This window comes from Garra rufa, chromosome 9 (assembly GCF_049309525.1).
Source record: "Garra rufa chromosome 9, GarRuf1.0, whole genome shotgun sequence".
Classification (NCBI taxonomy): Eukaryota; Metazoa; Chordata; class Actinopteri; order Cypriniformes; family Cyprinidae; genus Garra; species Garra rufa.
Window position 1 is genome coordinate 31,035,024 of NC_133369.1, and position 144,179 is coordinate 31,179,202.

Sequence of the window (144,179 nt, forward strand, 5' to 3'; positions counted from 1 at the left end):
TTATAGAGGACGCACAAAAATACAGATTAAAATCATTTATATTTAGGTTAAATGGAAGATATAGCTTGTGCTGCATGTTAGCTTGCAAATTATGCCCAAGAACATAATTTATTAAGCCATATGTCTTACTAACAAGAAACAATGCCTCTAACCACAGGTCACGTACGAAAAATAATGCCCCGTTTAAGCCATTCTGAAGGGGTGGAGCGGAAAATGAAAATAAATACGGCCTTTTAAAATTTAAATGCTCCAGCGATTTCATTCCGTCAACCCCTTAGAACACACCAAGACCTAAATTCAGGTGTTTGCGAGTAGTTTTATTTAAAACGGAGAGGGCTGCCTTCAGCCAGTGTTTTCTGTTGTGCTGACATGAGAGTCAAGGCTCCGAGCTCTCGGTCTGCGAACTACATCACTGAGCCTCTTTTAAAAGCATTTAAATAAAAAATTTAAACATAATATCATTTTAAAGAGCTATATTAAGCGCATATGAGCTGCTTTTATATGGTTTACGGATGAGCTTCAGGGCTGGCGTTTCTTCGTCCGTGTTCACAAAACTACATTTTTTAAAGGCATTTAAAAAATTAAAACACTCCAGCGATTGAACAGTAATAGTAGATTAGTGTATTGAAAACATTAAAATGCTTGCTTATTTGTGCTGCATTTTTGTGGAAACGAATTAGCTAGTAAAGACTGTTTCATGAATATGGTCTCATCGTTTGAGCCACATAGTTCAACAAAGCACGGCCGTTTTTAATGACCAACGAATAACTTCTGCTATTTAACTGATAAGAGTTCTCAAAAAATGCAACTGTATTGAACATAGCACCCAATCACTCGTTTAATATTTTTTGTTCCCTGTCATTTCGCTGTATTTTATGTTTGATTTAGCACAGGTGCCCTCTTACGTCATACTCCGAAAGTCCCCTTAGGCATTTGTGCGCATGCGCACTACTCATAAATGGTGCTTTATAGAGGACGCACAAAAATACAGATTAAAATCATTTATATTTAGGTTAAATGGAAGAAATAGCTTGTGCTGCATGTTAGCTTGCAAATTATGCCCAAGAACATAATTTATTAAGCCATATGTCCTACTAACAAGAAACAATGCCTCTAACCACAGGTCACGTACGAAAAATAATGCCCCGTTTAAGCCATTCCACTCCACTGAAGGGGTGGAGCGGAAAATGAAAATAAATACGGCCTTTTAAAATTTAAATGCTCCAGCGATTTCATTCAGTCAACCCCTTAGAACACACCAAGACCTAAATTCAGGTGTTTGCGAGTAGTTTTATTTAAAACGGAGAGGGCTGCCTTCAGCCAGTGTTTTCTGTTGTGCTGACATGAGAGTCAAGGCTCCGAGCTCTCGGTCTGCGAACTACATCACTGAGCCTCTTTTAAAAGCATTTAAATAAAAAATTTAAACATAATATCATTTTAAAGAGCTATATTAAGCGCATATGAGCTGCTTTTATATGGTTTACGGATGAGCTTCAGGGCTGGCGTTTCTTCGTCCGTGTTCACAAAACTACATATTTTAAAGGCATAATAAAAACACTCCAGCGATTGAACAGTAATAGTAGATTAGTGTATTGAAAACGTTAAAATGCTTGCTTATTTGTGCTGCGTTTTTGTGGAAACGAATTAGCTAGTAAAGACTGTTTCATGAATATGGTCTCATCGTTTGAGCCACATAGTTCAACAAAGCACGGCCGTTTTTAATGACCAACTAATAACTTCTGCTATTTAACTGATAAGAGTTCTCAAAAAATGCAACTGTATTGAACATAGCACCCAATCACTCGTTTAATATTTTTTGTTCCCTGTCATTTCGCTGTATTTTATGTTTGATTTAGCACAGGTGCCCTCTTACGTCATACTCCGAAAGTCCCCTTAGGCATTTGTGCGCATGCGCACTACTCATAAATGGTGCTTTATAGAGGACGCACAAAAATACAGATTAAAATCATTTATATTTAGGTTAAATGGAAGATATAGCTTGTGCTGCATGTTAGCTTGCAAATTATGCCCAAGAACATAATTTATTAAGCCATATGTCCTACTAACAAGAAACAATGCCTCTAACCACAGGTCACGTACGAAAAATAATGCCCCGTTTAAGCCATTCCACTCCACTGAAGGGGTGGAGCGGAAAATGAAAATAAAAACGGCCTTTTAAAATTTAAATGCTCCAGCGATTTCATTCCGTCAACCCCTAAGAACACACCAAGAGCTAAATTCAGGTGTTTGCGAGTAGTTTCATTTAAAACGGAGAGGGCTGCCTTCAGCCAGTGTTTTCTGTTGTACTGACATGAGAGTCAAGGCTCCGAGCTCTCGGTCTGCGAACTACATCACTGAGCCTCTTTTAAAAGCATTTAAATAAAAACACTCCAGCGACCCCTTGTCAAAAAATCCCATAGGATTCCAATAGGATTTCTCTACAGGATTCCAGTTAGAATTTCTATCATATTTTGGAACCGTTCCTAAAGGATTCCATTAGGAATTATCTTATAGGATTTTCTTATAGGACAAGACATAAATATCCTGTAGGATAATTTCTACTGGATTTTAATGGGATTTATTTTAAAGCATCTTTCAAGAATTTTGAAGAATCCTAACGGTACGCTTTTTTAATTGTTTGTATTAGTTTAGTGTCTTGCAGTTTACTTTAACTCACCTTAATATACATTCCGAAAGGAATCCTCTACAAATCCTAAAGGATTCCACTAGGAATTCTCTACAGGATTCAAATCAGAATTTCTATCATATTTTGGAACCATTCCTAAAGGATTCCATTATAAGCATTTGAAAATTAACCTTTTACAGCTCTGGTTGAGACACAGACAGTGACTACAGTCACCAGCTCAAAGACAGCCACAACTATAACTTCCACGCAACCAGGTACATAATTAGCTCTTGTATCATGATTGTTTAATGTTTTTTATGTATGTTTTTCTCATTTCAATGGATTCCAGCTCATATTCATATTTTTTAATTTTCACAATATGGCTCATCTAAACTTAAAGTGTCAACTACACTGATCCTAAAAAAGCAAACACCACCTACACCAACACCTCCAAATAAACTAGGTATGTATAAACGTCATTCTCAATTCCAATTTTTTCAGAATCACTATATAAATATACAACTCTTTTTTTATATATATATATATATTTGAACATATTTACATCAACATGAAACTGTTATGTGAAAAGTTATTATTTAATCATGTGAATCCAAAACTATCATGACTGTTCATGGACAATTAGTCATGTAAAACAACATACAAAGTGGCAAGTGGCAACAGTATAGCTCAGAGAATTGTGGGCTAATTCCAACTGATGTGGAAATATAATTATGCTATTGAAAGTGGGTTTTTTTGTATTAATTAATTCTTTTTTTTTTTTTTTTTTTTTGTCTGTCAGTACTTGAAGTGACACAGCAATATACAACAGACATTCGGATGTTGTTTTCAACTCACTCTTATTGTGTCTCTATATAGTCTCTCCCGCAGTGTTTAGGATTGTTGTTGCTGCTGCATTAGCTGTTCTCCTTTCTGCTGTTATTCTTTGGGTAATTTGCAAAAAAAGAGCTGGTGAGTTTTTTTTATTTTTATTTTTTTATCAAAATTTATAAATTATATTTTTTTAATTTAACATAGATTTTATAACAGGCAAAAGTCCAAAACATCCAAATTAACAGACAAACACATCGGTTTCAGTTTTATCATATTATTTTATTTTTGAAAGAAGTGGTGTTAAAATGTTGAAGTACTTGGCTTGAACTATACTGCCCTCCAAAGGCAAAGCGCAGTAACTACGCATTTGGTCAAAATTGAGTTAAGGCTTAAAATGGACTTTGTGACAGCTGTTTTGTCTTGTGGCAAAGTCTTCTGGTTCAATTTTGTCCCAGAGAAACAAGAGTGTTTCAGATAAACAAGAGTGTCAACATGTTTGACAAGCTGGCGTAAAAACTTTAAAGGCATTTTTCTCAGTTTCAGTGTTGGCGTAGTTACTGCACTTTGCCTTTGGAGGGCAGTATAGTTTGTGTAATTTTGCTGATTTAAAACTTATGTAATTGTATTATTTACTAACCCTGATGTGGTTCCAAACCTGTGTGACTTTCTTTCTTGAATGTAAAAAGATATTTTCAGAAATGTTCGGTTTATATTTATAGTTCTTCTTTAGACATACTAACTATAAGTAACTCTGCAACTACATGTTAACTGACTCTCATTATTTCAGAGTATCAGTTGAGATGTTGACATGTAGTAACAAAGTTACTCATAGTTAGCAGAATCTGTGTTTCTGTCCATAAAGTGGAAGTCAGTGGTAACCAAAACTGTTCTTCTTTTTTGTTCATAAATATTTAAAATTACATGTGTGATGGCACATAAGTGAATGATGACAGAAAGTATTTTTATTTGAAAATGAACTAAAACAAATATAAATCTATATTCTAGTGAATCATATGTCAATTTGCGTTAATGTCATACTGTGTGTTTACCGATTTGATTATAAATATTAGTATTTCATGAGGCACCAATATTTTTTAGATAAAAGAAGAGGGACTTATGACTCTGTGGTAAGTATAATTTTGGCAAACATATATGTGTACTGTTTTTATTTATACTATATTTAAGCATCAGCTAAATGTCAAGTAAGTCCTAATTGTATTGTTTCTTGTCTAAAGGTCACAAATATGAATAAATATGAAGGAACAAATAATACAATAAACATTTCCATACACCCAACTCCCAGCACTAATGTAAGTAAACAATATGATTAATCTTCAAGTTACTGTAGTCTTAGTGTAGTATTATTCTCTGTAATGTATATTATACCATTTGTTGCACAGCAACTGACTTAAATAAACATTACATTGCAAAAAAATGAAGTGGTGAAAGGTGATAACTAAGACGCAAGATAGTTGCTGTAGCATCCGTGATTGTGATATTGCTTTTATACAACTTTATACAACTGGACAGAACAAATATGTAAATAATTAAAAAAAATATGTTGTGTCCTATAACCTTCTTATGCGGTTACTACTTTCTTCTACCACGGATCGGGTTATATGCCATACTGAATTTAGTACAGATAAAAATTAGTTTATGAGGGATGGACTAATAGTCTTTACATTGGCAAACACTTTATAAGGAACCTAGATCATGTAATTTTCACAACTCACAAAACCATATCATGGATCTTTTTCAGGAAGACATTTTGTCAGCTGAACAATCGGCATGTTGTTGAACACAATGTAGGCTACATCTATCCCCCATAGTCTCGCTTTCATTTCTGTTCAAATTAAATATGGCACTATCCTGTCTAAGGTCTATTCTCTGTTACTAATTCGAAAACATCACTAGAAAATCTTTGGCTTTGTCTAAAGAGTTATTAGAAAGGAGACATTATCATGTTATTCTCTTAATACAAAAGTTCAGCATTAAGCAACATTTAAGCCTCAATATTTGCAGCAATTTTGTTTTTACAGTATTTTTCAATTGCTAACAAGCATTTACCAATACTTAAAGTACTTTTTCTAAACTCTTAAAGGAACACTCTACTTTTTTTGGAAATAAGCTAATTCTTCTACTCCCCCCGAGTTAATAAGTTGATTTTTACCGTTTTGAAATCCATTCAGCCATTCTCCTGTTCTGGCGATATCACTTTTAGCATAACTTAGCAGCAGTGGTGTTTCATTCTTCAGTCAGTCATCACTTTGGAATGAATCAATTGAATAAATCATTTAAAGACTAAAGGTCCTTACACATTAAGTCCAAAATTTACGTATGAAACAAAAAAGTGCATACAATTCAACCTGATTTGATTTTTTTTTTAACAACAGATAAAAGTTTCGGAAGCAGTGTGCAAATGTAATTGACATAATATGAGGACAAGAATTTCGAACTCGAGGTCCTTGCACATGTTCGAAATTTATGCACGTAAAAAATAAATATGACCTCATGTTAATCATGTTTACTTACTGCCTCCGAAACTTTAATCCATCATGAAAAAATTCCAAATTGAAATTGTTTCACAATGTTCCTTTTGTTGTTTAGGAGCAGAAAGAAGATGTGACTTATACTGAGGTTGCCACATACAGCAAAATCCAAAATAAAAAGAACAAGGTGAGTAAACACTTCTTCATTCTTCCATCAATGTCTAATTCCATCCATCCTCTCTCAAGATGATATTTTGTACACTAAATCAGTTTTTTCTTATAAGCAGTTCTTTTGAATTTGTTTCTTGAAATAAGTTCTAACATCATGCTGTAATAACTGAGAGGTACAATGTACACCTTGTTTGACAATATCTGTGATGTTCATGCAGGTTAATGATGATAAAGTGACTTATGCTGAGGTCAGAGGAGTAACAGTTGGACTTCGGGATAACTGCAGTCAACTTAATGCCTCTGTGAACAAGAACCATCACAAATAAGTCAAACAGTCATTAATTATACAAAGACCTCATATCATGACCAGAAAAATGTGAACCTATAATTGAGATTGTAAATCTTTTACGTCAACAAATAATCCCAAGTGATAATCAGATTTATTTGTAGGACTCAAATGAACAATTTTAATCTTTGATCATTCCAAAGAAATCTTCCATTTTCTTTGACTCTGCGATGATTCATTTTCTAGTAACTGTTTTTAAAAGTTATGCTATTTTACATGCACCATCCTCTTTTGTGACTAACACAGAGATGCTTAAAAGTGTATAGGAACCATTAGACCACAGTCTAAAAATTGTGGTTTAAAATTCTGCCCTGTCAACTAAACATACAACATACGATTGCGTTGCATTTACTAGTCCACAAAATGTTCACTTCAGTTACAGAAGTGTTAGATTTAATTCAGTCCTGTGAAACTGGTAAAAAAGTCAAAAATGTTGGTTGAACAGATGTTTGAAATTTTGCACATAAAGTTGAAAGAACTTCAAAGCTGATGTGTGAAGAAAACGTGTTATTATGAAATAAGGAGAAACTTTTTTTCCTCCTAACATTTTACATGTTATAAGATTGAGTTAAAGTTGTGTTCAAATTGCTCTGACTTATTTTACACTGTGATTTCATGTTGGATAATTCATTCTTGAAGATGTTCATAAACACACTGAATATTTCTGAAATGCATTTGCAGGTGAAAAAAAGCACCAAATCTTCAAATTGGGTTCTACATTTTAATGTAAACACTGTGAGAAACAACAGCATAAGCATGATTTCTGTATATAGTTAAAATGTTGTTATACATGTATTTATTTGTTATTAGTTTATTGATTTGATGTTGAGTCTCTTAACTACAACTGTTTTATTAAGCAAGTATGAAACTCTCGAAGCTGCAAGCATTTTTGTTTCCATGTGGTGGATTCTGGAAAGAGTATCTTGAAATAAAGAAAAAACATGACAGTTACTTAAAGATTTCTTTATTCTATAAAATAAACATTATTGCAAAAATGTTATATAAAACATTTATTTAAGCCTACGTTATTTCATCATGTAAGTATATCAAATCAGATAAAAGATGGTTTCTAAGGTTTGTACATCACTGCAATCTCTTCACAGCAATTCTACAACCTGAAAGTGTTTAAAATTATGAATAGTTTACAGTTTCCTCTTTTTCAAGAAAATATTTTACATCTTTAAAGAAATATTAAAATGATGCATGACCCTAATAAAGTAGGTCAATATGTATATAGTAAATGTTCTAATGAAAACTTACACAATGATAAATAATGATAATGAAATAATACCTCAAATAATAGAGTTTCTGGCATTATGAGGGCCAACTAAAAATGATTCACACTTAGGTATTTTCCCACATGAATATTTGACAGTATATGTGACTGGGGTCTTTATTTCAGTAAAAGCCTCCTTTAGCGATCCGATGTGATATAGTAAGAAAAATATCCATATTTAAAAAGTAAGAATCACTATAATCTAGTTTGCTGCTTTGGGAAGGGGGGTAGCAGTACTGAACGCCGTCTAAGCTGTTCGCAAATTGCAATGCAGTGGGACTGCTAACCAATCACAACACATTTAGTTTTTTTTCGGAAGGGGGAACCCGGAACTAATCGTTGTATGTATTTTTCGAACCACCAAGCATGAGAGCATGTTCTAGTGCACCCCAAACAAAATACTTCATAAAAGAGCAGAATAGGACCCCTTTAATAAACAAAACATTCATTTATGCATATCTAAATACATGTATTTTCCAAATGTCTTATTGAAATGTGTTTACCTGTGAGAAGTGAGCAGAGAATGATCAGTCCCAGCAGACACATGTGACACTTATCAGCCATTTTGTGTTTCTGTCAGTCTTCCCTTCCATTTAGCATCATGTCTATGCAATTTGTGTAACGTTAATTACACAGGGAGAATTAACAGTGTCTACAATTGACAATTGAACGGCACCAGCTTCCTGAATGTCAACATTATTTCACTATGGGGCCTGCACACTTCCTTTAGTTAATGAAATACTTCCAGGAATAACTACAATTCACATGCAAACTCATAAAGACTAGCATGGGTGTCCAGATCCTTACCCTTTTCTACAAATGAGATCTTGAGACGAATATGGTATGAAACAACTAGCTAAAAGAAAGAAGAGGAATTGGTAGAATGATTCAGTCTAAACTGAGTTCACAGATTATCGTTTCTATATATCGGTTGAACCAGTGTCGGCAAACTAGTGCAGATTCTCACGCTGGTTTTATGCAGAACTGTATTGAAAGAGTTCTCTAGAAAGCATAACTTATTTTGCAACATGTATTTTACTTTCATAGCACAAACTGTACAGTGTTGCATAACACACAACCTCAACAATTACAACTGTAGACCTGCTGCCATAATCATAAATACATAATCTAATGAACAGCACCTTTAAAACAATTCCAAAGTACTTTATATGGTGTGAGTATATATAAATCCATTAATGAATATACAGTTTAAAATCAAATTAGGAACATTTAGGATAATTAACAAAAAAAAGAGTGTAAATGGGCCATTAACACTGTAAAGCAAACAGAAGATTAATTGTAAATATTTAAATAAATACATATTTATAAATATTTAATTAATAAATACTTGGGTAGTTTAAATTTCCTCTCAATAAATAGCATTTCATACAAGTATTCAATTAAAAAAAATATATATTTTTTAATCAGAATATGAATTAAGTATAATCAATTTGAATACAGCCATTTATGGATCAAGTTATTCTACCATTATAATTATGTAGTTGCATATGTGTATAGAGGCTTGCATAGATTTTAACATGTTATGCTGAAGCTACACATCCTGTTTTGACATTAGACCAAAAATATATGATGGGGCCTCCTCCATAAGGTAAATGAGGGCCTCCTGTCCACTTCCAGAAAGCAAACTAGAGGCATAGCAAAAAAAGGTAAACAATAATGGCTATATAGGAAGTGCATTGAACACACCTTGGGGAAAACCGGTATAAAAGAGGGTGCAAACACAGACTCTATAGATTCTCTGCAGTCTCTCGGGTTCATTGTCTCTGATAATAAAGTCTATCTTCTAGCATGAAAACCTCAAGACTTCAAGAGAGACAGGATTCACAAGCATGATGCAAATAGAACAGTTTATTTAGAAAACAGAGTGAAGAGAGGACAGTCAGAAGGCTGGACGAAGTGCTGGAACGGATGACTGGTGACGCAAGATCAGTGGACAACCCAGGCGGAGATCCGGAACAGAAGCGTCAAAAGCCCAGACGAGCGAAATCCAGCGAAGCAGGGACCAGAGGGGAAAACAGGAACGAACCGAGCTGGAACAACACCAAACGATCTGACAATGGGGACAGGACAGAGCTGATCTTAAATAGAGGTGGTAAATGAGCCGCAGCTAAATCCGATCAGCTCGTAACAAACAGCCACACCCACACCCACACACACACACACACACACACACACAGACACCTGCACGACACACACACACACACAGCAAAGAAGAGAAAGTGAACCCATAAACCGTGACAGTACCCCTCCTCCTAGGAGCGCCTCCTGGCGCTCTCAGAGGAACCTACCCGTAGATTGTAATCATCAATAAGGGAGTGATCCAGGATGTCCCTAGCCGGAACCCAACTTCTCTCCTCCGGACGGTAACCTTCCCAGTCCACCAAGTACTGAATTCCGCGTCCCCTCCGTCTCGAGTCCAGAAAGCGACGAACCGAATAAGTGAGTTCCCCATCTACGAGACGCGGCGGTGGGGGAACAGGGGTAGGCGGGTTAATGGGTGAATGAAAAACGGGTTTAATTTTGGAAACGTGAAAGACGGGATGAATTCTCCTGTACGCCGGAGGAAGTTTGAGGCGGACTGCCACTGGGCTAAGAATCTTGGTTACAGTGAATGGGCCTATGAATTTGGGTGCTAATTTATTACAAACGGAGCGGAGCGGAATGTTACTAGAAGAAAGCCACACTTTTTGACCAACGACGTATATGGGAGGCTTAGACCGGTGGCGATCGGCCTGAACCTTGGTGCGAGCTCTCACCTGGAGAAGAGTCTCACGGGCTCTTCTCCAGGTGCGCTGACACCTCTGGACAAAGGCGTGGGCGGAGGGAAACTTTGGAATTCAGACTGGGAAAAATAGGTGGCTGGTAACCTATACTACACTCGAAGGGTGAAAGGCCCATAGACGAAACTGGTAACGAGTTATGTGCGTACTCAACCCATGAGAGCTGTTGGCTCCAGGAAGACGGGTTCTGAGAGACCAAACACCGCAAGACCCTCTCAAGATCCTGATTAGCCCTCTCAGTCTGCCCGTTGCTCTGAGGATGGAAACCAGATGACAGACTAACACTCGCCCCCAAGAGATGACAGAACTCCCTCCAAAATCTGGAGGTAAACTGGGGACCCCTGTCGGAAACCACGTCAATCGGGAGGCCATGAATTCGAAAGACGTGATTAACGACAGTAGCCGCTGTCTCCTTGGCTTATGGTAATTTGGGTAAGGGAATGAAATGGGCCGCTTCGAGAACCGGTCCACCACGGTCAAAACAACCGTGTTGCCCTGGGAGGGTGGGAGACCGGAAACGAAATTGAGTGCGATATGGGACCAGGGTCTCGAAGGGACCGACAGCGGCTGAAGTAACCCTTCTGGGGGACGATTGGAAGTCTTGGCACGCGCGCAGACTGAACAAGCCAAAACAAAATCTCGGGTATCGCGGGCTATAGACGGCCACCAAAACCTTTGTCTAACTAGAAACTTAGTACGATTGATTCCTGGATGGCAAGCCACGTTGGAACAATGAGCCCACCGGATAACGTCTGACCGTAATCTCTCCGGCACAAACAAACGACTCGGTGGTCCCCCGGGCGGGGGCGTTACCCCTTCTAAGGCTGTGCGGACCTTAGGTTCCACCTCCCAAGTGAGAGTAGAAATAACAAGTCTCTCCGGAATAATACGCTCGGGAGTGGAAGGGCGTTCAGAACGATCAAAAACACGAGATAACGAGTCGGGCTTGATGTTCTTAGACCCTGGACGGTAGGAGATGGAAAAATCGAAACAACCAAAAAAAAAAGGGCCCACCGAGCCTGCCTGGAGTTGAGACGTTTGGCGGACCTGATGTATTTGAGGTTCTTATGTTCGGTCCAGACGATAAAGGGTACCCCCGAACCCTCTAACCAGTGACGCCACTCCTCCAACGCTAACTTGACCGCCAACAGCTCTCTGTTACCAATATTGTAGTTTTGCTCGGCAGTGGACATACTATGTGAAAAAAAACGTGCAAGGGTGCATCTTGTCGTCCGAGGAAGAACGCTGGGATAGAACCGCACCTACCCCCACCTCTGACGCGTCAACCTCCACCACAAACTGGCGTGTGGGATCAGGGGCAACAAGAATCGGAGCAGAAACGAAGCGGCTCTTGAGGTTGGAGAATGCAGCGTCAGCCGCATCCGACCACCTGAACGCCGTTCTGGAGGAGGTTAAGGCAGTCAGAGGCGCGGCTAGTTGGCTGAAATTACGAATAAAACGTCGGTAGAAATTGGCGAACCCCAGAAACCTCTGCAGGGCCTTGCGGGAATCAGGGGTTGGCCAATTCACCACAGCCTTAACCTTGTCAGGGTCCATATGTATTCCCTCGGACGAGACGATGTACCCTAGAAATGGAACAGACTGTGCAAGAAAAACGCATTTCTCCGCCATGACAAAAAGCCCATTCTCTAGCAGCCTCTGGAGCACTCGCCTGACGTGCTAAACGTGTTCCTGGAGAGAGGAAGAAAAAATCAATATGTCGTCCAGGTAGACATAAATGAACTGATCGACCATGTCTCTCAACACGTCATTGACGAGGGCCAGAAAGACCGCGGGCGAGTTGGACAAGCTGAAGGGCATGACCTAATATTCAAAGTGCCCCCTGGGGGTGTTAAAGGCGGTCTTCCACTCATCCCCCTTCCTAATGCGGACCAAATGATAGGCATTGCGCAAATCCAATTTAGTAAAAAAAAGATGCTCCCTGTAACCTCTCGAAAGCTGAAGACATCAAAGGCAAAGGATAAGTATTCTTTACAGTGATGTTATTCAGCCCTCGGTAGTCAATACAAGGTCGCAGGGAGCCATCCTTCTTTTTGACAAAAAAGAACCCTGCCCCCGCGGGAGAAGAGGAAGTACGAATGAGCCTGGCTGCCAGAGAATCAGAAATATATTTCTCCATGGCCTCCCTCTCAGGAGCAGAAAGTGAGTATAACTTGCCATTGGGCGGAGACATACCTGGCAGTAACTCTATAGCACAGTCATAGGGATGATGCGGAGGGAGAGAAGCGGCTCTGGACTTACTGAACACTTCCTTCAGGTTGAGGTACTCCTGGGGCACGTTTGACAGGTTCACTGACTCCTCCTGCAACAAAAAACAAGACACAGATGGACAGGCAGACATAAGACAGTTAGAAAAACAGGTCTCTCCCCAAGAAGAGATAGAATTCTGGCCCCAGTCCACTTTGGGGTTGTGGTGTGCCAACCACGGGTGACCCAGCATGACCGGAATCAAGGGAGAGGTGGTGAGGAGAAAGGCGATCTCCTCCCTGTGGTTACCGGAAGTAACCATAGTGATGGGCACCGTGGAGTGCGTGATGCATGGTAGTGATTGTCCATCTAAAGCGTTGACAGAGATCTTGGACCTGAGTGGAATTATGGGAACCTGAAGGCGATGGGCAAAATCACAGTCCATAAAATTACCCTCTGCTCCGGAATCCAGTAAGGCCTCGCAGTTCTTGAAGTGGGTTGTCCACTGAAGTCTCACCGGGAGGAGAGTCACGGACGATGGGTTGCTATGAGATAGACTGCCCGACAGTAACCCACGTTCTACTGTCGGGCTCTGTCTTTTAACGGACAGTTAGCTAGAAAGTGTCCCGCCGAACCACAATACATGCAGAGCCCCTTTGATCTTCTACGATCCCTCTCCTCCCGGGAGAGCCGAGCTCTACCAACCTGCATGGGTTCTTGATCGAACGCGGGGCTGACCGTGTTGCCCGCCGAGTTGATGGAATGAACAGGAAGCTCCGACGGCAAAGAGAGACGTGTCAGCTGATCACGGCGCTGGAGGCGGGAGTCCACCCGAAGGGCCAAGGAAATGAGTCCATCTAAATCCACAGGAAGCTCGAGGGTGAAAATTTCTCTTTGAACACGGTCAGCCAACCCATGCAAAAACATGTCCCACTGCGCCGCCTCGTTCCACTTGCACTCGGCGGCCAGTGTGCGGAACTCGATGGAGTAGTCAGATACGGTGCGATCCCCAGAACGCACTACAAAGATTGGGCTCACCCGTGTAGACTTCTGGCGTGGGTAGGCGGGGCTCGTTGTTCACACTGCTATCCTCCGGAGCGGGCGGGGGAGGCGGTGGTGGGGTTGGCGCAGTGGGCAACGTCAGTTGTTGGATTTGGGTGGTGAGCTCGGATACCTGCGTCACCAAAGCCTGAATGGCACGTCCTGTAGTCAACATCTGTTCTTCTTGAAAATCCATCCGAGCATTGGTGGCCGACAGAAAATTTCCCAGCGTGGGTGCATCAGCTGAATCCATAATAGGTCAGATCGTTCTGTCAGGTCTGTGTGGACAGAGAGACAGGATTCACGAGCGTGATGCAAATAGAACAGTTTATTTAGAAAACAGAGTGAAGAGAGGACGGTCAGAAGGCTGGACGAAGTGCTGGAACGGATGACTGGTGACGCAGGATCAGTGGACAACCCAGGCGGAGATCCGGAACAGAAGCGTCAAAAGACGAGCGAAATCCAGCGAAGCAGGGACCAGAGGGGAAAACAGGAACGAACCGAGCTGGAACAACACCAAACGATCTGACAATGGGGACAGGACAGAGCTGATCTTAAATAAAGGTGGTAAATGAGCCGCAGCTGAATCCGATCAGCTCATAACAAACAGCCACACACACACACACACACACACACACACACCTGCACGAAACACACACACAACAAAGAAGAGAAAGTGAACCCATAAACCGTGACAACTACAGTTTCAGCAAATAAAAGTTCAGTTACTTCTGATTGTACTGGAATTGAAGAAACAAAAACTTTAGTTTCAACCCTTGAGGTTTTCATGAAAACATAATTTGAATAGAATTTAATGTAATGCTCAAACTATTTACCTGGCATATTTTTGTACAACAAACATAGCCTGTATACTTGCCAAATGCAAGAGTACTATTTTATTATGGGCTTTTGCGCAGATGCTGATTTTTAATTCATGTGATAAATATTCCTAAATTTATTTAATAATATACATTTTTTTCTCTTTACTGTATGTGGTTAAAATGTGAGAACTTGAACTTGTTTTATCACAGTACATTTTCACATTGCATTCAACAAATATTTCATATAAAAGCTTTTTCCTTAACATACAGCGGATCTCATAAAAAAACATAAATCTCAGTACACTCTTAAAAATAAAGGTGCTTTAAAAGGTGCTTCACAGCGATGCCATAGAAGAACCATTTTTGTTTTTTCAGCCAAATGTTCCTTCCATTGCTTTCTTACCTTTTTATAATCTGAAGATTCTTCTTTTGCCACAAAGAACCTTTTGTGAAACAGAAAGGTTCCTTATGGAACCTTTTAAACAAATAAGGTTCTTCTATGGCATTATGAAGCACCTTTATTTTCAAGAGTGTTGATGCAAATAAAAATGCTTATCTGCTCACAATATGAGGACATGCAATGATTTGCATAATTACTAACTGTAACAGTGAATAACCAGTTTATTGAAGAAGATGGGATGATACAAACGAAGTGACGTGAATGTCTCTCGGTTGGGTGAGGCAGGGGCAAGATGGTGCTGGTGAAGTCCGATGAAGATCCTGGTGAAGGTGAACACACAGACGAACACAGTCACAGCAATCCCACGAAGACAAATCAAATACACATCCAGAACGACACGAACTCCAAGAAACACGAACAGCAAATGAAGACAGTGAATCTGGGAGAATCATCTGACGGGGAAACAGAGCAAAGAGTGAGTTTATGTAGACAGCGGTAATGAGTGACTCCTGGAGAGAGTAATGATCGGCAGCTGCGCTGATGAGCATGACGCACAACACAGACACACACACAGATCACGAGACCTGAGAACACAGCGGATGTGTGAACCGTGACAGTACCCCCTCTCCTAGGAACGTCCCCTGACGTTCCCAGCCTTCTGTACCTGCTGATTGAAGTCATCAATAAGGGAGTGATCCAGGATGTCCCTGGCAGGCACCCAACTTCTCTCCTCCAGACCGTAACCTTCCCAGTCCACCAAGTACTGAAATCCGCGTCCCCTCCGCCTAGAGTCCAGAATACGGTTAACCGAATAGGTAGGTTCCCCATCTACGAGTCGCGGCGGTGGGGGAACCGGAGCTGGCGGATTAATGTGTGCAAAAAAACACGGGCTTAATTTTGGAAACATGAAACACGGGATGAATTATCCTGTACACTGGAGGGAGGTTGAGGCGGACTGCCACCGGACTAATGATCTTGGTGACAGAAAACGGGCCAATAAATTTGGGCGCAAGCTTATTCGATACGGACCGGAGAGGAATGTTCTTTGTAGAAAGCCACACTTTGGAACCGACGATGTATACGGGAGGCCTAGACCGGTGGCGATCGGCTTTGGCCTTGATGCACACTCCCACCTGGACCAGAGTCTCACGGGCTCTAGTCCAGGTGCGATGGCACCTCTGGACGAAGGCGTGAGCGGAGGGGACCGCGACTTCGGATTCCAGACTGGGAAAAATTGGTGGCTGGTACCCTATGCTACATTCGAATGGGGATAGGCCCGTAGACGATACTGGTAAGGAATTGAGGGCATACTCCACCATAGAAAGTTGTTGGCTCCAGGAAGACGGATTTCTAGCGAACATATATCGTAACGCTCTCTCCAAATCTTGGTTGGCTCTCTCAGTCTGTCCATTGCTTTGAGGATGGAACCCCGAAGAGAGACTAACAGTGGCCCCCAGAAGTCTACAAAACTCGCCAAAATTTGGACACAAACTGGGGTCCTCTGTCGGAGACCGCCTTCGAGAACCGGTCCACCACGGTCAAAACTACCGTGTTACACTGAGAGGGTGGGAGGGCGGTGACAAAATCTAGAGAGATGTGTAGGGTTAGGAATCGAAAATCGATTCCGATTCTGGAATCGGATACTTAAGATAAAGAATCGGATACTTGTTATAATATTAAAATTTCGATTCCTCGTTTCGATTCCTGGTTGCATTTTTTCCATCTAGTGATCTGCCAGGACCTTCCGCACGTGCAATCTGCCAGGACTTTACGTGGTAATGTAAACATCAGTCGAAAAGATGGATCACGGTAAGCGTTTAAAAGTGTGTCTACGCTTTGTAAAAACCGAAGACAAATCTACCGTTGCACGCAAACTTCATCTTTGAGATCTGCAAGGGACGGATTTTAGTCCTGCGCCCGCCCACTCCAGAAGGAATATATGTTATTTCGTCCCGCAAAAGCCCACATAAAAGTCACTTATACCCCCGCGGGAAGACAGGTATCTACTTTATCTCTTGGCTGCATGAAACAAACCCTCCCGGTAATGTAAAGGCAAAGATGACCAGAGTAATAGTAACGAACTCGCGCGTGCCTAATGTATTCATTCTTGTATATCGGAGTCGTACATTAGGCACGCATAAGCTGTTGATTCACAAACTATTCATGCTTTCGGTGCTCTGATCCATAGTATTTTTGCGTGAAATTTCTAAATATTTGCATAGTTTTCAAAATGAATATCCTGTGAGTTTTTTATAATGAATGCTTACCCATAGAGGTGGATCTTGTAAGGGTCAGTGGTGTTTAAGCACATATGAGCACCAGCATAAACAGATTTACAATGTATTTACTGTATTTTTCATTTATATGTTTATTTTATAATAAATACAAACAGTAGATATTCAGTAACTTAAGAAAGAGTACTCTGAAGTTGTGAAGAATGTCTGAATTAAATAATTTAGGTGTTTTAAATCTGTATGTGTGTATTCATGTTAAAAAGTTAGAGCAGAGGATTTTCTTTTAAATTCAAAAGTATAGCTTTAATTTAAAGTTTGTTTGATTTTTTTTTTATAACATGCAGGAGAAAAATAAAAAGGCAAAACTAATGTTTAGGTTAATAAAAAAGGTTAAAAAATAAACACCTTTAGAGGAAATGTCAGGCATAGGGGGGCCTTGCAAAACTGACCCGAGAAGAAGGGGGACCTGATATAAAAAAGGTTGAGAACCCCTGTAATAAAATAATATGTTGCAAGCTAGCACTGAAAATAAACATGTTTAATATATTAATGTTTGACTTTTGTGTTTGTTGTTTTTTTTTTTTTACTAAATCGGAATCGAAACTGGGAATCGAAAAGAATCGGAATCGATAAAATTCAAACGATACCCACCCCTAGCGATGTGGGACCAGGGTCTCGAAGGGATCGGCAGCGGTTGTAGGAGCCCATCTGGGGGTCTGTTAGAAGTCTTACCAGTGGCACAAACGGAGCAAGCCAATACAAAACTGCGAATGTCACGAGCCATGAGTGGCCACCAAAATCCTTGTTTGACCAGATGTACGGTGCGGTTGACTCCTGGATGACAAGCCACCTTGGAGCAATGTCCCCACTGAATAACCTCGGACCTTAATCCCTCTGGCACAAACAAACGGTTCGGTGGGCAACCGACCGGAGGCGTTACCCCTTGTAAGGCTGTCTTAACCTTCGATTCGACCTCCCAATTGAGAGCAGAGACAATAAGTGTCTCAGGAAAAATACCCTCGGGAGTAGACGGGCGATCAAAACGGTCAAAAATACATGACAAAGAATCGGGTTTGACATTTTTGGAACCCGGGCGATACGAGAGTGTAAAATTAAAACGTCCGAAAAAAAGTGCCCACCGAGCCTGCCTAGAGTTTAATCTTTTGGCAGTTCTGATGTATTCTAGATTCTTATGATCGGTCCAGACGATAAAAGGTACCCCCTACCCTTCTAACCAGTGGCGCCATTCCTCCAAAGCAAGCTTGACTGCCAACAACTCTCTGTTACCAATATCATAATTTGACTCAGCTGACGACATGCGATGAGAAAAAAAAAACGCGCAGGGATGCATCTTGTCGTCCGTGGGTGAGCGCTGTGAAAGCACCGCACCTACCCCCACCTCTGACGCATCGACCTCCACCACGAACTGACGTGATGGATCAGGGGTTATCAGAATGGGAGCCGAAACAAAGCGACTTTTAAGATTGGCAAACGCAGCTTCAGCTGCGTCTGACCACCTGAACGCCGTTCTGGAGGAGGTCAAGGCAGTCAGAGGTGCGGCTAGTTGGCTGAAGTTACGAATGAAACGTCAGTAGAAATTGGCGAACCCCAGAAACCTCTGTAGGGCCTTATGGGAATCTGGGCTTGGCCAATCCACCACAGCCTTAACCTTCTTGGGATCCATGCGCATACCCTCAGACGACACGATGTACCCTAAGAAAGGAACAGACTGTGCATGAAAATCGCATTTCTCCGCCTTGACAAAAAGCCCATTCTCTAGCAGCCTCTGAAGCACTCATCTGACGTGTTGCACATGTTCCTGGAGAGAAGAAGAAAAAATCAATATGTCGTCCAGGTAGACATATATGAACTGATCGACCATATCTCGCAACACGTCTTTAACGAGTGCCTGGAAGACCCCTGGGGAGTTGGACAAAACCGAAGGGCATGACCAAATATTCAAAGTGCCCCCTGGGGGTGTTGAAGGCGGTCTTCCATTCATCACCCCTCCTGATGCGGACCAAATGATAAGCATTCCTTAAATCCAATTTCGTGAAGACTGACGCTCCCTGCAACCTCTCAAAGGCTGAAGATATTAACGGCAAAGGATAAGTATTCTTTACCGTAATATTGTTCAGCCCTCGGTAATCAATACAAGGTCGCAGAGATCCGTCTTTCTTCCCCACAAAAAAGAACCCCGCCCCCGCTGGTGAAGAGGAGGGGCGAATGAACCCCGCTGCTAGAGAATCAGAAATATATTTCTCCATAGCCTCTCTCTCAGGGACTGAGAGTGAATAAAGTTTGTCCTTAGGCGGAGACGTACCTGGCAGTAACTCTATAGCACAGTCATAGGGACGATGAGGAGGGAGAGAAGCAGCCCGAGACTTACTGAACACTTCCTTCAGGTCAAGGTACTCCGCGGGCACGTTACACAGATCCGCCGCCTTCTCCTGAAACACAGAGCTAGAAACAGACGGACAAGCAGACACAAGACAAGACCCATGACACTTAATGCTCCACTCAGACACAGACTTCAGCTGCCAATCAATACGGGGATTATGTTTAGTGAGCCAGGGGTGTCCTAAAACAATGGGTGCGTGGGGGAGTCCAGAATGTAGAAGGGAAGACTCTCACTGTGGTTGCCAGACACAGTGAGAGTTATGGGTTCCGTAATGAGGGTGATGTTGGGGAGGGTCTGGCCATTGAGTGCGTGGACGGCAATGGTGTCAGTGAGGGGGAGAAGGGGAACTTGGTGATGTCGTGCAAAATTAAGGTCCATAAAATTACCCTCCGCTCCCGAATCCAGCAGTGCAGAACAATGAAGTGAGTGGCTGGACCATCTTAACCTAACCGGAAGGAGCGTAGAGGTCACACTGGATGAGGTCTTAGCAGCGGAGATCCCACCCGATAGTAGCCTCGACTTTACTGCCAGGTTGGCCTTTTACTGGACAGCTAAATGCAAAATGTCCGGCTGCCCCACAGTAAAGACTGAAAAGTAAAGAGTAAAGACACAGGCCCTGGGATCTCCGCCTCTCCTTCTCCTCCCGGGTAAGCCGAGCTCTACCGACCTGCATGGGCTCGGGATCATAGACAGGACCGACCGCGCCCTCGCCGCTGGCTTGAGATGGTCCTCTTTCCGCAGGGGGGAGCCGCTCGGCCCGGGAGAGTCGAGAATCTACCCGCATAGCCAGGCTAATGAGGCCGTCAAGGGTGGCGGGTAGCTCCAGGGCATAGATTTCCTTCTGGACGCGGTCAGCCAACCCATGCAGGAACATGTCCCTCTGCGCCTCCTCGTTCCACTGACACTCCGCCGCCAGGGTGCGGAATTCAATGGAGTAATCCGAGACGGATCTCTCCCCCTGCTTGAGATCCGCCAAGACTCGCGCGGCCTCTCTCCCGGTGACCGCGCGGTCAAACACCCTCTTCATCTCGGCGGCTAGTGTCGTGAACGAGGCACAACAAGGATCCTGGTTCTCCCACACCGCCGTTCCCCACAGTGCCGCCTTCCCAGACAGTAGGGTGAGCACGAACGCCACCTTGCTCTCCTAGTGAACGTGCAAGGTTGTAATGCGAAATGCATCGAACACCTAGCAAGGAAAGCTCGGCAGAAGTTCGGCTCATCACTGTAGATCTCCGGAGTGGGAAGGCGGGGCTCGTACTGCGGGGCTGCGCCAGATGGTGTCGGAAGAACGAGCGGGGTGGGCGGTGTGGGCGGCGCAGCGGGAGCTCGAAGTTGTTGCATCCGTTGGTTGAGCTCGGACACCTGCCCCACAAGCGTTCCAATAGCTTGAGCTTGACCGTCCAACCGAGAGACACAGGCTTGCATGAATTCCTCCGGTGTGAGTTGAGAAGAGCCTGCTGCTTCCATAGTGGTCAGATGATTCTGTAACGGTGAATAAGCAGAGAGGAAGCAAAAGCAGTGTAAACCAGTTTATTGAAGAAGATGGGATGAACGTTACTTGACAGTTCAGCACGCTACTGTTGCCACACCCACCCCTCACTTGAACTGCTGACTAGGTTGTTGTCAACTTTTTCGTTGTTGTCATGACAGCGCTCTCACTTGCATACCAGACACACTGGGAAGGAACTTTTAGATGCGCGCTTTCCAATTTGAAAAATGGAGAAAGAGACGGAGTCTGAGGCACCGCCATCATCAATTAAAAAGAGAAGGTGTGGGTACAAGAAAGACTGGGAAAATGAATATTAATTGAATGAATTCCTGCTCCTGCCTTCTGCCTTTACTAACATGCAAGTTCACATACTTCCTCCCCCTTCTCGTTCCGTGAACCTCTGGAGTTGTGAGTTAAGACTTTTTTTTCCAACTGTTCCTGTGGTGTTGAGCAACTACAATTCCTGTTTAACCCATAATTTTATATTCTAATTTATTTAAAGTGAATACATTTTAATAAAAAATAAATAAAATTAAATAGCTAAAGTATTTTTTTTCCTGTGAATCGCATTTTTTTTTTATAGTTTTTTTTTAAATTAAAACAACAACAACAACAAAAAACAAACAAACATGTAAAATAAAGTAAGCAAAGGCACTTCAGTCCATAAGGCAAGTCAAAGTTGTTCACATACATATATTGTCCTCAATCTTCATATATTCTTAAAATAAAGTTACATAGAAGCTTAGCAAGTTACAATGACAAATATTTTGAGACATCTTCACATAGAGATTAAATGTGGTCACTGGAGTCTTTCAGAAGTTTCAAAGAAGCAAAGTATTCCCTCAGTTCAATTTTAAACACCATTAGGGATGGATTTTTGTTTTGCCATAAATAGCTAATCGTAAGTGGAAGTGCATCTGTCAATTCATTGAATGTTCAAAATATTATGAATCTTTATTTAGAGAAAAAAAATCACATTGGTTGGCCTATTCATGAGCATACATCAGCAATTACACATGTTTAGGGGAATAGGGCATTATTAATATACCATTTAAGGTGGTATGTGCTAGAAATGGGTAAACCACTATCAGTGAGTTTGCCCGTGGGGTGGGGGTGGGGCACCGCCGCGCCAGGCAGTGTCCCACATTGTCCCTCGGAAACATACCCCTTGTCCCCCCTTGGGCTTATTAGCAGGTGGTCACCCTAACCATGACACTAACTGTTTTCTTTAATCCTAGCAGGCAGACGCTGTATAGTGGTTGTCGAGAATGAAACCATGTTGACATCAGCATTTGGTTTCAATTTGCGTTGACTTAATGTTGGATTTTGGTTACACAACCTTAAAACAACTAAATATCAACATCTACTTACATCAGTATAAGACATAAAATTAACATTGACATTAGATGTTGAATTGACATTGAATTTTGGTCACCAGACATCACAACCAAAATTAAACCACACTGTAAAACTTTTCCCTGTAAATTTACAGTATAATACTGACAGCTGGGTTGCCAGCCACGTTCTGTTTTTTACAGAACCACAACTGTAAACTACATTTACAGTATTGTACTGTTGTTTCCAGATACAGTATCATGCTGTAATTTATTTCTGTTTATAGTGTGTACTGTAAAACTTTTCCATTTCAATTTACATACTGGCAGCGTGACTTGAGTACTGTATTATATTGTTATGCCACTTAATTTTACAATATTACAATCTGTACAATGTTTTATATATTGCATTAAATTATATTTCAACACAGAATATATTTTTTCCTAAAACAAGAAAATTTTTACTTTTTTCCATATCAGTAGTCTCAAATGGTAATAGGAAACAAAGGCCTTAGAATTCAACATGTTTATTTCTCAAGAGCAAAGGCCACACAATAAAATCCCCAGAGTAAAATCAACTCTATTCAGAGAACATCTGGTCCCTCTCTAAAAAGAGTTAAATTAACACTGAAGCAGAGTTAAAGTTAATTATACAATGATGTCATCAATTAAATGATGATTGAGCATTAACGATGAACACCTGCTGTTAACAAGCTGTGCCACTGAAGAAACACAAGAACTACAACAGATTTCAGCCACAAATGAAATCAACTGAATTAAAATAAGTCATTAAATCTCTTAAGATCTGATTAAACAATAAATCATTACTAACCAGACTGACTTTATTTCTGTCACACATCTACCAGAGCTCTTATTGAAAAATAATGTTTTATTCATTAAAATGATGCCACCATCATGGAGATCAAAGTTTGCTTTAGTTTGGCTCCTGACCATTGACTAGATATTCTAGATCTCTGTTTTTAAAGAGCAGAATGTTTAATATGTTATATTAAGCATGTTTTAACTGATCTTGTATGTTGAAACAGTTATAATGAGCTGTTCTGTTATCATTTAAAACTGTAGTGAGCAAATATTAATCATACTGCATGATTCATAATCCATATAAAGCTTAAAATAACTATTGTGTTTTTTGGACACACAGAGACATGAAGAACCAGCATATGAATCTCATCAATGGTGACGATTAACAAAACACTTCATGCTGCAATGCATGCTGGGTAATAACAACAAAAACTCACATCATGCACTGCAGAATTAATAATTATTGTCAACACTGTTGAGGATGGTATGATAAGTGTTCATGTCTAAAAGTCTTTTGGACACGAAAGAGTTGATGAAGCTCTTTATTTTCTACAATGAAACAATATGGCAGTATTTGTTTAATGGGACTTCTTTCTACAGTTGAGGAGTCATTGAATGTCTGTCAGTAAACAAACTAGAAGGCTACTTCATGATGTTCACACTAATCAATTATAAATAAGATTACATCAAGCGCTTGCTTCAGCAATGCACAAATGTTTACTATGAAACAATTTTGCAATATTTTTTTTTTTTGACCAATAAAACATAAACTTCTAAACCTAGTAAAGCTGTTTGTGGAGTTGTTTATTCAGATCTTGGGAGATTTAATAAATTATTTTATTTCAGTTGATTTCATCTGTGGCTGAAATCAATTGTAGTTCTTGTGTTTCTTCAGTGACACAGCTTGTTAACAGCAGGTGTTCCCTGCTGCAATCCCATAATGCAAAATTTACAGCCTGATACTGTATTACGAATTTTGAGCGCTGAAAACAGAAAACTACTGTACATTTACAGCCTTTCTGTTAAATATACAGTCTCATACCGGTTTATAAAAATACAGTACAATACTGTTAGAGATTGCCTGTAAATTTACAGTAAAGTTTTACAGTGCAAATATCAACTTCTTCTGACGTTGTGTGCCTGCTGGGAATGTTTCTTTGTGAGAGTTGGTGGTGGTGTTCACAGATGCGTAAAGTCCATCCTAAGGTGCCTATTCTGTTCTTCTGATGGCAGCATAAGTCACTGTATCATTGGAATGATTCTGAAAGAACATCACAGATTCTGTCAGACAATGTGTATGTTTCAATCCACATCGATTATTACTATGTCATCTTTTGGTCAGTTATCCAGATACATGGCCATTGTGGCGATACTCATATGTAAACAGCATTGATTGCACAGTTAATGTTCCACCGAAGATGTTGTTACACTAATTTATCATGTCTAAACTATGGAAAAAAAATGTGTGGAAGCTGCTAAATCATATAGAGAAGGACTTTGTAAGCAGGAAAGGGTGTATATTTTGACAAACTAAAGTTAATATCCAGCGATAGTGTTTCCTTAATTACTGCTTTACCCAAAGCTGTGCTAAGCGTATTGACTCTGCTTTATAATGCATTATACAGATGCTAGATGAAAAGAAAACGGAATGTAAATTTTTCTGAAAACAGACAGTTCCCCAATGAGATACATTCATGCAAACTCCTACCTCCAATTTATTATTTAGGAGTTTCTTTCAATATACATTCAAATATAATAAAAACAGTATATTTCGACACAAATGACATTTTGAATTATGAATGCACCAGGCCATAGGGCAGGCAGTCTATATCATTGAGCCCTGTAATAGGTGGTAAATATCCATACTTTTGTTGAGGACCAATGACCTGACAATTCTTCCTTCTATTTCTTGTCCTGACATACACTCTTAAAAATAAAGGTGCTTTAAAAGGTTTTTCACAGCGATGCCATAGAAGAACCATTTTTGGTTCTACAAAGAACCATTCAGTCAAAGTTTCTTTTTTTCTCTTTCTTAACTTTTTATAATCTGAAGAACCTTCTTTTGCCACAAAGAACCTTTTGTGAAACAGAAAGGTTCTTTGGATGTTAAAGGTTCTTTATGGAACCATTTAGACAAAAAGGGTTATTCTATGGCATTATGAAGCACCTTTATTTTTAAGAGTGTAATGAATTACTTTTGTTTCTTCGTTTTTTCGCCAAACCCATGCACAAGTTCCAATCAGTTCAATGACATTGTTTACGTTCAGTGCCGCCACAATGGCTGACTTCCGGATTGATGACATAACATGAAAACACTTTATTGATGGGAGAAGTTGAGTGTAATTTCTCTGAACATGAATGTGGTGTTGCTGTATCTACTCACATAGTCCATTTGCTCTTGTTTTTTACTGGAAGCTATAACCTCAGAGTAGGTCACATCATCTGTTTGTTCCTAAACATCAACAGAAACATGGCAAATCAAGTTTAAAAGACATCTGTCAGTAAACTACTTAAAGTAATACAAACGGATATAAAGTGCATTATAGAATAGACTTTGTCTAATACATTTCAAACTTCATCCTGTTCACTCACATTTGGCATAGTAGGAATGGACATGTTGATTGTTTCATAGGTCCCTTGATGTTCATTCTTATCTATGACCTTTAGATAAGTAGTCATTAATAATAGCATGAATTGCACACTTTACTGAACTTAAGTAATCACATTAAAATAATTGTCATTAGTAAACTTACCACAGTGCTGTTAGTACTTCTTTTATTTTCTGTAAAAACTGTAATGAGCACATGTAATTATACAACAAAAATGAAAAAAAAAAAAAAACAAAAAAAAAAAAAACAATGTCTCCAATGCTAATAACATCCAAATAATAATAATAAAAAAAGATTTGGTTGCACCACTAAAATTGATAATTGACGATTATTTGTTTTCACTTGATAATTAGAGACTGATATTGCAGGAATTCTCACCAGGAATAAATTTATGTTTGAGAACTTCGTAGTTTTCACAATCAACATAATTCATATGTTTCTGTAATGATCTGAAAATGAAGGTTCTTTGCTAATGATGAAGTGAGATCTGATTATGTTTGTATTATTATTATACTAAGAAGGAAATATGAAAATTTACCCGCTCCTTTTTTACAGATCACCCAGAGAACAGCAACAAGGACAACAGCTAATACAGCAATCACAGCAGAAATCACAATCGCTAAGAGAGAGGATAAAGGCAGACATAGTCATATACAGGTATATGTAATGACCAGTTTGCCTCATGTCTTGTCTTGGCAGGTTTTGGATTACCCAAGACTTTTGATTTAATCCCTGTGGATTTGATTTTGCTATTGTATTAAATGTGCTTTGCAAATGCATCCCAACTCAAAATGTAAATCTACGTCTATACAAAGACATATACAATGATAACAAGCCCCCAATATAAGTCAAGAAACACAAGGAAAGACTTCAGAACTACAAATGTTAACATTACTTACATTTAGAAAGCAACATTTTTGTTGCTATATTGCAATATTGTTCAATGGTGACAACAAAAATCATAAATAAACTGTGTTGTACAGTACAATATTTGATGTCCATATACTATATGCTAAAACAGCCACTGAGAATGAGAAAACTGTATTTTGTTAGTATGCCAACATTAATTTATTTACTGTAGAAATGTTTGACAAATGCCATGCGGCTTATAGCATCATCATTGTGTACCTTGTTTATGAGTTTCTGATGTGTCTGTGGTTGAGGGACCTGTGCGGGACGAAAGATTGAAAATAAGATTATATTTTATATTCAGATTACTTCCATCAGAGTTTGCTCTCATGATATTATTAGTCTGTGAGATTATATTTTAAACTGATTAAAGATTGTCTCTTCACCTGAATACGTGACATTATATGTGACTGAGGTCTTCACTTTATTTCTCTGAGTAACCTGACATCTCCACTCTCTGTGATCTTCATTCAGGAGTGTTGTAGTCAGAGTGCTGATACAGTGTGCTGGTGGTGATATCTGATATCACCAGCCTGATTTACCCAGATCAGCTGAACTCCCTCAGTACGGACCAAAATATCACAAGAGTATTCATTATATGAATACAACTGACAGTAGAGAGTTACAGAGCTGCCTGGTCTGATCTCAGTCAGTGAGGATGATGAAGAGACTGAAACAGAAAATATGACAGAAATCACACAAAAGACCTCAGCCTTTTCATACACGCGAGTTTAAGGGAAGAATTTTAAACTTTTAAAATTGATCATGCAATCATTAATTATTAATTACCATTAAGAACATGCAGATAAACGGATTCATCCTTTCCAAATTGTTCTTTATTCACATATTGCCGGCAGCTGTAAAATCCATAATCTTCTATTGTGATTTTTTTGATGTTCAGAGAGCAGTCAGAGCCCAGACTTAGTCTATCATGTCTCTCTATGTTATTCTCCTTTATACCTAATTTAATCAGTTCAACTGTCTTTGAATTTCTGTTAAAGTTCCATGTAGTTGAATTGCAACCAGAAAGAGCTGTTTTACAGGGCAGTTGGACATTTTCACCAGAACCGCAGAACAGATGAGTGCCATCCTCTCCACTGGCACCTTAAACACAAATACAGATGAGTAATCAATTTTATATATTGTATAGAATAAAAACTCATGAACATACTGGCACACAAAGCAAAATAGTCAAAACTCAAACTTTTCTTTGATTAAAGCAAACAGCAAAATAAACTATCAGAAAAAACTTTCGCAGAGTTGTTCAAACCAGTGACATTCTCTTTATATAAAACAAAATGTTTATCATATTTATGCATGTGACACTACACCCAGTATTAGTGCATTTAGGAATAATACAGTATGTAATGAAAGTAACACTGTGCAACTCAAGAGATAAAACATGAATAGCTGCAAGAATAAACAAACTCTTTTCCTGACTAATTAAACTACACAAGGATTTATAATAGCAAATGTGTTGTAGAGAAATAAAGATTTCTTACTTGTGAGAAATGAACAAACAATTACCAGTCCCAGCAGGCGGATAAGACACTTATCAACCATTTTATCATCCGCTTAAGTCAGTCTTCCTCAATTCAACTCTAATAGGTTACACCTTCTCTAGAGAGCGGAGTCTTAGCTTTTGTCGACTGTGAAATGCCCTTCAATATAAGAAGTAGCACATAGTGTGTCTCAACCCACATGTGACCATTTCTGACCCCAGTGTAGAGAGGTTTATGCAGAAGTACACCACTGTTAGTTTCACTTACTTCTTCTAGCTGTTTCCTGCAAGCCATTACATACTGGTAATACAAGCATTAAATTATTGCTAGAATGCTGCTGTGTCAAATGCTGTAAAGGCTCTGAATTGGAAGTCACAAGGAGAAGTTCCATTTTTCAAAAAACTTAACAGCAATCGAGTGGCCGTCAAACTTCTGAGAGCAAACAAAAGAGTGTTGCATTACTATTTGCACTGAGCTTAGTAACAGATTTCCATTTTCAAATAACATGGCTTGCTATATCCCAGTGTTGGACCTTTGTGACTCATTACACTTGTAAAATCTTCCATGAAGTCACAGTAAGTGTTATATTTAGACATGTGAGCCAAGTGTCACAACACAGGATGACATTTTTGGTCTTTGTAGAACTTTAATTCAAATTGCGACAAAAGTACAGTTTTGTCTGTTTTCATAGACTTGACCAAACAAAAGCACAGCACATTTACACAGTAGCATACAATGACAATCACAAAACCATGAGTAAAAAGAAAAAAAAAAATTCATTATCAAAACTACATATATAAAAGAAGCAAAAGATTGACTAAGCAAAACATCAGGGTATTGAGATTGATGTATAAAAACAAAAAAGGTACAGGTGCTTACAGAAAAGATTGCATAAACCATAATGATAGATTTCGTGGAGAGCTTAAGGCGGAACTCTGTGAAGCAGACTTTTTTACAACTTTAGTAAGGTACTGAACAAGTTCCTTTTTGTTCAGAGCCTGCTCAGTTCTTATCAGTAGCACAGACCTTACTGGATAAATCCTACTTCCAGAAGCTCCAAGTAAGTGTTCACTAACACATCTATAATAGGAGGTACATTTAGTGCGTGTGTGTCTTTGTGTGTGTTTTACAGCAGTCGTCCTCTGCATTCTGTTGATCCACAGCAGCACAGAAGCTCCTTGCCCTCCACGCTGCCAACTTCATAATTATAATCCCACGTTAGCTCCGTCCCTGCTCGGATTCGCCTGTAGGAACACGCAAGTTAATACAAAGCCCGCAGCTATGTGTACATGCAGCATAATGATCTCGAAATATACTATATTTCTGTACTTTAAACAAAACTTAATGGCCAATAAAAGATAAATGGCTTGTATTAAAATTCTGCACTATTTTAATTAAATAAATAAAACTAAAATGAATAAGTGAATTCATGCATCACAACATGATAATGTGCAGCATGAAAAGGAGATATTAATTTGGAGATTTGCTAAAGATTTAATTTAAATGTTTAAATTACATTAAGTATTTATTTCAAAGATTAAAGTGAGCCATAGATGAGAGTATTACACAGACACCAATGTTAAATAAAAATAATAATAATACCAGTCAATAATAATTATTACATTTAAATGCGCAAAAAATATATATAAATAAATAAAATAATGAAACATAAAAAAGAAATTGATATTCATTATGAGATTTGCTACAGATGTCATTTAAGTGTTAATATTTATATTTATTACACGGCTCTCTGGAATGCTTGATTCTGATTGGTCAGTTGAGACATTTGCAGGTTCCTTCTTTTCAAATAATAACCGCTCCAAAGTAATAACGCATAGCCGGTACTACTTGTATGTTTAAAACAAAGATTACCGTTTGGCGCCATCTTGTGACAAACACTGGACAACCACAATTAACAATGGAAAATTTCGACATTAATTGATGTATGGTAAAAACAAAACGTTTGAACAGTGGATAGATTCGGACGAATCAAATGACTCCCCAATTAAGACAAAAAAACGAAAATTGAACTACGAAGAACAAACAACGACAAGACACAGAGAGCTTACTGAGACTCAACTTGACAAAATAGAGCATGACAGCTACGAAGCCAACACAAAAAAAATACAGAATGGGCAATAAAAATTCTCAAAGACTGGCTAAAAGAGAAAAAAATGGAGACAGACTACGACAAGTATGAAGCAGAGGATCTTAATAAGGTATTACGATTATTTTATCCATCTTTCGCTGAATCTACCAAAAACATCAACTTCAACATCCCGCTGGGACCACAATTAAAATGTCACAGTTCCAGATCACACTGTCGGGGATTATTTCTGCGATAACTACCGGCTGCCTGTACATTATCCCTTACATATTTAAGATTAACTTTAAATGAACAGTAGATGACAGTATTAAGACACCAATATTAAACATGAAAAAAATAAATAAATATTAATACCAACCAATAACTGGTAGGTAAAATTATTACATTTAAATGCAAAATAAAATACCAGCCAATAACTGGCAGGTAACATTTTTAAATCAAATTATTACATTTAAAAATAATAAAATAAAATAAAATAAAATAAAAATAAAATAAAATACCAGCCGACAACTGGTAGGTAAAATTATTAAATTCAAATTACTACATTTAAATGCACAATAAAATAAAAAAATAAAATATGTATTAATACCAGACAATAACTGGTAGGTAAAATTATTAAATTCTAATTATTACTTTAAAAATGCAAAATAAAAGAAAAGAAAAGAAAAGAAAAGAAAAGATTAATACCAGCCAATAACTGGTAGGTAAAATTATGAAATTCAAATCATTACTTTTAAATGCAAAATAAAATTAAATAAAACATAAAAGCTGGTGTTATGCTCACTTGCTAGCAAAGAAGGCCACCCAGGGGAAGCGGAGATCATGAGTATCCACAAACACATTCTGGACGAACAGATTGGGGCTGCAGCTATGCTGTGGGACAAAGACAGCAGAAGAAGAGAGGATATAAACACAGTAGTTTCAAACTATTACTGAATTAAAACAACCATACCCTGATACCTTAGACTTACATAAATTACCAATGCAAGTCACTCATATCTGTGTCTGTTGTACTCACGTTGAGGTAGCGTCCGAGGTTTCCCTCCAGTTTGGCATCAATGATATAACAAGATTCCTCCCCATCAAAGAACTGGCGGGTGTTTTTAGGGCCACTGTCGACCCCACCACCTCCCTGTCCATGAGATGGGCCTGAGCCACCTCCTCCTGCACTCCCACCCCCACTTTTTACCATCATGCTGTGGGACTTCAAAGCAATGCCACGTGTGGACTTCACTGCCACCTGCCTCTTCACCACAGCTGAGACGAAAGAGAGAAAAAGATCTAACAATGTTCTGTATAATGGCTTGATACAGGGACTTTATGAATGAGACTATTCCTCCTAATTGTGCTAATTTGGTTTTCACAGGAAAACAAGCTATTTCCTTTTTCCTCCATCTTACCCTGAGTCTTTTTCGCCCTCTCCTTGTTGTCATCTGATCCTGAGCTTATAGTTTGCACATCATCACTGTCAGAGAGGGTCATTACATCCTAAACAAAAGACAGAAATAAGATTATAATAAGAGTGCAAGATCAGCGGAAAAAACTGAGAGAGACAGCAGTGTGTGTATCAGACAGTAAGAAAGAGGAACAAAGAGACTAGAAAGAGTAATTTAATGTGAAAAACTTCAAAAGGGAACAGGGTGTGTGAAAATTAAACAGACCTTCTTCTCTGTCTTTATCCCTCCCTCCACTTTGACGCTCTGATTTGCAGAAGTAGAGGACTGGCTGGTGAGCCAAGATGCCACTTTACTCTTCCCGGTCTCCTCTGGCATCGTAGGTGGCTTCCTATCCTCACCTGCGGGCGCATTCAGTCCATCCTTACTGTCCTGACTCTCTACAGCCAAGACAGAGAATGAAGGGAAAGTCAATATTTACTGAAATGAACAAATTGAATAGTGGTCAAGATTTTAAAACATCATATCACGTTTTTTTTTTTCTCAGAAATATGACGATTCGCAATATTACCACAATTCTTTGTCATGTTGGTTTTAATATTTTGCAAGTTGTCTGAGCAGTACAGCCAAACTAATTCCCTTATTTTAAAACCAAAGCCTTAACAAGGTAACTAAATATAAGATCAAAAGAATAGCAGATGTTTAGGCCAAAGTGGGCAAAGATAAAAATCTGTCATTATTTTATCTTTTTTAAAAAACAAGAATAAAGATGGGTTACACATAATATACAAATAAAACAAATTTGTAGTTAAAGGGCTTTACTTTTCAGGTACAGTAGGTGTATTTAGCAGTAGCATTCAGAAATATTTAATTAACAAATATAAAAATAAAACACTATATACATAAATTATGCATTGACTCTTATTAAAGCAATTGTATTAAAGTTTTTCAGTCAAGAGCAGTGAGTGATTTTTCTGTGTTTTGTTTTTTAGTCTACTATCACACAAAAATGACAGTTCTGTCATCATTTACTCACTCTCTGGTTTATTTCTAAACTCGAATGAGTTTCTTTCTTCTGTTGAACACTTATTTTGAGAATGTGGGTAACTAAACAGTTGCTGCTCCCCAGTTACTTCCATAGTATTTTATTTATTTTTCCCCACTATCAAAGTCAGTCGGGACCAGTTACTGCAGTTACTGTTATCCACATTCTTCTTTTGTGTTTAGCACAAGGGGGAAAAAAATAGAGCTTTGGGACAACATGTGAGTGAGTAAATAATGACAAATGTAATTTTTTTTGGTGAACTGTTCCTTTAATGACAATCGGCAGCATGTTTAGTTCTGTCACTTTAAGAGCTGCACACATCTAATATACAGGCTCAACCGTTTAATTTCCTTGTGTGTTTTGATCAAATGTTTTGTCTAATTATTTACTTGTGCGGCAAGCAGCAGTGTAATAAACGGGATGTACATCCAGCTGTTTGTTATTGCAGAATAAACCCAGACAGGCTTATCAACAGCCTAACTTGATGCAGAGGGCTGTTGTATAAGACTGAAGAGCTTTACATATATAAGCAATTAGTCATGATTTATTACAAATAAAAGTTTTTATTTTTATTTTATTTTTTTTTTTTTTATTGATTGACAGACATCACTAATGTTAACTTTTTATAGCTCTTGGTGTTGGTAATATTAGTTCATTTTACTGCTGAATATGCATTTCAATTTAAATTTCTGATTTTATAGCCCCTCTCCCAGAAAGAGACCGGGACAGACCCCCTGCGTTTACGAAGTTTTAAATATGGATATTTTTCCTACACAAACACATCAATTCTTCTCAGAAGGCCTTTATTAAACCCCTGGAGCTGTGTGGAGTACTTTTTATGATGGACGGATGCACTTTTTTGGCCTTCAAAATCTCAACACCCATTCACTTCCATTATAAAGCTTGGAAGAGCCAGTAAGATAAGTCCGACAGGATTTGTCTAAAAAAAAAGAAAAGTAATATAAATCTAGGATGACTTACGGGTGAGTAAATCATGGGGTGATTTAAATTTTTGGGTGAACTATCCCTTTAATAATTAGTAAACATGATGAAAATCCTACCCCAGACCTTGTTCTTGACAGGTTTTGTGACAATTTAGAAGACTTGCAGACATAACTGAATTTCTACTCAAGCCTGCCCTCTAGTGGCCTGTCTTCTGTCTCTGTGTTTAATCTATCAGTCCAGGAGGACCTCACTCATGTATCCTCACCTTCCTTCATTCCCTTGGCCTGTCTGCGGGTGGTGTAGCTCCTCCACACTGAGCTGGTGGAGTAATAAGTGTCTTTTACAAATGTGTCGTCTGAGCTGTCGCTCTCATCCTCGTTAGACTCTTCATCTTTGTCGTCATCGCTGTCTTCAGATGAATCATCTTGGCCTAGTAAGTGGATTAAAAAAAAGTATTATATATATTTCAGAAGATTTTAACATTCACCTGGTGAATATATGTCGCAGGAAAATGAACTTGTGCTCAAAATCAAAGAAAATAAAATTAAAAACTAAAATGTTTACTTCTATTACAGTACACTAAAAATATGAATGTGAACAGCAATAAAAACAAAAAAACATCAAACATGTTATTTACTTTAAGGGGTGCCCATTTTCAACAAGTTCATATGATTCTTTAGGGTCTTAATGAAAAGTCTATAATATACTTTGGTTAAAAATTCTCAATAGTAGTGTAAAAAAAACAGCCTTTTACCTTGTCAAAATCAGTTTTTTAATGCAATAAAGACTATCCATCAATATGGCTAAATACTTTGGCTACACCTCCTCCATAGGAGGATTCATGATTTTGACACCCAATTTCTGTACTCGTTTATATGGACATTACAAAAATTGGTGTTGTTAATGTTTTCCCCATTAACCTTGATATTCCCAAAGCCACTGAATTTTATAACAAGCAGAATAGTAAGATGTGTGCATAGGTCTCTCACTTTTGCCAGTAGTGCTGCTGTTACGCTCCTCCATCTTGGTGGCGGATTTACCGTGTTGGGAAGCAGGTAGTTTAACCCTGCTCATGTCTACCCCGCTGCCCTCGCTGTCAGAGCAGTGGGCCTCACTCTCGTAACCTTCTTTAAAGTTCTCCACACTCTCAATGTGGTCAAGATTGGCAAAGTATTCATCACCCATTTCCAAACCTTCTTTATCGGCAAAGTCATCTGTCAGGATTTTACCTGAACGAGAAAATAACAATCATTACTGTAAAGCACTAACAGCCCAGTGCTATTGTATGTGCAACATCCACAAGGACACAAAAATGTACTGTTTTGAGTGTGTTACCTGCATAGATACAAACAAATGAGCCCTTGGCAATGTCATCAAGGCAACGAATGCCCCAGCCCTTATTTTGGGTCTTAAACAGTTGCAGTCGGACCTGCAAACCATGCTGAACCAGACGGTTAGTGCACATCTGCGGATTACAGCGGCAGCGCTTATTACATTCATAGATCCTGAGAGGGGGAAAAAGAGAGAGATGGAAAATTAAAGGGAGACGCAAGACATTAAGTTGAATGGTCTCACTGTAATTCAACATGATAATGACACTATTGAGGGTTGGTAGTATATGACAGACCCTGTAGGGAGACACTCATCCAGTCTCTTGTGATGGTATCCAGCGCTGGGGTTGATCTGCCCACCGGGCGCACACCCAGTGGCCTGCAGAGTCAGCTGATGACACGAACACTTGGATCTATAAACAAGCAAAAGGTACAAAACAAAGGACATTAGGTCTTAGAAATGTACTCCTCATGTGTGTTAATTTCATATGGTTTTGAAAAACATATACAATTTTTTAAAAAGTTGTAAAGTAACAATCAAGTAAAAAGTAACATATCCAGCAGTCCCACCCCCTTTTTTTAAATAGCCAATAGCGTTTCGTTTATATCAGAGTTTGGGCCAGAATCGTTTAGTTGGGTAAAGCTGCATTTGAGACAGTGTACAACAGCCACAAACTCATCCATATCGCATTATTTCTATATAAAATAGCATTCTGTGTACAACTCAAACATGTCCTATGCGTTTTGTGGTCTGCGCCAACCACGCATATGATCCACTACAGACTATCGTTTCTCTGGACAGAAGCAGACTGTTTCTGCATGCTGTGGCAGTTCGTGTGACACAACACGAAACCAGACTTTATTGGCCCCCAACGGTACACGTATTTACATCGTCTGAATTGTTCCCAAACCCCTATATAGTGCACTACATGCCATTCACCGTAAAGAAAATAGTACTTCTCTGAACAAGTGACTGATTTCAGCTGGAGCTTCAGCATCTATTTATAGTGTAGTGGGTGTGATGCTACTGCCTCTAGAGAGCATTTGATTGGATAGAAAGTTTGATGAGAAGCTGAAGTGCAGGGGGATGTCATCAAAATCACTGATCCAGATTGCTGGAAGCTAACATATTCATATTAAAAGCCAAAAAAAAAAAAAAACTTCTGACTTCATAGGGACTATGAATTGTAAAAAATAAAAATAAAAATAATAATAATAATAATAATAATAATAATCATAATCATTTTGGGGGAAGTTCCACCACTTGATACTTTACAGTCTAAACTAATCTTGATGCAAGTCTGGACATAAAAAAGATTTAATGTTGAAACCTTTACACAAATTATAGACTTCAGGAGTTGTTTCTAACTAATTTCCTGCTTCATGTTTTCCTCCCACACGTTGGCTGTAACATATCAAAATATTAAAATAATAATACTTAAAATTTATATTTTTAATAAAAGTGTAGTTTTTCTGGATGATCCAGTTCGTTAAAAGCTAATTTATGATACTAACTTGTCTCTGCAGCCGTCAGTGCAGTCACAGCCCACCAGGAAGTCTGGGCTTGTGTTTATATAGACTCCATCTTCTGGGATCCTCTCTTTACTGTAAGCCACACTGGGTGGAGGGGTGTTGTCGATCTCATTCACACAGGACAAGGGAATGTCTTCGCGACCGCCTGTGATGTCCCGGATGAAGTAGAATGGTCTCTGGGGTTGGAATCGACGGTCCACCAGCACGTAGGGGTCCAGACAGAACATCTCCAAAAAGATGAAGTCACAGTGTGTCTGGAAAAGGTAGCGCTGGATTTCTGCCATATTTCTCAGACTCAAGCCACACGGGGACTTGTAGATGACATGGAATGACATCTGAACAAGAGGAAGAGGGTTAATATAAATTAGTAAGTGTATTAGTATTAAATCAACCATTGAAAAACACTTTTCGGAAAAAGGCCTATTGTCCATTATCAATACTATAGTAATATATAAAGCACAGTTCACACAAAAGTCACTTCCAAACCAAGCAGCATTTTGTTCATCAACATGACCAACTTAAACCTGATGCAAAATCTACAAGGGGAAATCTATCACCCTCACTTGAAACTTCCGATCTCTTAGATTGCTATAAACTGGATTTTAAAAGCAAAATTTTGCTGAACAGCAGTAAATGTGACCACAACCCTAAGACACACTAACCTTACGGTTAAGGCGTCTGCGGGCAGTCATGCGGCGAAACTCATAGAGCAATGGAGTAAGAAGTGGGTTGCGTCCTCGATGCAGGTTGTGACGAGTGGGCCGGATGCGCTTCAGACACTCTACCGTGCAGTTGTGTGTAAGGTAGAAGAGTCTGTCATTCGGAGCCTGGTATGATGGCTCCTGAGGAATACGCTCACTTGTGTAAGTCGACACAGTTGTCTGCAAAGTATGTGGGGCTGGTGTGATTGGTGTCAACGTATGCACAGGTCCAGACTGCAGAAGAAACAGCCTGCAAGAAAGAGTACACTGTGTTTCCCAAATATATCTATTACATCTCAATACACTACAAAATACACTGAGGTTGGAATTTTCTGTATTGAGTATATGTATTTGTGACCATGGACCACAAAACCAGTCATAAAAGTAAATTTTTTGAAATTGATTGATTTATACATCATCTGAAAGCTGAATAAGTAAGCTTTCCGTTGATTTGTGAGGATAGGACAATATTTGGCCGAGGTACAACCATTTGAAAACCTGGAAACTGAGGGTGTAAAAAAAAAAATTTTTTTTTTTTTGAGAAAATCGCCTTTAAAGTTTTCCAAATGAAGTTCTTAGCAATGCATATTACTAATTAAAAAATAAGTTTTGATATATTTTTACAGTAAATTTACAAAATATTTTCACGGAACACGATCTTGACTTAATATCCTAATGATTTTTGCCATAAAACAAAATAATTTTGACCCATACAATGTATTGTTGGCTATTGCTACAAATATACCTGTGCTATTTATGACTGGTTTTATGGCCCAGGGTCACATTTGTCATTGGATTAAAAACACTATGGACCCCTTGATTGGACAACTTGTGACACTAATACAAAGCATAAATGCTGACAGAAATTCAAAGTCCTAAAATGTGGCATATACAGTGTTTAGCAGATACAGTATCTCACAAAAGTCAGTACACCCCTCACATTTCAGCAACCATTTTAGTATATCTTCTCAAGGGACAATACTATAGAAAGTAAACTTGGATACATTATAGAGTAGTCAATGTGCAGCTTGGATAGCAGTATAGATTTATTGTACTCTGAAAATAACTCAACATACAGCCATTATTGTCAAAATAGCTGGCAACAAAAGTGAGTACACCCTAAGTGATAACAGCAGTATGTTGCTTAGCCATGCAAAGCCACATGTCCTATTCATCATGTTTATATTTCATCTGCTTGATAGGACCATACAAAGTTGTGTATCTTGTATTAGAGCAGTTAAAATTTTGTGCTTTAAGTACAATTCTCTCATACTGAAGACTGGATGTTCGACATGGCGCCTCATGGCAAAGAACTCTCTGAGGATTTGAGAATTAGAATTGTTGCTCTCCACAAAGATGGCTAAGGTTTTTAGAGGTTCAATAACACCCTGAAACCGAGTTAACACTACAGTGGTCAGAGTCATACAGAGGTTTTCCAAGATGGGTTCTATTCTGAACAAGCCTCGCAAGGGTCGATCAACAAAGTTGCGTCAGGTGCAGAACCTGGCTTCAAAAAACAGATTGCTTTAAAGGTTTCAGAAGTAGAAGGTCAGTTTATCAGTGCTCAGACCATACGCCACACACTGCAACACTGTCAGTTTGCATAGGCGTCGTCCCAGACAGAAGCTTCATCTGAAGCTGGCTCACAAGAAAGCCTGCAAACAGTTTGCTGAAGACAACCTGTCAAAGAGAATGAATTACTGGAACCATGTCCTGTGGTCTGAGACTATAAGATAAACTTGTTTTGCCCAGCATGTGTGGTGATGCCCTGGTGAGTACCACCAAGAAAATTGTGTCTTGCCTACATTCAAGCATGGTGGTGGTAGCATCATGGTCTGGGGCTGCATGAGTGCTGCTGGTACTGGGGAGGTGCAGTTCACTGAAGAAACTAGGCCGAACAGCAGTTTTCCAACATGATAACGATCCCAAACACACCACCAAGATAACAACTGCTTTGCTGAGGAAGCTGAAGGTGAAGGTGATGGGGTGGCCAAGTATGTTTCCAGACCTGAAGTCTATTAAGCACCTGTGGGGCATTCTCAAGCATAAGGTGTAGAAGCACCATGTGTCTAATGTTCAGCAGCTCCAAGATGTCATTATAGAGGAGTGAAGGAGGATCCCAGCAACAACCTGTGCAGCTCTGGTCAATGTCATTCCCAGGATGATTAAGGCAGTGCCAGATAACAATGGTGCTAACACAAAATATTAACACTTTGGACAAGTTCACTTAGGGTGTACTCATTTTTGTTGCCAGCAATTTTGACAATAATGGCTGTATGTTGAGTTATTTTCAGGGGACAGCAAATCTATACTGCTATACGTCGGTGCCAATAGCCTTGTGGGCAGTGTGCCGACATATGGTGCAGTTGCGCCTCGGGTCTCCCGTGATCGAATCCCGCCTCGTGGACCTTTCCCGATCCCACCCCCCATATCTCTGTCTCCCATTCACTTCCTGTCACTCCACTGTTCTATCTAAAAAAAATTGAAAAACACCCCAAAAAAATCTATACTGCTATACAAGCTGCATATTGACTACTCTAAAATATATCCAAGTTTCATTTCTATAGTATTGGCCATTGAGAAGATATACTAAAATGGTTGCTGAAATGTGAGGGGTGTACTCACTTTTGTGAGATACTGTATATAGATCACAGCAGTGACAGGTACCAAGCACTTGGTTGTCACACTAACCTGGAGGTATTAGTTTGGTGAACAGTGCCAATTAGTGCTTTGGGCTGAAGGTCAGTGGTCATGGCCTGACGAGGCTGGAGTGCAATCTGACCAGTGCTCTTTTTAGCCATTTGGCTCTTTAAACTAGGACTCCTGAAATGGAAGAGAATGAAAAACATGATTAAACACTTGACCTGGATTAATAAATGCTGTATTATAAACAAAGAGTAGCTCTTGAAGCACTCACTCAGTGCGGGAAGGCTGTGGGGGTCCAGCAGTCACTGGCCGAGCTGGTGGGATTTGTGGGGCTACAGGCCGACTGGAAGCAGAAGCAGAAGCAGAAGCAGAAGCACTGTTGTCACTAGTATACTGCACAACAGGGCCCTTTGTCCTCAAAGCTCCTAAAAACACATAGTTTTAGTAAGATGAGAATGGGACAGACCAGTAAATACTTGTAATAAGAACTGTTTGCGCATAAAATTTCACGTAAAAATATACAAATTATGCATGCAGGGCTCCAGAATAAAAACAGTCGCATTTGCAACCAAAAAAAATATTTGCGAGTGATATTTCTGCTAAGATCGCCATTGCCCACTATAGAAACGTGCATGTTATGACTTTTAAAATTTGCATGTAATGCCTTTGCCGGCTTGTTTTGCTATCACAACTTTTGTTATGTCGGCGTAATAAACTGACAACAATGTGCATCGAGTTTTGGTGGAGTTTTAGACTTTCGAACAGCAGCGTTGACGGCACAACTGCTAAAAGCAGCTCCAGTTGTGGCAGCATGAGAGAGATCAAAAATGGCGGAGAAGTGCGAAGTAAAAGTGCAGAAAAGCAGTAAATGTGTCAGTGTCTAACTTCAAAACAAACTACAACAGGTAAAACTGTCAGCTGTGTGGACAAAATCCTTAATTCTTTTTTATAACCTATACTAATATGGCTTCTTTTTATCAAGATCTTATAGACAGTCACCATAGATCTTATGGTGTTCTGTTAATGGGTAAACTTCATATTATATTTTGTGTGATTGCCGTCCAGCAATCACAATAGACTTTGTGCTCCATCACCTTTTAATAAACAAAGTATAGGCTTTAGAATTCTGCCAAATTCATAACAAAATTCGAACAAAAAATACAGTTTTAGCATTCTGTAATGTGGCATGAACGATCGTTTTAGCAACTCAGTTCAAGCAGCCCCTGAACCCATATCTTTCTCTTTACTACTATAGTAAGAAAATAAAGATGGATGGACATCAAAATATATATTATAAGAGAACCTACAATACAACTTAATGAAATGTCTCATGTAATCGCTCATTCAGAGTTTCAAAACTGCAGAAAACATGTAAAACTTGTAAACAATGCCACATGACAATACATTTACCTCAGAATAACCATTCAGTGCTCATAAACGGAGCCTGGTAAAAACAAAGATGGGCATTTTGCCAAATATACATGCTACACTACATAGCCATATTTTACTTGACCTGCTGTCTACATGATAAGAAAGAATGCAAGGAGCTAAAGACAAAATTTAACACCTCCTATATAAATGCATGTTACTAATGAAGAAAAACAAATTGAATGTGTGCAAGACATATGTGACCCTGGACCACAAAACCAGTCATAAGGGTCAGTGTTTTAAAATTGAATAAATAAGCTTTCCATTGATGTAATGTTAGGATAGGACAATATTTGGAATCTGAGGGTGCAAAAAAAATCCAAATATTGAGAAAATCGGTCCAAATTAAGCCCTTATCAATCAAAAATTAAGTTTTGATATGTTTACGGTAGGAAATTTATAAAATTGCCAGTTCCCAAGACATCTACAAGATGGATATGTGGAAATGCTGATGCTGTAAAATGAGGGGAGAATTAAACACATGACAGTATGACTAAAATGTGAAAGTTTAAAAAAAAAAAAAAAAAAGACTGACTTTTATTCTGTGGCACGAATGGCTTTTTAAGTGATTTTTTTTGTCTGGAGCCCTGCATAAAATATGACAGACAAATAAATAAGGACAAACACAAAGCAATCTGTTACCCATATTAGGCCGCTGTCTTTGTTGGCCAGCCATTTTCTTCTCTTGACTGCTAGCTGTGTTCATTTTCAAATTAAACATGGGTTCTAGCCGTGTAGACCCACGATAAATCCACTCACTCCGCTTATCATCCTGCAACATTAAATAAACAAAATTGTTCATGTTCAAGTGTCATTTAAAATACAGAAAACCCTTCACATGATTGCTCATGAGACGATTGTTGAGGGATGATTAAAGAAATCTAGCAACAAATGAATTATTATAGGAACTATAACACTTCTAGCTATATGCAATGCCAAACTGACCAGGAAAAGCATTTTGACAAGGCTGCCATCCACTTCTTCCACACGGCTTTTCCACCACGTTCCCTCCCATTCGGTCTTTATGATTTGTCCTGGTTTCAACAGCACCATAGGTCTGTTGGGATACGACGTGATGTACTCCTCAATGAAATCTCTGCATGATGCATCCTCAATATCCTCCCAAGTCTTTTTTACTGAATACAAAAAAAGGAGAGAGACAAAAATGTAGACAGATCCATTTTAACAAATTATGTGTAATTAGTATTATTTATTTTTTAAATGGCTACAAAGTTAGTTAATTTTTAATTTAATTTATTATTATTTATTGATATTTTATAATTATTAAATATCTTAAAAATTCCAGCAGTGTTTAAAGGGATAGTTTCCCAAAAATGAAAATTTTAAGTTTATCTGCCTACCCCCAGGGCATCCAAGATGTATGTGACTTTGTTTCTTCAGTAGAACACAAACAAAGATTTTTAACTCAAACCATTGCAGTCTGTTAGTCATATAATGACAGTGACTGGGCACCAAACATTTGAAAGTAAAAAAAAAACATGCACAGACAAATCCAAATTACACCCTGGGCTTGTGACGTTACACTGATGTCCTAAGACGAGAAACTGAACAGTATTTATATCATTATTTACCTCTGATACACAGCAATGTCCAACTGTCTTTACCCTGTTACCCGTGTACGCGCTCTGGCGTAATACACGCAAACGCTGGAAGGGGAAAAATTATCACTGCAGCCCCTCCACAATTTTACTAAGTTTATGGGTGTGTTGATATCCAGCCGAAGAGCAAGCAACCATAACTTCAAGCATTTAAGCTCAGAAGTAGGAAATCTCTAAGAAGTCAAGAGTCCCGGATGAGTTAGCGCAAGCAAATGTAGTCTTTCAGCTTTAAATAGGTTTGAACAATCAGGATAAGCGCAAGTAATTACCATTTTGAATAGCCGCCATCCACACAATCTCTGTGCACTGTGTAAATGAGTGACAGATCGCTTCCAGAATTGGCATATACTACGCCAGAGTGCGCACACATGTAACGTGCCGGATGCTGAGCAGGCGCTCAGGACAGTTAGACATTGCTGTGTATCAGAGGTAAAAAAAAAAAATTATACAAATACTGTTCAGTTTCTCGCAAAAAACTATAGTTTCGTGTCTTAGGACATCAATGTATCGTCACAAGCCGCAGGATTTAATTTGGATTTGTCTGTGCATGTTTGTTTTTTTTTACCTTCAAAGGTTTGGTGCCCATTCACTGCCATTATATGACTAACAGACTGCAACGGTCTGAGTTAAAAATCTTCGTTTGTGTTCAGAAACAAAGTCACCTACATCTTTGATGCCCTGGGGGTAAGCAGATAAACATCAAATTGCCATTTTTGGGTAAACTATCCTTTTAATATTGCATTATAAGAGAGATGGCAAAAACTGAAATTGCTGGGGAAAAAAAAAAAAGTTTCTTACATGGTCTACAGATTGGGTAGAGCTCAGGCAGGCCCACATATGAGGCATAACCATCATCGAAAAAGATCAGGAACCTGCAACAACATTCAGTCAGTAAGCAATGCATTCTATCCTTCTATACTATCCTGAGATCTTCTGTTCAGATTCTTACCTCATACGGTTCTTGCTGTTGGGCATCTCAGCAACTACGCCTGCATAGAGCCAGACTTGATTGCCATCCTTGTACCTGGCGACAACACGGGCACCAACGAACAGCCTCTCCAGTGTTGGGTGGTAATCAAATGCCACGTGGTTCCCAGAGAGAAGACTCTTCCCTTTATTCTCAAACTTCACTTTGTACTTAAAATTGTTCCCTGTAAAAATTTGATATTTAAAAAAAATCAATCAAGGATTTTGATTAAATTTAGCTTTCATATATATAGAAACATATCAAAATGAAATGTACTGTACAGTCCCTGTGAAGGATTATTCAATGCAAGCAATAAACTGTATACACTTTAGGGTTGTCACGATACCATAAAAATTACTTACGATACTATACCAGTTGAAGTATCACAATACCGAGTAGTATCGCAATACCATGCAGTTTTCAAACATTTAAAATTCTACAAAAATTAATCAAAATTTCATTAACAAAAAGATGTAAATGAAAACAGACAAGATTTTTCTCTGAATACTTCATCAATGTGAATGAATGACTAGCTACTGTTATCCATTAAAAATCATGTAAACAAAACTCATCTGAGCACTGCACAGAAGCTTTATGGAGTGACATTTAGATGTGGTATTTATACATTTAGACTGTACATATAATTGCATAAATAATGGTATAAGATAAATGTTTTAAATACAAAACTCTGAATATGATGGGAAACTTAAAACCACCAGCAGGTGGCAGCAGTGTTCATGACTGAATCACTGAATCGTTCAAACGATTCTTTCAAAACGCCTGAATCATTCAGGAGTGGATCAAATTACTGTTTCCTGAATGGCTTAGTGAATCAGTGATTCGCCCAAACCAAAGCGGATTCGAACACAGAAACGAAACAAAAACATCTTGCTCGTCTTACTGAAGGAGCATTTATGCTCGCATATCTTGAAATTTCAAAGTTACCAGTTGGTATATTAAAACGCATTCATTTATAATGTTGAAAAAAAATATATACAATGATTGATAAGAACTAAGTGCAAAGCCACTATGTTCATGAATGGAATTGCATTCGTGCTGGCAAAGATGCTTCCAGAAACGAATTATTACACGTGTTCTAAGAGTGGGTAAATGAATAAAAATACGAAAATACTTTCTTGTAAAATATTTTTATGTTGAATAATTGATTAAGCTGCTATTTTTAAATTACTTAAGACGGTGTGAATCTGACCCTCTCTTCTGATAAACTGCAGCGTGAACAACGACGTGCGCGTGCAACTTCTCATTTCAAACTGAGCTGAAGCGTCGGGAATAGTGATGGGTCGTTCTTCAACGATTCGTTCTTTTTGAACGAATCTTTAATGTGACTCGGGAAGAACGAGTCGTCTCCGGGAGTGATTCGTTCAGTCGCGCATGCGCAATTGCGCAACTATGAACGACGGCTGTATCCTAAATCGCCCCCTATACCCTCAAATAGTGAACTATTTGAGGGGACAGCCATTTTAAGTGGTGTTCGAAACCATAGTGGACGTTCTCGAGTGCACTCGTTCAATCCCACAATGCACCGCAAAAACGAGTGTACAAACGATGTACGCTCAACAGCTAGAGATAACCCATAATGCACTGTGAGAGTCGCACGCCGACTGAATTCCCGTGTCTCGCCAGACGATGGCGCCAGCAGCTGAATCATCCATCTGTTCATTTTACAACGCGCTGGTCCACTGCGTAATACAGCGTACAACACAGGTACCAATTCGTTGTAAAGTGATTATTAAATTTATACGTAAATTCCTTGACATAGTTCAAGATAAATCCTTTAATCTTACTACTCGAACTGTCAATTTTAAATGATTGTTAAACAGCAAGCAATACTATGCAAAAGCGGCAGTCCTTCCGGTGCACTTAGTGCCCGAATTCACTCACTCGTTTTTATTCACTCCTTCAAGTGAACTGTACGAGTGGACTAATGTAGGGAATAGTCAATGAGGGTATAGGGGGTGATTTCGGATACAGCCGACGACTCAAACCCGAAAGACTCGAGAGATGAACTAATCAATTCTGTTTCCGGCTCAGGCAGCATAGGTTAAGCGTATGGGGCTGTCACGTGATCAGGGTTTCTGCAGATATGAACAAGTGAAATTTAAGACTTTAAGACCTTTTTAATACCACCTTATATGAAATTTAAGACCGAAACCTGTAATGGAAATAGATATCATATTACATGCATACGTGTAATATTTAATGTGTTTAATGTAAAAAGCAAACACAATTTCATGGCTGTCATAAATTAAATTTATTACTACGATATACTGTGAACTTTTCATATCAGCAGATACTATTCCACACAAAATATCCCCATAAAAGTACCACTAGAAATATCTGACGTAAAAAAAAAAAATTCTGAAGCAATATTTTCATCAGTGCTCTATTAGCTTTTACATCTTAAATCTGCATATTTGATTTACCTTTATAAAGGCCTTTTTTTAACTTTTGAAATGTATGCATTACCTTTAAAATTTATTTTATGAATTTATCAATAAATTCTAAATGGCTGTTAGCAGTGAGATTACATAATTTACACTGCAAAATTAAAAGTGAGATTAATGGTTTAAATACATTTATTGATTTATAAATATGTACATTAGAAATGTTGGATGTGGAGGCATACTTTTAAATACACTAAATTACCAGCAGGTGGCGGTAAGTCACTTCATGAGCGAGTTATTTCAATTGATTCGATCAAAACGCTGAATTATAGCAAAACGTTGCTAGGAGAATGCTTCTGCTAATGTTGCATATTGTCTAATATGTAAGTAACTACTTGACTAACTAATTTTTTATTGAGCTAAAATTAAAGTAACATTTGTAATTGTGAAAATTTTCAACAATAAGCTCACTTGGTATATTACTGAACTATATCATGTTAAATAAACTACACATTTGAAATTTTTACCTCAGTGTGTTTCTTTAGAGTGCTGTTACATTCATTTGTTTTAAAGTATGTCACAAATAGACCAGAAATACACTATCCATTATCAATTTCTGTTTACGTTGAATGTATTAAAATATGAATCTTTCTTGCCTTTCGATGCTTCGCTAGTTGTTTTTGTCACTTCAGTTTTAATCAGGCGGTTTGTTCGGTCGGGCAAGTAAAAAAAAAACATTTTAAAAGTATTTCGAAGGCTGGCGGTCAGCTAGCTTGACCTATATTTATTATTATTATTGATAACATTATATACAGAAAAAGGTAGTTTGACCTGTATTCTGCTACTGCGATTCTGAAGACGCAGTAACTTCCACAGAGGGAGAAAAAAATCTAGTTGTTAGCAACTGGCCTTAGCCAAGCCCTATATTCAGTTTTTTCAAGCTAAGTATCGCTAAACTTGTACTTCCCCATAGCTTCTGCGGTACAATCCGAGAGAGACTCGCGCCAGTAACAGAAAGCTGATTGGCTATTGCATGCTGGTCTCATTTGTAGTTTAAATACAGCAAATTATATTTGGAATTGTGAAATAAAGAACTACAACACCACGGAAACAACAAAAAGAGAATTTAAATGAGCTTTAGAGGTAGCGTTACATGGACATCGGAAAAATAAGACCTGTGTAAAATTATTTAAGACCTAGAACAGAGAATTTAAGACTTTTTAAGGCCTAAAATTTTGATTTTTAAATTTTAGACTTTTTAAGACTTTTTAAGACCCCGCGGAAACCCTGGTGATGAACGAACGACTCAAACCCGAAAGACTCGAGAGATGAACTAAATAATCAATTCTCTTTCCGGCTCAGGCAGCATAGGTTAAGCGTATGGGGCTGTCACGTGATGAACGAACCCCGACAGATAGAGGTGAGGGAGCTAATCATAGACTGAAGACCCAGGTAAACAATGAATTAATCTTTTCTGTTTCTAATAGCATTATAGTTTTGTCTTGTTTGTAGTGTGATCAACGTTTGTATAAGCAGTAGATGTGTTATGGAAGTAACACGTAGCTTTTTAGTCATATTTTGGTAAAATGAACGAAATGACTCGAAAAAAGATTTGTTCATTTTGCTGAACGAGACTCAAAGATCCGAGTCGGTAAAATGATCCGAACTTCCCATCACTAGTCAGGAAACACTGAATACCATATAAAGCATAGAGACAGCCTGTACAACACAAAGCACAGCAGAAAGACATTTTAGCAATCAACTTATAACGTAATGTTTCTGCTGGCCTGTATGTAAACGTTTTAAACAGTGTTCCAGCCGTGCATACAACATATCTCACGGTACTACCGTGTGGACGATACCACCGTTTCAAAAATGCAATGGCACCGCGGGTATTTTTAAGCTTTAGTATCGCGATACTACCGTAGTACCGGTATACTGTGCAACCCTAATTCACTTACCCACTTGTTTGATGGCAACAAGTGTTCCACGATGCCATGTCTTGGTTCGTTTTTTACCCAAAAGTGTCATGTTGATCTTGATATTATCCTGTTTTAAATTAGGGTTTGGTTGAGTGGGTGCATTCCTTGGACCTGAGGACATAAACACTGCAGGAACAGCCAGAGCACCATGGGATTGTGTGGGAGGTGCCACTGCTTTAGCTGGTGTGATACTCGATGGGGCTGTTCTGTTCACAGACTGGGCCAGGTTCTGCACCTGCTGAGATGTTCTTTGAATAGCAGCTGAAGCCTCCTTAAACTTTAAATAAAATACAGACACAACACACAAAAGGAAACATCAACTAAAGCACCTAAAAAATAGCTTTATGAAGTGCAAACAGTAAAGCTTTAAAGGGTTAGTTTTTCCCAAAAATGAAAATTCTGTCATTAATTACTCACCTTTATGTCGTTCCAAACCCATAGGACCTTTCTTCATTTTTGATAAAATCCAAGACCTTTCTGATCCCCCATAGACAGCAACACAACTGTCACATTCAAGGCCTAAAAATGTAGGTAGGACATCATTAAAATAGTCCATGTGACATCGGTGGTTCCACTTTAATTTTATTAAGCTATGAGAATTCTTCTGCGCCAAGAAAACAAAATCAGCGACATGGTTCTCTCGTGAATGCATCTCGTTATTTTTCTTTGCGTACAAAAAGTATTTTCGCAGCTTCATAAAATAAGGTTGAACCACTGATGTCACATGGACCATTTTAACAATGTCCTTACTACCTTTCTGTGCCTTGAATGTGTCAGTTGTGTTGCTGTCTATGCGGGGTCAGAAAGCTCTCAGATGTCATGAAAATATCTTAATTTGTGTTGAAGATGAATGAAGGTCTTACAGGACAAGAGGGTGAGTAATTAATGACAGAATATCCAATTTTGACTGAACTATCCCTTTAAACTTCATTACACCTTTAGAGTGGTTTGTCAAATTATACAAATGATACACTTCTCTTACCGCTGTGTCCTTAGCTGGAGTTACAACCTTTTTGGGAGGAACCACTGTGGAGGAAGTCACAATGTTACTATACATATTTTACATCTACAAACTGAAATAAATAAATAAATTTAGCATCTAACTTACCACATCCCACAGCAATGACATCGTCGTCATCATCATCATCAATCTCGATGACCTCCGAAGTTTTTGCTCTGCCTCCTCCCTCATCCTCTGAGCTGCTCTCACGATAAACTAGACCCATATTACTGTACACTTCCTTCACCAGAGCTTCACACTGAACCACAGACCTTTGAAAACAGATTCATGTAAGACTGGTGGCTTTTGGATAATCAGTGTTGTCACAACCTCGTAGTGGCCCATTTACATTGTTCTACTAATTGTAGGCATAAGTATTAAAAGGAATAGTTCAACCAAATAAGTAAATTCTGTCATTAATTCATGTTGTTCCAAATCTATAAAACCTTCGTTCATCGTCGGAACACAAATTAAGATATTTTTGATGAAATCCAAGAGCTTCCTGACCCTGCATAGATAGCGACACAACTACCACATTCAAGACCCAGAATCGGATGTCCTTACTACCTTTCTGGACATTAAACGTTTTAGGACCCTTGCTGTCTATCGATGGTCAGAAAGCTCTCAGAGTTCATCAAAAAATATCTTAATTTGTGTTCCGAAGATGAACAAAGGTCTTACGGACATGAAGGAGAGTAATTAATGACAGAATTTTCATTTTTGGGTGAACTTTCTCTTTGAAGAAAAAAACAAGACCTACAGCTACTGATGGAGTAGAAACTTACACCCAGTGTTTTATTTTTGTTTAGCATATTGGCAAATCCAGCGTTATGGGTGACATTTTGCGTAGAGGTCGACCGATATATCGTCCGGCCGATATATCGCGCCGATATTTGCCATTTTTTTATATATCGGCATCGGCCGATATCCGTGTTTAGTAGCGCCGATTTAAAGTCAGGCACGTCTGCGGGCAGCCCCGCGTTTTTGGTGCGGTATATTGCGCTGCTGTGAAGGACCCCAAGCCAAAACTTTTGTAAGGTTCAATAACATTTCTGAGAGATCAAGGTAAGGATTAAATTCTGATATTTCAAAGTCCCATGGCCATATATGTACTATATATTACTAGTAAACTATGAAGTTTTGCTTTCACTTAGTGAAAGAAAGCATAGAACCGTCGGTAACTGGCATAATGCTACAGCTTGTTAAAGGTTTGCTTACTTGCAGTTAAGTTTAAAGACTGTAGTCTAAAACGATCAGCAGCTTGTTTGCTAACATATTAGCCCCAATGTTATAAGTTCTGTTTTATTTTTCCTGTATTGGAGTCAGAGAATTTCACTCTGCGTGGGGTGGAGAACGCTGCGGCTCTCACAAACAATGCAGCGTTGCGATTACTCCGCCCCGCTCAGAGACAGTGATGCACGGAAGGAGGTTATATCCGCGGGTTGGGTCGGGTAATAAAAAAATGCATTCGTGTAACTTGTGGGTGGGTCGCGCGTGGATAAGATAAATCAATAATGATGTAAACATTAACTACATTTTCTAAAATCTGAACCTGAGTTGTGTGGTCAGGACCGTGGCGCCAGCTTCCTTTTAAATATATTTTGATGATTGCACCTGACCACGCTGTCCTCTCCGTCACCTCAGATACTGCGAGTTTATAACTATGGTCACGTTCAGATGCAAGTAAAAGTTATTTTTTTCAGCACGGATTTGGCTTAAAAGCACGAGTGATTAAGCCTATATATACTGTAAGTCTGCAGCGATGTGAAGATCAGCTGTTAAAATGAACCATCCATTCATCATATCAGCATGCAAAACTAAGAATTAGAATAATTGTAATAGGAAGATCACGTGCGGTTTGCTAAATCTGAGAAAAATAAAAGTGCGGGTGGGTGGCAGGCGGATTACACTATTGCCTGATTTTGCTTTATTTCATCGTGAAAAATAAGATTTTGCTCTGTTTTGTCGTCAAAAGTATTCTGAAACAAGTCACAACTGAGCAGCTGTGCATCTCCATTTAAACAGCGGTGTTTCGTTTATGAATGAACGAGCGTTTTTAAACGAATCTAGTGAAATGATTCAATTTCTCATTCATAAAGAGAGTCATTTGCTTTATTCAGGAATGAATCAGCTGTTCAAACGAATCAAATGAATGATATGATTCACTAATTAAATCAGTGTCTTGCCGCCATCTGCTGGCAGGTCCTCTCAGTTACGTATATAAATCATTTAAAGTTTAACATTAATCTCAGCTCTTAAACTTTTATGTAAATTATAGACAGTTTTTATATTATCTGTTTTATATATTTAATACTTGGTCAGTTTGACTTGTTTGGTTAACTGGTTAAATCTTTTATAATAATACTGTGCAGTGCAGATGGTTCATTGTGTTCATTGTTCATGATGTAAAGTTTAGAAATGATGTGCATCCTTTTTAGATTGACATTTTAGCATGCAAATAAAGGGGAGAACTTCAAGATATCGGCCCTAAAAATCGGCAGCACATATCGGCCATCGGCTGACCCTGACCTCTAAACATCGGCATCAGTTATAGAAAACCCCATATCGGTCGATCTCTAATTTTGCGTAATAGATGTGAAATATAAATGCTTAGAGAATGTATGCATTACCAATATACTGAACTATACTAACTGTTTATGTTTTAATAAACCCTTGTTCATAGTGAAAACATCAGAAAAATATCAGTCCTTGCTCGTTTTCTATGTTAAATAAGGTAAATAATCATGCGTTAGGCCCCGATCACACCGAACGCGTCTTTTAATTCTAAAAACGCGAGGCGCACAGCACTGCCTTTTTTGGTGACTTTTAATAAAAGAGCAGTGTGCTGCGTTTTTTTATGTTGCTAAGCAACGACCAAAACAGCTGTCTTGTCAGTCAAATCAAACGATTATAGCACGAGCGCTCTAAAATCTTAGTTTTTTGCTGTTAAGTAAACTGTCATATTAGCACAAACCCTAAATAATACCGCTCCGGGTTACCCACGACAGACACCAAAGGTTTCTCCGCCATTTCTTGCAGTCTCCGGACTTTTTAAGCAATGGTAAACTTTCATCACCACAACAGAAGGCCCGCCTCTCCATTCATTCGATTGGACAATGGAAAAGAACACGAATGACGTTGGGCGTTTTTTTCCGCTCAGAGTTTTTTTTTTTTTTCAAACTTCAGGTGCTCAGAGCGCACCTGCAAAAACACGAGGCGCAGCAGATGGCGAAAACGCAAGGCGCCCAGGGCGCAGAAGCAGTGCGCAGAACGCTCATTGCCAACAGAAAACCATTCAAAAGAGGCGCCTCCAACTGCAAAAGCGCATTTGGTGTGATCGGGGCCTTAAGGATGTGACAAAAAGGACACAGTTTTTGACAGACTACATACTTTGTAGGATTTGTGCAAATTAAAATGCACAAATTAGACACAATAATACCCAACAAATAAAGAAGCGATGACTCTTCACAGAACACTTTGATGCGTCTATTTGTACTGTTATGAACGTGACAAGCCTGAAAATAGCACTTCACAGACTATGGAAAATCTAAAAATAAAAAAAAAATGTTTTAAAAGCTTTATGAGAGACCTCACATCGGTATTTAAACCAACAAATGTTGACATCTCTGCTGTCAGTATAGCAAAAATCTTTTTCATGGTAGGGTTGACATTTGCATGGATTGACTGATATCAGTTGCTGAAGTTGTTTATCATATAATATGAAGAATTCATGTATTGCAATTTGTCAAGAAACTTTGAGTTTGTCTGTTTGACTGAGATCTCATTAATTTTTTAATAAAGTTGTTCACTCCACTTTTAGCTGTGTTGATGCACAATCTCTAGCACTTTAAACTTACTCTGAGGCATTGGAGCAAAGAGCATCCATATCAGCGACCTCTTTCTCCCTCTGATCAACCCATTCCTGCAGCTGCTCCAGCTGAGCTTTCCTCTGCTGCACGGCATCGCTGCTGTCCACCTGCTCTTCAATCCACTTGCGCAGCTCGTCCAAAGACACCCCTAACTCCTCCTCCAACTCTGGATCCAACTCCATCTCCATCCCTGAGGCCAAACTGGCATCTACCTCCATAACGCTGAAAGAAAGGGAAAACTGTATTAACATGTCACAACAGGAATCATAAAACAACATTTAAAAAGATTTATAGTGGATCAGTCCTACTAATTGGTCTGGAGGAATTTGTTGGTGAGACTGCTTGCACAAACTGCTCTATGTGGAACTTCTGATTTCAATGATCAAGTCAGAAATGTAACTTGGCCGTTCCAAAAAAAAAAAAAAATACTATTTTGCTGAAGGAGCCACTTTTTTAGTTGAGAGTTATATATAAGATTTTCAACCAGATTAAAAGGTGAAAAACACCTGCATGTAGCTTGCCTGCTCAAAATTCATTTTAGGGTCGCAATGCCACATAAAAATAAGACTGTATTATGTCACTTTTTGCATTGCAAATTTGGCACCAGTCTCATTTTCCCTATAATTATTAATTACATGCAGAACTCTAGCAACATCAAATATACTGTTGCAAATATACATCACATGGTATACAACACAAAGTGACCTTTCTGTCGTTTGGGATATGTAAACAACCTGTCTGATCATGTAGATATGGCGTGAATGGCATTTTGACTGACATTCACTTGATAAGTAGAAGAGTTGTGTTCACAACACATGAAAACGGTCCGTGTGTGTAACAACAACACTTCAACAACCACAGTTCCTGCAAGCAGGACCCCTAAACGGCGCGCAAAACACGGATGAAAGGGTTAAACAGTTAATTGTGTCCATTTATGCTCAAAAATGTAAATGCACACGCCGCACTTTAGTTGTCTTAAAAAGCCAACATATGAACAAACAAACAAAGATCTATATAATACAGAAATTCGAGTGGGCTTTATTGGTTTGTGTTAATGCTAACTATGTTAGCTTACCTCCCCTAACGTGTGTGTTCCTCCAGCTCTTTGGCGGATTTCTCCTTTTCGCCGAGCATTAACTGAACAGAAAACCAACAATAGCACGTTTACAGCTTTCGCTTATACAACAGGCATTTTAGTGTAATTGTTTACATTTGAAAATAAATTCTTCGGTCCTCGAATACCTCGCACACAAAAACCTCAATGAATGTGCTTGGCTGATGACAATGTTACAAGCTGACCAATTGGCTTTTGCGTAAGGAGTGAGTGGCAGTTGAAGTGACCAATTGGATGCAAGCGACAGACCTGAGCACGCCTCCAGGAAGCAACACGCTGTGAGAAATTGAGAAATGCCTGCCCTGCAGGACTACACTTTACAGTGCCATGTGAATCAAATACAGTTTAGCTCCATAAGAAACTATCAACAAAACTAAATTATCTATGAAAATAATTTATTGAAATGCTGGCTACACCGCAACGTTAACTGACAGCGCAGCATTAATATATAAGAAACTTTTTTCCAGATAAAAAGACGTGTAGGCCCTTAGCCACAACCAATGCAAGAACCTACACACTGTTCACGTATTATTACTGAAAATAATAAGGATTTCATTATGCTGACGTTGAATTCTTCTGTTATATGAAGGCCACATTAAAACTATAATGCTTTTTTTATTCAGCATTTTTGTCCCCACATTGAAATGTTTTACACATAAAGAAATGAATACTGTGTTTAAAAATGTGCGCTTTTACAGATTTCATATGACGAGATGAATACAGACTCGATTTTAGTGGGCTAACAAAATTGTTCATTAGCTAATTGCCCCATCTTGTGATGTTTATTGGTTTACTTAGTTAAAATGTAACAGTCCTGAAAAATAAAAAAATTAGCAGAGTGGAAACGTAGCCTACTACAGGAGAGGGAGTTAGAAAAAATATATATTGTTACAAAATTACATAAATGTGAGCCTGGACCACAAAACCAATCACAGGGTCATTTTTTTTATTGTAATATAACCTACATCATCTGAAAGATGAATAAAGATTTCCATTGATGTATGGTTTCTTAGGATAGAACAATATTTGGCCAAGATACAACTATTTGAATATCTGGAATCTGAGGGTGCAAAAAATAGTTTTTATATATTCAAGGTAGGAAATGTACAAAATATCTTCATGGAACATGATCTTAATATCCTAATAATTGCAAAAAGGAAAAATCAATAATTTTGACCCATTTATTTTTGGTTATTGCTACGCATGGCTTTGTGGTCCAGGGTCACAAATAGTAATGCAAATGTAATAATGGTTGGAAAATAGCACAAGACTTTTGTAACCAGAGGAATGTCAGTGATGAGAAGCTAATCAGTTCTTTTGAAAAGTTTGTTTCAGTGAACTTGGTTCTTTTAGGTCGTCACTCGTCAGTTAATTGCGTCATATCATGGCACAATCATATTTGGGTCAAAGACGTTGAGATGTCCACATCAAAAGAAATTTACAAAAGTGATTTTAAATTTATGCGTATAGAAAGCACATTTAATGTAAGTAAAGTGTCTACTTTTAAGGTTTCAAATAAGTTTTTGTAGAATAAAATGTCAAAATTTTTGGTTGAAATGTTATTCAGTGTGAACAATATTTATGTAAAAAAATCAAACATGCTTATTCTGACATGTACATATTAAAATATATAAAAGAATAAGGAAGCATATAATATTTTATTGTGTTTTAAATGAGTAAAAATTTGTTACTGACAAATGACAAACATTTTTGCTCATTAAAACAAAACTGCAATTAAATTAAACAGAAAACTTTTGTGTGTGTGTGTGTGTATATATATATATATATATATATATATATATATATATATATATATACACACACACATATATACATACATATACATTTAATATGGCGTTTTAAAACATTGTATAACGCATACATTACAACCATTAAAAAAAATACTGTTGTTATGACCAGAAAAAAAAAACGCTGTTTTAAAGACTGCATTTAATATTTTGTCAATATGTAATCCAAGTTGAGAGAGTTAACCCTTCGAATAGAACATTGTGAACGATTATTTGACTTTGACATATATAGCACAGCAGACCCTACTGTAACGTTACATAGCTAAACAACAGTGGACTTGCTCCGTCATAAACACACACACATGCACTAAATTCATAAATTTGCTGTATAAATCAGCTTGGACTTTCTTTTCCGGACTAAATAAGTTGCCGTGTGTGGTTATGATAAGCATAAACTCCTTTTCGCCACTGTCATATGCAACAGGTAACGTTACGTATTGAAAATAGCTGCGTCATAGTTTCACGATAAGGATTGTAAAGCAACCGAACACAAGCAAACTAACGTTAAGCATAAGAATTCAACCGCTCTCTTCTCTATTTCACTTCTGAGTCTGACAGTATCGACATTTGCATGTGTACACTGGAAAGACTTGTTTTTTTTTTTCTTTTTCGGAGGTGACGCAAATGCTGTGCGCCGTCCTGGGTCACTCCAGGAGTAGACGAGAATATTTGGCCAGGTAAAAAAGTTTTATGCTTGGACACATAGAGCAACAATACATGCATTTATCTATTTTCTTTCTCTGTAAAATATATATGCGGACTGCCGTCATCATTTTATGAACTTGTTTGTTGTATTATCGACGTCAGACGTTGCAGACTGCGCATTAGGCTAACGTTAATCTACTGTAACGTTAGCTGTTGGGCTAGACGCTTTAGCAAGACTAATATCTTTGACAGATACGATTCATAATGGCGATCTGCAGACTGACAATTATTGCAAAACTACATTCTCTGTGAAAATAGGTGGCCGTGCAGTCGTGCAAAAGGCACTTCAAATACTTTGGGTTAGCCAGCATATGTAATGACTAACGTTACTGTAAAGTTAATATTCGCAGATGAAGGTATAAACGCGTGCACTACCTTCAGAGATAAATTGCAGCTGGGCAAAGCTACTGCATACATGTAAAATGTCATGTGCAGAAGATCTAATAGCCTACTTCCTGTAACAGCTGACGTTTATTTCCTCCTATTTACAGTAGCTATTAGCTAAATTTATCAAGATCCATCCATACATACATACATACATATATATATATATATATATATATATATATATATATATATATATATATATATACCAGAAGAGAAAATAAATTGAATTTATAAAAATGACCCTGTTCAAAAGTTAATACTGAGTTTTTACCTGAATGATTCACTGTTGTTGTTGTTTTTTAGTGATGATTGTTCATGAGTCCCTTGTTTGCCTTGAACAGTTGAACTGCCCGCTGTTTTTCCCAGAGATTCTTTGGATTTCCAGCATTTTTGTGTATTTGAACCCTTTACAACAATGACTGTATAATTTTGAGATCCATATTTTCACACTGAGGACAACTGAGGGACTGCAACTATTGCAGAAGGTTCAAACGCTCACTGATGCTTCAGAAGGAAACAATGCATTGAGAGCGTAAATTTTTTAACAGAATGAGGATGTGTACATTTTTCTTATTTTTCCTAAATATCTATTTTTTTTTTTTTCATTTACTACTGCCCTTCAGAAGCTACAGAAGATACTTATGTTTCTCCCCAGAAGATAAAATAAGTTAAATTTACCCTGATCTTCAAATTCAAAAAGTTTTCACCCCTGGCTCTTAATGCATATTTTTTTCTTTTGAAGGATCAGTGAGCGTTTGAACCTTATGTAATATTTACATATGAGTCCCTCAGTGTCAAAAGATGGATCTCAAAATCATAGTCACTGTTGAAAAAGGTTCAAATACACAAAAATGCTGAAAATCTAAAACATTTGTGGGATCTGAATGATTTTTCTGAAGAACAGCGGGCAGTTTAACTGTTCAGTACAAACAAGGGACTCATGAACAACTGACACACAAAAAAAGTTAAACAGCTGTGGATAATTCAGGTAACAACAGTGTTAAGTACTGTCATTTTTTCAAATTCAGCTATTATTTTCTCTTGTGAATTATATGTAAATGTCTGTAAAGTGAAATATCTTATTCAGGTCAGTACTCTATTTTATTCTTATATTCTTCTTATATTTGTATTTTTTGACAAGTAAATTATGTGACTTTTCTCATGTTTTCTAGATGCTGATGCATCTGAACACATTTTCTACATTATATACAGTTGATAAAATCTCTGCTTTTTGCGATTGCTTTTAAATGCAGGTATCTGTCATCCACATGGGAATGGGGGACATGAAGACACCAGATTTTGATGACCTGCTGGCAGCGTTTGACATTCCAGACATTGATGCCAAAGAAGCAATTCAGTCTGACACTGATGGTAATCATAATGAGCGCAGTGGTGTTGTTGGAAAGGAGGGAAGTGGAAGTCCATGCCTAAAACCTCCAGAAAGCCCTGAGTCTGTTCCTTTAGCTCCTCATAATGACCCCTCCATGGTCAGTGTGATTGTGAAAAACAGTGTACATTCTGATGACAAAACTGAAGGGAATGTAACTGGGGACATTTCTGGTGCTGATGCATCACAGGAGTCTCCCCTCAAAGGTCCCAGCGAAGATAGCCTGGTGCCTCCAGATCCATTCATCTATAATGGACTCAAAACTCTCTCAGATGAGGCTACAGAGTCCTCTTCACCACCAACTCTAACTCGAATGCAGCCCAATGGGCAACTTTGGTCTCTCTCTGCTACTAGTGTTACTAGTGATGACAACCAGGATGGCACTTCTCCTAAACACTCTCCTAGCACTTTCTCTCCACCTCAGTCCTTACCCTTGCCTGATCCCCCCATCTTATCTTCACATTTAATTGGTCCAAACTTTCCTCCAAGAGTTGATTGTGAGGAATTACAACCATTAAATGGCACTTTAAAGGCAGGAGTACGCAGACACTTATCTGAAGATGAAGAATCTGAACCAGACCTCGGTAGCCCTGCGCTTGTCATACAGGAAAGCCCGGATTCCCAACTGTGCTCTGCTCCCAAGGTACCACGATTGCAGCGGTCTTCTTCAAGTGTGTTTCAACCACCCTCTCCCTCGTCCCCTTCCTTACCAGTTAGTAACACTCAAATTGAGGAGCCCTCAGTCCAGCTTCCAACACTTCTCCAAAGCAGCATCAACCCAACATCTCTGACCTCCACAAACGATCTGCCAGGTGAAGAAAAAGACGTGGAGCACATAATCGAAGAGAGAGATTCTCCAGAAAGCCCTGAGCCAGAAATTCCTCAACCTCATACATCTCTGCCATCAAATCAACAAGAAGCCAATGAGCCTGAACAGAAGGTCAAAAGAGAAGAAGCCCCTCAAGATAAAGTGATTGACATGAGCGTAAGTGTGCAGGAGAAGAAAAGCGGTCTTCAACTTAAAACAGAGGATGGTGAAACTGAGGAGACCGAAGGTAAACCTACCAAGCCTAGTTTGGTAGATTCACCCTCTGAAAATGTCAGCATGATCTCCTCCAAGCCTCTCAAAGTCAGAATCAAGACTGTCAAAACAACTACTGGAAACATCACACGTACTGTATCTAAACAGGCTCCCAAAGGAGGGACCTCCAAGGGCCCTGGAGGCTCTAAAGTTCAAACAGGGGCCCGTAGGATTCAGAGATCTGGGGCTGCTCCTCAAAGGCTAGCTCAGGGTTCAAAGGTGACAATGTTGCCAGTGTCCACCCTTCAGGATGCCAGCACAGCTATGTTGTTTGCAGCCAGCAAGGCACAGAATCAAATGGCCACCAACCTTTCCAGCACTGCAGTCAAGATCACCAGAACATCAACCCTCCCCTCCATCTCATCTTCATCCATGCCTGGAGTTCGCTCTTTAGGGCAGAAAACGATGAATGGGAATTCTGGGACAGCCAAACCAGCCTCCATTGTGAACAGCCCAGGAGCTGTGATCTCACGCAGCCAGTCTAGCCTCGTTGAGGCCTTCAACAAAATCCTCAACAGTAAGAATCCACTGCCAAGTTATCAGCCTGACCTCTCTATCCCACCGCCCCCAGAATGGGGTCTTCGATTGCCCTCAACAGGATACCGTTGCCTTGAATGTGGGGATGCCTTCGCTCTGGAGCGCAGCCTGGCTAGGCACTACGATCGGCGTTCTATGAGGATCGAGGTGACGTGTAACCACTGCTCCAAACGCTTGGCTTTCTTCAATAAATGCAGCCTGCTGCTCCACGCACGAGAGCACAAGGATAAGGGGCTGGTTATGCAGTGCTCACATCTTGTCATGAGTCCTGTCAGTGTGGAGCAGATGATTGGCCAGCAGGATACCATTCCTATAGGTTTGTGTCTTTGTCAGTGTCAGTGTATAGATGCACTAGAGAAAAAAATACTTATATGGCCTTTGCTCAAAAACATTTTAGACATCATGAATTAACAAGACTTTTGAGTAGATTTTCCAAGTTATTTTTTTTAAGTTAAATTATTATTAAATTATTAAGTTAAATTATATTAACTTAAGTAATTTAAGTTAAATTACATTGTGCACATTTTGGATAAGGCGTTGTCAAAACAAAGTCCACACACGGATGGTACGGGATCTGTGGAAAATTTAAGAGAAACCAAAAAAGTTTTACAAAATGTATTTTAAATGTTAAATTAGGGTAAATTAGAAAACATTTTTTAATTTAAAAACTAGTTATTTTTTTCTGTTGACTGCTCTAGATATTAACAGTAAGAAGTAAAAAGATTGGTGGAAAAAAATAGTTATACATACTTTTTTGTGCTTTTCCCAGTTGTGGTACTTTTCTTCTTCCTTGCCAGTGTCACTTTTAGTTTGCTAATAATTAGTGCTGTCACTAAATATTTCTTAAATTTATATATGTATGTGTGTGTATTTTATATATATATATATATATATATATATATATATATATATATATATATATATATATATATATATATATATATATACACACACACACACACACACACATATAAACATTTATTCATAAACATAAACATTCATCATAAGAAATCATAATGACCCCAAACATTTGAATTAATAGTGTGTATATACACTGTTGTTTAGCGATTTAGGATCAGTAGGATTTTTAATATTTTGTTTTTAAAATGGTTTTTATGCTCAGCAAGGCTGCATTTATTTGATCAAAGATCCAGAAGAAATAGTAATATTGTGAAATATTATTTCAAAATGTAAAATATCTGTTTTCTATATGACTATATTTTAAAATGCAGTTTATTCCTGTGATGCAAAGCTGAAATTTTCAGCATTATCACTCCAGTCTTCAATGTCACATGATTCTTCAGAAATCATTCCAATATTCTGATTTATTATCAATGTTGGAAACAGTTGTGATGCTTAATGTTTAGTTAGAACCTGTGATACCTTTTTCAGGATCCTTTAATAAATAAAACGTTAAAAAGAACAGAGTTTATTTAAAATATCAATATTTTGTAACAATATAAACTACCATTTAAAAGTTTGTGGTCAGTACATTTTTATTCTTTCTTTTTTTTTGTTTAAAGAAATTAATACTTTTATTCACCAAGGATACGTTAAATTGATAAAAAGTAATAGCAAAGATTATGAATAAATGCTGTTCTTTTTAATTTTTTATTCAAAAAAGAATCACAGGTTCAAAAAAATATTAAGCAGAACAGCTGTATTATAACATTGATAATAAATCAGCATATTAGAATGATTTCTAAAGGATCATGTGACACTGAAGACTGGAGTAATGGCTGAAGAAAATTCAGCTTTGCATCACAGGAATAAACTATATTTTAAAATATATTAAAATGGAAAACCATTATTTTAAACTGTAATAATATTTTACAATATTACTGTTTTTGTATTTCTGTATCTTTGATCAAGTAGATGCAGCCTTAATGAGCCTAAGAGAATTCTTTAAAAAACATTACAAATCTTACTGCTCCCAAACTACTTTTATATTTTAGTTCCTCATAAAGGAATCATCATTGGCATTAAAACTTTTGGAAACTACTTGTCTAAATGAATTTTGATTTTTAATCTGAGCTTACTATTTTCTTTGTAAGAACAGACATGAAACTCATAGTCATAAGTAACAGTAGCAGGTGTGCACACAGGGATCAGAAAGCAGCACAGAAGTCAACCAGTCACTGTCTCGATCCAGAGGGAATCTGTGCACTGCAAAACAAAGGACTCAAGCTTTAATGTGGAATAATTCATCAGGGGCTTGTTCTTTCTGCACGCTTTTTCAAAGAACTGTCTCTGGGCTCAGTGCATTGCAAAAGTATTCTTTAGGGAGCTGAACTATAAATCACAGTAGGTTTACAGTGTTGTAGATAGTTGACCATTCAGATTTAGCTGATATGTAATATATGCTTACAGTACAGTCTCTGTTACAGGTGTGCTCGCTCCAGCTGCCTCCGCTTTGTCCGCCATTAAAGAAAGTGGTGTCCATCTGGCACAATCCTCTGATAACAGGTAACAACACACCGTCAGATCATGTTTATTTGGTGTTTATGTTTGAATGAATGAGAAATAAAGGAAAACATAGTTTTCATAGTTTTTCTAATGAAATGATTGGAGCCTGAGTGATTAACATGCTGCCTGGTATGTTTGTATACTCAATGTTCTCAGCTGTCCAGAGTGTTGGAGTCCATTCAAAGGGAAAGCAGAAATTGAAGCACATTTTCAAGAGGTGGAGTCTGGTGGCACTGAAACGGTAAATGAGTGCATGTGTGGGTGTCAGGACAATAGTGAACCTTTTTTTGATGGTGTATTTGGGCCAGTAGTTTTGCAGTAGTTTAGACTTGCATTTGCCCTTCTAACATTTTTACAAAAATATGTTTACATTTTTCATCAAAGTTTTTAACTAATATATTTTAACATTAAAATAAATAATAGAAGTGTACAATATTATTATTAAAAATTGTTATTATTAAAGGAATAGTTAATCTAAAAATGAAAATTCCTGAAAATGTACGCAAACCATCCAAGATGTAAATGAGTGTGTTTCTTCAACAAAACAGATTTGGAGGAGTTTAAAATTTGCTTGGTCAACAAATAGATCCTCTACAGTGAATAGGTGCCATCAGAATGAGAGTCCAAATGTCTGATAAAAACATTACAATAATCTACACAACTGAAGTGAAAAAGCGCGTGTTTGTAATAAAAAGAACAGAACCATTATTAAGATATATTTTTTTTTACTTCAAACCATTGTTTCCATTGAGTCCTCTGTCTATTAGGTTGTTTTCGCAGTGAAAAAAGTGTCTCGTCTAAATCTGGAGAGAAATATGCACAGATCAAGCACCATTTACAAGTGAAAACTGTCTAAAACCATTCTAAACACATATTTCAGTGGATTTTGTTGTCAGGGGATAATGGTTTAAAGTGAAAACACCTTAATGATGGATTTGTTTATTACAAGCACACCTGTTTTCCCTTTCCACAAAATTTTAAAGGGATAGTTAATCAAAAAATGAAAATGTTATCAATTATTACTCACCCTCATATCGTTTCAAACATATTAGAGCTTTGTTCATCTTCAGAACACAAATTAAGATATTTTGATGAAAGCTGAGAGCTTTCTGACCCTGCATAGACAGCAACACAACTTACACATTCAAGGCCCAGAAAGGTAGTAAGGACATTGTTGAAATAGTCTATGTGACATCAGTGATCAACTGTAAAGTTATGAAGCTAAGAGAATACTTTTTGTGTGCAAAAAATACAAAAATAATGACTTTATGCAACAATTTCAATTTCAACAGTCAGTCTTCGATGTGCGTTCACAAAAGTACTGGGTATGAGGGTACTGTCATGATTGTGCAGTTTTGTTTTTTTGTGATTTTGGTTTTCAATGTCTGTACTATGTTTCTGGGCTTTGAACATATCAGATGTGTTGCTGTCTATGCTGGGTCAGAAAGCTCTCGGATTTCATCAGAAATAACTTAATTTGTGTGCTGAAGATAAATAAAGGTCTTGCAGGTTTGGTGAGTAATTAATGACAACATTTTAATTTTTGAGTGAACTATCCCTTTAATTTAATTAATTAAATTAATTTATACTACGGGGCAGTTGAATGCTTGAATCTGATTGGCTGACAAACGTTTTAATGGTGTGCATTATTTTCAGGGAAACGCATGGCGAACGTAGTTCGAGGCAGCTCCTGACCACATTACATGTCTATATAACTTCGCCACACGATTTCAGTTATTTATAGTCCTTACAGCCCAAGCGAGGTAACAACAGTGTGGTCTTGAAGAAATTTAACTTAAAGTTTCACTATTAGTAGAGACAATGCTGCCAATTGTTTTTGAGAGATGCACAGACATGAGAGAGGTTATTCACGAGCTTTATCTCTCTCTCCCTCTCTCTTTCTGTCTGTCTATTGAAATATATCGTCTGATCAATGTCTTGAGGTGTGGTAGCCGTAGTATAAGCGAAATAATGACTTCAGTCCTTGAATTCTATGAAAATAATGCACACCTGAGGTGTAACGGCCACTCTGCTTCACGGCATTATTTTCTAAGAATTCAACGGCCCGTCTTCAATTATTCCTTACTTAATTGAATCAAACTTTGTGGATCCATTTGTGAGCAAGTGATGTAACACAAAATTTTCAATTGTTTTTCAATGAAGAAAAAAACTAACCTAAATTTTGGATGGCCTGAGGGTTAGTCTGTCAGCATTTTTGTTTTGTGTGTGTGTGAACTATTCCTTTAATAGTAATTAATAATATAAATTTTCATATTAATTACAAAATTATTCAATTTTGATTTCTCTCTAGTGTTGTATGCAGTGTTCTCCTCCAATGCCACTGTGGAACTCATGCAGTGCTGCGGCTCATCGGCGGTTACATCAGCAGCTCCCTCCACTGGTTTGCCCTGAATGTGGTGTCATCTGTCAGTTTCATGAGCTCAACACTCACCTGAATCAAACCTGCCTGCACTACTCAAGACGCCTTGGATATAGGTATCCACCTAGCCATACAGAGTACTAGTTCATCTATTAGTTTTAAAAGTGCAATTTCATGCTTATTCTCTCTCCTTTTCATTGCAGATGTGCCTGTTGTCATTTGGTGTTTGGAGGAATGAATAGTTTAAATGCTGTGAAGACTCACATGCAGACGGCTCACTGTGAAGTCTTCCATAAATGCCCCTCCTGCCCCATGGCTTTCAAATCTTCCTCGGGTGCTGAAACCCACTGTGCCTCCCAGCATCCTGAACTTCCTGAGACAGCAAGACAGTCCAAGTAAGTGTAAACAATTGGTGTGCGTGCCAATGGTGGAGAAATTACTGTAGCTACAGGAAATTGCAGTTAAACTGCAGTCAAGCAACCCTTTTAAAGGATTAGTTCACTTCCAGAATAAAAATTCCCGGATAATTTACTCACCCTAGTGTCATCAAAGATGTTCATGGCTTTCTTTATTTAGTCAAAAAGAAATTAAGGTTTTTGAGGAAAACATTCTAGGATTTTCTCCATATAGTGGACTTTAATGGTGGCCAACTGGTTAAAGGTCCAAATTGCAGCTTCAAAAGACACTACACGATCCCAGGCAAAGAATAATGGTATTATATAGCAAAATGATCGTTAATTTTCTAAAAAAAAAAAAAAAAATGTATATAGTTTTTAACCACAAATGCTCATCTTGCACTAGCAACCTCACGCATTACGTAGTGGCAGAGGTACCGACTCAGGGTTTTACAAAGCAAACATGCAAAAAAAGTCTAACAACCTTTACAAAAAAAAGTCTAACAATAAAGAAATTAGAAAATGAGATTGAAGAATGTTTTCCTTAAAAGCCTTGATTTCTTTTCCACTGAAGAAAGAAAGACATGGGGATGTTTATTATGGAAGTAAACTAATCCTTTAAATAGAGTTCGCAAAAAATTATACTAATAATTTGAATGTTCACATATTTTTTCAGGTGCTAATAACCATTGTTTTGTTTTTTTTTTGTGGCAGGGAGATCTATAAATGTGTGATGTGTCGGACGGTTTTTACTCAAAAAGCATTGCTCAGCGTCCATATTGATACTCATTTAACCAAACAGAAGATGAACGTCTTTAAATGTCCTGACTGTAACAAGCTGTTCACACAAAGAAGTTCTCTTCTTGGGCATGTTAAGGTTTGCTTTTTTTGATTCGAACAAAAATAAGCTCTATTCATTGACATTATGAGTGTTTGACCTTATTGTAATTTGTCTGTAGGACACTCACAGGGACTCTAGCGTTTATGACACATCGGCGCAGAACAACTTGTTAAAGATGGAGAGCTCTGATGGGGAGGAGTGGGGACGGGATGAAGACGAGGACAGAGGAAGAAGGGCGAGAGAGGATGGGAACTCTACTACTCAGAGCTGGAGCTGCTCACAGTGCCAGACGCACTACACAGACAAAGAGAACTACATCACCCACATGTCTGAGCAACATGGCAAGGTCAGGACTTCATCAAGCAGAACTCATAACAACAATAAGGAGATTATTTGCACTGACAGCATGTTTCAGGAACCTTTACTAAAAATATATATTTTTGTCAAAATTTTTACATCACTAGTATGGGGTCAGAAAGATTTGTTTTTAAGAAATTAATAGTTATATTCTGCAATGATGCATTAAATCAGGGGTGTCAAACTCAATTTAGGGTGAGGGCCGGATGAGAAGAAATGTGACCATGTGCGGGCCGAATCTCCTTTTTTCATAAATCTCCTTTCAAATCATTGTGCACCAAATTACAAATTAATTTGCAAAAAATAATAATAATAATAATAATAAAAATAAAACCTAGAAAGACACAATATTCTGTAAAACTGCATTTAATAAGTCCTCAGAAACTGTTCATTAACACTTGTATTCTTTTTAATAAAAACAAAGTTGTCTAAGTAATGGCAAACAAAACACTTTCCTTTGAATATTAATATTATTTCTCAGATACTTTTTAGTAATGAGAAAAAAAGAAATAATAAATGCTAAAGATTATGTGTTCAGACAGTTACATTAAATATGAAGCTATATGCTACAATATAATATACAAACTAGAAAAACACTTCACAGTTAAAAAAAAAACTTCCTTTAACATATTTAAGAACTCAAAAGCCTATATGTTAAAAAAATAATGGTTAATTCTAACGAAAAAAACACTTTGGATAGGAACTATAGACCTTTTTCCTGGGTAAACGATGAGCGCCGCCATTACGAATTCTAACATCAGATTGAATGCTTTTCTGTTCTGGTTTCCATAGGAACCCATTCAAATAACGTCCATCTGTTTTTAATGTAGCTAACGTCCGCTGCTTCGTGTCATCTACACACTCATTAAAGTGAGGCACTGACAAATGACGGTCATTGCGACATTGCCAAGTGATGGCGCTATGGAGCCATGTGCTTTTTAAAAACATTTTAATAGGTTTAACATTAGTTTATTAGCTCGGAATATACCCTAATTTGACTAGAAACAATGCAGACCGGAAATGCAAAGCATTCTTTCAGTTAAGAGTCGGACTTACTTCCTTGTTCAGGATAAACGTCTATAAGCAGGCACTAGAAATTAGAACTTTAAAAAATAAACATCTCGAATGCATTAGGTTTGACATACGCACGTATACATACGAACTGAGATGCGCAGATGAGCTCAAACGTCACTCGAATCCGCAGCTTCAAATAAATTATCCGCCCGCCCCTGTTTATTTCTCTGATTTAGCTAGCTGCACCCGATCTTCCTATTGCAGTTATTCTAATCTAATTCTTAGTTTTGCATGATGATATGATGAATGGATGGTTCATTTTAACAGCGGATCTGATCACACACTTATATACGCTTAATAAATCGTGCTTTTAAACAAATCAAAAAGAATAACGTTAACTGACATCTGGACGTGACTCTCCGCAATCTTTGATGAAATCGGTCAGGTTTTCTCGTTCTGAAGTTACTATAGAGCAGGGTTCCCCAAATCTTACCCTGGCGGTCCATTGCGCTGCAGAGTTTAGCTCCAACCCTGATCACACTCACCTTCCTGTTATGCTCTAATGATCCTGAAGACCTTGATTAGCATGCTCAGGTGTGTTTGATTAGGGTAAGAGCTAAACTCTGCAGGAAAATGGATCTCGAGGTCCAGATTGGATGATCGCATACTGGATCCTTGGACTAAAAGGGGTTCACCAGTATAAGAAATTTCAGATCGTAAAATTCTGCCTCTTTTCAATTTTAAGGTATTATTTTAGTTGTAATGTACTGAATAAAATTAGTAATCAATAATAATTATTATTTTACCACTTGCCTCCCGGACGGAGTGGGCGGGGTAAACAGTGCATCAACATCAGCAACCAGCTACCTCGTTAATGTCAGTCCTCTCATTGAGTGCTACAGAGAAAGCAATGAATATCTCAACTTTGTCTTTCAGCTGACGGTTCAAGTCTCTTGCAAGGTCCCCAATTGTTTCAGCCACTGTATTTCTTGACAAGCTAATACTGGCAAAAGCCTTTTTTTTTTTCTCAGGACACACAAGCTCTGCTGCCTTTACCATATACGCGAGTGCTTGCCACACATCTCTTCAGTTAGCCGACGTCTTCGAAATTTGATTTAGGCGCCGCTTTAGAATGCGCATGCGTGTTAGCGGTTCCTGCTGAAGCGCAATAGAAGCAAAATGAAATTATCAATAATAAAATAAAAATGAATAAAACCAAAGACGATATTGTCGCTAATACTCGTACATAGACTTTATTTAATACTACTACTAATAATAATAATGATAATAAAAAAAGATTTAATATTAAACATTATTGTTCAAAGCATTCCGCGGGCCGTATTGGACGACTTAGCGGGCCGCATGTTTGACACCCCTGCATTAAATTGATCAACAGTAAAGATAGTATGGAAACCCGTTTCTGAATATAAACAAATAAAAAAAAAGATAATTGCAACTTTTTATCTTACAATTCTGACTTTTAATAGAAATTCTGAGATTCTTTTACATTCATTTCTGAGAAATAAACTCACAAATCTGAGAAACTGACTATTTTGAAAAATAGTCAGAATTGCTTTATCCCTGCTCAAAATTGGACTTCATAATTGTGAGATACAAACGAACCTTTGCAAGAAAAAAGGTCAGAATTGCAAGTTTTTTTTATCTCACAATTCTTTATTTCTTGTAATTGTGAATTTATATCACATAATTCCGAGAAAAAGGTTCGAAGGTTCGGAGTTTCTGTCTTGCAATTTTGAATTTATAACCCGCCATTGCGAGTTTATATCTTGCAATTCTGACTTAGTCGAATTGTTATAAGTACCAATTCAAGTTTATTTCGCACAATTTATCTTGAAATTCTGACTTTATAACTAGCAGTTATGTGTTTATATTGCACAATTCTGAGAAAAAGTAAGTATTGTGAGTTTACCTCGCAATTCTGAGTTTATAACTAGCAGTTACGCGTTTATATCACACAATTCTGAGAAAAAGGTAAGAATTGTGAGTTTATATCATGCAATTCTGAGATAAAAATTTTGAATTGTGACTTTATATCTTGCAATTATATGAAACAAAATAAGAATTGTGAGTTTATATTTCGCAATTTTGACTAAGTAGAAATTGTGAGTTTATATCTCGTAATTCTGACTTTATAATTAGCAATTGCAAGTTTATATCATGCAATTCTGAGAAAAAGTAAGAATTGTGAGTTTATATCTCAATTATGAGAAAAAAGTCACAAAATTCTCACGACTTAATAGCTTGCAATTATCACGCAGTTCAGACTTTACAACTAGCAATTGTGAGTTTATATCACGCAATTCTGAGAAAAAAGTATGAATTGAGTTTATATCACACAATTCTGAGAAAAAAGTATGAATTGAGTTTATATCACGCAATTCTGTGAAAAAAAGTATGAATTGAGTTTATATCACACAATTCTGAGAAAAAAGTATGAATTGAGAGTTTATATCACGCAATTCTGAGAAAAAAAAGTATGAATTAAAAGAGTTTATCTCAATTCTGAGAAAAAAGTCAGAATTGTGAGATATAAATCTCACATATTATAGGTCAATTATAGCTTGCAATTATCATGCAGTTCAGACTTTCACAAAAAATTCTACACAGGATTCACAACAATACATAAAATAAAACCGTTATTCATTTGCAAGCCATAAAACATGTTTATGATTCATAGCCTTTTGTGTGCTTTTTGTTTCTTAGTTAAATCTGAATGTTTGATGTTTTGTACTAAACGTACAGTGTCTCATCATGATTCCAACTCTAAAATGACTGTATAAATGGCATACAAAACACATTTTGTTTTGTTTTTTGTTTTTTTATTGAAGGAACTAAAGAAGTTTCCATGCACTCTCTGTGAAGGGTCCTTCTCTTCATCCTCAAGTTTAAGACGCCACATTCGTGTCAAGCACAAAGGCATCAAAAGAGCGTTTTATTGCCAGTAAGTATAAAACATATGTACAGCTCCAAAACATTAAATGTTTGAATGTAATAAATTAATGTAAAACTAAAATATGAAATATAAAGTATGTTTGCAAACACATAATGTTAGACCTTTTCTTACAAGTACCATCATATTAGGTGTGCCTTAATTGTCCAAATTCAGCAGTTTTTCCTTCATCATTTTATCATTGTATAAATAAACAGAAAATGTTTGAACACTCTTTCTCTCATTTAAAAGTCATTTTCTGTCATTTCTTTTTGTGAAGACTCTGTACAGGTGGGAAGAGGAGTTTTAGCAGTAAACTGATTCTTGAGAAACATATTCAGTCTCAGCATGGAGAAGACAAAGGCGCAGCCACACAGAGTCAGGTAAGAGCTCAAATACACTTTTAGATAAACCATGTTCAGCCAACCATGATTTTTGTTGCTTGAGGCCACCGTAACATTTGCAACTGCTTATAGCTTTTGAAAATACAATTACACCTGATTTCTTCACTGATCATTTTATCTATTATGAAATTTACTCAAGACAGTTTTGTTATTCAGCTCAAGTTAGTTTAATGTTGATTCAGTTTAGAGTCTGAAAATTAATCAGTTATGAATCAAATTCAAGTTGTCAAACATAAAGTCAAACTTTTTACAACATAAAGTAACTGGACACTATTTACCCACAATAAAGCTTATTGAAAGTGAACGACTTCCTGTAGTTCTAGCAGAGTAAGTCACTTTCAGTCTCTCTTATTCACTTTCAGGTAGTTCCTCGAATCACAGATGCTGCTGACAGCTCGTCTGAGCAGGATGGTGGCCCTGCCACTTTGGGGGGCGGGGCCTCAGTTGAAGCAGAAAGCCGGTTGGCCGAGAGAAGCCTGACCAGGCCTGGCAGACGAGCTGCAGCTGAAGAGCAGGAAGCCACAGGATTCCGCTGCATGCCGTGTGGTTTTACCACAGAGGACAGGGAGGAGTTTCTCCAGCATATTGTTTGTCATCGTGAAGGGGGCAGCAGCTTTCAGTGTCAGCAGTGCGGGGCATGTTTCGCTTCCTCCCCCTCCCTCAGCAGGCATCTCTTCATTAGCCATCGCGTGCGAGATTCCCCCTCAGAGCATGCCGAGGCGTCTCCTGTCACTAGCTTGAATTCTGTGACCTCCGACTCTGCAGTTGCAGGAGGGTCCCCAGGGTCACCCTCGAGTGTAGGGGGGACACAGGTGGAGGATGGGGAAGGTAAGCACACCTGTAAGGTGTGTGGACGTTACTTTAGGAAACCTGCTGATCTTAATACACACTTCAGAACTCACGGTATGGCCTTCATTACCGCATACAAAGACAAACCAGCGTAGAGAGACAGGAAAGGGTCATGAAACCTGTCAAGAACACGTCACCCCAAAATCAACAAGAAAAAAATTAAGAAATTATGTTTTCCTTAAGGAAAATGTTTTGTGGCATTTTTAAGCACACAATTTTTTATTACTGTAATGCTAAAATGTAATTTTCATTACTGTAATTTAAGAAAACGTTTTTTTAATTTATATATTTTAATTTATTTGTATAATTTTATAGCCCTTTATGCTGATTTAAATTAAAAATTACAGCAAAACAATATAGCACACATTACTGTATTTCAGTAATGCATATCTAAATACAGAAAATCAGAAAAGGTAAAATGTTAAAATTAAGACAGTTTAGGTGAGAAATTGTACTTAATTGTAATATTTACTTTCATTCAAGTAGGTTTCAATTTCTTAATGCAAAATATAATTTCTTGTGTATATTTTTTGTATTTTTGGGGTGTTTTTGTCAGATTCCGCATAAAGCATATATGTAATTGAAAGTCTGCTGATTAGAAGAGTTTGGGTTTTTCGCAGGCTTTTAACACTCCACATTCTCACTGAATAACTGAAGAAATACAGTGCATCAGGGCATAACATGTACCCTGCTAGAAAAGTTTAGTAAAATCACAGAACAGACAAGTAATGCTATAGAGGAATAATTAGGTTTGATCAACCTAAAAAGTGATTGCAATTAGCGTTCAATTGATCTGAGAGGATTGAGAGACATTGAGCATCATGTTTGTAACATATTTAGTGTCATACACACGTTTACCAGCCCTGCTAAATCCATGTGCCTACTGTACAGTCCGTTTTTTCTCATGTGAAATGCAGCTGCTTATAGATAAGATACTGTAATTACTAAGAGTTTAGCACAGCCAAATGTTCCCCAATCAGGTGACTTCTTTGTGCTTGAATAATTTTTCATGTTTAATGTTTGTATTTCTTCTATTTGTGTTTCCACAGAGGCATTAAAATCAGGAAACTTGCTGAATAGTTGCTGAGCTTTAGAATGAGAACAAAATAAGTGCCTTCTTCATTAGTCTAAGATTCACTGTGATAAGATTACTGTTAAAGGCTGCAGATGAATCTCTGTTGAAAAAGTTGTTTGCGCTGGAATTATGTTTTTATTGGTGCCTTACATATCTCTTGGTTTTCTTTTTGAAGATGATTAATATAGATTTGTTTTACTGTATCCTTCTGCTTTTTTTTTGGCTGTTTCGTATTGATTGTGTTGAGATAAATAAAAAACTGTAATGGCTAAATCACTACTGTATGCTTTGTTAAAGCTTTACTGTATATACTTATTTTCTAAACCTATCAATAATAAAAAATAAGTTCAGTCCCGTGAAGCCTAAAATTTCTGGACACTTTTTCTTAACCAAGGATTCATTTTTGCCAGTGTATTTGTACTATTTTAATATATTTTTTAAATGTCAGCATCATTATTCCATTGTCAAGTGATTATTCTGAAATCATTCTAATATGCTGATTTCGTGCTTAAAGGATTAGTTCATTTCTAAAATCAAAATTTCCTGATAATTTACTTAACCGCATGTCATTAAAGATGTTTCTTTCTACAGTCGAGAAGAAATTAAAGGAGGCATAACACAGTTTCACCCAATCTTATGTTAATCTTAAGTACCTACACTCTTAAAAATTAAGGTAGTTCACGATGCCTTAGAAGAACCTTTTTGTCTAAATGTTTTCATAAAGAACCTTTAACAGCTGAAGAACCTTTCTGTGTCACAAAAGGTTCTTTGTGGCAAATAGGTTTCTTCAGATTACAAAAAAGGTAAGAAAGAAATGGTTCTTTAAAGAACCTTTGACTGAATGGTTCTTTGTGGAACCAAAAATGGTTCTTCTATGGCATCAATTGAAGAACCTTTTGAAGCACCTTTATTTTTTTAATAGTGAGTAGTACGGTAGTACTGCATCTTTCATATCTCCAAAAAGTCTTGCTTTTTATCATATTTACAAAAGAAAGATACAGCTTTACGATTCTCTCCAAAACAGCCGAGCTCCTGGAGGCGTGCCGTGGGTGGAGCTAAAGATTGACAAGAACTTGAGCGCCGATTGCCAACAAAACACAGACATCTGATGCCATTTCACTTACCATCTGCAGTTCTGAATCATGACTGGGATCTTTTATCGCTTTATAGATTTTACCACTCCATCTTTCAGTATCAAACAATGTGCATATCCAGAGTTGAACTGGGCCTTGTTTATAAAACCTTTGTCAACAAACACATTTGCAAAACTCTGTTTCTGCCTCAGCAAAAGTAACTGCATCATCCACTGTTCACATAATGCTGGGTTTTTCAGGAAGCTGAGCAAGGTTACCTTTGCCTTGGAACCAAAACCAAACTTCTTTAGAGACATTCTTCCCGAGTAAGTCCCGTGCAGCAGTGCAGCCGAATGAAGCGCATTGATGGCTGCACTCTTGCGCTCGCTCTAGTCGACGTGTGCATGAGCGCGCTCTTTCAGTAGAATTGCCTATACAAGGAGTTCCACCCTTCAGGATGTCATAAAGACCCATGATTGAAAAAACTTTCCAAAACCCGGAAGTGTATATTCGGCACAGAAATGCTCTGTTATACATTCAAATCGTTTTTTTTAACTTTGGCCATGTTTGGCATGAGAATCCAACTCTTTAACAGTGTAAAAAAAATTAAAATGCATGAAATCGTCCCACTTTAAATGGGGCATCGGATGCAAAACTCACTTTTACATGTAGTTTGAACATAATGCGTGTTGGCAGATTGTGTACACAACCACCCTACAATCATAAAAATCCACCCAGTGGTATAATAAAATCAGGTCATTTTCAGCTTCTTGTCTGTGTGACGACACACCGACAGAGGCCGCTCCCACGATAGTTGATTGACATGAGCATCTTACCTTAGACCCGCCCTCACTGAGCTGAAACAGTCTGATCGCCATTGTGTCGACTCGGTGCAGACAAAAATGTCTCAGATAGAGCAATTGAGGTGTTTTGTTGTTAGATGTAATAATGAACATAACAGTCATCATTTACTCCTGACATCTGAGCTGCTGAAGACCCAGAGGATTAACGTTACTTTCACCCACAGCAGAAGTGAGTATAAGGGTTTTTTATGCATCTTTGCAAATGGCCTTTCTTAATAATGTGCTTGTTAGCACGTTTCGCAGCTAAACGCGCCTTAATGCAACTAAAGTAAACATCATCCCAAGGCAGAGGGGGCGGGGCGAGCAGAGCTCATTAGCATTTAAAGGAACATGAAACAGAATGGCTCGCTCTAAAAAGGGCTGATTTTGACATGGTAAAAAGAGTATTTTCTTTACACTACCACTGAGAAATTTTCACCAAAGTATACTTCTTATTAAGACCCTAATGGATCATATCAACTTGTGGAAAATTGGCATCCGATGACCCCTTTAAGGTTTTTGATGAAAACGTTCCAGGTTTTTTTCATATAGTGTACTTCAATGGGGATCAATGGGTTGAAGGTCCAAACTGCAGTTTCAATGCTGCTTCAAAGGGCTCTTCATGATCCCAGCTCAGGAATAAGGGTCTTATGTAGTGAAACGATTGGCCATTTTCTAAAAAAAAAAAAAAATTTTGAAAAATGATATACTTTTTAACCATAAATGCTCTCAACCTCATGCATTATGTATTCACGCACACGTGGCGTAGGTGGAAGTATCGACCTATGTTTACAAAGCAAACATGCAACGTAAGTAAAAAAAAAAAAAAAAAAAAAGAGGGTAAAACAACGATGTCAGGCGTTTTTTCCCACCCTAACTTTCTGGAAATTGAAATTAAATTAAATTTTATTATTATTATTATTATTTTTTTTTTTTAAATGACGGATATTTTCTATAGATAAGACCCTTAAAAGAGCTCTTTGAAGCTGCACTGAAATGGCAATTTGGACCATCAACCTACTCATCCCTATTAAAGGTCACTAAGAAAAATCCTGCAATGTTTTCCTCAAAAACCTTGATTTCTTTTTGACTGAAAAAAGATATGAACATCTGGGATGACATGGGTTTAAGTAAATTATCAGGATTTTTTAATTCTGGAAGTTAACTTATTCTTTAAACATTTTCTTATTATTTTCAATGTTAAAAAGGGTTGTGCTGCCCAATATTTTAGTGGAAACCATGTTTTTTCATTTTTTTCAGGATTCTTTGATAAATGGTTCTTAAAGCACATCATTTATTTGAAATTGAGATATTTTAGAACAATGTAAAAGTCTTTACTGTCACTTTTGATCGATGAAATGTCTCCTTGCTAAAATAAAATTATTATTTATCTTGATACTTGCAATGCATTTGGGATTTTGGAAGGCCAAACACGTTCCAAATCAATAAATGAGGTGTAGTATTCTTTTTGAATAATTTTCATAACTTCCCCTTTATGTGACAACAGTAGACAAAGACAAATTAGTTGAGCCAAATGACATGGCTTGTGCACCTAACGAAAAGGTTGGCATGAACGTCCGGTCATCAGAAACTAATCAGTGGTTCTGTTACACAACATGAGGGTGTGAAAGTCTCAAGTTTGACTATTCAAATCTCACACTTACAGACAGACTCTCTTTACAGACAGATCTTTATTAACCCTTATGTTTGTGTATAAATGATTTGAATTGGAACACAACCTCTAACTAATACAAATGTTTAAAAGCAATTAAATAACTGATAACAAAACTACATCTTAGATGCATTTAAATGAAGTTCCCACAGTGTTTAAAGTCTCTTATAGAATAATAATAGACCTGCATTTGAAGTACCTAAACAGCAGTATTATCAAATATAGTTTCTCTCTAAATTACAGTTAATTAGTTAAAGATGGGCTAGACCCAAATTTTATCAAACCACCATCTCACCATCTTTGGCTTTAGTCTAAAGTTTAAATGTGCAATCAGTGACATACTTTTAAATATAGTTTTGAAATAAAGCAATTAGAATATTTCTTAAATCTACTTGTCTGCTGGTTGATCGTACGTCAGCATCTGAATCATTCTGTGGCCTTTGACCCCTTACAAAATGTATCCAAACAACAGCAGCGCAATGGCCTGCATGAGGAGGACACATCCTGCCATGCTCTCAACTGCTGCACCTAAAGTATGAAGAAAAAACATTATTGTAAATTTGTCTTACTATTATATATGATAGTGCAACTCAAAGATCCATTCAAATGTTATTGATTTAGTAGAATTAAATAAAATATATCTGGGTCACATTGAGATTATTAATAATTATTTGTAACCCTGGACCACAAAACTAGTCATAAGGGTTTATTTTTTTAAAATTCAGATTTATGCATCATACTTTGCTAGTAAAATCTAAAATCTGAGGGTGCAAAAACAAAATACTGAGAAAATTTGCCAAAATGAAGTGCGTATTACTAATCAAAAATTAAGTTTTGATATATTTACGGGCAACTATTACTAAAGAGGTTTCCCTGACCCTTTTCCCATTACTTACCTCCTTTTAGTGGCAGTGGAGCTGATCCACTAGATCCTGGATTGGATATTACAGTGTTGTTTACAGCTGGCACTTCAGCACGTGTAGTTTTCACTCCCACGGCTTCATCCAGTGCAGCCTTTTGATCGGCCTTCAGGCCTGCACGTTGAGCTTCTGTTACGGCCGCAGCATTGTCAGGACCCAAAGCCTTGAACTGGCTGACTGATAGAGCCTAAACACAATTGACAGGAGTCATCAATTGTCATCCAAGATGTTCTTTCTTGGTCTTTCTTTCTTCAGTCAAAAAGAAATTAAGGTTTTTGAGGAAGACATTCCAGGATTTTTCTCCATATAGTGGTCTTCAATGGGGATCAACGGGTTGATGATCCAAATTGCAGTTTCAATGAGGCTTCAAAGGACTCTACACAATCCCAGTCAAGAAATAAGGGTCTTAGCTAGCATAACAATCTGCAATTTTCAAAAAAAAAAAAAAAAATCTAAATTTATATACTTTTTAGCCACAAATGCTCATCTTTCACTAGCTCTGCGATGTGTGTCTGCTACTTTACGCATTACGTAATCATGTTGGAAAGGTCACGCGCGGTTATTTCTCCGTCTGTTTTCTTCAGTTTATAAAGGTAGGGTAGGGCAAAAACTCCACCTCATTTTCTCTTCCAACTTCAAAATCGTTCAACATAATTGTTTTAAGGATGTTTGACTTTATTGCCTGTTCGCTTTGTAATCACTGTGTCGGTACATCCACCTACGTCAAGCATGACTCAAAATGACTGATTGTTTCACTAGATAAGACCCTTATTCCTCGGCTGGGATCATGTAGAGCCCTTTTAAGCTGCATTGAAACTGCAATTTGGACCTTCATCCACTAAAGTCTACTATATAGAGAAAAATCCTGGAATGTTTCCCTCAAAAAAAAAAACATCAGTCTTTTCGACTGAAGAAAGCAAGACACAAACATCTTGGATGAAATGGTGGTGAGTAAATTATTACAACATTTTTATTCTGGAAGTGAACTAATCCTTTAATAAAATAATCTGTCTCTGTGAGTTTGACGCTTCAAAAACCACACAAAGTGAACATAATGTGCGCGAACTGAAGTTCCCTTTGTGCTTCCACCGCATTTTTCACACAAGTTCCGCAACACATTTAAATGTTTTTTTCTTTTCCACATGCACTACTATCGTTTCACTTCAAAAGAAATGACACTGATGGGATCTTATAGATGACCCTTGTGTTTGTTCCTTTTTTATATTTTAATTATATGGATTGTTTTTCTACAGATCTTTGTTTGTGTACCACAGAAGGAAGTAAGTTATATACATGAGATGGCATGATGGGTGATTAAAGGAGAAGTCCACTTTCAGAACAAAAATTGACACATAATTTACACAACCCAATGTCATCAAAGATGTTCATGTCTTTCTTTCTTCAGTCATAAATAATCATGTTTTTTGAGGAAACATTTTAGGATTTCTCTCCATATCGTGGACTTCTATGGTGTCTGTGAGTCCGTGACTTCCAAAATGCAGTTTAAATACAGCTTCAAAGGGCTCTAAACAATCCCAGCCAAGTAAGAATGGTCTTATCTAGTGAAACTATCTGTTTCTTTGTAAAAAATTACTATTTACACAGTTTTTAACCTCAAGTGCTTACCAGTTCAAGACAGTTAGGGTATGTCGAAAAAATCCCATCTCACTTTCTATTCCAACTTCAAAATCATAGTTGATGTTGTTGTTTTTTTGTTTGATCCTCTTTGCATGTTCCCCTTGTAAACAACGGGTCGGTTCTTCTGCAGCGATGTAGGATCATTTTGAAGTTGGAGGAGAAATTGAGGTTAGAGTTTTTCGACATACCTTAACTTTCTTAAACCGGAATAAACAGAGTTCACGCAGAGCTAGACAAGATGAACATTTGAGGTTAAAAAGTACGGTGCCCGCCAGGGGACACCTTCGGTTCACTTATGTTTGTCGTGGCCACGAGATATTAATTCGTGGCCACGACATATTAACTCGTGGGAACGTAATATTATGTCGTGGGAACGTCATATTATGTCGTGGCCACGAGATCATTTTGTCGAGGTAACGACATCCTTATGTCGTGGCCACAAGATGCGATGATGAGGGAACGAGATCCATTTCTCGTGGCCACGACTTCTTATGTTGAGGAAACAACATGCATTTCTCGAGGCCACGAGTTTAATACATAAACAAACCTGCGTGACCATAGTAACCCAGGATTATCAGAGATAGGTTTATTCATATTTTATTTTTAATTAAGAAATTATTATATAAATTGTTACAGAAATTAATACAATATTAAATTATTACATTAACAATGGGCGAAGCTGTATATGCCAGTGCTGTATGTGTGCGATGTAGACTATATAGACCTATATTAAAAAGTTTATCATGAATAAATATTACATAAAGTACATAAAATAAAATAGTCCTACAGGAAACATTTTATGCATCTCAGAGTCTTGTCCATTAACTGATCCTCCTTTTTCCGTAATATTTTTATTATTCGTTTATATTCGTTATTTTCCCCTTCATTTCGATCTCCTTAACGTTCTGAATGTAGGTTCTATGACTGGGATTTTTACAGTTCAAAGGCTGAATTTAACATATACTGTATTTTATTTAGTCTAATTATTAGACAAATATAGTGTTTCAGTGAAGAGTGAATTATTCACGTAGTTTAATTTGGAAATCATTTATCGTCACACCATAAAATAGGCCTACATGACATTCCTTCTATTAACTGATCGTCTTTTTTCCGTATTTGTTATTATCGTCATCATTATTATAATTATTATAATTAGCCTATTATTGTAGGCCTATATATTTTTTATTTTCGTTTATATTCGTTTTCCTCCTTCATTTTCATCTCTTTACTTAACGTATATGGAAATGATACTGTAAATGCTTGACATGCTATGACTGATTTTGACTGGAATGTAGTTTAAAGGTTGGATTGAACATATTTTTATTTTGTTTCATCTAATAGACTAGACTATATAATACTGTTCACTGACGAATGAATCATTAGTGAAACGAATATAAATGAAAATAAAAATATATACAATAATAATAATAATTATAATAATGATGACGATAATAATAATAATAATACAAATACGGAAAAAAGACGATCAGTTAATAGAAGGAATGTCATGTAGGCCTATTTTACGGTGTGACGATAAATGATTTCCAAATGAAACTACGTGAATAATTCACTCTCACTGAAACACAATATTTGTCTATTATTTAGACTAAATAAAATACAATATATGTTCAATTCAGCCTTTGAACTGCATTCCAGTAAAAAATCCCAGGCATAGAACCTACATTCAGAACGTTAAGAGATCGAAATGAAGGGGAAAATAACAAATATAAACTAATAATAGCCTACAAATATTACGGAAAGAGGAGATAATGGATAAGACTGGGATGCATAAAATGTCTACATGGCGCACAGACAGCATCAGCATTTGCATATGCAGCTTCGCCCATTGTTAATATAATAATTTAATATTGTAACAATTTCTGTAACAAATAATATAATAATTTCTTAATTAAAAATAAAATATTAATAAACCTATCTCTGATAGGCTAATCCTGGGTTACTATGGTCACGCAGGTTTGTTTATGTATTAAACTCGTGGCCTCGACAAATGCATGTTGTTTCCTCAACATAAGAAGTCGTGGCCACCAGAAATGGATCTCGTTCCCTCATCATTGCATCTTGTGGCCACGACATACCTCGACAAAATGATCTCGTGGCCACGACATAATATGACGTTCCCACGAGTTAATATGACGTTCCCACGAATTAATATCTCGTGGCCACGACAAACATAAGTGAACTGAAGGTGTCCCCTGGTGGGCACCGTAAAAAAGTATATAAATTGTCATGTTTTTTTTTTTAATTTTAGCAAATAACCAATCATTTCACTAGATTAGACCCTTCTTCCTCAGCTGGGATAATTGGAAGCCCTTTGAAGCTGCATTAAACAAAGTTCAAACTTGTGAGCACCATAAAGGTCCACTATATGGAGAGAGATCCTAAACTGTTTTTCTCAAAAAACAATTCGTTTACGACTGTAGAAAGAAAGACTTGAACATCTTGGATGACAAGGGGGTAATTTATCTTTACATTTTTGTTTTGGAAGTGAACTTCTTTAATGATGGTGATCAAAAGATATTCAACAATAACGGCAAGAAATAAAAAAAAGTTTGCAAAGGAGAGTAAACTTACAGTTAAGCGATCTGAGGGTATGAGAGGGATAGCGGATGGCTGAATGAATGGCAGGACAGCTGAATTTAAACTTGCCAGCTCAACAGCACTTAGACCAGCTGGGGAGACATTCAATGACAAAAACAGCGCTCACATTTTAAGCTTGAACCAGTCACGTGTAAATATTCATCAGCATATCTCTTAGTTTCCTGTGTCTCACCAATGATGTTGCCCATAATGCTGACTTGAGCTTCAGTCCAGGTTTCTGGTTTTCCAAACGCAGCCACTGCCTTTTCCTTCAGACGTTCTCTGATGTTCAGAGGACAAGGAGCACGACCCACTGCCTCTGCTGCCTCCCTGGGAAACAATCATACAGGAAATCACAATGACCAGGTCTGTATATGTGCTTTAGTGTACATAAATGTGTAAAAATGAGAATATAACCAGATGTGGAAGTATGTCAAACCTGAAGCTGGAGGAATTCAGCTGATCGATCTGGCCAGGTTGTAGACCACAGATAAACTGTCCCAGTCCCACCATCTCCAGCTTTCCTAGTCCAGCCATGCTAATTCCAGCCACCTTTTCATAAGCCTGCCAGACTGCTGTCCTCTGCAGAATTAATCACTTTCAGTACTTATGTTTTTGCATATTTTTAATAGAAATTTGTATAAAAGAAGAAAATTATTCAAATGTTCAAGGTTGGTAAAATTTTCTTGTTTCAAAATAAGTCTAATGCTCACAAAGGCTGAAAATGTATTTGATCAAAAATAGAGTAAAGTAATGTAGTAAAATATTCTTAATTTTTTATATTAAAAAAATGTTAAAATATAATTTCTGTGAAATTTCAGTAGCAGTTACTCCAATCTTCAGTGTAACATGTTTGTTCAGAAATCATGTTAATTTTGTGCTCAATCATTTTTTTTTTTACATTGTAACAGTCTTTATGGTCACGTTTGATCAATTGAATGCATTCTTGTTGAATAAAATTATTAATTTCTTATTGACTCCAACTAACTAACTTTTAAACAGTAGTATGTAAACAAATACAATTTTCACAGCATTTTTAACCACGTTTTACACACTACCATTCAAAAGTTTTTGAACAGTAAGATTTTTAATGTTTTGTCTGCTCTTTTCTTCTCAACAAGCCTGCATTTGTTTGATCCAAAGTACAGCAAAAACAGTAATATTTAGAAATATTTTTACTATTTAAAATATTTTCTATTTGAATATATTTTAAAATGTAATTTTTAGCATCATTCCTACAGTCACATGATCCTTCAGAAATCATTCTAATATTTTGATTTGCTGCTCAAAAAACATTTATTAGTATTATGTTGAAAAGAGCAGGGTAGAATTTTTTTTCAGGTTTCTTTAATGAATAAAGTTCAGAAGAACAGCATTTATCTGAAATAGTAAAAGCTATAAAATATTAAAAATAGTATATAGTGTATAATTTTACAAAAGCTTTTTATTTTAGATAAATGCTTATCTTTGGATCTTTCTATTCATCAAAGAATCCTGAAAAAAAAAAATTACTCAACTGTTTTAAATATTGATAATAATAATAAGGTTTCTGGAACAGCAAATCAGTAATTTAGAATGATTTCTGAAGGATCATCTGACACTGAAGACTTAAATCACATGAATAAATTACATTTTAAAATATATTTAAATATACAACAGTTATTTTAAATAGTAAAAATATGTTCATTTTTTTACTGTTTTTGCTATACTTTGGATCAAATAAATGCAGGCTACAAATTCTAGAAGCTGTTTGGTGACTGAATGTGTGTGTTTGTGTTGTATTACCTGTGTCTGGGTAAAGTTGCATGCGGTCAGTGTCTCAAGAGTGTCCAGTGAGGCAATGCTGAGGTTGCCCAGCTCCTCGGTACTGAAGCTCTGGCAGATGCAGCCCAGATCAGCAATCTGGGACTCATTCAACATGAAAACACTCCCCCATGCCTGCCATATAAAATAGAAATTACCTTTGACCACTGAAGTCAAGCTATAAATGTTTTCTTAGATTCTGATGTTGTGCATATTTTAGAATTTAAACTTGCGATTTGTGTATGTACCTCCAGAGTTTTTGCTCTGAGTGCAGCCAGTTGTTCTGTGCTGTAGCTGGTTATCTGTCCGAGTGTTGGCACAGCATCTTTAAAAGTCTGCACAGTCATTTTACTGAACTGTAAGGGAGTCCAGTATACATTCTCCTGTTTGAGGTCCTCAATATAAGTAATCATGGGCTCTACTAGAAGGGACACTACTGTGGTAACTGTCACTGTCAAAAAGAGAAAATCAAGACAAATGGCATATTTTAGATAGAAGGATCATTAATATTTCCACTGAGAATGTATGTGACCCTGGACCACAAAACCAGTCATAAGTAGCACAGGCATATTTGTAGCAATAGCCCAAAATAGTTTGGGTCAAAATGATTTTTTTTTTCCTTCTATATCTTTGCTTATATCTTTTCTTTTATTCTTAAAAATTATTAGGATATTAAGTTAAGTTCATGTTCATGAAAATATGTTGTAAAATTCCTACCATAAATATATCAAAACTTAATTTTTGATTAGTAATATGCATTGCTAAGAACTTTATTTGCACAACTTTAAAGGTGATTTTATCAATATTTTAAATTTTTATTTTTTGCACCCTCACATTTTTAAGTTCTATCTCAAATATTGTCCTATCCTAACAAACCACACATCGATAGAAAGCTTATTTATTTAGTTTTCAGATGAGGTATACATTTTAATTTCAAACAAATAATTGACCCTTATGACTGCTTTTGTATTCTAGGGTCACATATCGTAACTGTCTGGTTTCAAAAGATGTTGTACTTCCACATGCACGCTCTGGCACACATACATTCTCGCTTCCTGCGGTTTTGTAGCGTGGTAGTCGTTTTGAGCTCAAAAAGTTTGCGACGAAGCGCAGAGAGATCAAACCAAGAACGGAACTCCTTTGGAGGAGGAACCACAAGCTGAGTGGACAAACTGTTCATCAGCTCTGACAGGTATGACGTGATCCAGCTCTGCAAGACAGATGAGCAAAATGAAGGTATGGATGGATAGATTAAGAAGAAAAATATAGTACTGTGTAAAATTGTGAATAACCTGTCAGTATAAAAAATAACACATCTAACACATCTCCATAATCGCATGAAGGACATGTACAGCTTAATATAACACATATGATGTCTCTAACTGAAATATATAGTAGAAAACATATGAACGTTTTAGGTTATTTAATAATCCAGATCTTTTTATACAAATTTTGATGATGTGGAATAGCTGCACTTGGTGAGCTACTGGCACTACCTGTTGCTATTTTACCGCGACACAACTCATAGTACACATCTTGGAAAATGAAATACTGATACAGTGCCACATTGTGCAGCTTTTGCTTGTAATTTTCAGTTATAGGGCAACAGAAGAAACAATGTAAATCTTCACTGCTACTACAGGTAACATTAGCACCAGTAGCTCACAAAGTGCAGCCATTTCACGTCATCTAAATATTGAAGCCCCCCATAGTCCAAAATATATATAAAACGATGTGGATGTTTTAATTACGTAAATCTTTCATGGGTTTTCTACAACATATTTCAGTAAGAGACATCATTTATGTTATATTAAGCCATACAAGTCATAATACCCATGTTCCCTTTAAAGGGGTCATCGGATGCCCATTTTCCACAAGTTGATATGATTCTTTAGGGTCTTAATGAGAAGTCTATAACATACTTTGGTTAAAATTTCTCAAGGGTAGTGTAAAAAGCACTCTTTTTACCTAGGTCCATGTAAAAAAATATGGACCTGGTGTTCGTGATGGCTATACCAGGCTGTAAACATTTTTTTTTCTGCTGTAAAGTTGGGCATTTTACCATGGGGGTCAATGGGATTGATTCCCTTTTGGAGCCAGTCTCTAGTGGCCAGTCGAGTTGCAGTCCGTGTTGGTTTCAATAGAGAGAGCGGGAGGTTGCCCCTTGGTCAAAATCGGCCCTTTTTAGAGTGACCTATTCTGTTGCATGTTCATTTAAATGCTAATGAGCTCTGCTTGCCCTGCCCCTCTCTGCTGTGGGATGACGAGCCATAATGTTTACTTTAGCTGCGTTTAGCTGCGAAACTTGCTAACTATTAGGGCTGGGCGATAAATCGAAAGCGATTCTAAGGCGCGTTTAGTGAATGAAGCCGGTACTTTGATTAGTAGTAAATCTCCATCACGTGCGTTCAGCTGCGTTCAGCTGGAGTGTTCAGAGGCGTAAATCACTGACAAGCTACGCCAAATCGCGCTAAAAATCGCATTCGATTCGCTTGTCAGTGATTTACGCCTCTGAACACTCCAGCTGAACGCAGCTGAACGCACGTGATGGAGATTTACTACTAATCAAAGTACCGGCTTCATTCACTAAACACGCCTTAGAATCGCTTTCGATTTATCGCCCAGCCCTACTAACTATCACATTATTAAGAAAGGCCAAGTTGCAAAGATGCATAAAAAACCCTTATACTCACTTCTGCTGTGGGTGAAGCTGCATCACAAATGATTTGCACGAACATAGATGCATATGTAGATTGGGTTTAGCACTTTCCTTTCAAAAACATAAGTTACGTTCATCCTCTGCATCTTCAGCGGCTCAGATGTCGGGAGTAATTGGCGACTGCTATGTTCATAATTAAATTTAACAATAGAACACCTCATTCGGAGGTTTTCCCTTGCACCTGAGTTGACACACAATGGTGATTGGAGTCGGACTGTTTTAGCTCAGTGAGGGTGGGTCTAAGGTAAGGCACTCATGTCAATCATCTATGGTGGGAGTGGCCACTGTCGGTGTGTCGTTACACCGACGAGAAGCTGAGAATGACCTGATTTTAAAATAGGGGACATTGCTTTCAAAGATTAAAAAGATACCACTGGGTGGATTTTTATCATTGTAAGGTGGTTGTGTACACAAACTGCCAACACACATTAATGTTCAAACAACACGTAAAAGTGAGTTTTGCATCCAATGACCCCTTTAATAATACTAATATTTATACTATAATTGTTTCTTCTACTTTTTCACCCAATAAAAATGATCCTACTTTTCCATAATCTACTGGTCAACAGCATCGCTAAGATTCTTACTTTGGATGGCAGATTTCCAACAGCAGTGTCATTTAGTAACAAAAGTGGCCCAAGCGCTCTCATTTCTTCCTCCGACCAATAAGCAGGGTCCCTTGTTTAAAGAAAGACAAATTTCATTAACATCATTAACAGCAATTGAAAATGTCTAATTTCAGCATAGGTTTTACAGCTACATGACTTGAGGCTGTTTATCGTGAAAAATGTATAAAATGTTTGAAAATGCTCTTGTTTTGAAGCCACATCAGGCACAGTCTCTTTACCGATGAAACAACTAGAAAAGCATTGATGTGGGATCTGAGGTCTGCCGAGGTTATACAGTAAAATAAGACTGTGGGTTGCGTGAACCCATTGTGGGTTGTATGTGAATTTGCAGATGCTGTTACCCATAGGTGGTCGTAAGCAGCCTGAACAGATGCTCTCTGTGCTGTTGCTGGAGATGCTGACAGGATGCGAGAGCCTTCAGAGTGGAGTTCAGAGCTGCAGAGTTCAAAGAGGAAATCCAGGCTGGGTCTAACTCACACACCAAAGGGCCTAGAGACAAAACGTCTGCCGCAGACAGATCAGACACGTTCTTCTTCTGCACAGATAAAGGATACAGATTAGGACAGTGCCTGCAGTAGTTCCCAACAGGCAAATCCTTTTCTTTTTACACTGATGTCACATGGTCTGCATTATCTACTGGATAATTGAGCTATTTTGTATTCTACGGTGCTGCTTTTCCATTGTTTTACATGTAAACATTTGCTAGATGGACATGATTGAATGAGCGATTTTGATGCAATTTTAAAACACTGTATCAAGTTAAAAATTTAGTTCACCAAAAAATTTAAATTCTGTCATTAATTAGTCACCCTCATGCTGTTCCAAACCCTAAGATCTGTGTGCATCGAAGACTGACACGGAAGAAAAATGGTTGAATAAAGTCATTAATTTTGTTGTCTTCTAACACAAACAGTATTCCTGAAGCTTCAAAAAATAGTTCCACCACCTACGTCACATGGACTATTTTAACTATGTCCATACTACTGTTCTGGGCCTTAAATGTGTCAGTTGTGTTGCTGTCAATGCAGGGTCAGAAAGTTTTCATCCAAAGGTCTTACAAGTTTTAAACAACATGAGTAATTAATGGCAGAATTTAATTTTTTGGGTGAACTAAACCTTCATAAAAGTTACATTTAAAAAAAAAAAAAGCAAAAATATGAGACTTAGGGCTGTAGAATGAAAATAAAAAACACAAGAGATGTTTTTTAAAAATTGAAATTTTAACTTGAGCACTGTGTTTTAAGAACTCTGGGTTATGCATGAGACACTGCAAAAGATGCTGCGACAATTGTGATTCAGACATGCCAACTAGTGTATGTTTATATAGAAAATCAATGAAAAAACAGAGCAGTGAAATGCAATTATGTGAAACAAAGGGTAGTGGAATAATTAAAAAAAAGTTTTTCAGGTGTGTTTCTTAGAAGTCAAAAAGGGGCCATTCCCACAATGCACTGCAATTGTCGTAATATAAAGTTACATTCTGCATTATTTCTAAATTAGTATTTTCACCAGCTAAAAATTATTTTAGGTCAGTTATTTTTATATTTTGCTGTATAATGTCATTAGAAAATATCAGATTACATTTCCAAACATTAATTTTGCCATTAATTGTAATCCAGTGAGATTTTTGTTTGCACAAGTCTGACAACAGCCAGTGCTCCACACAGAGATCTGATCTCATCATCATCCAGTCTGTCTGGAATGACATGAAGAAACAGAACAAACTGACTTAAAAACATTTTTACCTGGTGAAAATACTAGTGTTCTAATCATTTTGGCCACCGCTCTATAATGCATACATACTACAGGTCCTTCTCAAAAAATTAGCATATTGTGATAAAGTTCATTATTTTCTGTAATGTACTGATAAACATTAGACTTTCATATATTTTAGATTCATTACACACATTTGAAAGTAGTTCTAGCCTTTTATTGTTTTAATATTGATGATTTTGGCATACAGCTCATGAAAACCCAAAATTCCTATCTCAAAAAATTAGCATATTTCATCCGACCAATAAAAGAAAAGTGTTTTTAATACAAAAAAAGTCAACCTTCAAATAATTATGTTCAGTTATGCACTCAATACTTGGTCGGGAATCCTTTTGCAGAAATGACTGCTTCAATGCGGCGTGGCATGGAGGCAATCAGCCTGTGGCACTGCTGAGGTGTTATGGAGGCCCAGGATGCTTCGATAGCGGCCTTAAGCTCATCCAGAGTGTTGGGTTTTGCGTCTCTCAACTTTCTCTTCACAATATCCCACAGATTGTCTATGGGGTTCAGGTCAGGAGAGTTGGCAGGCCAATTGAGCACAGTAATACCATGGTCAGTTAACCATTTACCAGTGGTTTTGGCACTGTGAGCAGGTGCCAGGTCGTGCTGAAAAATGAAATCTTCATCTCCATAAAGCTTTTCAGCAGATGGAAGCATGAAGTGCTCCAAAATCTCCTGATAGCTAGCTGCATTGACCCTGCCCTTGATAAAACACAGTGGTCCAAAGTACTTTTTTTGGATGAAAGCAAATTTTGCATGTCATTCGGAAATCAAGGTGCCAGAGTCTGGAGGAAGACTGGGGAGAGGGAAATGCCAAAATGCCTGCAGTCCAGTGTCAAGTACCCACAGTCAGTGATGGTCTGGGGTGCCATGTCAGCTGCTGGTGTTGGTCCACTGTGTTTTATCAAGGGCAGGGTCAATGCAGCTAGCTATCAGGAGATTTTGGAGCACTTCATGCTTCCATCTGCTGAAAAGCTTCATGGAGATGAAGATTTTATTTTTCAGCACGACCTGGCACCTGCTCACAGTGCCAAAACCACTGGTAAATGGTTTACTGACCATGGTTTTACTGTGCTCAATTGGCCTGCCAACTCTCCTGACCTGAACCCCATAGAGAATCTGTGGGATATTGTGAAGAGAAAGTTGAGAAGCATCCTGGGCCTCCATAACACCTCAGCAGTGCCACAGGCTGATTGCCTCCATGCCACGCCGCATTGAAGCAGTCATTTCTGCAAAAGGATTCCCAACCAAGTATTGAGTGCATAACTGAACATAATTATTTGAAGGTTGACTTTTTTGTATTAAAAACACCTTTCTTTTATTGGTCGGATGAAATATGCTAATTTTTTGAGATAGGAATTTTGGGTTTTCATGAGCTGTATGCCAAAATCATCAATATTAAAACAATAAAAGGCTAGAACTACTTTCAAATGTGTGTAATGAATCTAAAATATATGAAAGTCTAATGTTTATCAGTACATTACAGAAAATAATGAACTTATCACAATATGCTCATTTTTTGAGAAGGACCTGTATAAAAAAATGCAATCTACTCCAATTTACTGCAATCCTGCAAATTTAAAGTTTGCATTCTTTTAATTCAGTAATTCAGGAGGTCACACTGTGACTTATACGTTTGGAGAACAGCATTTGCATAAACTTGCGTTTCCTCTGCTGCATTTTCATTTGTATGAATGGAAGTCTTTAGAACTTAAAAAAAGTGTAGTGTGACGCCTATTAAATCTTACTGCATTCTGGTATCTAATGCACACCATCCAATCAGTCCATGATGGATAAGCCACATGTGTGTGGTTTTTTTTTTTTTTGGACAGGAGAAGAAAAGCTTGTGCATGTGTGTGGACATATTACCAGGCAGCTGATGGCTCTTTTGGTAAGTGCGTAGCGTGCTGGAGAGCTGTTTGGTAGAGAGGACAGGTTGACTTCCTTCATCTTCTCCAAGAAGGCAGGACACACAGCATCGGACAGGTTTTGAATCTTTTCCACTCTGAATGCATCATGACAGTATGGATAGCGTGAAGAAGGGTAAAGAAGTAAAGAAAAAGAATATCAGCAAATGATTAGCATATGTGACCCTGGACCATAAAACTTAAGTCTTAAGCAGCACGGGTATATTTGTAGCAATAGCCAAAAATACATTGTATGGGTCACAATTATAATTTTTTCTTCTTTTATGCCAAAAATCATTAGGATATTAAGTACAGAATACAGATCATGTTCCATTAAGATATTTTGTACATTTCCTACCATAAATATATAAAAACTTAATCTTTGATTAGTAATATGCATTGTTAAGAACTTTTGGACAACTTTAAAGGCGATTTTCTTAATATTTAGATTTTTTGCACCCTCAGATTTCAGATTTTCAAATAGTTGTACCTTGGCCATATCACACCATACATCAATGGCAAGCTTAATTATTTAGCTTTCAGATGATGTATAAATTACCCTTATGACTGGTTTTGTGGTCCAGGGTCACATATGATTTAATCTTTAAAGTGAAATTAAATTTGAAGGCATTTATCTTTCAAATGTGTGTTAATTATGCATATACAGCACTGTTCTTTTCTTACGGTAGATGGATGAGCAGCATAGCTGGGATGGCCTGGAGCTCAGAGTTTGTAATGTTACTGAAATATCCTTGTCTCTGTTCCTCCAGACTTGCAAAGAGTTTTTGAGCTGCACAGCGAATCTAATAATGAAAAAGAGATCAGGAAGTGGGGAAAAAAATTGCAGATTTGATCATGGAAAAGTGGCAGAGCTGAAAGGACGTGTGTGGAAGAAACAATGAATATGTAATGTTTACCTGAACCCTGGAAAGCCACGCGCAGGATTTGTTAAGTGCCTGTGCCATATCCGAAGCATCAGTTCGATTGATTTTTTCAATCATTTCACAGGTGACACCCTGTACAGCCTGACCCAGCTTTCTGTTGACAACACAGTGAGCTTGATGAGGATACTGCATCTTGGGATAGTTTGCCCAAAAATTTGAATTCTGTCATTAATTACTCACCCATGTCTTTCCAAAACTGTAAGACCTTTGTTCATATTCAGAACACAATTAAGATATTATTGATGAAATTCGAAAGCTTTCTGATCCTCCATAGACAGCAATGCAACTAACACGTTCAATGCCCAGAAAGTCAGTAAGGACATTGTTAAAATAGTCCATGTGATATTACAATTTCTTCTTATTTCCTATTATTGTAGCTTCATAAAATGAAGGTTGAACCACTGATTTCACATGGACTATTTTATCAATGTCCTTACTACCTTTCTGGGCCTTAAACATGTCAGTTGCATTGTTGTCTGTGGTAGGTCAGAAAGCTCTCGCATTTCATCAAAAAAGTCTTAATTTGTGTTCCGAAGATGAATAAAGGTCTTATGCGTTTGGAACATCATGAGGGTGAGTAATTTGTGACAGAATTTTAATTTTTGGGTGAACTATCCCTTTAAGGCTGCAATATAATTACGTAACTTTTGCACAGATTTTTGCTCAGATTTGCAGTCTGGACAACTCAGCACTAGCTGTTGAAAGTCAAAGGAAGTCTGCAGATTCTCAGCAGTCAGCATTGACAGATTTCAGAGAAAATCAGTTTGATGAGAACAGACTTCAATTTTTTGGCTTCAGACTGTGATTCAATTCAGTCATAGGCTGTCAGTTATGTTATTATTTTAAGCCAATTTAAGAACATTTTATCTTCCAGCAACAAGACACAAATTTCAGCATGAGTCTTTGATACTCAGTCATTAAGCATAAAATGCCCAGTTTTGCACAACTTATCTCTCGTATTAATAGAAAAAAATATTCTTTAAGGTCTACCTAAAGTATAGCATAGCTGTATTATGTCTCACCGTAATTCGCCAAGGTTGATTTTATTACCCAAAATCTTCTTTAGAAGGAAAGCAGACTACAGAGAGAAATAAGGAGATTAGAGAAAAATGGATGAAGTGGTAATGGATTTGGTTTTTTATATTACTATCTAGTGTGTATACTTGAGCACGAGTCCAGCTGCGTCCCTGCAGCTGATCCACTGAGCTAAGGTCTGCTTTCTCCAGCGTGGACAGAGACAGAGAAGAGAGGAGAGAATCTGGCAACCCCTTCACCAGTGCAGATGCATTTACGTCACGACGGAACTGAGGATTTGTTGGAAGCAGAAGAGATTTTACTGATTCATCTTATACACGGTAGCTTTTCCACCACTTTCTGAATGAACTCATGTACTTCTTACCCCTTCCAGTAGTGCTGTTCTTTGTAAGGAAGACAGCTTATGACTCATATTTTTCAGGGATTCAGTTCCCAGCAGCCCTTCTGCCTTTACGTTTTTGAGGAGGGAACTGGCCACCCCTCTTACCATCGTACCCAGAGACAACAACTTCTCACCACTTATATTCTACAAAAAAATACATTCTTGTGAAAACAATAAATAGGTAAATAGGAAACAAAACACAGCTCTATACACTGAGCAGAAAATCTAACCTTAGCCGTTTCCAACAGTTTCTTAGCCAGAGTCTTAGCTTGAGATGGGCTCCAGTTGACCTGACTCAAGCTGCTAAGGGTGTTGTTCAGGTCTTCAGAGGTGAAACGGGACAGCCTGGAAAGAGGAAGCGCAGAGACAGCGGATCCCAGAGTCTGCAGAATCGCAGGAGAGGAAGAGCTGTCGTCTTTCTCCAGAATGTTCTGTACTAGCTGTCTTTTCACCTGAGGGAGGGTTGAGTGGAATGCAAATAACATTACAGTTATGCTACAGAAATTTGGGAGAAATAGTGATTTCATGAAGTGGCAGTTCTGACCTTGTCAATTTCAGGGTTGTTACAGGTATCAATCTGGGACAGCAGTTTTCTACTAAGATTCAGATTCAGAGACTGTGCGCCATCAAAGAAACAAGCCAGAGAGCCCAGTCTGTGAAAACAGGAAGTAATTGATGAAACAGATGCGAATATACTTTGAGGTTGTACTCAGATGTAGTGCAGTTCCTCCTCAAAATATTGGATGAGAATCAGGGAAAGTCACATGAGAGGAGGCAATTCCTAAATCGCGATATGGTGCAATATGACTGGTTATGTTTGGATGTGATAAATCCCACCTCTTGCGTTAGTGCATGTTTTGCATTAGTGAATCGGTCTGAATGAACAATATAATGGCGTTAATAGAAAGACTAATTAAAAAAAAATAATTAAACAACTCACACACTTAGATATAACCACTTATTTATGTCAAAATAAGATTTAAAGGACAAGTTCACTGTCAGAACAAAAGTTTACAGATCATTTACTCACCCCCTTGTAATCCAGTCATAAAGAAACAGTTTTTTGAGGAAAACATTTCAGGATTTTTCTCCATATAGCGGACTTCAATAGTGCTCGTAAATTTGAACTATCAAAATGCAGCTTCAATGCAGCTTCAGAGGGCTTTAAATGATCCCAGCCGAGGAAGAAGGGTCTTATCTAACAAAATGATATGTCGAAAAACTCCCATCTCATTTTCTTCTCCAACTTCAAAATTGTCCTACATTGCTGTTTAACCTTTTTAAAGGCGTTTGATCTTTTTTGCATGTTCACTTTGTAAACACTGGTTTGGTACTTCTGCAGCAATGTAGGACGATTTTGAAGTTGGAGAAGAAAATGAAATGGGAGAATTTCGACTGTATTGAACCGGAATACAAAGAGTTCACGCAGAGTTAGACAAGAAAAGCATTTTAGGTTAAAAGATATATAAACTGTTAATTTGTTTAGAAAATGACCACTCAGATCGCTAGATAAGACCCTTATTCCTCGGCTGGGATCATTTAAAGTCCTTTGAAGCTGCATTCAAACTGCATTTTGGAAGTTCAAACTCGCAGACACCAAAGAAGTCCACTATATGGAGAGAAATCCTAAAATGTTTTCCTCAAAAAACATAATTTCTTATTCTTAAAATTTAACTATTAAAAAGATAGCTGAACATAAGTTCACAAAAAATATATTGTTTAAATTGTAACTGCCTTGAGTTATTATTTTGGGATAAATGTAAAATGCTTAAAAATACTAGCTTGATAATATTCATACTTGCCTTTAATAAATAAAATATTGATTACATTGTTAATGTAAAAATATAAAATATAATCTTTTTTTTTCTGATAAGTGTAAGTAATATTTAACCATGAAAATGTGACTAGGACATGAATTTACATTTGATTTAAAAAAAAAAAAAACTTTGAGTACTTTGCCTTCTCATTTCAGACCACTACCTGTTCTTTCAGTATCAGAGCAAAAAGACAAACTTAGTGAGACTTTATATTTTGCAACTCTGTTTCAAACTATTGTGACTTTATATTTCATAGTGCTAAATGCAACTTTATTTCTCACAGCATGACTTTGTCTCACTATGTGGCTTAATGTATATTTTTAATCACACATTTACTTGTTTATTTTTAAGCGGCAACAGGCTTCAAGAGGAATTATTACTGCGGTTAACCTGAATATCATTTACCAAACACATGCACTAAACACACACTAATGATGCAAATATTGACCTGTCCATGTAGTGAGTGAAATTGTCGCTGCTGGAACACTCCAGTTTCAAGCGTTGAAAAAGTGTTCGGCCAAGGCTGGGTTGAATTCCACTAGCATTTTGAAATGATGGAGAGAAATTTGGAGTCTTGAAAAACCCACATAGCTGAGAAAAAGAAAGATTCAGATTGTTGTTATGTAAGTATGCTCTGAGACAAAAAGACACTGAAACAACACACAAATTAATAATAGCACTGGATTGCATATCATGCAGACACTGACCTCTTCTGTAGGGATGGTATTTGCTTCTTGTAAAGACAGACGAGATAGAAAAGGCCCCATCATTGTCAACACGTTAGCCTTCAGCCAGAGCATTTTAGGGGGGCATTGCTGATTGCGGACTGCTGAAAAAACAACAGACAGGCATAGATTACTACTATAATGAATAATTATCCTTGCTTTGTATTTCTGTACTGTTTATCTTTGGGATTTTCCTTTTTCTTTCCTGTTTATGATCTACTGTATCAGTTCCACCACATGAGGGGCTTTCGCACCGGAGGAACCTTTTCATAGTTTTTAGAACAATTAGCAGAAGTACCAGGAATACAGAAACTAAGAGACTAAGAACATATTTACTTCTAGGAACTGTTTTGGAGGAACTAAATTAACTCCTACTTCATGTTTCCTCTCTACCTTCACTTTGCCACTTCTTTCCAATTTACCATTCATCGCTAGTTGTTGATTCCCTTCAACTTTTGGTGCAATCATCACTGGTGAAACATCTTCTTGATTAGTCAAGAGAAATGGTGATTAGATTATTTGTCTGTATGTCTGTTTTGATCATAAAAGCTTACAGATAAAAAAAAAACTTACTGTTAGGTTTTTGCGGTGATCCAGAAGGCAGGTTGCTGACGGCAAGTGATTTCAGAGAGCAGTTAAATTCATTTTGTGCAACTCTCTCTTTGACCCATTCTATAATCGAATTTCTCTGTCCCTCAGACAGAACGCTGAACACCTCACCGAACACCTTCATCCTTTAGCATAATAAGGGACAAACCCAAACAAGGAAAAACACAATTTTACTTCAAAATTGAGGACTAAGGTAAATTTACTCCACATGTTCAGTCGCTTGAGTTAAATAAAAAAAAAGTAATCTCCTCACATTTCAGCCAGATGAGAGCTTTGTGAAAACGCTGGCAGCACAATGCTAGATGGAGGCATTGTTTCTAAGAAGGGTTTAGCCACCCATAAAAGCTTTGTTAGATCTTCTTTGTTGAGCTCTGTTCCATTCTGCATGATGGTCACCCAGGAAAGAGGAGCCATGAATGCCCGCATGAAACAACGAGGGCCTTCCTGAGGATGTACAAAAAGAGAAAGATTACAGAGATGACTAAAAAAGTTGTGTTAATGTCATTTTGGCTACACAGGACATCAGTTCCATTAATATTGAGAACACCACACAGATAAGAATGAGCAAAAATATGTTATTAAATTAGTTTATGGTAGTCCAGCACTAACCGTACTATTCCTCATGAGATTAATCATATGGCCCATGTTGGTGCAGTTCCGCATCTTGTCAACAAAGTTCTGAATGTATTGTAGATTTCCCATCAGGATGAACATAAAATAAAGACAGAATAAGGATATATGGGTCTGCCTGTATGTGAGCACATGCATTTGCCAAACAATGTCCTGAGCTTTTAACTCAATCTGAAAGAATCCTAAGAAAGGTTCATTCTTAATACTGTGTTGTTACCTGAATTATCCACAGCTTTTTTGTTTTTTTATTAAGTGGTAGCTGTTCATGACTCCCTTGTACTGTTTGTCCTGGACAGTTAAAAGGCCTGCTGTTCTTCAGAAAAATCATTCAAGTCCCACAAATTCTTTGGTTTTTCAGCATTTTTGTGTATTTAAACTCTTTCCAACAATAACTGTATGGTTTTGAGATCCACCTTTTTACACTAAGGACTCATATGCAGCTATTACAGAAGGTTCAAACACTGATTCTTCAGAAAAACACAATGCATTAAGGGGGGGGGGGGTGAAAGCTTTTTGAATTTGAAGATCAGGGTAAATTATCAAATTGTGTCATCAGAAAAACATGTATTTTCTGTAGCTTCTGAAGGGCAGTACTATATGAAAAAAAAAGATATTTAGGCAAAATAAGAAAAATGTACACATCTTCATTCTGTTCAAAAGTTTTCACCCCCTGCCTCTTAATGCATTGTGTTTCCTTCTAGAGCATCAGTAAGCATTTAAACCTTTTGTAATAGTTGCATATGAGTCCCTCAGTTGTCCTCAGTATGAAAAGATGGATTTCAAAATCATACAGTCATTGTTGGAAAGGGTTCAAACACACAAAAAGTGCTGGAAAACCAACAAATTTGAGTGACCTGAAGGACCTGAAGAACAGCGGCCAGTCAGCTGTGGATCATTCAGGTAACAACACAGTATTAAAAATTAAGTGTATGTAAAATTTTGAGTGGTGTCATTTTTATAAATTCAACTCTTGTTGACTATATGTAAACATATTTTATGTGAAATATCTTATTCAGGTCAGTACTAAATAAAAAATAACATGCATTTTGTATGATCCCTCTTATTCTGGTAAGATAATTAACATTTTTTCAGATTCTGCAAGGTGTATGTAAACTATTGACTTCAACTGTATTTGATCTACTGTAGTTTTCTTGTCCTATTGTCCTAGTATTTTGTGACAAGAATTATGCCATTTGTATGCTATCAAATTCTTTTTATATCATAAGTAACTTATTTAATGCAAAAATAACTATATTGTGATATATTATATTATTACTGTGAAATAAAGTTATTTATATCATGATATAAGATTTTTGTCATCCACCGCTACTAGGTAACTATATGCATTTGTTTGGGATATTGAGAGTTACCCAGCTTGCGTCCTGTTCATCTGTTGTTTCGTTGAACTGCATGGTGTGGTGAGAGGGAAAAGACTGAGGGAGTGACGAGAGAAGCTCTGGTAAAAAAGAGATGGGGCTCTCCATCATCTGTCCATATGAGCTGAGAGATAAAAAAAAATGTCGTAGTTTTCCATGCAATGAAATGTGATCATTAGTATTCAAATATACACCTGGCATATAAGTTCCTATATACAATAGCTCAATGACAGTCTACCTGTTCAGCGAATTGTTCATTAGAGGCATCCAGTAACCTGAAACAATACAACCGCATCATTTAACAAAAGACACATTGCATGACTGAGAAACACAAACACTCTCTCTTATGAAAACGGCAGGAACAAACATTTGCTGTTTCTGAGTAATGGCAGGAACTATTGAACAATTGTTATCCTGACTTCAAAATTGCATTTAAAATGGAAGTTCAGTAAATTGTGACTAGCCTTAATGAATGTTCAGGGCACGGCAGCCCTCGAATGGAATATTTTTTATTCTTTCAGATGCAATATGCAAATATATCCTACACTGTTTCCTTGGGCACGTGTATTTGCTTATGGTTTATGCAATACAGCTCCCATCATTTATTACAATAAAAACACAGGTGCAACACATAAGTCATTTTGATACCATGATTATGTAAGACCAAATGCTTTCAAGCTAAGTGATAATGACAAACGTTACTGTGTTTTACCTTTCTTGAAGCATGTGCTCATCTGTCAGAAAACAAGAGAAATGTAAATATTAATCACAAAACAATGTAAGGCAAAAAATCGAATTTGTTCAGAAAAGACTTATATAGACGCACACAAATGTATGGTTAGTTAATGACTGGCGAACAATGCTAAAATCAATTATAATTAGGAATGAGTTCATATGACTTTGATATGATATTTGTAGCAATAGCCAAAAATACACTGTATGGGTCAAAATTATACATTTTCTTTTTTAACAAAAATCATTATGATATTGGGTAAAGATCATGTTTCATGAAGACATTTTGTAAATTTCCTACCATAAATATATATAAAAAAAATTTGGACAACTTTAAAGGTAATTTTAATTACCAATATTTAAATTTTTTTGCACCCTCAGATTTCAGATTTTGAAATTGTTGTGTCTCGGCCAAATATGATCCTATCCTAACAAACCATACATCAATGGAAAGCTTATTTCAGCTTTCATATAATATAGAAATCTTAGTTTAACCCTTTAAGCCTTCATTATGCATATCATACTAATAATTTTAAAATTAATCAATTAGATCTTAGTATTAAGATAATCTAAAAAAAAGAAATAAACAAAAGAAAATCTATATTTATTGTGTAAAAAAAATAATTAAACACAAATCACATAAATGTATATATCACTTATAAACTGAATAATTTATATATTAGCTTTTCTAATCAAGCTGTCTTATAACAAATTCTGCAAAAAGTGTAAAAATATTATTTAATTGCCTCTTAATATGCCAGCTATGAAAATAGCTTCAGAAAGTCAAAGGGGTCAGCCATTTTATTTTTAAAAAATTCCTTTCCACTAAATTATTACACAAATTATGATTCAAAAATAGTATTTCAGTAGAGTCTGTGCCTATTGTTGAAGAAACAGCATATTTATCTAATTTATTACTAATGATTGTGTGAAAAGCTACCAGTTTCTTGGCCATTTCCCTGAAGTCTGCAGGTAGTCTTGGAAAGCCTATTGCTGATTGGTTAACAGGCATGTCCATCATACCCTGGGACATTACTGTAAATAATAACAACACAGAACATTTATACTTAAATTAGTGACATCTGTGTTTATTTTTTCTATTTAAAATTCAAAATGATGAAATTAAAGTGTAATACTATTAAACCAATTACCTGTAGCCAACTGGACTAGAAACGAGAGGATCAAAGCCTCTCTATATAACCCCATCTTGCTGCTCCCTGTTCTCTTTCTCCAGATGAGGCTCTGTGGATATTCAATATGGATTCAGATTTCAACAAATTAATCAAACTGCAATGAACACACACAGACATTATAAATTACCATATTATATAATGCTCTTCTGCAAATACAGTATGTACAGTAGCTGCTTTATCTGAAATGGCTCATCTGCTAAAGGTAAATCACATGCAGACAATACAGACATATCTGCTGATGGTTCCATTCAGTTGCATCAATATTTGCATATGGTACAAAAACTTTGCATTATTTAAAGATGGAAGAGCAACAAATGAAACTGTAGGTACTCAAATCATCATGTCAAATATATACAGGCACGTTTGAATAGCAATAAAATAAAGAAAATTTGTATAAAGAAAATCACTAGGAATACTACATTAAAGAAATTTGTACTGAGAAAAAAAACCTGTCTCCTCCTGTATGTCCTATCTGTGTTGTTATTGCATAAACTTGCATCTTATGTTCCAGTGTCACTATGGAGTTTGTAAGCATGCCAACCGACTCTCACAAGCTCCCTATCGTTTCATCTACCTGTGAGGGTTTGGGATGAGCGCTGCCTGTGTGAAATCGCTCTCCCTGGAATACAGCACAAAAACAGCCTTTATTTCTGACCTAGCGTCACTGTATGACAAAGCAAATCTGTACAGTTTAACTGATGATTAGATTTCCTTCTATTTGAATAGCTCATTTGTTTTGGCCCTGCGGTATTATATCGCTCCAAAGAATGGATGAACAGAGCACACAATTATGATTTCCTCTTATGAGTGTGCTTTGTAGTGAATGAACCATGGTAAATAAGCCAAGTATCTTTTACATTAGGTTATACCTTTACTGACATCATTACAGGGTGTTAATAGATCTTCAATAGATTCTGATGTCACCACCTTTTACAAACCAATCTTTAGTAAACATTTTAACATATGCTCCTATAGATCTGATACTACAATAAGAGTCTATTCTTGTTTAAATTCACAAGCTGTAGTCTATAAAATGTGAAAAGATGTATAATATTATTATATTTAAGGTTTCGCCAACATTAATATAAAATTTAGTTGTTTAATTACATTTAAATATTATAGAAAAAATAAATAGGCTGAAGCAATAAACTAACAACCAGGACTTTTAAGAACATACAGTAAAAATGTAATAGAGATACTCACTGTGAGCGATGGTCTTGAGATGACACCAGTATACCGCAGTTGACGGTCTGCTTAACAGGTGCACACTGGGTTCATTTCAACATGGTTTCCTCTCTCATGTCATCTCAACCCCACCCAGCTCAGAATATGGGAGGCCATCTGTGCAGGTGCGTCATCTATATGAAACTCAAGTGGTTTGCGGGAACATGAATTGACTTTCTATCATCTTGCATTTTTAAGACATCAAAGTGATACAAAAAATTTAAGACTTAAAGCCTTAGATTTTTCTTATAGCAGGTGATATTATTGTTTAAAATAATACGCTAGACTGAACATATCTTCCTTCTTTTCAAGTACATGATAAATTATGTTGGTGTAGGGGTTGGTGTAATGAGTTTGATGTACTGTGCTGTGCTGTACTAAAGTCAGATGTTACATTAAGAGGACAATTAGATGTTTCTATGAGAATGAGCAGTAACTTATTAGGTCCCTGGTGACTTGTTAAGTCCAAAAAAGAAACATGTCCCTTGTACAATAGTTCACCCTTGGGTAGTGAAAATAAAAATGTATGACCAAATGTCAAAAACAGTGATAAGTTCTTCGAACTTCAAGCTAAATACAAATTCAGGATAAATCTGTGAAAAAATCAAATGAAAACAAGTTGCTTAAAATGTTCTACCCAGCAGCTTATGCTATAAAACATAATAGAAATAATAAAAGAATACTTAGAGGCAGACCTGGTATGCCAGGACATATTTAAAGAACAGAAAGACCTGTCCAGTTCAGCTCATTTTGCCTTTTGTCTCTGTGGACTCGTTTAGCAAACAAGCTTGGACTGTCCTCTCCCATGATACTCACACACTAATTGTTGCTGATTATGAATAGGTACAACAAAGATGCTTTTAATCACAGTATGCTAAGGGATCACAGCAGTCACACATTGTTTCTTTTTCTCTTTTTTTAATATAAAAAACATCATACATCCACATTTTTCACTTATTATGGATATTCATTTGCGCATGGATTTTCTTTGGCAGTCCTGGGTCACTGAAATGATCTAGAAAAAACAGATGTTGGCTTTAGTTTAAGAGTGTAATTTCACACATTAAGGGGATAGTTCACCCAAAAATGAAAATTTGATGTTTATTTGCTTATCCCAGGGCATTCAAGATGTGGGTGACTTTTTTTTCTTCAGTAGAACACAAACAAGGATTTTTTAAAGTTGCAGTCTGTCAGTCATATAATGGCAGTCAATGGGACCCATGGCTTTGAGAGTCAAAAAAAACAAACAAAAAAAAACATACACAGACAAAACCAATTTAAACCCTGCGGCTCGTGACAATACATTGAGGTCTTAAAGGGGTCATCGGACGCCCATTTTCCACAAGTTCATATGACTCTTTGGGGTCTTAATGAAAAGTCTCTAATATACTTTGGTTAAAAATTCTCAATAGTAGTGTAAAAAAACAGCCTTTTACCTTGTCAAAATCAGCTCTGCAAAAACTCAACTCATTTTAAGACATGGCCCCTTTGCCACCGAGCTCTGCTCGACCTGCCCCTCTCTGGGATTATGAGACGTAATGTTTACTTTAGCCGCATTTAGCCACGTTTAGCTGCATTTAGTAGCGAAACTTGCCAACAAGGACATTATTAAGAAAGGCCATTCACAAAGATGCATAAAAAACCTGTATACTCACTTCTACTGTGGGTGAAGCTGTATCAGGAACGATTGGCACGAACATAGAGCATATGTTGATCGGTATCGGCGCTTTACTTTTGAAAACGAAAGTAACGTTTTCCTCTGCATCTTCAGTAAATGACGACTGATGTGTTCATCATTACATCCAACAACAGAACACCTCAATAACTCAATTGGAGACATTCTTGTCTGCACCTGAGTCACACAATGGCGATCGGAGTCGAACTGTTTCAGCTTAATGAGGGCGGGTCTAAGGTAAGGCGCTCATGTCAATATACTATCTGGGAGTGGCCTCTGTCGGTGTGCCGTCACACCGAAAAGAAGCTGAGAATGACCTGATTTTAAAAAGGGGATATTAATTTTAAAGATACTACTGGGTGGATTTTTATCATTGTAGGGTGGTTGTGTACACAAACTACCAACACACATTAATGTGCAAACAACATGTAAAAGTTAGTTTTGCATCCGATGACCCCTTTAAGACACAAAACAATCGGTGTGTGCAAGAAACTGAACAATATTTAAGTCCGACGCAATGTCCAACTGTCCTGAACCCGTTCACAACAGCTGGCACGTGATGAAGAGCAAGCAACCTATATAACTTCGGTTGATCAGGCTCAAAAGTTGGGAGTCGCTGAAAAGTCAACACTCCCGGACGAGTTATCGCAAGCAATGTAATCTTTTAGTTTTTTTTAATCATTTGCAACAATCAGGATAAGCACAAGTAATTACCATTTTGAGTAGCTGTTGTAACCACAATCTCTCTGTGTAAACAATGAGTGTCGTATACGTGACACAGATTGTTTCCGCGCATGCGTCTACTATGGCAGATCACGTAGACACGTCACGTGCTGGCTGTTGTGAACGCATTCAGGACAGTTGAACATTGCGATGGGTCAGAGGTAAAAAAAATTTATATTAATACTATTCAATTTCTTGGACAGAATTAATGTTTCGTGGGTTAAGACCTCAATTTATCGTCACAAGCCTCAGGGTTTGATTTGGTTTTGTCTGTGTATGTTTTTTTGACTCTCAAATCCATGGGTCACATTGACTTCCATTATACGACTGACAGACCGCAACAGTTTGAGTTGAAAATCTTTGTTTGTGTTCTACTGAAGAAACAAAGTCACCTACATCTTGGATGCCCTGGGGGTAAGCAGATAAACATCAAATTTTCATTTTTAGGTGAACTATCCCTTTAAAGTACACATTATTATTAATAAATCTAATTGATTGAGCTCAAGACAAATTTTTGTTGCAATGTGAGCTCAATAGTATTTTGAAGAACATATTCAATCTAAAAAGTAGAATATGTGACCCTGGAGCACCAAACCAGTCGTAAGTAGCACAGGCATATTTGTAGCAATAGCCAACAATACATTGTATGGGTCAAAATGATTGATATATTACAACTTAATTGGTAACACTTTACAATAAGGTTCATTAGTTAACATTAGTTAACCACATTAGTTAACATGAACTAATAATGAACTGCACTTATACAGCATTTATTAATCTTTGTTAAATGTTAATTTCAACATTTACTAATACATTATTAAATTTTTGTTAACATTAGTTAATGCAGTGTGAACTAACATGAACAAACAATGAACAACTGTATTTCCGTTAACTAATGTTAACAAAGATTAGTAAATACAGTAACAAATGTATTGCTCATGGTTAGTTCATGTTAGTTAATACATTATCTAATGTTTAACTAATGAACCTTATTGTAAAGTGTTACCACTTAATTTTTGATTAGTAATATGCATTGCTAAGAACTTCATTTGGACAACTTTAAAGGTGATTTTCTCAATGTTTAAATTTTCAGATTCCAGATTTTCAAATAGTTGTATCTCGGTCAAATATTGTCTTAACATCATCAACAACCATACATCAATGGAATGCTTATTTATTCAGCTTTCAGGTGATGTATAAATCTCAATTTCAAAAAACTGACCCTTATGACTGATTTTGTGTTTCAGGGTCACATATTTACATGCTAAATGTACAACATGAAGATTCTACCGATACAAATTTACCTGCTGCAAATTCACGAATATCTGTAGGCTTTTTCAGAAACACATCCCTGTTAAAGAGAGAGAGAAAGGGTGAGTAGGCCCTATGGATGAATTAAAAAAATTGTTTAGTGATCTTAATGGACAAAAAAACATAAAGACTGACCTTAAGAAGTCACTAAGTAACATTTCCACTTCTGGATGAGACCTTAAATATTTTTCATTAGCTATCCGGGTCTTGACCTGTATGTGAAATCATACACATTTTGGGTTTTGCTTTAAAAAAGAAAAAAGAAATCACATTTCCTATACAATGTATTAAATAAATATCACACGATGTCTTTAGTGCTCTTTAGAGTTACGAGTAGAACTTCATCCTGCGCCAATAAAATCTGCAGACTCATTATTAACTTCCAGTAGAAGAAAAGTATATACCTTGAACTGACGCAGCTTCTCCTGCTGCTCCGGACTTAAAGCGGCAAAATCGAGTTTTTCCAGTGTGTTTCTCTCCGCCATCACAGCACGCTGTTGTCCCCAAGCACCTGATGTTGACGTGCTTCGGGCATTCAGTTGCTAAGCAACATACACTTCCGTTTGCTTTTTTCAGACAAATCCACCGACCCAAAGCAAAAACCTATATATAATTCTCTAATATTTAGCTTCTATTGGTGTTGTTTTTTTCATGTAGTCTACAGTTTTCCTATTATTAGAATTTCTGCTAATTTGTTTAAATTGGCTACAGTAGAGTTGTATGCAAATAAATAAATAATAAATACACAAACAATTCATCAACGTTTGTGTGCTCTGTGGACTCAATTCTCAGTGAGCTCCGTTGAATGATATAATTATGATGAAACGATTATATCATTCACTAAATTTAGCAACGCGTCATGATAGCACATTAAGCCAACAACAATAGCACAATGTGGTGACTGTAAACTTACTGAATTTAGTTTTGTCATTCGATCTATCAGCTACAAACCGAGACAGATGGCATGCTGCCCACCGGTAAGCGATATTTTATTTACAGCGCTATATTTCTTAGCTAGTTTATAAGTAACGTTAACCTATTCTAAATATTTATTCAGTTCAGGTATAGGCAAGGTCGCTTGGTTATAGCTAACCGTACAATCAACCCAAAAGCAAAATTATTATTTTTATTTTGAATTTGCACTTGTGAGTCGCGTTATCAAGTTCTCGTCAATTCAAATAAATGTTGTTCAAACACATGCTTACAAATCCAAGTGTTGGCATTACAGTTTAGCTATGACTCGACAGTTTCAAACACTTGAGTAATAGTCATTTTTAAAGTTTAATGGCAGTTTCAAAATATCCCAAAACACAAAGATTAAATAAGAGATAAGGATAGAAAAACCTGAAATAATTTTTTTAAAAAGCCCTGTAGGCCTAAGTGTGTCCATAACTGCAAGCAAACAAGATGTACAGCCATGAACAAAAATAAACTTCAGAAGGCTAACAGAGAAACACAACCACTATGTAATCTTGTAGACAGTGACCTCTTATGGTAACTGTATCAAACATAAAGGAGACAGGGAACTATTGAAAATTCAGGGAGGAAATACAAAGTTATAAACTTTATATTAGCCTTTATAATTTATTAAAGTACAATACAATATAATATAATTAATATAATATGTGACCTTGGACCACAAAACCAGTCTTAAGTCACACGGGTATATTTGTAGCAATAGACAAAAATACATTGTGTCAATATTATCGATATTTCTTTTATGCCAAAAATCATTAGAATATTAAGTAAAGATTATGTTCCAGGAAGACATTTTGTAAATTTCCTACACTTGTAAATATATCAACACTTATTTTTATTAATTAGTAATATGCATTGCTTTGTTTTGACAACATTAAAGGTGATTTTCTCAATATTTTATTTTTTTGCACCCTCAGATTCCAGATTTTCAAATAGTTGTATCTCTATTTTGTGCTATCTTAACAAACCATACATAAATGGAGCTTAATTTTTAAACTTTCAAAAAAAAAAAAAAAAAAAAGTGTCACAATCCAGGCGGGGTTGAGGAGTGGAGAATGATGAGGAGAACCGGAGTAAATGAAAACGTAAACAGTTTATTAAATGAAACACTGAAACTAATACAAACAAACAAAAACCGGGAGTATAAGACGAGCACATGAAATCAAGCAAACAGAAGTAACAGTAAGCATTGACGGACAAATGGGGAGTGCACACACAGACTCTTAAATATACTGAAACGGGGGCGTGGTCACAAACAAGATAACAAGGGGGAAATACAAATAAGGGCATGACTGAACTAACTAAACAATACCAAAAGGGGGAGACAAGGACTAAACCATATAAGCTAGAACCATAGGGGAAAAGACACTAGGAAAACATGACAGAATACAGACATGATACTGACATTACCCCCACCCCTCCTCCGAAGGCGCGTCCCGCACCTAATAACATACAAAGGGGAGGGAGGGTGGGCGCCCTGGAGACCACTAAGAGGACACAGAGGACACGGGATACTGAGGTGGTCTCCAGGGCGGATCAGGGATCTCAGGTGGCCATGGCGGGTCGGGAAGCTCAGGGAGCCATGGCCGGGTAAACAGTCCAGACAGCCATGGTGGATCTGGCGGCTCAGGCAGCCATGGCCGGGACAACAGTTCAGGAGGCCATGGCGGATCTGGTGGTTTAGGCAGCCATGGCCGGGACAACAGTTCAGGAGGCCATGGCGGATCTGGTGGTCCAGGTGGCCATGGCCGAGTAAACAGTCCAGGTGGCCATGGCCGGGTAAACAGTCCAGGTGGCCATGGCCGATCAGGGGAGTAGCCCCCCCCAAAATTTTCTTGGGGGAACCTAGGGTATAGTCCACACAGGAGAGCACGGAAGGGCGCGCAGGAGAGAGTTCCGGCTCAGGAGGGCGCGCTGGAGACAGCTCCGGCTCTGGAGGGCGCGCTGGAGACAGCTCCGGCTCTGGAGGGCGCGCAGGAGACAGCTCCGGCTCTGGAGGGCGCGCAGAAGACAGCTCCGGCTCTGGAGGGCGCGCAGGAGACAGCTCCGGCTCAGGAGGGCGCGCTGGAGACAGCTCCGGCTCTGAAGGGCGCGCTGGAGACAGCTCCGGCTCTGGACTCTGGAGGGCGCGCTGGAGACAGCTCCGGCTCTGGACGGCGCGCAGGAGATAGCGTCGGCTCTGGACGGCGCTCTTGAGGAGCGGGCTCTGGACGGCGCTCTTGAGGAGCGGGCTCTGGACGGCGCTCTTGAGGAGCGGGCTCTGGACGGCGCTCTTGAGGAGCGGGCTCTGGAGGACTGTACGACCCCAGCGGAGACTCTGGCAGAGCAGGCTCTGGGCGAGCGGTCACTGAAGGACGCTCTGGCGGCGCAGTCACTGGAGGGCGCTCTGGCGGCGCAGTCACTGGAGGGCGCTCTGGCGGCGCAGTCACTGGAGGGCGCTCTGGCGGCGCAGTCACTGGAGGGCGCTCTGGCGGCGCAGTCACTGGAGGGCTGGGCGGAACCAGCGAAGACTCTGACTTGGCGGTAGCCATCTTGGGTGCAGACTCAGGCTTGGTGGCCATCTTGGCCGGGATTTCAGGTTGGGCGATCATTTTGGCCGAGGGTTCAGGAACGACGGCCATCTTGGCCGGGAACTCAGGTTTGGCGGCCATCTTGGCCGAGGATTCAGGAACGACAGCCATCTTGGCCGGGAACTCAGGCTTGGCGGCCATCTTGGCCGAGGATTCAGGAACGGCAGCCATCTTGTTTGCAGAATCTGGCGCGGCAGCCATCTTGTGAACTGGCGTGGCGGCCATCTTGCTTGCCGACTCCTGCGTGGCAGCCATTTTGCGTGCAGACTCCTGCGTGGTAGCCATCTTGCGTGCAGATTCCGGTATGGCAGCCATCTTGTGAGCTGGCGTGGCGGCCATTTTTGGAGCTGACGTGGCGGTCTGAGGTACTGGGCTGAGGACCATCGTGGGGCTTAGGAGAACTTGGGGACACGTGTGAGGCAAGGAGGGAGTGAGGTCGCTGGAGTGATATGCGGAGGGTTCTGGCTTTTGGTGAGATGGGGTGACTGTTGCATGTCTCCAGATGGGAGGAGGATTACCATCCTCCACCATGACTTGGAACGAGGAATTACACAAATCGAGAACAAAATTTAGGAAATCTGCTACAGGACGGTAGCAATCACCAGGAGTAATCAAATTAAACAACCTATCATCTTTTAGTCCCATCTGGAAACATGCATTCACCATCTTGTCACTCCATCCCACCAGATGGTAAATGCTCAAAAACTCCTCCACATACTCCTCTAGCGAACGCTCACCTTGTTGAATGTTCCAGAGGAGGTCCTCAGCCCGAGTCATGTTGTATTCGTTCCGTCAATCTGTCACGATCCAGGCGGGGTTGAGGAGTGGAGAATGATGAGGAGAACCGGAGTAAATGAAAACGTAAACAGTTTATTAAATGAAACACTGAAACTAATACAAACAAACAAAAACCGGGAGTATAAGACGAGCACATGAAATCAAGCAAACAGAAGTAACAGTAAGCATTGACGGACGAATGGGGAGTGCACACACAGACTCTTAAATATACTGAAATGGGGGCGTGGTCACAAACAAGATAACAAGATAACAAGGGGGAAATACAAATAAGGGCATGACTGAACTAACTAAACAATACCAAAAGGGGGAGACAAGGACTAAACCATATAAGCTAGAACCATAGGGGAAAAGACACTAGGAAAACATGACAGAACACAGACATGATACTGACAATGTGTCGGTTTTGCGATCCAGGGTCACATATAATATAATATAATATAATATAATATAATATAATATAATATAATATAATATAATATAATATAATATAATATAATATAATATAAAATATTAGTCAGGTACATCAGTGATTATATATTGTAAAACTCTCACTGTTTGTGTCACTTAGTGTGTCTGTGTTTCTCTAACCAGACAGAATCTGTAGTGGAAGTGAAGCAAGATTGCAGAAGTCATTAAGCAATGATAGGAATTTGATATTTCACTTCCACATACTCTGTGTGTTCTGGCGCAACACTAAAAGCATGATATTGGTAAATTAGTTTTATACAATATTCATTAAGTAATATTTAACTCAATTAAATAAATGAAAGATTCAGTACCCTGCTTATACAAAAAGACATTCAATACAAAACCCTCACTTCTCATCACCTATTAGTGTAACCAAGAATCAATGAAAAATTCTCCCCAGTAATGGAACTTGCAAACACAGACAAGCAAAATGATACAAACAGTGGAAAATCCCAGTTTTGGACTATATAATATAATAAAATATAATATAATATAATATAATTAAAAATATATGTAATTAAAATATATAATATAATATAATATAATATAATATAATATAATATAATATAATATAATATTCAGTTGACGTCAAAAGTTTACATCCCCCTTTCACAATCTGCAAAGTGTAAACTATTTTACCAAAATAAGAGGGATCATACAAAATGCATGTTATTGTTTATTTAGTACTGACCTGGATATGATATTTTCACATAAAAGATGTTAACATAATACACAAGAGAAAAAATAATAGTTGAATTTATAAAAATGTTCAAAAGTTTACATCCCCTTGATTCTTAATACTGTGTTCTTACCTCTTAATGATTCACAGTTGTGTTTTGTTTTGTTTTTTTTGTTCATGATTCCCTTGTTAAACTGCCTGCTTTTCTTCAGAAAAATCCTTCAGGTCCACAAATTATTTGTTTTTTTTAGCATTTTTGTTTATTTGAACCCTTGCCAACAATGACTGTAGGATTTTGAGTTTTTTTTTTTTTTTTTTCACACTTAGGGATTCATATACAACTGTTACAAAAGGTGCAAACACTGATGCTCCAGAAGGAAAAACAATGCATTAAGAGCCAGGGGGTGAAAACTTTTGAACAGAATGAAAATGTGTATATTTTTTCTTATTTTGCCTAAATATCATATTTTTTCATTTAGTACAGCCCTTCAGAGGCTACAAAAGATAGTTATATGCTTCCCAGAAGAAAAAATAAGTAAAATTTACCCTGATCTTTAAATTCAAAAAAGTTTTTACTCCCTGGCTCTTAATGCAATGTTTTTTCCTTCTAGAGCATCAGTGAGCATTTGAACTTTTTGTAATTGTTGCATATAAATCCCTCAGTTATCCTTAGTGTGAAAAAGTTGGATCTCAAAATCATAGAGTCATTGTTAGAAAGGGTTCAGATACACAAAAATGCTGAAAACCAAAAAATTTGTAAGACCTGAAGGATTTTTTTGAAGAACAGCAAACAAGGGACTCGTGAACAACTATCACAAAACAAAAAAAACACAGCTGTGGATCGATCATTCAGGTAACAACACAGTATTAACAATCAAGGGGATGTAAACTTTTGAACAGGGTCATTTTTATAAATTCAACTATTATTTTCTCTTGTGGACTTTCTGTAAACATCTTTTATGTGAAATATCTTATGATCCCTCTTATTTCGGTAAAATAACATTTTGCAGATTCTGAAATGGGGATGTAAACTTTTGACCTCAACTGTATAATATAATTTAATTTAAAATATATAATTTAATCTAATATAATATAACGTAATAATATGTGTTACAATATAGAATAATATGTTCTTATGGCTCCACGCCATAGGTTATTGTTTCAAGGGTAATTACAGTCGTCTCCTCAGGCTAATTCTACTGAACCAGGCTGGTTTTGTTCATCAGGAGCATATTTTGCAGTGCTAGAAAATAGAAAATAGTGTTTTAGTTTTTGTGTATATGGCAACATGTCAATAAGTCTTTAATACCTGTTTGTTCTGCAGATGAGGAAAGCCAAAAGGAGAAGGGCTAGGGCTAAAGTGGCAGCCACAGCAATGGCACAATCTGTAGAAAAGAATATTTCAGCAAAATGTCAATGTATACAACAAAAAATACACAGGTGTCATGACACTGTGCTTTATAAAAAATGCATTCACTGATATTAACTACAAGGTACAAAAGTTCTAATAGCCACGTGCCAAAATAATTGTACTAATAGTTTTAACTTGCTAAATAATAATAATATTATAAAGATGATATTAAAGATAATTATACTAATAATACTAAAGATTAGCCGTCTGTCCATAATGTGTTCTCTCTTTTTATATACATGGTATTACGGTAGCAGACTCCCTGTTACAACACCACAGAAATGTTTTCTTTCCTCTATATTGCTTCCTCATTCAGTAATGCATTTCCTGTTTATATAAAAGCTCCCAGGGAGAATTCACTTTTTAGTGCAGTTGTTCTGGGTTGTGTACTTAGGTCCATTTGCTTTTTGACATTGCTCAACAGTTACGACACTGAACTTAGCCATTGAATTTGTTTTTTTACGAGTGGCTTGCAAAACATCAATTTCAGGGCAGTGATTTTTTTTTTTTTTAATCTAGAGAAAAAGAACTTTTGCATTATTTTTGCAGTCTGTGCTTCCATAATCTCGACCAACAACGAAATGAGGATAATTATTACTACAGTTATTCTTCTGTTTCGTGTGGAATTTCTCAACTGCAACCATAACAAAGACAGTGAAGTCTGGTAAGAAACATTGTGCATGTGATTTGCATTTAGCTTGTTATACAGAAGTGAAAATGATGATGATTGGTCTTTAAAAGTTTATCCCTGCATTGCCATTTATCAAAATGTTGTTTAACCAGTGAGACAGTAGTAAACAAGCAAAATGTTACTGCCTGATCATGTTTTGCAAATTCTAGGTATTTGGTCATTTATCAGTGTTTTACAGACTATACTTACAGTGTTGTCTCTCTGATGAATCTTGATGAGTGTTGATGGCCTCTGGAAATCCAGTTATATTACAAAACATCAGTAAATGCATTTGCAGTATCTCCATCTAATAATATATCCCTACCATATTTTCTGAAGGCATATTTGCTGTGCACTCTAAGGAAATCTGGGTTATGTGTTCTGCTTCAATGCTGGACTAACACTTTAGGTTATTTTATTCCAGTGTTGCAAAAGCAAGTTAACAACAGGATTTAGTCAAATGATTTGAAGGTTTACCTCCTCCAGATGGTAGAGTTGTGTTAAAAACTGGATTGATGCTGGTTGAATTGATGCCTGAAATGGATCAGACCAGAATTGGAAGCCATTTTCTATCTTTTTGTAATAATAATTTTGCATAGCTTCTGTTAATGCGTAGAACAAAAAGCAAAGCGATACAAAGTGAAAAAGTACTCACAAGTACACACGAGTCCCCCTGTGTATTTCTACAAGAGAATCAAAAATCATTCAATTTGTAGTTCAATTCTTATCCTTAAAATAAAGAGCATAAAACTATTCTGAGAAGATGAATGATTGTTATTGAACTCACAGGACAAGAGACATGGAATCTGACTGAAAATGGACAGTAAGATACACTAATTCCATGACGAGTTACATTTTTGAAGGGATCAGAATAGTGTGCTGAATTTCCATCCAGGATTGCTGTGAATTGCTAGTGAAGAATAGTAAGACATACAGCATGGTGAAATTTTCACACCTTGTGCCCATTTTGGGACGTTCTAAAACGCTTAACGTGAAAAACGCTTAACGCGGCTTAACGTACGTAAAAAACGACCAGGAAACCCCAAATTTCTATCAAATCTTACTTGGAACAAACACTAACTACTATCAAAAGAACGAGCCCTTATTCCACAGATAAAGTGAATAATATATCACGTTAAGCGTTTTCTCCCCCATAGAAGTCCATTAAGGAAACAGCTTAACGTGGTTGAACGTACCTCAACAGAGACCAGGGAAGACCAAACTTCTGTTAAATTTTACTTATAATAAACACCTGCTGCTGTCAAAAGAACGAGCTCTTATTCAGCATATAAAGTGATCGCCCCCCATAGTCCATTAAAAAAAAGCTTAACGTGGCTTAACGTATCGTAACAACGACCGGGGAAAACCAACCTTCTGTAAAATTTTACTTATAATAAACACTTTCTGCTGTCAAAAGAATGAGCTCTTATTCAGCATATAAAGTGAATATCACGTTAAGTCCCCCATAGAAATCCATAAGTAAACAGCTTAACGTGGTTTAACGTATCTTAACAACGACTGGGGAAAAACAAACTTCTGTCAAATATTACTTATAATAAATACTTGCTGCTGTCAAAAGAATGAGATCTCATTCAGCACAAAGTGAATAATATCACGTTAAGCGTGTTCTCCCTTATAGAACTCCATTAAGGAAAAAGCTTAACATGTTTTTTATAATGGACTTCTATGGGGGGCGATCACTTTATATGCTGACTAAGAGCTCGTTATTTATTATATGTAAAATTTAACAGAAGTTTGGTCTTCCCTCGTCTTTGTTGAGGTAAGTTAAACCACGTTAAGCTGTTTCCTTATAATGGACTTCTATGGGGGAGAAAACGCTTAACGTGATATTATTAACTTTCTCTGTGGAATAAGGGCTCGTTCTTTTGATAGTAGTTAGTGTTTGTTCCAAGTAAGGTTTGACAGAAATTTGGTGTTTCCTGGTCGTTTTTTACGTACGTTAAGCCACGTTAAGCGTTTTTCACGTTAAGCGTTTTAGAACGTCCCCTTATTTTCACTAATTCCTCTAGTGCAAACCAGTATTTTGAACAATCAGTGATAGTATAAAAAAAGCACAGAAGTTAGAACATAAATCCACTATAATAATGTGATGTAGTGGTAACATCTAGATCAAATCTAGATATATTAAGGCACACTTTGGATGTACTGTATAATAATATGAAACCTTATTATGGCAGATTTTACCCCAAATACTATGCATTATCATATTCAAAAAACAGGAATTTAGAAAATGCGTTTTGGTTAGTGTTTTGGGAGAAACGAAATACCTTTTCAACAGTCCACTCTGCATCACAGTTGAGGTCTTGCACGTTTTCGACCACAGCGTCGGGCAGGTCAAAGTGATAAGATGAATCTTCCTTCCGTATTCCTACACATGGTTCATCTGCTGCGTGAAATTCATCAAATCAATCAATTATGTCGTAACGCCAGCATTAAAACTGGATTGAAGTTTAGCGTCCATTTAATCAACGACAGGTTGCCTTTCTTGAGCGCCACTTCATCAAAGTTATAAAATGCATTTTCGTTAACAACAATATGGAATTAAAATGGGGAACCATCTTACCTTCGAGTGACTTGATAAAAGAAAAGCACGAGAGCAAAACAAGAAACAATAGAGAGGTGTCCATGATGACAGAACGGATGTCTGTCAGTCAAACTGGGTTTCATGCCCTACTAAGTACTTCCCACTGCTCGAGGTAGTTTAGTTGCTCATGAGAAGCGTTCGCGTCTTATCATTTTCCAAACTTGGCTGACCCACTGCCAACACTTGCAAGGATTCCCAATCCAACCCACACAAAACCTCATTAAAAAGTTCAAGTTCAACTTAATTTATTAATATAGCACATTTACAACAGCCACCAGGCTGACCAAAGTGCTTAACAGAAGAGAAAGATTATATAACATACACAGAAAACAGACAAGACAAAAGGTAAAAAAACAACCTGTTAAAAATGATCATATAACAGTAGTCAATACACTAAGGAAAACAAAAAGGTTTTTAGCATGTGCTGTTCTAATATCTAAAGGCAGGGTATTTCAAAATAGTGGCCCTACCCCTTCCACCACAAATGCTGCTCCCCTCTACCCTTAAGTTTTTAATTTTAAAAGCTCTAAACATTTTTCTGACTGATGTTTTAGTGCACTTCCTGCAAATATGGAAAAAATAAAGGGTTTCAATTAAATATGTGATTTGGGGTCATGTAATTACACATGACCAGAGCAGTTCATTTCCTGTTTGCCCCTTGAGATGATGAAGGTTGCATCAAAGCTCCAAAACATAAGGCTAGTAAAGTATGTTAACATAAAAATATGACAAACATTTTTGGTACACATTATCTCTAAGGTGTCTAGTATTAATATATAAATTCACATATATTCAGTTTTGTTGAGTGTGGTCATAGAATGAGTAAACATGTTCACGGTCACAATTGTGACTGGTGGGAAAACAGGTTTACAATATAAATCCAATTGCAGTTGTTAGTGAAGATTGCACTAAAATGTTGCTATGACAAAATATTGCGCTAAATCAAAAGTTTAGATGTTACAATATTGATGTTGCAATACTGGCAGCACTAATATAACAATTTGATGATATATGTTACAAAAAAGTAACAATTTTGAAATACGTTAATTATTATATTTTTTGTCTTTTATCTCAGTATTCTTATCAATGTTGTATAGGTTGTTGTTGTTTTTTTAAGATCAAAGAGTTTAAAATAGCTGGACTAAGATATATAACCATTTTGATGAGTGCAGAAATATATTAATTCAGTATACACATTATCCCACAATTGTGACACAATTTTTACACACTTTTCCAAAAAATATTTGTAAAATAATTATTGATTATTTATTTCAAAGGGCTACTAATGACACATAATTTGGATATTTTCATAAAACCTGATTAAATATCTATTTTATTGATTCACAGTTGTTCTTATCATTGGTTGTGGAAACGGCACTGCTGGGTTAAAGTAAATATTTAGTTAACGTATATAAATTATTTGTAATTTTTTATAAAGTTTTGGATTTTTTTTTATCATTAAAACATAAGTTCAGTAAAACATAAAACATTAAGAAGTGTCAGCAATATTTATTAATTTTTCCAAATTTCTGTTTTTTCCATTTTATTTTTTCTGAATTTTTCTAGACTAAATAAAATCATAATATTTACACAATTTAACAGCAATTTATTAAAAGTTTAACAAAAATGAAATTTTAAGCCCCTCCGAAATCTGTTTTGCATTTTTCTCTTTTACCAAATGTTGTGTTTTCCATTCATTTTTTTGAATTCCATTTTAATTTAATTTAATTTAAATTATTAAAAGCATGTCTAATTAATTGATTATATATATAAAAAATGATTTATTTATTCCTTCCTTACATTTTTTCAGGTAAATAAATTCTAGTAAATATTTTTTTTTGGTAAACATTCCCTAAAAATATTTTAATATTTTAATAATTAATATCTTTGTATTAGTATCTTAATATCTATTAGTATTAGTACTATACATTACATTAAGTAACATATTTGTATCACAGTTTTTTTTTTTTTTTTTTTTTTTTTTTTTTCAAGTTAAATCAAACTTTTATTTTGACAAATTGCTGTTAAGACCTTTGGGTTAGTTCACCCAAAAATTAAAATTCTGTCATTAATTACTCATTGTCACAATTGCCACTGGAGTGCTTATGAACTCCTTTAGTGAGCACTCCAGCCCGTACTCTGTTTAACACATCATGGACTCCATTTCCCATAATCCGTCACATGTCACAGGTCACACACCAACCACTTCCTGTTTACAACCAATCACTTCCTGTCTACACACTATATAAACTTCCTGGACACATACACACCTTGCGAAGTTTTGTTTTGCTGTTTGCTAACATTTCTGAGCGTTTCATTTACTGTTGGATTACCCGTTGCCGTTCTGTCTGTTCCTGTCTTGTGATTGTCTGCCGCCTGCCTTTTGACCCAATATCTGTTTTGTGGATTTACTCTGTTTTGCCTGCTGCCTGCCCTGACTTTCTGCCTGGACTCTGACTACGATTCTGTTTTGTCTCTGTTGCCCTGTATGCAGAGATGGGCATAAATACATAGAAATGTATTTAAAATAAAAATACAAAATACTGAGTGGAAAAATGCATCTAAATACAAATACAAAATACTGTGTCAAAAAATTTATTTAAATACAAATACAGTATTTTGTATTTTTAAAATACACAAAATACATGTGAAATTTGTCACGATACACAGATCAGCTGTGTTCTCATGTCTCGTGATCTGTGTACTGTTGTGTTGTACGTCATGCTCGCTCATCAGCTGCCAATCAGTCCTCACAGGTGCCGCTCATCATCTCAGTGTATATAAACTCACCGTTGTCTCTCTTCCCCTGTCAGATGATTGTTCCCCGGACCTTGGCTGTGTTTGTGTTCTTGAGTTCTAGTCTTCGTTGGATGTTGTTCGTGTCTTCGTGTTTTCACACATTGGATTATTCACGCTTCAACTCTGGACTCACCCGCTCTGGATTATTCAACACTGCACCTCATCGACCATCTAGCCCCTGCCCCACCCATCCGAGAGATATCATCCATTGCACCCGTTTGTCTGTATTCTTCTGTACAATTCAATAAACTGTCATTTCGCCCTGCATTTGCTTCCTCTCCATTCATCTCGTCACAGAATCATCTGACCCATCATGGAAGCAGCAGGCTCTTCCCAACCCACCGTGGCAGACTTCATGCAAGCCTGCATCTCTCGGATGGACAGCCAAGAGCAAACGATGGGTTCAGCGATCCGAGCTCTCGTGGGGCAGGTGTCCGAGCTCACTCAGCGCAAACAGATGCAACAGATGCAACCTCCCGCTGCGCCACCCGCACCGCCCACGCCATCGACTTCCCCACCACCATCCAGCGCGTCCAGTACATCGGAGCCCCGCCTTCCCACTCCGGAACTCTACAGCGGTGAGCCGAACCACTGCCGTGCTTTCCTCACTAGGTGTTCTATGCACTTCGCACTACAGCCGCGCACCTTTGCTAGTGAGGAAAGCAAGGTAGCGTTCGCGCTCACCCTGCTGTCTGGGAGGGCGGCATTGTGGGGAACGGCGGTGTGGGAGAATCAAGATCCCTGTTGTGCCTCGTTTACTGCACTCGCCGCCGAGATGAAAAGGGTGTTTGACCGCGCGGTCGCAGGAAGAGAGGCCGCGCGCGTCTTGGCGGATCTCAGACAGGGGGAGAGATCCGTCTCAGAGTATTCCATCGACTTTCGCACCCTGGCGGCGGAGTGTCAGTGGAACGAGGAGGCGCAGTGGGATATGTTCCTGCATGGGCTGGCTGATCGCGTCCAACGTGAGATCTACGTCCTGGACCTACCCGCTTCCCTCAACGGCCTTATCGACCTGGCACTGCGGGTAGACGCTCGACTCTCCCGAGCCGAGCGGCGGTGTTTACCCGCTCGGTTCCCCCCTGGGGAGGGAACTACACCTCGAGCCAGCGGCGGTGACGCGGTCAGCCACACCTACGATCACGAGCCTATGCAGGTGGGTCGAGCTCGGCTTTCTCGGGAGGAGAAGGAGAGGCGGAGGTCCCAGGGCCTTTGCCTTTACTGTGGAGCCGCGGGACACTATGCTTACAACTGCCCGGTAAAAGGCCCAGCCCGGCAGTAAATCAGAGGCTACTGTCGGGTGGGATCTCCGCTACGAAGACCTCATCCAGCGCGACCTCCACGCTCCTTCCGATTAGGCTCAGATGGTCAAACCAAGATCATCACTGCACTGCACTGTTGGACTCTGGGGCCGAAGGTAATTTTTTGGATTATAGTTTTGCTCGTCAGTTTTCTGTGCCACTCCTCCCCCTCACCAACACCATCAGTGTCCACGCACTCAACGGCCAGACTCTTCCAGACATCACACTCATTTCTGAACCTGTCACTCTCACTGTGTCTGGCAATCACAGTGAGAGTATATCTTTTTACATCCTGGACTCTCCCCATTCACCCATTGTTTTAGGTTACCCCTGGCTCATCAAACACAACCCCCGGATTGATTGGCAGCTGAAGTCGGTAACTGAGTGGAGCAATAAGTGTCATGAGTCTTGTCTTGTGTCTGCTTGTTCGTCTGTCTCTAGTTCTGTGTTACAGGAGAAGGCGGTGGAGCTGTGTAACGTGCCCACGGAGTACCTCGACCTGAAGGAAGTGTTCAGTAAGTCTCGGGCTGCTTCTCTCCCTCCTCACCGTCCCTACGACTGTGCTATAGAGTTACTGCCAGGGACGTCTCCGCCTAAAGGCAAGTTATATTCACTCTCAGTTCCAGAGAGAGAGGCTATGGAGAAATATATTTCTGATTCTCTAGCAGCGGGGTTCATTCGACCCTCCTCTTCACCAGCGGGGGCGGGGTTCTTTTTTGTGGGGAAGAAGGACGGTTCTCTGCGACCTTGTATTGATTACCGAGGGCTGAATAATATTACGGTAAAGAATACTTATCCTTTGCCGTTAATATCTTCGGCCTTCGAGAGGTTGCAGGGAGCGTCAGTCTTCACGAAATTGGATTTAAGGAATGCTTATCATTTGGTCCGCATCAGGAGGGGAGATGAATGGAAGACTGCCTTTAATACCCCCAGGGGGCACTTTGAATACTTGGTCATGCCCTTCGGCTTGTCCAACTCCCCAGGTGTCTTTCAGGCACTCGTCAATGACGTGTTGAGAGATATGGTCGATCAGTTCATATATGTCTACCTGGACGACATATTGATTTTTTCTTCTTCTCTCCAGGAACATGTTCAACACGTCAGACGAGTGCTTCAGAGGCTGCTAGAGAATGGGCTTTTTGTCAAGGCGGAGAAATGCGTTTTTCATGCACAGTCTGTTCCTTTCCTAGGGTACATCGTGTCGTCTGAGGGTATGTGCATGGATCCCGAGAAGGTTAAGGCTGTGGTGGATTGGCCTAGCCCAGATTCCCGTAAGGCCCTACAGAGGTTTCTGGGGTTTGCCAATTTTTACCGGCGTTTCATTCGCAACTTCAGCCAACTAGCCGCACCTCTGACCGCCTTGACCTCCCCCAGAACGACGTTCAGGTGGTCAGACGCAGCCGAGGCTGCGTTTGCCAAACTCAAAAGCCGCTTTGTTTCGGCTCCCATCCTTGTTACCCCTGATCCATCACGTCAGTTTGTGGTGGAGGTCGATGCGTCAGAGGTGGGGGTAGGTGCGGTGCTTTCACAGCGCTCAGCCACGGACGACAAGATGCATCCCTGCGCGTTTTTTTCACATCGTATGTCGCCAGCTGAAGCAAATTATGATATTGGTAACAGAGAGTTGTTGGCAGTCAAGTTGGCATTGGAGGAATGGCGTCACTGGTTGGAAGGGTCGGGGGTACCTTTTATCGTTTGGACCGATCATAAGAATCTAGAATATATTAGAACTGCTAAACGATTGAACTCTAGGCAGGCTCGGTGGGCTCTTTTTTTCGGACGTTTTGACTTTACACTCTCGTACCGCCCGGGTTCCAAAAATATCAAACCCGATTCTTTGTCACGTATTTTTGACCGTTCCGATCGCCCGTCCACTCCCGAGGGTATTTTTCCTGAGACACTCATTGTCTCGACCCTCAATTGGGAGGTCGAATCGAAGGTTAAAACAGCCTTACAAGGGGTAACGCCTCCGGTCGGTTGCCCACCGAACCGTTTGTTTGTGCCAGAGAGTCTTCGGTCCGAAGTTATCCAGTGGGGTCATTGTTCCAACATTGCTTGTCATCCAGGGGTAAGTCGCACCTTACATTTGGTTAAACAAAGATTTTGGTGGCCACTTATGGCTCGTGACGTTCGCAGTTTTGTTTTGGCTTGCTCAGTTTGCGCCATTGGTAAGACTTCTAACAGACCTCCAGATGGGCTCCTCCAACCGCTGCCCATCCCTTCGAGACCCTGGTCCCACATTGCGCTAGATTTTGTTACCGCCCTCCCACCCTCCCAGGGTAACACGGTAGTTTTGACCGTGGTGGACCGGTTCTCGAGGGCGGTGCATTTCATTCCCTTGCCCAAATTACCTTCAGCCAAGGAGACAGCGGTAACGGTCGTTGACCACGTCTTTCGGCTACATGGCCTCCCGACAGACGTGGTCTCCGACAGGGGACCCCAATTTGTGTCCAAATTTTGGCGAGAGTTTTGTAGACTTCTGGGGGCCTCTGTTAGTCTCTCTTCGGGGTTCCATCCTCAAAGCAATGGTCAAACTGAGAGAGCCAACCAAGACTTGGAGAGAACGTTACGATGTATGGTCGCCAGAAATCCTTCCTCCTGGAGCCAACAACTTTCTATGGTGGAGTACGCCCACAATTCGTTGCCAGTATCATCCACGGGTCTATCCCCATTTGAATGTAGCATAGGGTACCAGCCACCAATTTTTCCCAGTCTGGAATCCGAAGTCGCGGTTCCCTCCGCCCACGCCTTCGTCCAGAAGTGCCATCGCACTTGGACCAGAGCCCGTGAGACTCTGGTCCAGGTGGGAGCGCGCACTAAGGCCAAAGCCGATCGCCACCGGTCTAGGCCTCCGATATACGTCGTCGGTTCCAAAGTGTGGCTTTCAACCAAGAACATTCCTCTGCGTTCCGTCTCGAATAAACTTGCTCCCAAATTTATTGGCCCGTTTGCTGTCACCAAAATCATTAGTCCGGTGGCAGTCCGCCTCAAACTCCCTCCAGTGTACAGGAGAATTCATCCCGTGTTCCATGTTTCCAAGATCAAGCCTGTGTTTTTTGCACGCATAAATCCGCCTACCCCGGTTCCTCCACCGCCGCGTCTCGTAGATGGGGAACCTACTTATTCGGTTAATCGTATTCTGGACTCTAGGCGGAGGGGACGCGGATTTCAGTATTTGGTGGACTGGGAAGGTTACGGTCCGGAGGAGAGAAGTTGGGTTCCTGCCAGAGACATCCTGGATCACTCCCTCATTGATGATTACAATCGACAGGTACAGGAGTCTGGGAACGTCAGGCGACGTTCCTAGAGGAGGGGGTACTGTCACGATACACAGATCAGCTGTGTTCTCATGTCTCGTGATCTGTGTACTGTTGTGTTGTACGTCATGCTCGCTCATCAGCTGCCAATCAGTCCTCACAGGTGCCGCTCATCATCTCAGTGTATATAAACTCACCGTTGTCTCTCTTCCCCTGTCAGATGATTGTTCCCCGGACCTTGGCTGTGTTTGTGTTCTTGAGTTCTAGTCTTCGTTGGATGTTGTTCGTGTCTTCGTGTTTTCACACATTGGATTATTCACGCTTCAACTCTGGACTCACCCGCTCTGGATTATTCAACACTGCACCTCATCGACCATCTAGCCCCTGCCCCACCCATCCGAGAGATATCATCCATTGCACCCGTTTGTCTGTATTCTTCTGTACAATTCAATAAACTGTCATTTCGCCCTGCATTTGCTTCCTCTCCATTCATCTCGTCACAAAATTGGCCATCAAGTGCAGGCATCCCTATTAGGCTGAAATATATCTGGACATATTCTGAATGCAAAACAAAAACATTTAGATGTGTACTACTGATTAGAAATTATCTTCCCTTCCCCTGCCCTGTAGGAAAAACAAAACTAAAAAAAAAATTTCCCCCAAACATCTTTTATTACGTTTTATCACCATCATGACTTCAACTCAGTAACAACTATTTTTCTCCTACACGTGTCAGTGCTTTTTTATTCTTTCATGTTTACTGAAGGCAAATCTGAATGATGCACCATTTTAACTTTAATCAACAAGGAATTGATCATGATGACACCCTTAACTTAATGCAGAAAACTAAGAAGAGTCGCTGATCCAATGCTGACTCTGCTGCAGGCAGCTCACGTGCATGAGTGTTAAAGGGATAGTTCACCCAAAAATTAAAATTTGATGTTTATCTGCTTACCCCCAGGGCATCCAAGATGTAGGTGACTTTGTTTTTTCAGCAGAACACAAAGAAAGATTTTCAGCTAAAACTGGTGCAGTCTGTCAGCCATATAATGGGAGTGGATGGGCACCAGACCTTTAAAAGTAAAAAAAAAAACATGCACAGACAAATCCAAATTACACCCTGTGACTCGTGATGATACATGTCCTAAAACACGAAACGATCGTTTTTTGTTAGAAACTGAACAGTATTTATATAATTTTTACCTCTGATACACCACAAGCTCAGCATCTGACTCGTTACACATGTATGCACTCTGGCGTAGTATACGCAAACCCCGGAAGTGATCTGTTGCGTGTATACGACACTCATTGTTTACACAGTGCACAGAGATTGTGGGTATAGCAGCTATTCAAAATGGTAATTTCTTGTGCTTATCCTGATTGTTTAAACCGATTTAAAACTAACAGATTACGTTTGCTTGTGCAAAATCATCCGGGACTTTTCACCGGTTTCCCCTGATATAATGATATAAATACTGTTCATTCGATCGACGATCGACGACCATTCAAAAAACGATCGTTTCGTGTCCTAGGACATCAATGTATAGTCACGAGCCACAGGGTGTAATTTGGATTTGTCTGTGCATGTTTTTTTTTTTTTTACTTTTAAAGGTCTGGTGCCCATCCACTCCCATTACATGGCTGACATACTGCACCAGTTTTAGTTAAAAATCTTTGTTTGTTTTCTACTGGGGAAACAAAGTCACCTACATCTTGGATGCCCTGGGGGTAAGCAGATAAACATCAAATTTAAAGTTGGGGGTGGGGTGTGTCTGAACTAAATCAGCACCCTGATAAAGAGGTTGATTGGTACAAAGTATTTTATGTATTTTGAAAATACAAAATGCTTATCTTTTATGTATTTAAATACAAATTACATTAGATTTTTCCCAATGGCTTTACAATACAAAATACAAAATAGTATTTTACTGCCCATCCCTGCCTGTATGCTGGTTATTGACCTGGACTGTATGACTCTGAACTTTGTTTTAATAAAGCTGCGTTTGGATTCTCAACCCGCCATCTTCCATTGTTACATAAGACTTTGCCGCTACTGGATCCAGCAGCTTTATTCAAAGCCAGCTTAACCATGGACCCAGTCGACCAGCTGCTACATCTGCGACAAGGAGATCTATCCATTGAGGAATACGTTTACCGGTTCTGTGAGTTATCATATCAAATACCACTATAATATGATGAAGTTTTGCTTAAGGACTTATTTCATGTTGGACTCAATAGATCACAGTTACCCGGGTAATTTAATGGCAGTCTGAGGGACGTGATGGATTACACTCTTGTGTTATGTGGTTCTCCTTTTACTGTGGGAATAACAGAAGAGGACAATATTCCCACAGTAACCTCCAGCACAGAGCCACTGCACAAAATGGCAGCCAGCCCAGAGCCACTGCACAAGATGGCCGCCACGCCAGAGCCACTGCACAAGATGGCCGCCACGCCAGAGCCTGCACCCAAGATGGCCGGCACGCCAGAGCCTGTACCCAAGATGGCCGCCACGCCAGAGCCTGCACCCAAGATGGCCGCCACGGTGCTGGGACCCCCTCCCGGCCCGAGGAAACAGCTTTTTCCCGTCCTTCCAGCGTGCGCTTAGAACATGCGGCACTATTGGACCGATCCGCTTGATTTTAAGCACGGCTTGACGGGTCTAGAGGTAAAGGATATGGCAACTTTCGGCATAGGCGACCCCCCCGCTGTTGAGCCGTCAATCGCCAGACACCTTAACCCCGCTCAGGGCAGGCTGCTCGCCCCCCCTAAGCCGGTGCTGCCAAGCAAGATGGAACGGTTTTCAGCCTCTGTTCACCAGGTGGCCTATAAATCATCTGCCTTGGCAGTCAGAGCGCTAAACGTGTCCTCCCTTCTCTCCGCTTACCAGGCGGAAAATTTAGATGATTTGGGGCAACAGCTGGACAAAGGATCCCCCTCGCCTACCTTCTGGAAGGAGATCCTTATGGTTAATGACCTCGTCCTCCGTAACGCTCGCCAGGCTGTCCAAGTCAGCGGGCGCGCCATGGCGCTTTCTGCGGTGGGGGAGCGCGCACTCTGGCTCAACCTGTCAGGACTCCCCGACAGTGAGAAGAGGCGCATCGCAGGCGCCCCCGTCGAGCCTGGTCAGGCTCTCTTTGGTCCCGCCGTGGCTATGATGCAGCAGCGGTGTGACGATAAGAAGAAGGAGGACGAGGCTTTTAAATTATGCCTTCCAAGGAAGACAGGTACGTCGCGCCAGTTGCCCACTGCGCGCATGCCTAACCCTCCCGTTACGGGGCGAACCCCGCATCAAAGTAGGGAGAGACACCGCAACAAACCTCCTCCGCGGCAGAACAATCCATCCGCCGCAAAACCCTGGGGTAGGCCGTCTTCTGCTGCAGCTGCGGCCGGGAAACCCCCCAACCCTACCCCCTCCGACTCGAAACGCAAGCGGCCGGCCTGATGTTCACCAGCTGGGGCTGGAGAGCCCGCGTTCGTGAGCCGCAAGCTCTATGGGCTCTCTACCGGCCCCGGAGCCCTCGTTCAAAAGACAGAGGCTCTCCCATGGAAGGGTTGGCCACCTTCCACAGCCAGAGTGTTCAGTGGCTGTTGTGTGTTATCCCCCCACGTTAAGGGGGTCAGTCGTCAGGGAATGTGCACAAGCAGTGTCACCACACAGCACTTTCATTGTTCCCCAGACCAAACAAATAAAGGCTTCGGCCCCAGTGTTCCCCAACACAAAGAACACACAAAACGCAAAGAACACACTGAAAGAAACGAATCTAATAAATTTATTTCAGCGAGAGAACATCTCTCCGGTTCCCTGCACGCCGTCCCTAGTCTGTCCGCTAGATGGCGCCATTGCATCACATATGAGCGATTCGGCCGTATTAGCAGCCCAAAGCTGCTCTCCGGTTTGTGTGTTCTCTAATGAATCATGTTGCAGCCTGGCGGTCAGTGTCAGCTCCCGAATGGGTGATTCGTACCGTACGATAATGAAGGGGTACAGACTTCAGTTTGCCACAAGGCCCCCTCTTTTCAACGGAGTTATCTCTTCTCACACAGAAGAGAGCTCCGCTCACATTCTGAAAGACGAAATCTCCGCTCTTCTCGAGAAGGGGGCGGTACAAGTGGTACCACCACACTCAAGCAGTCATGGGTTTTATTCCCGTTATTTCCTAGTCCCGAAGAAGGACGGTTCTCTCCGCCCTATTCTGGATCTCAGAGTGTTGAACAAACATCTCAGGAAATACAATTTCAGAATGTTGAGTCACTCCTCTCTTTTAAGATCCGTAAATCACACTGCGTTTTTTACAGTGATCGATCTGAAAGATGCCTTTTTCCACATAAGCATCTATCCTCCACACAGAAAATTCCTTCGTTTCACTTACCAAGGCGTTTGTTACGAGTTCACAGTTCTTCCTTTCGGGCTCTCACTCAGCCCGAGAACGTTCTGTCTGTGTGTGGAGGCAGGACTCGCTCCGCTGAGAGCAGCGGGACTCAGAATCCTGACGTACATAGACGATTGGCTGATCATAGCCGATTCGAGAGAGGAAGCGATACAAAGCACTGCCCGTGTGCTCGCTCACATCACAGCGCTCGGCTTCAGAGTGAACGTGAACAAGAGCAATCTCACTCCTTCGCAGAATGTGATTTTTCTGGGGCTGGAGCTGGACTCTATCACAATGCGCGCACGGCTTTCGCAACAACGCACCCTCTCCCTTCTGAATTGCCTCTCGCTTTTCAGAGAAGGGGCGAGGGTACAGTATCGCACAGGTCTCAGACTACAGGGTCTTATGGCCTCGGCTGTCCATGTCCTGCCTTTAGGCCTGCTGAGAATGAGGACGTTCATGAAGTGGGTTTTATCTCTTCATCTCAGCCCATTACGCGATCTCTGCCGCTCTGTCTCGGTGACGCGCACATGCACTGCAGCGCTGCGCCACTGGAGGAATGTGGAGTTTTACGCTCATGGAACTCCCCTCGGGGGAATCATGATGCGCAAAGTTGTGACGACAGATGCCTCCTTAACAGGGTGGGGTGCCACACAGGAGGGCAGAACAGTGAACGGTGTGTGGCCAAACACGCTTCACTCAGCCCACATAAATTATTTGGAGCTCCTCACGGTTTGGAAAGCTCTGAATCACTTTCTACCCCGCCTGCAAGGGCATCACATGCTGGTGCGTTGCGACAATACCACAGCCGTGGCTTATATCAACCGTCAAGGGGGGATGCGCTCTTCAAAACTCCATGCTCTAGCTCAAAGGCTGTTAGTGTGGAGCAGGCGACACTTTCTGTCGTTACGGGCCACTTATGTCCCAGGCGTTCTGAACAGAGGAGCCGACCTTCTATCGAGGGGGATCCACTCTATGGGGAATGGCGCCTCCACCCTCGGATAGTGGGGCTACTGTGGAGGAGATTCGGTCAGGCGACCGTCGATCTCTTCGCCTCGCACGAAAACGCCCAGTGGCCTATGTTCTTCTCGCTACGGGACGAGAACGCCCCTCTCGGCGTGGACGCACTGGCCCATCCATGGCCCAACGTGCTTCTCTACGCATTTCCTCCGCTTTCATTAATAGCGCCCACTCTGGCCAGAGTGAAAGAACGGAACCTGACACTCATTCTGATAGCACCCAGATGGCCCAAATCTCCACTTCCGCTACGCACGGACCTCCTGTCTCAAGCGAACGGGGAGATCTACCATCCCCACCCAGACAGGGTGGCTCTGTGGGCCTGGCCCGTGAGAGGTCAAATTTAAACACGTTGGGGCTCCCCCCACGTGTTGTCGCTACCATTCAGAATGCCAGAGCCTCCTCCACACGCTCTCTTTATAACTGCAAGTGGCGTGTGTTTGAGCAGTGGTGCGATGAGCGCCAGCTGATAGCATATCAGTGCTCACTCACTGCTATTTTGAGCTTTTTGCAAGACCTTATCGATGGTGGAAGATCTTTTTCCACTATTAAGGTTTACTTGGCGGCTATTGCTACATGTCATGTTAGGTTCGATGGCACGACAGTGGGGCAACACCCCCTCATTTGTAGATTTATGAAAGGCGCCCGCCGCTCCCTTCCAGTCACTAAAAGAGTGATTCCAGAATGGGACCTCTCCATGGTGCTGGGGGTCTTGTCTCAATACCCTTTTGAACCACTGGGAGACATTTCTCTCAAGCTTCTGTCACTTAAGACAGCTCTGCTCCTGGCACTGGCATCAGCCAAGCGTGTCAGTGACTTGCATGCACTCTCTGTTCATTCCTCATGCACAAAATTCTCCATCAGTGGAGATAAGGTCTTCCTAAGGCCTAACCCAGCCTTTATGCCAAAATGCTTCCCAGCATTTGCGTGTGAGGTGATTCAGCTTTCTGCTTTTCATCCTCCTCCTTTCTCCTCTTCAGAGGATAAGAGGCTGAACGCTTTGTGTCCTGTTCGCTCCTTACGGGTTTACATTGACAGGACTGGCGCTTTCAGGAGGAGCGACCAGCTCTTCATTTCTTGGGCCCCCCCAAACACAGGGAATCCCATTTCTAAGCAATGCCTCTCTCATTGGCTTGTGGAAGCCATCTCCTTGGCATATGAATCTAAGGGAGTGCGTCCTCCAGAGGGCCTCAGAGCTCACTCCACTAGAGGCTTGACAGCCTCCTGGGCTCTGTTTAACGGGGTTTCCTTGCAGGACGATTGTGCCGCTGCAAGCTGGGCCTCACCACATACATTTGTCAGATAGTACCGGCTGGATGTCACCCAGACCCCGGTAGCTCATTCTGTTTTAGGTGTGGGTTCTTCGTTGGGTTGCGCCCTCGGACCCTTAACACCTTAGGCTTGAGTGGTCCAACTCAGCTTATTCATGTTTCTAAGCAAATCATCTGCCCCCCCCCCCCCACATCTTTATTATGTGCGCATATATTATTATTAATATATCATCTTGAGGTGTGTGGCCATATTATGTGCATGTTACCACAGTTCATCCTTTCACGGCTGGTATTCATGCTCATTGTGGGGGTCTGATCCTTGGTGACATGTCAAGCACCGCCTCTCCAGGTAACCGTCCTCTGGCTTAGAGGGCCTCACTGTGGGTGTATTGGGCAACCGGGGAGCTGTCCATATCTCCCATAGGTGGATCTCGAACACGAGATGATGAAAGAGAACAATAGGTTACTGTCCTAACCCCAGTTCTCTGAAATATCGAGTGGAGAGATCCACCAAGTTTGCCCCGCTTGCTGCGAGAAGCGAATATGCTCACTGAGGAAAGGTAGCGCTTCTGTCTGTCAAGCCAGACTTGGTGCAATTGGATGCTTCTGCAGAGTTCAGGTACGGATGCCCTTCCCATAGGTGGATCTCTCCACTCGATGTTTCAGAGAACCGGGGTTACGACAGTAACCTATTGTTTTTATGAATGGAGTCCGCATTCCCGTCTGTGCTTTCGCGGAGGAGACTGTAAACGCGCGACCATAGTCAAAGACTAAAATCAAGGCGGCATCACTAGTTCTAATACTACGTTTTGCATTGCAGATTATACAGTTTTCTGTTGCTAAGTGGGCGCTCAGTTTTTTTTCTGACATTTACCTAAAATATAAAGATTCAGTGCTTCACATAAGCAATTTGGTTGTCTCGACAACAAGTGCTAGACTAAGACACACTTTTCTCATCTCCTCAAATGCAAAAAAAAAAAAAACATTAGCCTTTATAGATACAGTGCTTTATTATAAATACAGAAAACATGTACTTTTCAATCAACACTTCTTTATTTACCTCAAGTCTGCAAACACGCTGAGAAGCTTCAAACTGCGTGCCGCACTTCATTCAGAGAGAGGCGGGAGGAATAATGAGGTTTGACTGACAGTTTAATGAGCCAGTGGCGTCTCGAGGTTTAGTGGCAGTGACGTCGCTTACTGACCCAGGATCAGTGATCCGTAGCAGTTATATTTCCGATTTGAGCTTAAAGTATAGAAACATATATATATATAGCTTGAAGCTTTTGTTGACGCTACCGCGCTACTTGATCAAAATAATAGCTTAGCTACTCAAAAGCTAGTTGATTCAGAAAACAGCGACGCTACCACCACGCTACTGAGAAATGTAGTTAAGCTAGTAGCGTCACTACTTGTAGCGACGCTACTGCCCAACTCTGCAGCCCGGACTCTGTTTATCACATCATGGACTCCATTTCCCATAATCCGTCACATGTCACAGGTCACACACCAACCACTTCCTGTTCACAACCAATCACTTCCTGTCTACACACTATATAAACTTCCTGGACACATACACACCTTGCAAAGTCTTGTTTTGCTGTTTGCTAACATTTCTGATCGTTTCATTTACTGTTGGATTACCCGTTGCCGTTCTGTCTGTTCCTTTCTTGTGATTGTCTGCCGCTTGCCTTTTGACCCAATATCTGTTTTGTGGATTTACTCTGTTTTGCCTGCCGCCTGCCCTGACTTTCCACCTGGACTCTGCCTACGATTCTGTTTTGTCTCTTGCCCTGTATGCTGGTTATTGACCTGGATTGTACAACTCTGAACTAAGTTTTAATAAAGCTGCGTTTGGATTCTCAACCCGCCGTCTTCCATTGTTACACTCATCCTCATGTCGTTTCATCTTTGGAACACATATTAAAATAACAGTGGTGGTGTGAAAAAGTGTTGGCCCTCTTCCTGATTTTTTTTTTATTTTATTTTTTTTTATTTTTTTTTGCATGTTTGTCACACTTTAATGTTTCAGATCATCAAACAAATTTAAATATTAATCAAAGATAACACAAGTAAACACAATATGCAGTTTTTAAATGAAGGGTTTTTTTATGAAGGGAAAACAAAATCCAAACCCACATGGCCCTGTGTGAAAAAGTGTTTGCTAAAAAGTTTTGACTAAAATAAAAACTAAAATAACTAAAATAACTTTATTCAATAATTCTTCTTCTGCGCATCACCCTAGTGTCATTTTGGAGAGTACCACGACACATGCACATGCTTTGATTTGCGCATAAACTGCTGCTGGGTAAATAAAATAAAATAAATAAATAATGCAGACAATTTTAGAGTGGTCAAAAGACTTTGTGGTAGCCTGTTAGGCTACAAAATAACTCTACAATATGAGTGAATTGATATTAGAGCCACATATAGATTATAAAACCACAGATATCTCAATTGAATGAATTTGAATACAAAGCACTGCATAGTTATGTGATTCACAGATTTCTGCAAAGACACTATCTATGCTGTGTCAGACACTATCTTTGCTGTGTCAACATCTCTGATGTTACTTATTCTGCTTCATGTTACTACATCATATTACTCACTCACACACTGACACACTCGGAATTACAGTCATATATTACTTTATTATGCCCTTACAAAGTAGTGCCTTTAATGTTGAACTATGAGGCATTTTGTCAATAATTAAATATATTCCAAAGCAGTTAGTGAAATTTTAGCCTTGTGCTAGAATTTAAATATTGTGATTTGTTCTGTAACTATCCCAGGGCTAACACATGATTCATCACACTAGTCTGAAGGGAATTTTTAATTTGGTATAATGTTACTACTTTGGATTTACACAACTCTAACGAAATACAAAAGCAGATCATAAGAATTAGAAACATCAGTAGAAGCCACCCATCTCTAAAATAACTTGTTGTTAAGTGAATTGAAAATGCACATGTCCATTTGTGTGTGTGTGTGTGTGTTTTAAAGGCAGCTGGAAAGTACCTTCCTCTGGCAGGGGGGAAGGTAACAAAACAGATGATGTTTAGCAAGTTTGTGACACGTCTGGACTCCTGCTAAATATCTTCAAGAAGAGAGGAAACATGTAGTCACAAAACATTCTTACTGTACATCTTTTGTCATTCTGTGTCACGCTTATCTGTATTAGACCTCTGTAAAACAAGGCAGAGACATTTAGGTAATGGTTTGTTAGTTGCCATGCATTCGACAAAGAACTGTTGTTGCATATGCTGAGGTATTGTGAAATATTTAGCTGTGACTCACTGACTGCTCTGTGAACATGGCCTAAAAGTCAGCACAGACAAATCTAAATAAAAAAACAAGGGATAGCTAAACACAAACTGTCATCATATACCCAACTTTATGTCGTTACAAATTTTACTTTTTAAATTATTTATTTATTTTAATTACTTTTCCGTTGCTGTAGTCTAATACTGTTCATTGATGTTTAATTTCCAGGAACGCAGCTGGTGGTTTGGGGTTGGACTTGGAACCCTGTCAGCAATTCCAATAAGGTTATGCAACTCTGTTGTATAACACCATACTGCAAACCTGTACACACAAAAAGTGAAGAATTTTTTTTTTATTTTTCTGAACTGTGGATTACTATGCTGTTTGGATGAAGAAAACTGAGGCCTGTACTTGTCTGAAAATAGACACCATCTTGGTAAGATATTTAATATTTGACTTTACAAACATTGGTGTATCCAAGTATTCGACATCCTGCTATTGTCTCTGTGTTCTTAACAGGTCAGTAGATATACATTATTTGTTAGCTGTGGTAAACACTTGTGGGATGCACTGCATCAGTAAATAAATCCAAATGTCTTTCAAATTATATAAAAAATTAGGAATAGAATAGCTATACATGATGAATTTATAAGCTTTTATATTCAGTACTGACAGTACTGACCACCAGACATTTGAGGGGTATTTTAGCAGAATCTAATTTGGCTGTTATTGCAAATGTTGCAGAAAAAAGGTATTAGCATGTACACTTCTTTTTGCAACATTTGCAGTATCAGCCAAAATTAGGTTTAGTTAAGAGAAGCTTGATTGCTGGTAATTCAGTAATCACAGACATTTAAGTCTTTTTTTGTATTAAGATGAAAAGCGTGGTATTATCAAAACAAGGAAACAAGTGTTTAAAGTCATTTAGACAATAGGGTCTGGCTGCAGACCTGCACCTCCACTGCCAGACCTGCACTCTCAGACCTGCACTCTCCGTCACCCAAACTTCCTCTGCAGGTGACGTCACTTGCAATCGACACCTGCACACTACGGTACCTGCGACGTCACTTGCAATCGACACAAAAAACCGCAAATAAGTTTCCAGTCGTTCGTTTGCGTTGCCAAAGACGCTGTATTGAAGCTGTTATATGGTTTAAAGTACCCGTTGCCAATAAAGACGCAGTAATGATGCTGTTAAATGGTTTAAAGTACTTTAGTAGTATAACCAGACAGAAACTTTCCCCCCAGTTATTTTTTGCTGCTTGTTTATCATAGGAGTATAATGTTGTACTTTATCATTCAAGTAGGCTACAACTATATTACATTACCAAACTATAACATTAACAAAAATTAAGCAGATGCAATTTTTTATTTTAGTTTTTTAATGTAAGCTAGTTACAAAGAGACAGACTATTTACTATTATTTGGAAAACTAGCAATAGTTTTATAAAATAGTAATATAAAAATAAGTAAAAGCTTAAAACACTTCCACAACAAATAAAAACAGAACAGAAAGAATGCAAAGAGGCAAATTATGTATTTTCTTTTATTTCTGCAAAGAAGCACATTATGCATTTCCTTCCTTTTCAGTTTGACAGAATACTTTCAGATTCATAACATCAACTACATGTTCAAGGAAGAAGTCGATGTCCTTCATCGCAGTAAAGATAAAGCTGAAAGGTTCCAGAGCAACAAGTCTGTCCTCTGAAAATTCAGCCTTCTGTAATTTGTCCATGGCCTCATCAACATCTTCATCCTCCATGCAGAGTACTTTGGGCAGCTGAACAGAACCAAGCAGCACACTTGGCTGTTCCAAACATATATACGTATACGTAGATACCCCATTGGACCGCTCCAAGCACATAGATGCGTCCGCCATATTGCAGCGGTCCACTAGACGTCATTCACCATACTGTAGGTTCGCAGACCAACGGCTGTGCAGGACTGTTATATTTCGAATATTCAGTGATTACTATGGTGATTTACCTAGATCTATGGGTGAATGACGTCAACTGGACCGCAGCAAAATGGCGGACGGCTTACGTATAAAGGCCCATAGAAACAGTCGCTAATGAGGCATCTACGTATATATATCTATGGTTCCAAACACCACTTGCTGGCTTTATTTAAATCTCCCATCAGTTGATTCTGTAAAATAACACAAAGAACAAGAGAGATACAAATGTAAGATACCAAAAACATTAATTCAGTATTGTGCAAAAAAAAACAATTACTTGTTACTAGTCCTGTAACAAAATAATGTACCTCTTGTGATGATTCCATCAGTACATCTATACTTGCATCATCTGCCTAAGAGCAGGATAGAAGAAACCAGTTATACACACACATACATATATTTATAATATATAAAATGTCACTCAAATGAAGTAATCTGAATTGAGAAGAGTAGGAGCAGAAGAAAACATCAAATGTGGTGCTTTACAATGTTTCACACTACCTGTTTTGCTAATAAAAACACCACATTTAATTGTCTCATTCTACTTATATTATCAGTAACACAACACTAAACTATACAGTAGTTTACGTGTAAGCTATATAATTAACTTACGAAAGCATATATACCATTCTGTTCAGTAGTTTAGCTTACTTTAAATGTATTTAAGTCAGTGACGGAGTGGTTGACTAGTTAGGCTATACAGCTTAGGGCTGCTCGATTTCAACAAAAATCATAATCACGATAATTTTGGTCAATATTGTAATCACGATTATTTAAACGATTATGACAGGGTCCAAAACTTTCTATAGTAATTAATTTAGATAGCAATACAGCGAAAAAGGTAAAAAAAAAAAAAAACAGTGATTAAAAAAATATTTTTCTGAATACTTTTCTGCAAGTCTAAAGTAGTCTAACAATACTACATAAATTAAATGTAATTATTTTTGAATGTAAAATAAAACTGCATCTTCACTGTAATAGTTAAACATCCTTTGTGTCTGATTAAAACTACAAACCTCCTTCATTCAAAAGCAGTGAGTGATTTTTCTTTAAGTTTTATTCATATTAAACAGACAGCAGAAGGAATCCTATGTGTTGCGCTTAACCGCACGGACCCAATATACTGTTACACACGTTTTTTAATTTCAACTGTTTATGGTCATTTAACTGACAAGCGTTTACATGAATAATCAACAAGCGCCTCATTTTCAAATATTTTTGCGTGTATTTGACCGTTTAGGCGCGCACCTGAGTTAAAATATAACTTTACAAGTCCATGTTCGGCTCCGTCTTTGAGCGCATTCAAAAAACACCGCAACTTTTCCTACGCGCTATTAAAAACGTAACATCAAAGAAACATGAATAAATCAAGCATGTCCCGTTTTATGAAAGTCGCGTAACATGATTTTGCTGATTTGCATGTGAAATTAGGCTTTTATGGAAGAGCGAAAGCGCACCACTGGAAAGGGGGCGGAGTGGGGCACAATAATCGTTTCATCTCGATTACTGCATTTTCATGATCGTTTGAAGCAAAAATCGAAATCGAATTTCGATTAATTGCACAGCCCTAGCTAATGCAACTTTTTAAACACAACCAGTGAGCAGCGAACACGTTGGCAAACATAATTTTGTATATCAGAATACAATCTAATAAAACGTATAATAAACATACACATATGTACTTACAGCAATGATTCTTGAACGAATTCAGAAGTTATTCTCAATCCAACACGTCCCACTACACGCAGATTGCAAATAGCGCAGGTACCGTAGTGTGCAGGTGTCGATTGAAAGTGACGTCACCTGCAGAGGAAGTTTGGGTGACGGAGAGTGCAGGTCTGAGAGTGCAGGTCTGACAGTGGAGGTGCAGGTCTGCAGCCAGACCCTTCTCCATTTAGAAGTCAATTCCGCTTCTTAATTATTGGATGACCTAACTCAAGCCATCATCAGCACATAAAAGCAAGATAACTGACATAAGCAATACCACGCCAGAACAGAATTACATCAAATTAAAGACAAATTATGAAAAAAAGAAAAAAGACTTTTTCCTTGTTTAAGTGCTGTTATCGGGTCCCTGGTGCATCTACCAACCAACCCAGAAAATGTTAAAAAGAACAACACAGTATTTTTTTTTTTTTTTTTGGTAAGCCTTTCTCTGCAAGCTTGTGAAAAAAATTAGCTGCTCAGATTTTGATCCCCCTGCGATGTAGAAAGGGATCTTATTATAATACTGCCCTTTAATCTGCACGTTTCTGCATCAGTTCTAATGCACGGCAAAAGATCGAGCAAAATATGCTAACTGTTCTGCCTTTAGCTGCACAGATATACAGAACATTATTTATCCCAGCCTCAGAGGAGACATGAGAGCAGTGGATTTATTGATTTATGTACTGTATATTACACTGCTGCCACACAGATCTAATATTAACATGATTTCTTTCCCAACTGTTTCACAGACCGACTGCTTTTGAAACTTGTGTGTATTTCAGGGGCGGAGCGGGGGGTGGGGGGGGGGGGGGGGCTAATTGGGCTTAAGCCCCGAATGTTTTGTCAAAAGCCCGAATCTTTTAGGTTTTTAGCGTAATTTTCCACCGGACAAAATTGCGATTGTTAACTCATGATTTCTGTTCTGTCTGTGCGCACCAATCTTGCACTTCTATCTACTCCTCAACCAGACCACCTAGAGACTTCGGGTTTTCGGCATTATGTTAAGGAAGGTCTAATCTCGGGAACGCACAAAAAAAATCCAGGAAAACATTTACATCTCTTAGTGTTAGTGTAGTATTTTAAGTTTCAACCATTCCAGCAAACTTTAATTTTCCAAGAATTATATTCCTTATTTTATTTATTTTCATGTTTCATCATACATAAAACTACATGTACGCTGTTTATCTTTTGTTTCAAAATAATATATGGGTTTTTTTTGTGTGATGTCATTTCCCATTTGATTTATCCAATCGCGTCCCGCTCTCGTTCAGAACGGCTTTGGACTTGAGTGAGACAGGTATGTTGCAACTGTGCTCTGTAATATAGTGTTAAAATACATCAGATTGAGTTACAATTTTGCTTGATATCAGTGGATGACATGTTTTAATGCTGGATTGAGTCAAATAGCATGTTTGTATTTCGTTATTTTTCGTGTTTATTCGAGTTGTGTGTTAATTGGCCATTTATGAGTTTGTTCAAGTTGCCGCCCGCACCGATTTTAGAGGTGGGGTTTTTCATTCTTTTTCCGGTAACTTTGGTTCTTTAATAAAACGAAAGAGGTGGATTATGTTCTTAAAACATCATGCAGTTAAGTTTTGTCGAAAGTATTGTCTTTTTATGTCTTAAATTGTACATTCATCACCATGTATTATCTTTGATTTGTTAATCGGCTGCAGTTGCAGTGTTAATGGGGACAGGGGTTCACTTTTCTCTCTTCTTACATTCCCCGCAGACCACAGAGCCGAGAGTGTGTGTTTGCGTGGTGTTAATAACTGTCCTGTCTTTAATAAACTGCAGGTATGTCATTGCAACAAAATAATTACCACTATACGATCAGAATTCATTGTAATGTTAGATTGAAACAATTTTCTGTAATTTCAAAGTATGAAATTGTGTATACATATATTGAAGATATCTTTACATTATTGAATTTGTGTTTAAGGTTGTATGTAATGTCTGATACTTGTGTTGAAAGAAAATAATTGAAACAAGACACATTTTATTTGGAAAGTTTTATTGAGAACTGTAGCAGAACGGCTTTGGACTTGAGTGAGACAGACCACAGAGCCGAGAGTGTGTGTTTGCGTGGTGTTAATAACTGTCCTGTCTTTAATAAACTGCAGACGTGGTCCACCGAAGCCAGTGGTGTCGTGGAGTTCTTTGTGGTGCGAGACGAAACACGCTACAAAATTGGTGCCGTGACCCGGATCTCAAGGGATCAGCCGTCGCAGATCTCCGGGGAAACTCATCTTTACCGACATCACCAGTCAACAGAACTTCGGCGTAGATAAGCAGTGAGATTTAAACATGGACAGTTACAGCTTTGCACACAACAAAACACAAGAACAAATGTCAGACACTGATGTTAATTCTGCAAACGTGACACCTGTTTGTGTAAGGAGTGGCGTTTTAAGCTCGCAAAGGTTTTCTACTGGAATTGGGAGGGGGGCCCAGTTAAATAGCATGTTAGAACAAAATATGGCAGCTTCTCCAGTTCGCCCATCAACCAGTAGAACAACTATGCAAGGCATGAGCAGAGACACAACAGCGCCTCTTAGAGAAAGACTATACAATCCCCCAGAGGGTGAACAAGTGAATCAGTGGCAAACAATGGCAGATTTAATGAAGCAGCTAGGAAGTGAAATAGGGAACCAAATTACTGCAAACCTTAGATCTGCAGAGCAAAAAAATCAGAGAGATTGTGTGGATGCCCAACAGCCCTCACCCCAAAGCCCTGATCCGTCAAATTTTAACCTTATTGTTAGGCATCAAGACATCAAAGAACCGCCTACCTTTAGAGGTGATAAGACAGATCGATGCACCATTGGTGAATGGCAAGAATTGATGCAAGCTTACTTGAACAAGAAGGGATTCAGTGCATCCGAACAGGGCCAAGAGATTCTCGACAAGCTAATGGGCCATGCCAAAGACATTGTGAGGACATGTATCCGCAACAATCCTCTGATTGATGTGACTAGAGACCCATATGTCATTTTTTCAATTCTAAGACAACATTTTGGAGATGCAATTTCCTCCACAACCCCTATGAAAGACTTCTATGAAACCTTGCCAAAGCAGTCAGAGAGTGGCTTAGAGTACTGGATCAGACTAAATAAGGCTATTGACCTAGCTGATGAATGCCTAAAAAGACAAGGGAAGAGAGTCGAAGGCCCTAGTCATGAAGTGACTATGATGTTTGTTAGGCATTGCCCTGAGCCCAGTCTGTACACAGCGCTTCGCAGTAAACCACTGGAAAGTTGGAATGCAAGTGAAATCCAAGCATTAATTGACAGCCACCACAGAGACAAGCAGTCTGTTCGAGTCGATAAAGAGAGAAGGGTTAATGAAGCTTCTTCTAACGCCTGGTGCATGACACAACAGCAGCCTACTGCTAATAACCAGGCAAGTGGTTTAGACTCAGCTCTCCTTGGGCGTGTAGTTTCTCTTCTAGAGCAGTTCCTTGTTCAACAGAAGGGACAAAACCAGAAAGCTGAACAGGGTAAGGTTGAGCCTGGAGACTCTGCAGTCCCCTGTAAAATATGTAGAGCTCAAGATCATACAACAAAGACTCACTGTTTCAGAGAGGGGCTGTGTTTTAAGTGTTTCAAGACAGGACACAGAGGTTTTGAATGCCCTGAAAAAAAACAAGTGAAGCCAGTCACAGCCAGTGCCACCATGCCCGAGCACCATTTAAACTAGAAAACCTGCACTGTGAGGGGAGCAGTGTGGGTGTCAGACAAGCAAAATCCCCAGATGACCCATTGATGGTTCATGTCACTACTAGCGACAATATAAGTCAAAACTGTGCAAGTGAAGTGATTGCAGTTCAGCAAAAGACTCCCGGTGAGGTTCCAAAAGCTACCTACCAGAGAATTAATGATGAAGATGACCTGTTCTATGCTCCAGTACTGGTTGAGGGGAAAGTGAAACTGTTAGCCCTTGTAGATAGTGGATCTGTTACCTGTACTTTGAGTGAATCAGCTGAACGGACACTTAAAGACTGGAATTTGATCTGTGCGGATTCGAGTAAGCCCACAAAAAAAGTACTTACTGGCTGTGGAGGGAATGAAACTAAACCAAAGTGTACATATGAGTTGAGTGTGGATATGCTTGAATGCAAAATGGCGATCAACTTTCTAGTTGTTCCAGGTCAAAAGGATGACATGATAGTTGGATCAAATGTCATCAGGCATGTGACTCGTCAGATGAAGAAAACCGAGTGGTACTGGAAAAGCCTGTCTCAACCGGTTCAAGATAATAGTCAAGAACCCCTGCTGAATGTGCTTTCTAATGTGGATCGCTGGCATGGAGATGAGATACCACAGAAAGTTGGAACAGTAGTGTTGAGACAGTGTGTTACACTAGAGCCACAACATGAGCATTTGGTTTGGGGAAGATTGAAAGAAGTAGTTCCCTTGTCTGTTGGAAGCACTGTAATGCTTGAACCCTCCACTTCCCGTTCTGCACCAAGAAATGTCATGGTAGCTCGCAGTGTTTGCCCTCTCTGGGGAAATAAATGGATTCCTATGAGAGTGATCAACATGATTGACCGCCCCATTGTTTTGCGCCGCAATACTAAACTCGCAAATGTGCACCCATGTCTTGCGCTAGAGGAGCTAGATTTTGTAGAGAAAGGAGCAGAACACCAGCACAGAGACTTTCAGCAGAATATTGTCCAAGTGCACGAGTTTAATGAAAAAACTAAGCTGCAAACTGACTATAAACTAAAGCTGAGAGAATTGGGGCTAACAGAAATTGACATTGAATCTTGTGAAGTGAGTGATTATTGGAAAAGAGAACTGGCTGATCTCATAGGACGGTATGAAAGCATCTTCTCTCGTGACAAGTTAGATTGTGGCGAAGTAAAGAATACCGTTCATCGGATAAGACTCAAAGATGAAAAGCCTTTCCGATTGCCCTACAGAAGAGTTCCGCCCACCCATTATCAGAAATTAAGACAAACATTGAATGAGATGGAGGAGCGTGGGATTATTCAAAAATCAAACAGTGAATGGGCCTCACCTTTAGTCTTAGTCTGGAAACCCTCTGGAGAGCTAAGGATATGCACAGACTTTAGGTGGCTCAACCAAAGGACAGAGAAGGATGCATATCCTTTACCCCATCAAGCTGATGCCCTTGCATCATTAGGGGGAAATTGTTATTTTAGCACTATGGATCTAACATCGGGCTTCTATAACATTCCAATTCATGAGGATGACCGTAAATATACGGCATGCATAACTCCAGTGGGGCTCTATGAATATAACCGTATGGCTCAGGGTTTATGTAATAGCCCGGCAACATTCTCACGCATGATGACATCGATCTTTGGAGACCAGAACTATCTGTCACTTCTCTGTTATTTGGACGACTTACTTGTCTTCGGCAAAACTGAGAAGGAAGCACTTGATCGCCTTGAGATGGTATTTTCTCGACTTAGAGAGCATAACCTGAAACTGTCACAAAAGAAGTGCTATTTCTTGAGAAAAACTGTCAAGTTCCTAGGACATATAGTAACTGAAAGTGGCATAGCAACCGATCCAACTAAAGTGTCCGCAGTCAGTGACATGAAGTCCTCAGATCTGATGGAAGCGGATGGAAAGACTCCATCGCCAACCAAAATTAAGTCTTTTCTTGGCATGGCGAATTATTATTCCCATTTCATTGAAGGCCTCTCGACTTTAGCGAAACCATTATTTAAATTGACAGCTGGACAGAAAGTCAGGAGGAAAGATGGACAAAAGACACGCTTTGTTTCCAATCCTAGGCGTCTAAGTCCTGAAGACTGGACTGCAGAGTGTGACACAGCTGTAGAAAAGATAAAACAGGCTCTTTCTCACACTGTTGTTCTTGCCCACCCAGACTTCAAGAGGCATTTTCTGTTGTCCACAGATGCGTCTATGGATGGTTTTGGCGCAGTCTTGAGTCAAATTCCAGAAAATGAGACAAAACCTAGACCAGTTGCTTTTGCAAGCAAGACCCTGTCAAAGGCCCAATCCCATTACCCTGCTCATAGGTTAGAATTTTATGCTCTGAAGTGGGCAGTTTGTGATAAATTCGCCCATTGGCTAAAGGGGACCAAATTTACAGTGTTAACTGATAACAATCCCCTGACGTATATAATGTCAAAGCCAAAGTTAGATGCCTGTGAGCAAAGGTGGGTATCTAAGCTGGCCCCTTTTGATTTTGACTTGAGATACATACCTGGGACCAAGAATGTTCCCGCTGATCTCTTGAGCCGCCGACCTTTCGCCAGAACTTTAGAGGTATGTGATGCTTTAGAGACTAAGGCTATACATGTGACCCCTGAGGCCATCCAAGAAACTTTCCGATTGTCAGTGAATGTGCATCATCAAACTTGTGAGAGTAGCATGGAGTCTCGGGAGGAAAAACTGAAGATGATTAGTAGTGAAGAGGTGAAAGCTGTTTTTGAGTCCTGTCTAAACTGGGAAGCCAGCAGTCCAGTTCATAGTGTCCATCTAGCCCAGAACAATCATTTTGTCCATGGAGGTGTCAGCACTCTGCCAGTTTTCTCTATGGAGGAGATACGGATAAAGCAGAAGGCAGATCCCACTGTGTCTCGTGTTGTGTTCTTTGTTGACAGAAAAAGGAGACCATCACGTAGAGAGAGGGACAATGAAACTGCACCAGTAATGCGACTTCTGAAGCATTGGGAAAAATTCGAATTAAAGGATGGAGTTCTCTATCGCAGGTCCAAAGATCGGGTCAGTAAAGTCAGGTACCAGCTTGTACTTCCACACTCGTTAAGAACTGTTGCTCTCAGAGGAACTCATGATGATGCCGGCCATCAAGGCCAAAGCAGAACCCTTCACCTTGTACGCCAGCGGTTTTTCTGGTCTGGTATGGACACAGATGTCAAAAAGTATGTCTCACACTGTAAACGATGTGTGGTCGGAAAGACTCAGGAACCTGAGGCGAGAGCTCCACTAGAGTCTATCAGGACAAGTGCACCACTTGAGCTTGTATGTATAGATTTCTGGTCTGCAGAGGGAAGGCGTGGAGAGAGCATTGATGTTCTAGTCATAACAGACCATTTTACAAAACTAGCCCATGCGTTCCCCTGTCCCAACCAAACAGCCAGAGTAGTGGCTCAGAAATTGTGGAACAACTTTTTCTGTGTGTATGGCTTTCCGCAGAGAATACACTCTGACAAGGGTGCAAACTTTGAGAGCAAATTGATTGCTGAGATGTTGCTTGTATCTGGTGTTGATAAGTCCCACACCACGCCGTACCATCCTATGGGCAATGGGCAGACCGAAAGATTTAATCGCACCCTCGGCAACATGATCCGCTCTTTGCCTCCTCGAGCAAAGGAGAGATGGCCGCAAATGATTCAGACACTTACGTTTTCCTATAATTGTACTACCCATGAAACAACTGGGTTTGCACCGTTCTACTTAATGTTTGGAAGGATTCCAAGGTTACCTGTAGACGTCATGTTTGGAAGTGCACTCAGAAATGAGGATGTTCAGACCTATGATGAATATGTGAAATCTTTCCAGAAAGATCTCAGAGAAGCCGTGCATATTGCCAAGGGCAACACTACGGATGCACAGAGAAAACAAACTGAAGGGTATAATAAAAGGTCTAAGGGTGCTCCTCTGGAGGTTGGTGACCATGTCCTCTTGGCAAATAAGAAGGAAAGAGGAAAAGGAAAGTTGGCAGATGTGTGGAATTCAGCAGTTCATGTAGTAACATGGAAAGATTCATCATTGCCTATTTACAGAGTTGAGAACCCCACAACGAAGAACAGCAAAGTGGTCCATCGTAATTTTCTCCTCCCTGTCAATTTCCTTCCATTGGAAGAGCTGGACATTGAATCTACAGTCCTGTCAGCAGTGTCGGAGGAGGAAAGAAATCAACCAGAGAGTCAAAGCCAAAGGTCTTTTCTCAGTACAGGAAGAGAATCAAGAACAGCTGTATGGATTTTACAAGGGGTAAGCCCCAAAGCACCTCAGAGTACCGGAGAACGTTCTGTGAAGGAAATGACCAGAGAACACGTCACAGAGTTGGGACGTTCAGACTGTGTGAGTCAAACAAGAGAGAAGAATCAT

General features: G+C 38.7%; 5 protein-coding genes and 1 long non-coding RNA gene across 7 annotated transcripts; 1 reads left to right on the forward strand and 5 right to left on the reverse strand.

Annotated features, from left to right (window-relative positions):
• Nucleotides 1-27,830: 27,830 nt before the first annotated feature.
• Nucleotides 27,831-54,543, reverse strand: setdb1b (SET domain bifurcated histone lysine methyltransferase 1b). The gene is made up of 22 exons (XM_073846719.1): nt 54,358-54,543; nt 53,271-53,504; nt 49,522-49,685; nt 49,396-49,439; nt 48,393-48,690; nt 44,009-44,210; nt 43,858-43,931; nt 42,386-42,576; nt 42,083-42,212; nt 40,284-40,437; nt 40,058-40,189; nt 37,328-37,616; nt 36,648-37,000; nt 35,429-35,545; nt 35,137-35,306; nt 34,791-35,030; nt 34,067-34,231; nt 32,079-32,251; nt 31,818-31,905; nt 31,436-31,674; nt 31,202-31,290; nt 27,831-29,554 (listed from the first exon to the last, which is right to left on the reverse strand). The coding sequence occupies exons 2-22, from the start codon at nt 53,498-53,500 to the stop codon at nt 29,437-29,439; spliced, it is 3,660 nt and encodes a 1,219-aa protein (XP_073702820.1). The 5' UTR covers nt 53,501-53,504; nt 54,358-54,543; the 3' UTR covers nt 27,831-29,436.
• A 2,277-nt stretch (nt 54,544-56,820) lies between these two features.
• znf687a (zinc finger protein 687a) lies at nt 56,821-72,237 on the forward strand. The gene is made up of 11 exons (XM_073846722.1): nt 56,821-56,881; nt 58,550-60,617; nt 62,689-62,767; nt 62,924-63,008; nt 65,079-65,263; nt 65,351-65,542; nt 66,257-66,419; nt 66,502-66,729; nt 70,604-70,716; nt 70,985-71,087; nt 71,471-72,237. Exons 2-11 carry the CDS (start codon nt 58,565-58,567, stop codon nt 72,050-72,052), a joined length of 3,783 nt encoding a protein of 1,260 aa, XP_073702823.1. The 5' UTR covers nt 56,821-56,881; nt 58,550-58,564; the 3' UTR covers nt 72,053-72,237.
• Nucleotides 72,238-76,659: 4,422 nt separating this feature from the next.
• otoa (otoancorin) lies at nt 76,660-100,062 on the reverse strand. The gene is made up of 28 exons (XM_073846494.1): nt 100,008-100,062; nt 99,797-99,891; nt 98,837-98,858; nt 98,363-98,399; nt 98,119-98,248; nt 96,728-96,796; nt 96,372-96,562; nt 96,064-96,243; nt 95,492-95,645; nt 95,233-95,375; nt 93,512-93,620; nt 93,198-93,419; nt 92,950-93,111; nt 92,714-92,854; nt 92,573-92,628; nt 91,524-91,644; nt 91,291-91,409; nt 90,569-90,704; nt 87,268-87,461; nt 86,885-86,975; nt 84,623-84,788; nt 83,827-84,014; nt 83,561-83,713; nt 82,215-82,357; nt 81,969-82,105; nt 81,770-81,867; nt 77,516-77,726; nt 76,660-77,147 (listed from the first exon to the last, which is right to left on the reverse strand). The coding sequence occupies exons 1-28, from the start codon at nt 100,060-100,062 to the stop codon at nt 77,068-77,070; spliced, it is 3,603 nt and encodes a 1,200-aa protein (XP_073702595.1). The 3' UTR covers nt 76,660-77,067.
• Nucleotides 100,063-102,169: 2,107 nt separating this feature from the next.
• Nucleotides 102,170-105,508, reverse strand: LOC141342143 (RIIa domain-containing protein 1). Its single transcript, XM_073846532.1, has 4 exons — nt 105,387-105,508; nt 105,118-105,194; nt 104,976-105,022; nt 102,170-102,288 (listed from the first exon to the last, which is right to left on the reverse strand). Exons 1-4 carry the CDS (start codon nt 105,465-105,467, stop codon nt 102,224-102,226), a joined length of 270 nt encoding a protein of 89 aa, XP_073702633.1. The 5' UTR covers nt 105,468-105,508; the 3' UTR covers nt 102,170-102,223.
• Nucleotides 105,509-107,034: 1,526 nt separating this feature from the next.
• LOC141343009 (uncharacterized) lies at nt 107,035-114,965 on the reverse strand. 2 transcript variants are annotated; one of them, XM_073847603.1, is made up of 7 exons: nt 114,845-114,965; nt 113,344-113,466; nt 113,212-113,239; nt 113,034-113,090; nt 112,767-112,808; nt 111,785-111,860; nt 107,035-109,327 (listed from the first exon to the last, which is right to left on the reverse strand). In XM_073847603.1, exon 7 carries the CDS (start codon nt 109,305-109,307, stop codon nt 108,012-108,014), a length of 1,296 nt encoding a protein of 431 aa, XP_073703704.1. In that variant the 5' UTR covers nt 109,308-109,327; nt 111,785-111,860; nt 112,767-112,808; nt 113,034-113,090; nt 113,212-113,239; nt 113,344-113,466; nt 114,845-114,965; the 3' UTR covers nt 107,035-108,011. The 2 variants fall into 2 exon arrangements, 1 of the variants encoding a protein (XP_073703704.1); XR_012356702.1 differs by lacking the exon at nt 107,035-109,327 and adding an exon at nt 109,763-111,718.
• Nucleotides 114,966-134,075: 19,110 nt separating this feature from the next.
• LOC141342151 (uncharacterized) lies at nt 134,076-136,208 on the reverse strand. Its single transcript, XR_012356667.1, has 3 exons — nt 136,084-136,208; nt 134,706-134,750; nt 134,076-134,588 (listed from the first exon to the last, which is right to left on the reverse strand). It is a non-coding gene; the product is annotated as an uncharacterized lncRNA (long non-coding RNA).
• Between the last annotated feature and the right edge of the window lie 7,971 nt (nt 136,209-144,179).

Excerpts from the sequence above, each read along its gene's own strand:
- setdb1b (XM_073846719.1), bottom strand. The coding sequence starts at position 53,500 with ATGGAGGTAGATGCCAGTTTGGCCTCAGGGATGGAGATGGAGTTGGAT. Across the intron at positions 42,213-42,385 it reads TTGTCAAAATGCTTTTCCTG|GATGATAAGCGGAGTGAGTG; the intron begins GTCAGTTTGGCA and ends TTAATGTTGCAG. Across the intron at positions 35,307-35,428 it reads GATGAGTGTCTCCCTACAGG|GATCTATGAATGTAATAAGC; the intron begins GTCTGTCATATA and ends TCCCCCTCTCAG.
- znf687a (XM_073846722.1), top strand. The coding sequence starts at position 58,565 with ATGGGAATGGGGGACATGAAGACACCAGATTTTGATGACCTGCTGGCA. Across the intron at positions 66,420-66,501 it reads CTCTTCTTGGGCATGTTAAG|GACACTCACAGGGACTCTAG; the intron begins GTTTGCTTTTTT and ends ATTTGTCTGTAG. Across the intron at positions 71,088-71,470 it reads GCGCAGCCACACAGAGTCAG|GTAGTTCCTCGAATCACAGA; the intron begins GTAAGAGCTCAA and ends ATTCACTTTCAG.
- otoa (XM_073846494.1), bottom strand. The coding sequence starts at position 100,062 with ATGGGGTTATATAGAGAGGCTTTGATCCTCTCGTTTCTAGTCCAGTTG. Across the intron at positions 96,797-98,118 it reads ATGAACAGGACGCAAGCTGG|AACTTTGTTGACAAGATGCG; the intron begins GTAACTCTCAAT and ends CAATACATTCAG. Across the intron at positions 93,420-93,511 it reads ACAACCCTGAAATTGACAAG|GTGAAAAGACAGCTAGTACA; the intron begins GTCAGAACTGCC and ends ACCCTCCCTCAG.
- LOC141342143 (XM_073846532.1), bottom strand. The coding sequence starts at position 105,467 with ATGGCGGAGAGAAACACACTGGAAAAACTCGATTTTGCCGCTTTAAGT. Across the intron at positions 105,023-105,117 it reads TTACTTAGTGACTTCTTAAG|GGATGTGTTTCTGAAAAAGC; the intron begins GTCAGTCTTTAT and ends TCTCTTTAACAG. Across the intron at positions 102,289-104,975 it reads TATTCGTGAATTTGCAGCAG|ATCATTTCAGTGACCCAGGA; the intron begins GTAAATTTGTAT and ends TGTTTTTTCTAG.
- LOC141343009 (XM_073847603.1), bottom strand. The coding sequence starts at position 109,307 with ATGACTCGGGCTGAGGACCTCCTCTGGAACATTCAACAAGGTGAGCGT.